The 106,457-nt window shown below is 39.4% G+C and overlaps 6 protein-coding genes and 1 long non-coding RNA gene across 14 annotated transcripts; 4 read left to right on the top strand and 3 right to left on the bottom strand.

The window, feature by feature from the left end:
* The first annotated feature begins 7,683 nt into the window (after positions 1-7,683).
* On the top strand, positions 7,684-8,835 carry LOC122641414 (uncharacterized protein At5g19025-like). The gene has a single exon (XM_043834645.1). It carries the CDS (start codon positions 7,849-7,851, stop codon positions 8,554-8,556), a length of 708 nt encoding a protein of 235 aa, XP_043690580.1. The 5' UTR covers positions 7,684-7,848; the 3' UTR covers positions 8,557-8,835.
* A 6,524-nt stretch (positions 8,836-15,359) lies between these two features.
* Positions 15,360-15,737, top strand: LOC122642189 (uncharacterized mitochondrial protein AtMg00810-like). Its single transcript, XM_043835618.1, has one exon. The coding sequence runs from the start codon at positions 15,360-15,362 to the stop codon at positions 15,735-15,737; it is 378 nt and encodes a 125-aa protein (XP_043691553.1).
* Positions 15,738-17,350: 1,613 nt separating this feature from the next.
* Positions 17,351-20,251, bottom strand: LOC122641333 (myb-related protein 2-like). 3 transcript variants are annotated; one of them, XM_043834541.1, is made up of 7 exons: positions 19,792-20,251; positions 19,490-19,703; positions 19,321-19,397; positions 19,181-19,238; positions 19,008-19,095; positions 18,834-18,903; positions 17,351-18,205 (listed from the first exon to the last, which is right to left on the bottom strand). In XM_043834541.1, the coding sequence occupies exons 2-7, from the start codon at positions 19,698-19,700 to the stop codon at positions 17,447-17,449; spliced, it is 1,263 nt and encodes a 420-aa protein (XP_043690476.1). In that variant the 5' UTR covers positions 19,701-19,703; positions 19,792-20,251; the 3' UTR covers positions 17,351-17,446. The 3 variants fall into 3 exon arrangements, with proteins under 3 accessions (XP_043690476.1, XP_043690478.1, XP_043690477.1); XM_043834543.1 differs by having other exon boundaries at positions 19,008-19,080; XM_043834542.1 differs by having other exon boundaries at positions 19,008-19,083; positions 19,792-20,250.
* A 17,801-nt stretch (positions 20,252-38,052) lies between these two features.
* LOC122642495 lies at positions 38,053-55,293 on the top strand. The gene is made up of 3 exons (XR_006330054.1): positions 38,053-38,062; positions 49,140-49,146; positions 55,133-55,293. It is a non-coding gene; the product is annotated as an uncharacterized LOC122642495 (long non-coding RNA).
* On the top strand, positions 51,280-53,981 carry LOC122642494 (pyruvate kinase, cytosolic isozyme-like). Of its 2 annotated transcripts, XM_043835989.1 has the most exons (4): positions 51,280-51,445; positions 51,524-51,570; positions 52,185-52,646; positions 52,960-53,981. In XM_043835989.1, exons 1-4 carry the CDS (start codon positions 51,346-51,348, stop codon positions 53,773-53,775), a joined length of 1,425 nt encoding a protein of 474 aa, XP_043691924.1. In that variant the 5' UTR covers positions 51,280-51,345; the 3' UTR covers positions 53,776-53,981. The 2 variants fall into 2 exon arrangements, with proteins under 2 accessions (XP_043691924.1, XP_043691923.1); XM_043835988.1 differs by having other exon boundaries at positions 51,280-51,570.
* Positions 55,294-61,392: 6,099 nt separating the features above from the next.
* LOC122642123 (E3 ubiquitin-protein ligase SIRP1-like) lies at positions 61,393-79,226 on the bottom strand. Of its 4 annotated transcripts, XM_043835545.1 has the most exons (3): positions 63,514-63,602; positions 63,445-63,451; positions 61,393-62,544 (listed from the first exon to the last, which is right to left on the bottom strand). In XM_043835545.1, exon 3 carries the CDS (start codon positions 62,521-62,523, stop codon positions 61,450-61,452), a length of 1,074 nt encoding a protein of 357 aa, XP_043691480.1. In that variant the 5' UTR covers positions 62,524-62,544; positions 63,445-63,451; positions 63,514-63,602; the 3' UTR covers positions 61,393-61,449. The 4 variants fall into 4 exon arrangements, with proteins under 4 accessions (XP_043691480.1, XP_043691479.1, XP_043691477.1 ...); XM_043835544.1 differs by lacking the exons at positions 63,445-63,451; positions 63,514-63,602 and adding an exon at positions 79,223-79,226 and having other exon boundaries at positions 61,393-62,548; XM_043835542.1 differs by lacking the exon at positions 63,445-63,451 and having other exon boundaries at positions 61,393-62,566; positions 63,507-63,615.
* Positions 67,443-102,345, bottom strand: LOC122642124. 2 transcript variants are annotated; one of them, XM_043835546.1, is made up of 5 exons: positions 102,114-102,345; positions 101,574-101,767; positions 82,396-82,711; positions 69,514-69,609; positions 67,443-68,308 (listed from the first exon to the last, which is right to left on the bottom strand). In XM_043835546.1, the coding sequence occupies exons 1-5, from the start codon at positions 102,207-102,209 to the stop codon at positions 68,282-68,284; spliced, it is 729 nt and encodes a 242-aa protein (XP_043691481.1). In that variant the 5' UTR covers positions 102,210-102,345; the 3' UTR covers positions 67,443-68,281. The 2 variants fall into 2 exon arrangements, with proteins under 2 accessions (XP_043691481.1, XP_043691482.1); XM_043835547.1 differs by lacking the exon at positions 67,443-68,308 and having other exon boundaries at positions 69,513-69,635.
* Between the last annotated feature and the right edge of the window lie 4,112 nt (positions 102,346-106,457).

The raw sequence follows: 106,457 nt of genomic DNA, 5'->3' as shown, positions 1-106,457 counted from the left end.
TCATCTATCCACTTCGTGTAGATATATACGCAAAATTAGGATGTCTGAAGTTAAAGAAGCTATAAGAAAAATGAAAGTAGGCAAAGCACAAGGTCCAGACGAGGTCCTTATTAAGGTGTGGAAGAACGTAGGAGTTTGTGGCTTATCTTAGCTGACCAAACTGTTTAACAAGATTATGACCACAAAGAAAATGCCAGATGAATGGGGAGAAGCATGGTGGTCCTAATTTAAAAAAAACAAACGTGATGTTCAGAGTTGCAATAACTATAAAGGCATAAATTGATAAGTCATACGATGAAACTATGGGAGCGGGTTATTGAAACCTACTTGAAAAAGGAAACTACTATTTCGGAAAACCAATTTGGTTTTATGCCAAGAAGATCCACGATGGAGGCTATTTTCTTACTTAGGAGACTCATAGAAAGATATAGAGAGGGCAAGAAGGATCTCCATATGGTCTTTATAGACCTAGAAAAATCCTACGATAGAGTCCTTAGAGAGTTAATTTGGAATATTCTGGAGAAGAGAAGGGTGTCATGTACATATATGGATTTAATTAAAGATATGTATACTGATATGGTGACTAACGTCAGAACTGCGGGGGGCCAAGGCAGTGTGAATTTCCAATTTCAATTGGGTTACATAAGGGATCGGCCTTAAGCCCTTACTTGTTTGCGCTTATCATGGATAACTTAACGTCAGAACTGCGGGGGGCCAAGGCAGTGTGAATTTCCAATTTCAATTGGGTTACATAAGGGATCAGCCTTAAACCCTTACTTGTTTGCGCTTATCATGGATAACTTAACCAGAGACATACAAGATGAGGTTCCTTGGTGTATGATGTTTACGGATGATATTGTTTTGTTGGATGAGACAAAAGTAGGGATTAATGCCAAAGTGGAACTATGGAGATCAACCTTGAAATCAAAAGGTCTAAAGATAAGTAGAACTAAGACCGAATATATGGTGTGTAACTTTAGTACCACTGAGACGGATAATGAGGTGGTGAATATTGGTGAGAAAGAGATCTTGCAAAGTGATTACTTTAGATATCTGGGATCAATCGTAAATAAGGAGGGTGACATAGAAGATGACGTTGCCTAGAGAATTAAAATAGGGTTGATGAAGTGGAGAGGTGCGTTTGGAGTTTTGTGCGATCGGCGCATTCCTTTAAAGATTAAAGGAAAATTTTATAGAACCGTCATTCGACAAGCTATGATATACGGAGTAGAGTGTTGGGCTGTTAAGAAGTATCATATAAACAAAATATGCGTGGCGGAGATGAGGATGTTAAGATGGATAAATGGGAAAACTAGGAAGGATAAAATAAGGAATGAGCATATTAGATCTGGGTAGGGAGTAGCTCCAATCCATGATAAACTTAGAGAGAGTTGTTTGAGGTGGCATGACCATGTTCAACAGAGGCCTTCGAATGCCCCTGTACGGAGGAGTGACTTGAGATTCAGATTGGGGGAATCAAAAGAGCCGAAGGTAGACCTAAAATAACCATAGGAGAAGTGGTGAGGAAAGACAAGCTTAGCTTAAGCCTCGTACCACATATGACTTCAAATAGAGCTGATCTGAGAGCAAGGATCTGTGTGGCTGACCGTATTTAGTTAGGCTATGATGTTGTGTTGTTGTAATTCACCTAAAACATGATGTTTGGTGCAGAATGTTGGACAGTAGATACCCAGACTAGGAAGATTAATGTAAGGATTGAATAGACTAGAACTGAGTTGAGGGTAGCCCTATTCATGGGAAGATTCGAGAGAGCCGTTTGAGGCGGCATGGTTTTGTCCAACGGAAGCCTTGAGATGCACTTATACAAGGGAGTGATTTGTTTCAGATTGAAGGATCTAATTGAACTTGGGGCAGGCCTATAATGAGTTAGAAACTAGATGAGGATTGATTCTAGTAAAGGAACTAGATTAAACAACAAAGGGAAGTAGAAGAAGAAGAAGCAAAGGAGGAAGAAGAAGAGAAAGAAGAAAGAGAGTTGGGAGAAAACGATAGTGAGTTAGAGAGTTCTCTACTCATCTATATCCCTCATTAATATATTCTAGAAATTACACATAACTCCCTAGGGAGTTAAAAAGAAAATTAACATAAGATAAAATTGCAACTTAGCATGGCTTATAACAAGGCAGTGCCCAAAGTACCCTTTACAATATAAACTCTAGCATAATGTCCCTTGGAGAGGTAGTGAGGAAAGACACATATAGGTTGGGCCTGCCCCCATGTATGACCCTGTATAGAGCTGTTGGAGGGCATCGATTAGATGGGTTATGCTGAGTCTTGCCAGTGTTCTTCTTTTATTGCTATTTTATGTCTTTGTCTTTGCTTGGATCCATGTAGCCGACCCTATTTAGTTGGAATAAGGATGAGTTGTTGTTGTAGTTGGGAGGGGCAAAGTTCAGTGTCTACAGATAGTAGTTGTCATTTTAGTTATTACTACACATTAAATAACTTTCAGTTACAAGATTTTATTTAGTTTCAATTACTAATTTTGATGTTATCTAGATTAGGACAGTTTCTACTTTATTTGATTTCAAATTTGTAAGTGGTTTCCTCCCACGCAAGAAGAGGAATTTTGAAGGCTATTAATACAAGAGAGGGGCTGTTACAGCTCCCAAGATTTGAAGTTTGAGAAAAGTGAATGGTTGTTATGTTGTTATACTGTGAGATGCAGGTTTGTGGGATTCATAAACCCTAGTAGGAGACTAGGAGGTTAGTGGGATTCTAACCTAGATTCGAGTGGAAGGCTCAACCATGACCTTCTTGTACTGTTCTTTCTTCTTCCAATTTTTATCCTCTGTTTATAATTTAGTTCAGATTCATCAGTGGTAAGATTTTCCTCAATCGTTTTGTCTATCGAGTCACTGCATTGTTGGTAGACTATACCCCTGTTTCTTCCATCGATTTGATCAATCTCTTGTGTCCAGTTCTATTGTAGACTTCACATATGATCTGTTTTAAACTTCTAGTTACATATAAGTCTCAGATCTTCTTCTCCAAGTGACCTGCGTATGCTGTTCAAAAGGGACTGCAGATTTCTAAATCTGTTTTGGGGAAGTTGCTATTTTCTGGTCAGTGCCATAACTCCTAATCCAGCTGTTGGATTGGACCCAAACTTTGAGAGCTTAACCCACAGTTTCATGGTCCATCGACCTGGATTGCAGTCACATTAAATTGATTCATCTTGAGTTATCTAAAATATACCAATTCTGGTTTAATTTCTGCCCTGTGATCCTGGTTTTCCCTGAGAATCCTAACCTAAACTATTAGGTGCTCTAGGATTCCCTCAATCCCTCATAGGGAGGATGGAATCGAGGTCAATTTAAAGTTTCAAGGCCATTTCTTTCTAAGGGATTCTCAAAATAGGTAATCACACAAAGAAAGCATTACTCTTTACTGAATTTTAAGATAATCTGTTTTAGGCCTTTTGTTTTATAATTCTGTTATAACATGTATATTTGTTGTTTTGATTCGACTTTCTGTTATCTGAAACCATAAGGAGGCAGGCCTCGTCAGAAACTTGCGATTCAAGAAGAATCAGCAAGAAATTTTGGCAGTCCGATACATTGGTTGGAATAGAGATTGAGTTTAAGAATTGATGGAAGGTGACTCCATTTTCTTCTGTATTACTTGTTAATCTGTTTTTAGTTTTCAAAAAATAAACTTCCCCAGCGAAAATATGGGAAAAAGTTTCCCATCCATAAAAAAAAGAGAGAGAATTTCCCAGAATGCCAGTGTACTATTGCCCTCTCACATGGGATTTTTATTGTTTTCTCTCTCTTACCTTGACCATAGGGGCCCCTGTGAATGATACCATTCTTTGCGCCATCATTGGTGTTGCATGGAAGATTTCCCCCCACACTTGCATCGTGGAGAACCCTCTCCTGTGAAAATAAAACAGCACAGAGAAGAATGTTGGACTTCAAAGAGATAATATCCATATTAGAGCTTAACTTATATTCCCAACCAACAATTTAAATTTTCACAATTCACCTCTGTAACATCTTGTATCTGTTCTGAATGTTAGCAAGACCTTTCTTCTGTTAATTCAGTAATTGTATAGTATAAATCAGAAACCGTAGATTTATTTGTAAACTTATTTAACGTGACTTCTTTTGGGGTAGGGGGGTGGTTGTACTCTGCTCTCTTTGTTGGGGTGCTTGCTTGAAAGAAACTTGAAGAAGATGGCATCAACCTATGATTGACAGGTTAAGTGGGGATAGGTTTGGGCGGTATGATGGTTTTGTGAATCTTTCTTCTCTAGAATCTTCAAAATGTTTAAAATACAAAGCTTCAGAGAGGCCCATGAAATTTGACCTGTAAATATGAGTGCATGCCAGGTTGGGACTTGGGAGAGGGGGGGGGGGTGTAATTGAACATTTGTGCCTAATGATATTTCGACCAATCAGTTTGGTGGAAGTGTTAATAGTTTTGCCGCAATACCGTTCTGAATTTTTGGGAAAGACCTGTGTCATGAGGTTGTAAAGGTGTTGAAGCTCATCATTTTTCAATATCAAGGACTGCTGTAGTGTAATATGCAAATCTTTGTGGAAGAAGTGTTTGGGAAAACTGGGGGACCCTGGACTAGTCTTTAATTATCCAGGTCCTCTTTACTGTGGTGCAGTGGGATTATCCTTTCGGAACCCAAGTGCAAGCCAGGAAAAGTGTTTGGGGATATTGGTCAACACATATATAATCTCTCTGCAGGGTAGATCAAAATTTATCATGAAGTTGAAGAAAATTATACATTATCACGACAAGACAATATTTCTCACGTGATGCTGTTGAAAGGATACTGGCTTTCCCCATAAATATTTGGCACTTCAGCTTTGACGTTACTTTTAAGGATCTGGTAATTTCAGATGGAAATAAGAAGTTATTGATTAGTTTGATGTATGTATCCGAGCTTATGCATACATTGCTCTATCTTGATGAAGGAAGCTTTTAATCCTCTGGTTCTTGGATCTCAAATTGGGGGCAGAGACATACTCGATAGATTTTTCAAGCCCAAGCATGGTCTATTTGTACTGAGGTGGAGAAAGAGTTACCTCAAAGAATCTGGTTGGGGGATCGTATCAAATGTTATCAGGAGACTCAATCTATGAGGATCTATTGTAGTTTAAGGATTGTAGAAAACATGGGCCCATAATTTCCTCTCACAGCTCTTCTGAGAAAGATCAATCATCAAAGTTACAAGAAAAGGGAAAGGGTAGTAAAAAAGGTTCCTGAAGAAAAGAACTGGTGATTGAGGATATAATCATGGAGAGAATGTAGGAAGCAGTTTGACCAGACTTATTGGTCATACTGATGATGCCCCTGATCTAAAATTGGATAGGATGTTTGCATTTTCCTACTATGAATAGCTTTTAAAATTGGACCAGGGACGGGGTCGAATCCTGTAATGCTCCTGCTTCTGTTTTATCTGGTTTGGACTGATCAAATTGTGGTTTGAAGAAAAAAAAAGGATTTTGGGAAAAACAAATTTTTTAAAGGAAGACTGGCAAACTGAATTGGGTCTTGGATGGATTTCTGAAAATTGGCTTTGATTTTTGTTTCCTGGCGTGTTCTATGGTTAAGCTGAAAAAGTTGGTGGTTCTAATTTTTCTGCATTGTTTTCTAAAACTATGCTTCTCAAGGCTTATATACATGAGGTAAAATTAATAAATATTTCCTCAAACAATAGAATTTTCTCTCCCCAAAAATAGGATTTTATTGAAAACTTTGGAGTAAATTTTACCTGAAAATAACGGTAGTGGGTGATTATATGTTTAGAATCATTTCTTATACATCATTTTTCGAAGTGATAGTAGTTTAAATTCCTAAGATCATGTTGTTTACATGGTCACTTTCATCGCTTTATGAGATAAAAATCAACTCAACTTTATGCGAACTAAATGGGGTTGGTTACATGGATTCTTTTACTCCAATCAGCTCTATTCAAAGCCATTCTTGTTACAAGTCCTAAACTATGCATGTCTTTCCTCACCAATTCTTCTAGAATCATTTTAGGTTTATACATAGCTCTTTTTACCCGTCAATCTGAATGAAATCACTTCTATTGGAGCATATAAAGGTTTCCCACGCACATATTCATGCTATCTCAAACGACTCTTTCATAGCTTATCATTTATCAGAGTTATTTCTAAATTAATTCTAATTTGTTTATTTCTTATTTTATCTTTTCTAATTTTACTACTCATCCTTCTCAACATCCTCATTTCTGCCTCACTTTCTTTACATGTTGTTTCATCATTGGTCAATATTTGGCTCCATATATCATTGCTGGTTGAATAACTGTTCTATAAGATTTTCTTTTGATGTATAAATGAATACATCGATTACTACACAATACTTCGTATGCATCCCTATATTTCATCCATTCTATTCAATTTCTTTGTGTAATATCATCTTCTAATATTTCTCATTCTTTATATATGATTGAACATAGGTACCTAAAATTTTTAATTTTTGGAAGATCTCCCTATCATCAATTTTCATTACCTCACTTTTAGTCCTATTGTTACTAAAGTTACTTTGTTTTTGTTCTACTTATCTTGAAAATTTGTATTTCCAAAGTTTATTTTTATAATTTCAACTTTGTATTTATCCCTGTTTTTGTTTCAGCTACCAAAATAATATATCTGATAGCAAATTCTTCAAAAATGGATTTAATGCTAATACTTTATATAGTCAAACTATAATTGGAAATTCACTACGTTTATCCTCTAGAGTTCTTACATTAGTGACAATGTCTGGGGAAGTGCCTCGGGCGTGTGGAAAAGAAATACATGCATGGGTAATTTAGTAAATTGACTTCATGCTGAAACGCGGCTCTGTCCGATGGAAGTATCCGTCATCGTCAGATGGCGTGAACTAAAAGACTCGAGACTTGTGAAAGAGCGAGGGAGAGAGTATAAATATTGTTTTCTGCTTTCTGAAATGCAAAGTTTTTCCTTTTTCATTTCACTCGACTCGGTCGGTCGTTTCATTCTTTCCTTCCTTCTTCCGTGTTCATCGGCAAGTGGTGAAAACTGAGAGGAGGATACACCTTATTGTCTTCTTTTTCCTTTGTAAGTCGTGATCGACGTCCTGGACTTGGTCAAAGAGCGGATCGATATCGGAAGCTTAGAAATCAAATTATTGTATTTTTCATTTTTCTATTGATGATTGATGCGTACTTCCATTGGCTTGATTAGATTATCTTTTCCTCATCTTCTTCCTGTTGGAACTTGGACTCTTTCCTGATTGGTATATCTCAAATTGTGGAAAGAGTTTTCAGTCAGGATCTGGGAATTGGATTGGGCTACCAACATCACGGTGGTATCTTTGGCTTTCTGGTATCGAGGCTGGATCACATCTGGAGCTCTTTGATCCCTTTCTTTTATCTGCGCGTTGTTGAAATTGTCTACTTTCCGTCAGGTAGATTCGGAGGTCTGATCGGAAGATCTGCCCGTGAAACTTGTTCAGATCGAGTTTTGTGAGCCTTGTGCATCCCTGAATCGGTTTAGATTAGCTCTCTCCCCCCCTTCCTGGCAATATCCGTTATTTATTTAAGCAAATTCACTGATGCTAGTTGCAGTCTGCGATCACTGGGTTGGTTTTGTGTACAGTCAGCTACGAAGCCGAGGATAGCAACTTATGACAAATCTGGATTTACATATATTACTGCGTAACGGCTGAGTTTGTTATTTTGAAGTTGAATTTACTTTTGAGGCAAAAAACATATCGAAGGATCGCTGCGAGATTTTGATAGGAATTGATCCGCACGTATCTGGATCTCAGAGAATCAGAAACTTTTCGTTTCCTCCCCCCCCCCCCCCCCTTCCCTTTCTGATGTCCTCTGATTCGCTGAGGTTACCAATGGTTGATTGCCGGAGCTTGATTGAGTTCTGCAAAGCTTTCGAGCAGCATAGGAATATGGCAAATTCGCTGGGCGTGTCTGAACATCGGAGCAATCAGGGTCATTTTCGTAGTAAGAAGCATGGCAGTTCCTTAAACCCCTTATCCCATCCTTTTTGTGATCACTCGCCATTTGCTGCCATTGACATTATTATATTGTTCCTGGTACTCGGAGCATTGGGGTTTCTAACTGTGCCTTACTTCAAATTCATTTTCCGAGAAGCTTCTGAGCTTCTTCCTGTGGTTTGGGTCTTCATCGGTGATGTTATAAACAATGCACCCGTGGCATATGCAGTTGGATTGGTTGTAACATTTGTCACCATGATCGCAGTGTGGGAGATTGTCCATTACAAATCTAGGAAGTGCGGAAACCCTTACTGCAAGGGTCTTCGCAAGGCAGTAGAATTTGATATCCAGCTTGAATCAGAAGAGTGCGTGAAGCATTTGCCATCAGTGCCAGATGATGCATATGGAGTCCAACCACTTGAGTTAGGGCAGGATCACAAGGAACTGGAAGCTGAGTTGAAGCGGATGGCACCACTTAATGGTCGTACTGTACTTATCTTTCGAGCACCGTGCGGATGTCCCGCTGGTAGAATGGAGGTCTGGGGACCTAAGAAACTTCGTAGAATTAAGAAGTAGATAAAGGCATTTGAGTCACTACAACTGCTATTTTTAGTTTTTATTTCTTTCTTTTATTATTAATAAACTAAAACTATGAAGAATCCAGTTGGATCTTGCTAGTAGTTCCCCACTTTTGAAATAAGTGACATCCAGTATGGTATATGATCGCATTTGATGGGGAATCTTGTATCTTTTTTTTTTTTTTTCATTATATACGATGGTTCAGACTACCATTCAGTTAGTCTTATTAAGTTATTATGGTTTAAACTTTAAATTGCATGCCTAATTGTCTTGTCAGATGAGAAGTTGATTTGGTACTTATTCTTGTTCCTACTTAGAATATTAGTAGGTCTGTTAAGATTTGGTCTGCTGTAGCATACATTCAAGGAGAAAATTTTACAACTTCTTCTGATTTTTTTGTTGTGTCATTAATGGTAAAATTTGTTGTTGTCATGTTGATATTCAATCATGGGCTTTTGACAAAAACTTAGACTTCTGATATGATTTTATGAGGCAAAACTTGAAGTTGCATTGTCTATATAACCTAGATAGATAGCAGTGCATATTTTTATTTTCAAGCTAATTCGTGTTAAAGCTGGATCAAATGATGTTATCTTCAGAAAAGTAACCTTCCCATGAGTGAGATGAAAATTTATGTAATTGTTCAAGTTTAAAGGGACTTTGGGCTATTTTGAATTAAGACATTAAGTTTTCTGTTGGAGTGAAAATTTCAATTCCTAGCTTATACAAAATTGCGTGCTTGTACCCATCTTAGTAAAATGGATGGTAATCAGTAAATGGAAAAAGGTTGGGCACATCGCCTGCATACCGCAAGCTAGCGCCCTCTCTCTCTCTCTCTCCCCCCCTTGAAATGACCCCCTGCCCCTTCTGTATGATGCCCCATCCCGTGCTCCTATTGGTGCCGCCCGTGGCGATATGCCACTCTCTCTCTCTCCCTAAATAAATATCTACATTTGTGACATTTCGGGCATCTGCTTGGCAAGTTTCAATAAAGCTGATTAAGTGGACTAAAAGATGAAGCATGGTCCACAGAGCAAATGGGAAATGAGTACCAACATATGCTGGCTACTAGCTTTCTTTGCGTTAATGTTTTCCTATTTATAATGGATAACCAAACAACATATTCTAGTATTTTGTCATGCCAACGTTGTGCTGCTCGGTTTCTTGAGACATCTTATGTACTTACAGTATGTTTCTTTTGAATAGCCACATCTTGAGGTGGTTTAGAACATTAGCTTTGATCCTTTAAGATGTTTGACTAACTTTGTTCTAGTGGCAGCAGCTAAGGAAGGTGCTTATCTGTAAAAGTAATGGTGTTGTCCTCTCTTTTAATACTGCATGTTCTCTATACAGGATTAGTTATTCTATGATTCTATCCCTAATTGAATGGTAGTAAGTAGAGTAGTAAAGCTTAAAACTGGACACGATTTTTAGATCAATGTTGAAATTCCAAGAGCCAAAGGAGATAATCTTCAAAGAACCAGAGGTTTGATTGGGGAGTTATGAAGTGAGTGACTGAATAAAATATCAAGTCTGGACATTGGCACTGAAGTTACTTTTTCCATTAGTTGTGGTTGTTGGGGGATCTTGGCGATTATAAGCTTTGTGGTCGACATGGCATTGTTTTGTCTTTTATTTGCTTTATGTAAGCTGGATGATCAATGTTATATTTGTCTTGTTGAAGTTTATTGGGACTAGGAGTTTTTTATTTTGGTGAATAAGAAATATATTACGAAAGAGGAAAGAATACAAGAAAACCCCTACGGAGGCAGGGGAGAAGGAAAAAAGACAATACAAAGCAAAGCTCGGTCCTCCGCTAGGAGGGGGCACTAGGCAGGTACAAAGAAATGGAAGGCCCCAGGAATCAACAATAAGCTTGTTCCTTAAGGAGTCAATGCACTGGGTGGAGACCTTAGATAATTTGCTTCTAATGGAGAACAATTTGTTGTCCCAAATCTGTTGGAAGGATCTGGATTTAGAAGTCCATTTTATGAGGTTGTGCTCCATCCAGATATGGTAAATGGAGGCCCAAAGGCTAGCTTACCTACTGTATCACAATTCACAACTGGATTTACTGGAAAAAAGGTCATATCCACCTAATTCCATCCAGATATGGTAAATGGAGGTCCCAAAGGGTAGTTTACCCATTTTATCCTCTGGGGCCGTCATTTGGCGAGAAGCCCTTTCCAAACTGAGGAAAAGGGGCAAGCGAAAAAGAAAGAGGTGGGCAACATGCTCAGTGAGATCTCCAACAAAGGCAGCGTAAGGGAGAAGCCGGTATCTGCCTCTGGATAAGGAAAGACTGCGTAGGAAGGGAATGGGTGAGGGCCCGCCAGACAGTGAAGCTGTGGTGGGGAATTATTGCAGCACAGTTTTGTTCTGGCAGTGAGGTTGTCCCTTTGATTTTCTTTGTTATTCATTTTATTTTTTTGCAGACTGTTACAACCAGATTCAATTGCCTGGCAACAATAGCTCTCCAAACTTTCTGAACCATCAGCCTTGCATAATTTGCCAACAATTTGTCATGGTCAATAAGTATTCAAAACGAAAGAAACCCTCAATGTATGGCTAAACCCATCCAGCAGCCAGCTAGAATAATCAAGTACCTTGATAGCATGGACAAGAAAAATAATCAAGTACCTTGATCTTCTCTTGCTTTAATTTGCACAATCCATTCTCCCTATTTCATTTGTCCTCCCCTTCTTTTGTTAATGTTTGAGGTTGTGTTAACTTACAACCAAGTATGTCACAAGAGGTGAAAATTTTATGTAGTATATGTATTGTTATATACAAGTATTGAAATATGTAGACTATTAAAATTTTTTTTAAAAAAATTGAAAAGTATTCCATGAACTAATAGTATCGAGGCACATCTTAACATAATTATTTCCTAATAGGTTTTAGAGTTTAGCAGTTATACACTATGGATCCTATGGAAATTATTTATTATTGAAGATGACAAGCTTGCTGAACAGTTGTTATTAGATGGCAAACTCATGATGAGTTTGGCTGTATCTCACTTATAATTGTAAAAGAGAAGGCTTGAGGTCATGAGTAGTTGAACATATTCAAGATGATGATTATATTACACTGAAAGTATACATGGAAATTTGGAAATGATGGGGATGTAAGAAATGTAACCACAACCAATTGGAAGTACTTTATATCAATATTTTTAAGAAATGAAAATGTTCACGGAGCGCTGAGCCGCTGATGCAGCTGCAGTAGCCTTAGGTTGTCTGGATAAACAATATCCAGGTTGGAAGCCCAGGCTGAAGAAATCCAGGCCTAAGTTAGACCATCGAGTCCAGCAAGGGTAGTTTGGATATTTTGTAATTAAATGGGTCCACAGTAACTGTTGTTGGATACTAGTCCGGCGAAGAGTTTAGTCAATGAAGGATACTTAAGAAGGCTGCTGGTAGACTACTTTTGAGTCCAGTTTAGTTTTGATTTTCTCCCCAGTTTAAGATTGTGATTAGGAGTCCTTATGTGGGTTGATATTGATCTTTTTGAAGTAATAATTTCTACTGATTTACAAGATAATGAAATTTGATTCTTTTTTTTTTTTAAATGATTGCTGCTGAGACTGGTAGAAGGCTTCAATGTGGCGTACTGATTTCTCTCTCCTCTCTCCCTGCTTGATCAGATCTGAGTTCTTTCTTTCGTGTATGATCCATCATTCTTCACCTCCTTAATTCTTCATCTTTTTCTCTTCTTCGTTCTTCTTATTCTAACACTAGGCTTATTCCCTGTTTTTGATTCAAATTTTAGCTTGCTTGATTTTATCATATCTTCTTTATTCTAGTTCTGATTCTTCTCAGATTTTATATTTAAGATTCTGTTGCCAATGTCTCTTGAATTCTGTGATTATTTTCCAATGTTCTAAACCTTGAATCGCACTACTAAGTTCCTAATACAGTAATGACTCATGACTGTATTAGGAACTTAGTTAGCTAGAGCAGAGTCCAGATTTGAGTTTGTTTTACTTATTCAAATTGTGAGAGTGATTAGGAATCCTTTTTTGAGTCTAGATAGGAATTTCAAGAGCTTCTCTATATATATGTTAACCCTCTCATCGATTAAGCATGATTTGAGCAAAGAATAAATTTGTGCTGTTGAGCTGTGCATACGTGGGTGAAGGCTCCTTGCTTGGCCGATTACTTCTCTCTTAATTCTTCTTCTAGTTTTGGTTCCTCTGCAACCGGATGATACCTTTCTACCATCTTTTATCATACTCTTCTCATTCTACTTCTCTTTCTTCTTTCTCCTATTTTTTCTTTTCTTCTTATCAGGTTCATAATTTTGATTGCTTATTGCTTCTAACCTTCAATCTGAAATTCAGAATTCTATTTGTATCATATCTTTACAGTTTCTGAGATCAAATCATCAGTATCTTTCTTAATTTCTCTGCTCTTCAATCTGGATTGAAGTTTAAGCTAGCTGGGTTTCATCTCTTTCTTGACTTCTGATTTTCAAGTTCTTGATATTGGTTAATAGATATGCTAAACCTTGTACTCGACCAGGTTTTCAGTTTGATCTTTCTATTGAAAGGTATTTCACTTTTTGTATTCTGACCCCGTTCTGTTTTGTTGATTTCTATTGATCCTGGACTGAGTATCACTCCAATCTTTGTACTCTTCTAGAATATTCTCTAGAATTCTGAACCACACTAATTCATTCTCTGTTTTCTGGTTTCTCTATAGCGGACCCATCATATTGTTTATACTCATTAAAATAGTGTTTTCTGGTCTGAGTCTGAAACCCAGGTGAGCTCTTTCCTATAATTATCAGTTAGTCTGGTTCAGAATTTTGACATGTTATAGCAGTTATTCCAAGGCGTGAAATCAATATCGAGCAGTGTATCAGAAAGCTGGTTTTAAGATCTGTCTCGGAGACGCATCACAGAGATGCTAAGAGATGATGGATACACACACTTTGACACATGGATATGCTTATGATAATGATATCCAACCGATGCTAGGTTTATCTCTCTTTATGCGACATCTATATGATTTCAATTTTTATTGGCAAGTGCAATATCAAACCTACTAATAGGTAATAAGAAGTAATTAAGCAAGAAAATTTGAAAAAGAAAAACATATGTGATTCAAATCTTCATTGGCAAGTGTAAATTTTTGCTTGTTTAATCACACTCCTCCGAGGTTGTTTTTAGTGTAGATTGGATCCACTTAGATTTTGGCCAAAAAGTCCGAGGAAGTTTTCTTTAAAAAACTAGGATTTTTGGGTTTTGGCAGATTTTGTATCGAGTTTATTGGTACTGTATTTGTCTGTATCGGTTCAATACAGTTCTGTAGATAAATATTTTGTGGATTGGTTCTGTATCATATTGACATGGGCAATCTTGATATATATCAGACCGTATCGGTTGTATCTTATCGAGCCTTGACACTATATTGTTAACTTTTCATTGACTCTTGTTCACCATCCCATTCTTCTAATTTCTGCAGTTGGTAAATTATTTACTCTTAAATACAGTACTTAGGTAGTGTTTGATAAATTCTTGATTAATCCATTTTTCTGAAAGTGCATTCAATTTCTGGATTTTATTTAATTCCTCAATTTTCTTTCTTTCGATTCTGATTCTGGCCCCTAAATGTGGTTCCAGCACCTTAAATTTCTTCTAGATTTATCTCTAGAGTTCTGAACCACACTGAGTGCACAATTAATTTATTGATTCTATAAAGAGGGAGTAAATGGCAGAAATTTACAGCGCCATGGCGAAGTCTCAGTGTTGGAACACCAACAGAAATTACAATGATATCAGCATCAGAACGGAATAGAAGTCCATAGATAACTGGCCTCATTACACCACGTTCGGCCAGCTTGTCAGCTAGAGCATTGTAAGACCTCCCCCCCCCCCACACAAAAAAAAAAAAGAGATGTATGATGGGGACACAGGGCTCCTTTTGCATTAATGTTGTCTCATTGTTCTTTAAGTTTTGAGATTGTTCAACTTCTAACACCATACCTGTAAGTGACCCCCAAACCCAACATAATATGCAATTAGTGATAGGAAGTTGCAACAAATGCATAAGAATGGTCATAAAGTGACAACAATATTTGTTTGTATGATTGCTCTTTTAAATTCTAACTTCTCTTTCAAAGCTTGTTGACTTTATTTGTTACAATTTTGTGAGAAATGGATGAGATACTTGAATCTCTTGAGGGATGGATAAACTTCATAGATGGAACAGTTTACTCATAATTTTGAATTTAGAGTTCATCTGGGATGATTCTTCTCATACCATGCAGAATCTCATCTTTTCTCTTGTATTGAATGAGGACGACTTTAGCTTCTTGGGGTGGGGGGAATGTGAGAAGAGTTTAAAGTTTTACCCAGTGGTAGGAGTTTTTTTTTTTTCAAATTGAAAAGATTCTTATTTTTACATTAAAGAGAATGTAGACAAGTGCCTGGTTTGATAAACATAGTAAAATTATTTGTAGATATGGGTACACTCAGTGCTTCTTTGATCACTTTGTGTTCATGCGTCATCGAGGGGACAAAGACGTGATCCTAGTCATGTATGTAAATGATATCATAATTTCAGGTAATGACTCTTATGACATTGAAGAGGTCAAGGGATATCTTCATTGGCATTTTCAGATGAAGGACTTAGGAGTCCTCAGGTATTTTTTGGGGATTGAAGTTGTTTGTTGCAAGAAAGGTGTCAGTTTGTCTCAGAGAAAGTACGCTCTGGACCTTCTATCTGAAACTAGTATGTTAGGTTATAAGCCTGTTGACCATCCTATGGATCCAAATCTGAAACTTGGGGTGTGTAATGGCGAAGACTTTGAGGATAAAGTATAAACATCTGAAATTTGGGGTGTGTGATGGCGAAGACTTTGAAGATAAACATCAGTACAAAAGACTTGTTGAAAAACTTATTTATCTGACTGTCACTTGTCCTGATATTTCTTTTGCTGTTGGAGTCATCAGTCCATTTATGGAGAATCCTAAATGTGCTCATTGGGATGCTTATCGCATTTTGAGGTATCTTAAGGGTGCTCCTGGCAAAGGTCTTCTTTATCATCGCCATGGTCAAACTAATGTTGTGGGTTATTGGGATGCTGATTGGGCTGGTGCTACAAATGATCGTCGATCAACTCCTGGATATTGTACATTTGGTGGTGGTATTCTTGTATCTAGGAGGAGTTAAAAGCAGACTACTGTGGCAAGATTGAGTGCAAAAACAGAGTATAGAGCAATGGAGATGTATTGTGATAGTCAAGCAACAAATTTTATTGCTAGCAATTCTGTTTTTCATAAAAGGACCAAGCATATTGAGGTTGATTGTCATTTTATGAGAAATGCATTTATAAAAAGGATTATTTGAACTCCGTTCGTCAACTCTGGCAGTCAACTTGGTGATCTATTTACGAAGACACTGTTTCGACTTGTGTTTCTTGATGGTTGTTTCAAGTTGGGTATTGGATATAAATATATATATATATATATTCCAGCTTGAGGTGGTATTAAGAGTGTTTCGGTTGGATGCCCATGAGTGTTAAGAGTGTCTCGGTTGGAGGTCCATGGGGGGGTGTTAAAGAGTGTCTAGGTAATTGTTATTTCTTTCCTAACTAGACTAGGTTTTAGTTTCCTATTATTTTTAGACTTTAGAGTTCTATTTTGACTTTGTAATTATTCTGTCATAATATAATTACATTGGCTGCGGGCGATAGGAATTTATCTTGTATCACACAGCCTTCTATCTTCTTCCTCTCTTCTCTCCTTCTCTGGTTTTAATCTTGGTGTTTTTAAGTTCAGATCTGATTACTGACATAATTCTCATTGGTTGCCACCCTAGGATTAAAGGAGGGAAGCAGATATCAGGTATTTGATTTGAAAATAGTTCATGAAAATCCTACTGGCAAAGGCCCTATTCAAAGTTAGACATGTCGAATTTAATTCAAACCTTAAGACCCACGAACTAGATTCACATGGGTGCTCAAATTTCATCTCAATCTGATGATCAATTGTTATTTATACCCAGTCCAGGTAACTGTAGGAACTGACATTGCAAAATTTCTCATCAACTTCCTGATTTGATGCCTAGCCCTCGTTTTTACCTTCGGCTTTTTGATGGTTTCCATAGGATACCATTGCCATTACAAAATTGTAGTTTTTCCTTCTCTTTCATTTTTATTTTCTTATCTACTTTATGTGGCCATTCAGTTTCTTTATTTTTGAGACTTTAGACCTTCAACCTTGTCATCAGGTTGCTTAAATAATTCAATACCAAGTTCAGTTGGCTTTTTGAGCTTTCGAACAACATTCATCACATCCTCATCATGGTGCCAAATTTGTTCACAAATGCCTAATGATCTGAATCACTTACCTAAGAATATCTTCCTTATTTTCACATTCATTGCATGTTGAATTTAGTAGATTGGTCAGGAGTTCTGTATTTTGGGAATTAGACATTCACTTCACAGATTGAATATGCAAGTACTTACAATCTAAAAATTATAGTTATCTAATACAGTCCCAAATCGAGTATTACTAAATTCGTAATTAACCCTGGAAATTTTTTTTTTCATGATATCTCAGGAAGTAAATACTTTTGTTGCGGTATTATTGTTTAGTCCTACATTTCATAGAAAGGTGCTCACAATGTTGTGCTTTCTTCCTTGGCCTAATTTCCTTTTTACCATATATTGTTACTTGTACTAATTGTTTGCACCTTACCGTGAGGAATCTCCTTCTTTTTCCCCAATCTGCCCTGATTAGTTTTGATTGCTGAACTGTGAGAACAGTGGTTTACCATCCAGATTTTCAAAATTTTCTCAACTGATATATAAAACAAAAAAAGTAAACAAGGAGTTATCTTCAGATTCAACTATCATATTTAACTTGCAGTGTGGCCATTCAGCTCCAGCTGAATCCATTTAAGTCAAACTGTTTGCAGCTGGAGGATGCATCATTTTCTTCATGAGCATTTAGGTCCAGTTTCGCTGTTAGATGAGGCAGTCTGAAATCTTTCAATGTCTTCTCATTCTCTGGTTCAATTGCAGTTCTTCTGGTGTTGGTATGGTGAAGGAAATGCTCATCCTCATCTCCTTTAGGTGTTCCCTCATAAAAGCTGCAGCCATCATGCCTCTTTTCTCCTTGAACTCTAATGCTCATAAGTAAGTCAGTGGAGTTCCTTTGTACGGGGAACATGACCCGTTCTGTGTCTCTTCTCATGGAAGGAGGGAAGATTTTATGCCCCTTTAGGTCTGTGTTCCACGTGGGTTCAGTCTGATCAGGCATGGACTCATCTCCGATTTCCTTTGGGCCCAGGGGCTTACTGCGGTGATAAGGTCCCAGACCCATCCCAATGTTGTGCATCTCTTGGTCCTTTTGACTTCCTTCACATGAAGTCAGGCTACTGTCCATTGAACAATCTGCAGGCTGGTTTGTTTGTGTTTGCTGAGGACACAGACCTTGCATTTCTTTCAACTCCGAAAGGGCAGAGTTCAGGCATTCTGTGGATACTTTGGATGCTAGTTCAGAGAGCTGCACTTTAGCAGCTTCTAGGCCTGCGGGACCAATGTTTTGTCTTCCAAGTGTCTCCTGAGCTTTCTCCAGGACTGATTGTAGGTATTTTCCCTGGGCTTCAATGCGGAGCTGTAAGTGTCGCTGCACCTGGTTCAGTCCAGAACAGCATCCTGTTCAGCGAGTGGGCGAAAAAATAATGCTGGACCAACTTTATAATGCAAAGAACGGGAGCAAATGGCCTGTTGTCTTAATAGGAAGATTGTGAAATTTAATTTGTGATCATATTAGCTATTTAATAACTAGAGAAATAAAAAATTGACAGATTCTTCCTCTGGGTCTTAAAAAAAGGTTAAATAAGTAACCAAGATCTTTTTCAAAGCAGTTATATAATAGACATTCTTGACCAAGAGCTGTAGCTCTGATGGCTTCTCACTGAACATAAGTGCAAAAAATGACACCTTATGAAGTCTAAACGTTTATTAGTTCCCGGATTTTTTTTCAGTACGGATTGTCGTTCACTTAGTTCCAACACCCAAGTAAAAATGTTGAAAAAAAAATTAGAAAGCTTGATCTTATTCAGAAAGGCATAATTTAAATGTTCCTGTTTCTTTTTCTGTATTCGTGTTATCATGAGGAGTTATGTTCAGAGTTGGGGAGTCAGAGAAGTTTGAAGATTTTGATCTTCTTCATGTATTTTTAACTGAGTTTGAAAAGCCTTCCAAAATGTATTGTTTTTCAGAAGTTTTTAAGGTTTCAGGATTTTCAGATTGTCTACCTCAAGCTGCTCATGTAGTCTTCTCTGCACTTCGATTTGCATCTGTATTGCTTCACTTATCTGCAAGCCTCTGAGATGTGAAATCATATGTTAGTGAAGTCTATCCAAGGGAAACACGCACACACATACATACACATAAAAAATGGAAAAATAATGAAACTCTTTCATGCTCACTTGCTTGTCTGGGAACTGAGGTTTGTGTTGCTTATGAGTGCTCCAGTTGCTCCAGATATCCTCTCTCCTGCCACTGCTGCCATGCAACCTATTCTCAGTCAGTTAATTTTCTGGTTCCTATATTGCTTCTGGTACTTATGGAAGTAGAAGGGAACTTTATGACATTCTCTTACTGATCTTGCTGGTTCCAATATTAGTTTGTCCATGAAGATTCTTACTGAGTCTGTATTTCTGCAAGACAGAAGATAGATTAGGTTTTTGTAGAATATATAAGAACCTTCAAAATGACATTTGGCAGGCTTTGGCAACGCACCTGAAGATGGCTTTTTAGGTGGTATAAGGTAAGCCCTGGAATTCCCATGAGCTTCATTACTGTTTTAGGTGTAGCCTCTGCAAAGTAGAGTCACATGAATTTGCTAAGTCTTTTGCAGTACATAGTTTCTGTTATATTCCTTAAATCTGATTGAGCTGTATATACTCACTGTCTGCTCCTCCAAGCTGATTGACTGCTTCTATGAAGCGCTCATGGAGCTCTGGTGTCCACTTCAGTCTAGGCTTAGCATCAGTTGAAAGAACTAGTCCTCTATCGCCAGGTCCATTCCCACCTTGCAGGAACAAATGCCTTTCAGAAGGAATGGACATCCGTGAAGAAGGGGAACTGTTCTTTCCTTGGTGATGATGGAGGTGATACATATCCTGTTAATAAAACAACACCTGGTTGAATTCTAGTTTTAATATCAGAAACATGAAAACTAAAATTTTGTATACTATCATGAATACTTACCTATCTTTTTCCTTTTTTTGTTTTCTTGATCTGATAATCCACTTCTGAGGAGGCTTGTTGGTACTGTACTCCCAAGTCCTCACTCTTGATACTTGGGAAAAGAAAGCTGTACAATGCTTCCCCCTCCTCTACTTCTCCTTTGACCAGCTCTCACGAAGTGCAGGGTGCCTGGGGTTGTCATTATAAAGCAAAGCTTGGATGGGGAGGCATAGAATCAGGGAAGGAACTGACACGAAACTCGATCCAATCCAATCTTCACAGCGACTCGAAAAGAGACGTTGTCCTTCTCTGCTTTGTGTACTCTGTGGGCCCTGCCCCACAACTCCACTTTCCATTCTCAGACAATACTCTCTCAATTTCAATTCTTCTGCACTATAACTTTCTAGAACAACTCAGGCCTTGCAATAGGTGCAAGAATAGATCCTCATAAGCTTTTGTGTTTTTTTCGCATTGGTCCCTCGAGGGAAAGCAGGAACCTTATTCCCCAATAGAAAAAGAGGAATTTTATGACCCAGGGCAAGGGAATCCACCATATTTGATGTCTTAAAACCTTCCCAGACCCCCTTGTAGATTGGCAAGACTAGGGCAGTTTCCTGGTTGCTCATAGGTTTTAATTCCAGGTTTGCCTATCAGAGGATGGAGATGGATAAAGAAAACAAGATAATCAATGTATGTAAGAAGATATAGAAGATGATTCTGTTAACTAGGCATCTTGAAACAGGGGAATTGGATACAATCAAGAGAGAGAAAAAAGGAAATTGTGGAGAGATGCTCTCTCCTTGGGGATTGTGTGAAAGAAAGGAATGGAATAAGGAATACAATTCTTGTCTCCTTTCGTAAGTTTGGCACTTATTCAACCTATACAGTATAAAAGAAAGGGGGAGGGGGTCCAAATCTTTTCATTCCCTTCTCTGTCTGAAAGTTGAGAATGACTGGCCCTACAGTAACGAATCTGAAGGACTACAGACCTGAGTGAAAAAAAAGAAAAGATTGTACTTGCTTCCATACTTGCTTTGCTTGAACAATTGGGCAGGTCATGACCGTTGGGAGGACCACTTGAGTTTTCCTTTTCTGGATTCTCATGTAGTTATTCGTACGATTTTAATGGATAAATAGTTTGAGAACTAAGAATGTGTCCCAAATAGGTTCTCATCTGTTTACATTTTCTTTGTTGGTTTAACATACTTTTCTATACGTTCAAAATATTGTAATTGAGACTTCACGTTGGTTAGTTTATGCATGTATACAATTTTACGTGAAAGGTGCGTATAGATTTCATTGTATGTAGATGTATGTAGATGTATGAGAAGGTTTCATTAAAACAGAATCAGGGTTTGAATCAGTCAGTGTCGATTTCGACCAATTTGGATCGGAATCAGTTGGATCAGTCATGGCCGAGTTTGATGTGAATTGGCCGATTCATCAATCAATTCCTGATTTTTAAACCGTGATGATTGAGCAATAATTTGAAATTTCTTGCATGCAAGGAATTTGGCTGTTGCTGACTAGGTGTTCTAATTGTGGTCAAGTTCATTTTTTGGAGGCCTTTGATTGCTCTAGTATGGATGATGGGTGATTTGATTTAGATTGAAAAAGCTAAAGAGCTAGGGGTAGACATAAAATGACTCTAAGAGAAGTGGCAAGAGAAGACATGCATAGCTTAAGACAATTAACAAATAGGGCCCAATTTGAATTAGAACGGATTGGAGAAACGAATTCATGTAACCGGTCCCATTTAGTTGAGATAAGACTGTGTTGAATTGAGTTGAATCATTTTTGAGCTTATAAAACTTCAATCATTTGCACACAGCTATTTATCGAAAAGTTATGCACTTTAAGGCTTCTTACATTGTTAAATTTTTGATTGCCTAAAATGCAATCAATGATAATGTAATCTGTTTTTTCGTATGTGTTATGAACAAATCTATAATGAGAGTGTCCCTTGTAGAGTTCAGAAGTTCTTAAGCATGGGGTGAAATGAAAGATTGAGAAAGGAAAACTTGGTAGTAGAAGAAACATAATGAGACAAAAATCATGATGATGCAATGATTGCTTTATGCGTCTCTCACAAATTCAAATTTTTTTTTTTAACATCCAAATGTAGCCTTAGTGATTAAGTTAGTTACATCTGTATCAATTGGTGTTCTATGTAAGAAGATCAATTGATTCTTATATTTCCACAGATTTTTTATTCAGTTTGGAAGAATCATAGCATCAGGCACCCTTTTTCAGTTTAAAGAGTAACGAAGAATAAATTGCACCAAGAGGCTTGATTTGATACCTCCCAAACTATCGCATTCCATTGTGTTGATATGATTATCTTCCACAAGATCCTGTGATTGAGAGCAAGAGTGTCTTAGTTGGAAGACCTGTGGATTAGCCATTTTAGGATTATTGTTCATTCTGTCACAATGCATGAGACTCCTGTTATTGTGAAGTTTGGGGAAGGGTAGATATATGCAGTCTTAACCCCTGATTCGCTTCGCGGAGGGTATGTTTCCCAACTTGAACCTGCAACCAGCAGGTCGTGATGGAGCAGCCTTACTGTTACGCAGAGGCCCGTCCTATATGAGGATCACATTGCTGGCTATCTATGGGGATACAGGGCCCACCTCTGGAAATAGACATGAAGACATGACTTTTATTTCATGTCCCTATGGGACTCAAAAGTCTTTCCTACAATAGTACAAGGAAAGTACTTACAGACCCCCTTAGTAACTACAACCAACTACCTCTCTGTCAAGTCTCAATTCTTCTGAGAGGGAACAGAACCACAGTTTCTTGTAACAAAATGTGTCTCAAACACAGAAAGAGAAGAAAAAAAAAAAAAAAAAAAAAAGAAAAAAAGTGGGGGGTGGGGGGGGGTGGGGTGGTGGGGAATCGACTAGCCAAATTAAGGCATGAAATGTGTGAGATATCCATTGGCTGTGATATATTGACCACACATGGGTCATTGGTTGAAATAAAAGTGAGAAATGACCACGGAATAAAATTCCTTGTGGAAAAGAAAAGTTTCAGGATTCCAGGGAATGGCATTTGAGAAGCCTGTGAGTTTAACTTCCATGGGTCGTATTCTTCAGTCAAGAGTTCAAGAGTTCTATTATTCCTTTCACCCAAAACCACAAAACATGGGTTCCCCACTTTTTCCCCTTTTATCTAATTTAGTTTAGATGCCAAGATTTTTTTACTTGATAAGCTCACATACTTTTGGGTCTAAAACCTGTCCCTGTCCCTGATTTTATGGGTAACTTGTGTTTCAAGAGTTCCATTGGATCTCTTTCTCACTGCTATAACTAAAAATTTGATTATCTTAATATCTTGTTGATTACTTCTTTTAGTTTGAGATGATAAAGGCAATATGGACTAAAGAATCTTTATTCAAAAAAATAAAAAAAGGGAAAAAGAAAAAGGTAAATTGGCAGTTCAAATTAGCACATAAATGAAATATAGATATTCTCCTCCCAGTGATAACAATCTATATAAATTCACAGTTTAGAATGGTACCTTAATAGTTTTAAGCTCCATGAACAAAGTCATTACTAGGTGATTAGGAGTATTACAAGTAGGCATCGAAATGTTCTGCACTACCCCCCGATACGTGCTTTATGAACAAATTCCATTTTTGCTATTTTTTTTTTTCTTTCCTTCAACCGCGCAACTATATCAATCTTTAATTTTCGAAACCAATTGAACATTAACCCTAAATTGTAAAGAGCATAACCTTTGGGAAGCACAATCCAGCTAAACTCATTCAAAGCATGAATTCTTATTCTTCCTATGAGTTGGAAATATATGCTAATGTTTGTTATCAGTGTTAGTCTAACCAATGTTAATATGTTCTTCATGTTTATTTACAAATTATTTGAGTTGTTTATTAATGTTCACACTTTTTCTCATTCCACATCTATAATATCTCTAGATTTCCATCCACACACACACATTTGATGTCTCTGTTTCTTTTTTTTTTTTTTTTTGTATGTATGAATGGGGGGGGGGGGGGGGGGGGCTTAACTGAAATTTACCCTTTCGCAAACCTTAACATTAATGGGTTAGGACTAAAAATGGGCTTCTCCTAGGGCCAAGAATAGGTATAGATACATACTAAATGAACTCCTGTAGTAACTAAAATAGAATGGACACCAAAGTACCACAACTTGGGTTCTTTGTTCCCCACATATTCTCACTTTAATGTTGACATGGTTGTCCACTTCAAGCCAGGCATATATTCTTAGCAACTCATGTGAGTTCATATTCTCTTCTAGGGTCCTCAGGTATATACAAGTTGCTAACATGATTTTAGTCTAGTGTGTCCAATCTGTATCTAGTTGTAGGTGTTCCTCCTCCTCAAATGTCTCTTTCACTGAAAAAGGATCCTCCCAAAGTTTCTATATATTCCCCATGAGGTGGCTCTAAAGAGGAATATACAGCGAAGAGGTTCACTGTTTCTATATTAATTATTTCTGTAAATGCCCTATCTGAAGGTACCTTGGATGATTGTGTTCTTCATATAATCATGGAGTTTATACCATTACTGTTACAGGGTATATATATATATATATATATACCTCAAAGCTTGACCTAGTTACCAGTAAATCATAGCTACATGATAGCAGGAATTTTTAACTCGATTTAGAAGTAATCTCACACAGTAGAGAACAAAAGCTCAGAGAAAAATTCAAACAGCTATTTGGTATTCTGTCTTGATGTTTGGGGTTGATACTTGATTTACATATGCAACAAATGTGGGTCTTTTAGAGCTGCACTTGCTCAGCTGGTTGTAGATTTGTAGTAAGATTTTGGGGTCGAATCCTGCCTTTGAGGGGGGAGGCAGTTCGCACTAGGGGTGTTAAAATATAACGGCAAAAGGTTCTTTGAGCCACCGGTAAGGGTGTTCAACGGTCCGGTTTTGGTTAAACGGTTTGGTTTGGTTCGATTTTGACTGCTTGAGGGTAGAAACCGTAACTAAACCATATAGCTAAATGGTTGCATATCCAAAACCGTAACTGTTTAGTAAACGGTTTCGGTTATACGGTTTTTAAACAGTTTCGGTTAAATGGTTATACACGGTTTTACATGGTTTTTGATTAAATGGTTATACGCAATTTTCGGTTAAATGGTTCTACACGGTTTTATACGGATTGGGTTAGTCAGTTATGAATAATATCCCTGATTTACTAAATAATTTAATAGTTTTAAAACCAAATCTCCTGCATTTTTTAATAAAAAATGGGTTGTAGCCTATAGTGCATCTCTTTTAATTAGTAAGTACCTTCAATGGACGATGGATCCCATGAAAATGTTGTAGCTTCAATCACTGTTTACCCATTTTTTTTCTTTTTCATTTTTGGGTAGAAAACAGTTTACCTTCTATTTACTAATACTAATTAGTTATTAATAATTAATTATTAATTATGAAGTTATTAGTTTTTTTTTTTTGAAAAAAGGAAATCATTTATTGAAGAAACGTGACTTAATGAGTTAGTGACTTAGTGGTTAGTACTTCTACTTAGTAGTTGCTATTGCTAGGTTTTGAATCTTTTGATGTTTGGTTTAAACGGTTATAATCGGATGTAATTTGATTAAACGGCCTGAAACCGTTGGATTAATCGGTTAAAACCGGATTGAACCGTTTAGCTAAATGGTGGCATTTTTAAAACCATAACCAGACCATTTATTTAAATGGTCTGCTGGTTCCGGTTTAAACTGTTCAGTTTGATTTTGGTAAACGATTTCGATTTTGTTTTGACACCCTTAGCCGCTGGGGCAGGGTGTGCTAGTACCTACTTGTCTTTCTCTTTCTTTCTCACATGAAATTACCTCACTTCTCTCCTGTATAGTGCTACTTAGGTTTAAAAACCCGGAACTGGATTTGCAGTCAGCCTCCAATGATTTTGATTATAATATGATCGGTCGGAATAGGCCAAAACCTTAAAAAATAAATGGAATAAGAAAGAAGAAGCAAAGAGTATCACAAATCTTTGATATATATATTTTTAAATAATTCAAAAGTCTTGTAGACTTAGCTACAAGAGATAAGTCACAGCATTAATCCAGATTCTCTATGGTGCAGCTGTCCCAACGGCTTATGCTGCGTAGATACAAGGTGGTGCGCAATGACCGCTTTACCCCTACCCGAGTGGGGGTAAGGCGGTCATTGTGCACTGCCTTGTGTTTGCGCAACTCAGGCCGTTGGGGTAACCGCGCCGCAGAAGATCTGGATCCTTAGTTACATTGATTTTCTGCTATTTTACTGGCTAAAAAATAGTAAAAAATTAAGATCAATGAGCATTCATGGCCAATTCCAAAATAAGCCATGGGAATCCACATTAATTAGATTCTGATTCAATTGGCCGTCCACCAATTCTGATTCGATTCTTTAAGCCATGTTATTAAAGCCTGTGGGTTGTTTACGAAAAAAAGAAAAAAACCCCTGTGGGTTGTTATGTTATCCCTGGGCCTACAGTCAAATCTAAGGTTGTAAAGCTTAGTAACAAAGACCAAGACACAGATAGACCACCAAGATTGGATTAGCATCAGCTGGATTGTTGTATGTTGCTAAGAATATTGAGGGTGTCAATTTAGAACAGGAATCGAAAATGTCAGTTTAAAATGAATCGAAACAAACCCAAAATCCAGATCGGTTTTGGTTTTGGAAAGTAAAATTTCATTTGGTTCGGTTTTATTTTGATTTTAGACTAAAAAGCTTAGGTCTGAACCGAACCAAATTGAATAAACTGTAACATGTATTAGAACTCATATTGGGAAGTTTAAAAATTGTATTACTTTTGTCTCACACATGTGTTCTTCGTAGGTGTCAATTAAGAATTTGATGCGATCAATAGTATCCGGCCCAGCATTGCCAAGTAGAGGAACCCGAGTCATTGAGCACTTAGGCATGCACCCAAGGTCTTTAGCAGTTTGGATCCCACAAAGGATGCCTTGGCATGGAGTTTAGCTTGGAGAGTACCAGATCGAGGCTAGGAAGGCTCCGGCTCTTGCGAAGGGTACTTGCCCAGTTGAGGTTCTGCCGATGACACCGTAACGACCTGTACGTACCATTGTTGTAAGATCCGTCACAATTTTAGGAGGGGGGATCCACTTGTGCAGGATGCAACGCTTCGATCGAGATGAAGGTGACTTGGATCCCCCATTTCTGGAAGAATTTTTTATTGTAGTTTTTGTCATATACCCACCCTCCCTTGGTAATGATGGAACCTTAACCGCGTGTCGTGTATGAATGATCTTGGCAACAACTTCGCCAGTGCTAGCATTTTTCCCGTTGTGGATTTTGGAGTTGCGCTCCATTCATCGATCCATACCTTGTAAATGGTTGCACAAAGACTGTTTTCCTTGAGCAGCTGGGGGGGCTTGGTTGCCACTAAAGTGCTAGAGCAGCCAGGCAGGACATCTCATTGCTCCAGCTGCTGGCAGGAGGATCTCTGGAGTATTCATTGATCTCGAGGATTTCCTTCCAGATTTTGGATCCGAAAGGGCAGGAGCAGAGGAGATGATCAAAGGTCTCAGTGTGGTGCTGGCAGAAGACAGGCTGCGCGCGTCTTGAACAAGGCCCCAAGTGACTAATGTATCCTTGATGGTGAGAGCTCCTTTCATTGCTAACCAAGCAAGAAAACTATAGCCAGGGGTTCTGTGCTTGAACCAGACCAGAGAATGCCATACGGTTATAGCGGGCGAGGAGTTTTTAATTCTACATTGCTTGGAGATGGGATCCAGATCCTCTACTGCCGCCTGCCCATCCTGCGGCGTGCTGTGCAGACACGACAAAGCATGCAATTACCACCTTACTACCACTCGGGTAAGACACTTAGGCAGGGGTAAGGCAGTAATTGTGCACTTTTCCGTGTTTGCCCAGCACAACACAGGATAGGACAGGCAGGCATCAATAGAGGATCTAGATTGCAAGAGGAGAGGTATATATATATATAAGGGTTCTTACCGGTAAAGCTCCCTTAGATGAGAGACTCTCCCTAATACGACACGGTTGAAATCCATTTCTTTTAGGGGCATATCCCTTCAAAGTGTTGCGTGGAAAGGGCAACATCACCTCTATAAATAGGTGTGCTCAGAACACTCATTGGTATGAAAAATTCGTATTCTCTCCCTCTATATCAGTTCCACACTTGGCCGATTTTAAAGTTTATGAAGTTGAGCACAACCCCAAAGTATCCCAATGGAGTCTCGTCAACGAGTGCACGTGGACTAGAGGGCCAATCAAGGATAGTGTTATCTTGGGAGACCACTAGACCAGTTCACATCAACCTAGCTGCACCAGTAAGGGGGAACTAAGGTATTAAGGAGAGTGACCGGTAGCACAACTCAGCCCCACCGATATCTTCTAATTTTGTTTCGATTTTGTGATTATAGAGGACGTGATATAAGTATGAGTGAAGGTTATGGCGAACACATCGATACTTTATCAACATTAAACTTCAGTGACAATTTTAACCTCAGATGAGTAAAGTTTATACTCTTTACATTACTACAAATCAAAACACCAAGCTATGCATTTCAATAATTTTAAGTTGTATCTTTTGTCTTCAATTTTAAGTTATATCTAGGAATGTAAATGGATATTCGTAAATCCGTATTCGATCCGCGTTCGTATCCGTTTAGGAGAATCCGAATCCGTCCGAAACTAATCGGATACGAATATGATAATCCCCCTATCCAACCGATTATTATCCGATTCATTTAGCAGTCCGACGGTAATAAAATATCTGAAATATAACTCTATGTTTGTCTGTCCTTTTAAGTTACCTTATTGGATTTTGTTATCTTATTTTTATAAACTTATAAGTTAAGATAATGTGATTCTTTTTCTAAATTTGCTATTGGTTTATATATATATTATTTTATGCAATGTGATACATGGAATTACATATCTATTAAAAAATCAAAAGTAAAAAACATAAAAGAATAAAAGTCTAAGAAGAGTAGAAGAAAGGGTAGTTACTGAACTCTCAAGTTTCAACCCTAACCCTCATCATAAAAACGGTAAATATGTCAACGGATAGTCGAAAAATCGTATTCGATCTGTATTCATATCCATTTAGAATAGCCTGTATTCAAAAAATCACTATCTGAAAATTATCCGAATCCGTCCGAATGTAATCAGATACGAATATGATCATGCCACTATCCGACCGAATTCGATCCGTTTACATCCCTAGTTATATCTGATATACTAATACTGAAAAGGGGAAATATCATCCCCCTCCCCTCTAAGTCTAAGTATCCATAATATCAAATCTCTTCTCCAAATTTTGAATAATGATAATGCCCTCCTTACTTTTGAAAGATTCTATCAACCGTATCCTAATCCTTAAAAAATGTCTAATTGATGACGTGGGCATTTACAAATTTTCTAAAACTCCATACTATCCTTAATATAATTTTATTCTAATTTCGCCCTCTTCAACCCCAAAACCCCATTTTCATCTTCTTCACCCAAACCCAAACCCAAACCCATTGCCCACCCTGCCCTCTGTTCTGCAAAATCATCCCCGTCCCCCGTAGAGAGGTCACCGGCCTTCCACTGGCCGGAAAATTCCCCCCAGCCGATTGAGAATCTTAAACGGTTGCCGCCCCCATTTTTTGGAATCTGAATGGATTGCAATTTGGGTTTCCATACCATTGAATCACCACTTCCGCTGTGTGCTTCCATACCATTGAACAACCAACTTGTATAAATCAGGATACAGAAGTCTCCAAGGTATTTCCAAGCACCACAACGGATCCCAAAAATAAGATTTTATTACCCACCCACCTTCCAATCTGATTCCCATTAAAGTAAAGTTTTCTTGGAGCCATATCACACAGCCCAATTAATGAAAACAGTTAAAATTTTCATCCACTACTTATTGGTTTGGATGCATATAAAATAGCACTTCTGTATCCTTTGGTCTGTCACTTGCTAGTTTGCTACCCACAGACCTGATTGGAAACAGTGAAAAGTTCAGAAATAGGAACAAACAGAGAAAGAAAGCCATTATGGAAGTCTCCAAGGCAGTCAAAAGCTGAGGAAGACGATGGGCTGGGAGTCGACTTTGCAGTCGAAACAGAAGGCCAACGAGAAGTCCACGATCCGACCGGAGCAGCGTCCAATTTGACAGAAATATCACTCGTGCAAAGGGTTTTGTTCTGCAGCGGTGGATGTGAGGACCAGTGGTGTCGTCGTCTGAAACCAAGTATGAGGTCCTTTTGTTTTCTATTTTTGGTTCAGTACTCTGTCTCTCGCCCTCTCTGCTCTTCTTCTTCTCGCTCCTGTTTTTTTTGTCTGGTTCTGGCGGAACCAAGAAAGGGTGTTGGGTTGGGGTTTTTGGAAAAGGAAGACGATGGGGTTGGTTCTGGGAAAAAACGAGAAGATGGGGGTGGCTCGATTGGTCTGCACTCTGCAGAAGGGTTTCGACTTTTTTTTCTTCTTCTTTTCTCTGTTACAATGAGATAGAAGGGAAAGGGAAGGTGGGTTTGGGGTTTCAGTGGGGTCGAAGGAGAGGAATGGGAGATGGAGAGTGACAGGTTTTCACCGGAAAAACCAACCAGAAGAAGGAGGAGGAGGGTAATATCGTCTTTTGAATTGTTATATTAACACCGTTAGTAACTTAGGGTATGGTTCCCTTTTTTTTTTTATTTTTATGGTACGAATAAATTTATTAGAACATGCAACAACTCAAGGTGTTGTGAGCAAACATAACTCTCGCAACCAAGGATTAGAAATAGGCCAAACCGTCGAACATGTAATCGACAGAGCCATCCGGGCTAGGGAGTCAACCACAATGTTAATCTCCCTTGGAATACAACAGAAGTTACAAATAGTAAACAAAGATGACAAATACAAAATATCATCAACTATCGATCGAATCAGCAATGGCGAAGCCTGTGTGCTATCAATAAGGAATCTGATTAGGATGGAATTATTAGATTCAATCATAATCCTCATATGACCAGATGCATGTAGATCTACCAAACTTTGATGTACCACCAATGCCTCTCCCACCAAAATATCATTGAAAGAGTTTGGTGATGATACAGCTTTAATAGGTGTACATGCTGAATTTCACCAAACATAACCTAGTCCACCAAATGAACCGTTCAATGGCAGACTAGCGTCACAATTACACTTAATAAAGCCCGATTTAGGAGAGTTTGATATTATGGATACTTTGGGAGGGGATGATATTTCCCTACTAAAAATTATCATGTCAAAAGGATCAAAGCTTATTAGACACCCTCAACCCTGACCCAACCAATTTATTTACTGTCTTGTTCATGAAGGGTTGCTAGGGCAAATGCTTGGTGGGTTTGATCGAATCTTGATAAGAGCCACTTTGCGCAAAAAAGGCCGAAGATTAGGACCACCTTCATACTCTACCCCCCTCCCAAGAACAATAAAAATTGATGTCGACAACTATTGAAAGGGGTTAGAGACTTAGAGGTACTTCATGGTATCAGTTCATGATATCCGTATCGTATCGATTAACACCAATACTAATACGTATAAGCCGCAACGAGTCTTCAAGCCAATACAGGATGAAATACTTGGGTAAGCCTCGTCCTAAACAAGTGAAACTCATAAGTACAAATGTCAATGGATATTCAAAAATCCGTATTCGACCCGCGTTCTTATCCGTTTAGAAGAATCCGAATCCATCTGAAAACTAATCTGATACGAATATGATAGTCCCCCCTATCCGATCGATTATTATCCGTTTCGTTTAGCAATCTAACAGTAATAAATGTTAGAAATATATCTTTGTGTCCGTTTATCCGATTAAGTTTTTTTTTTTTTTTTTTTTACAATTTTATAAGTTAGATAATGTGATTCTTTTTCTAGATTTTCTATTGGTTTATATATATTGTTTTATGCATTGTGATATATGGAATCACATATCTATTAAAATAAATAAAAGATCAAATAAAAAATAAAAAACGTAAGAAAATCAGAGACCAAGAAGGGTAGAAGAAAGGGTACGTAGTTGTTGAATACTTAAGTTCCCTCATCAACAAAACATACACAGTAAAGATGTTAACGGATAGGATATTATTGGAATCTGTCCGAAAACTAATAGGATATTATATAGATGGATGGATGGATGGATTAAAGTGGGAGAAAGTAGGGTTGTAGGTTACCGTAGTCTCTGACGTAGCAACGGTAACCGCAATGAACAGCTTCTGCTTCTGCTTTTACAGAATGTTTCGCTTCCTCTTTCCCTTCGGAGAAATGATGCAGGTAGATGTAACCATGGATACTGATAAACAGAGCTTGGGGGTTATGAGGGTGGAACGCCACTAGACTGCAAGAGTAAATATCAATGACTTCAGAATTATCAATTGTACCGAAAACACTTCTCAAACACCAATCCCACTTGTTTGAATCGAAAACCCAAACCTTAATTGCATTACAATGAGTAATTCTAGCTGCCAACTGGAGTTGGCCGTCGGTAGACTCCCCTGTGACCCAAGGTAGGGAGTAGTAGTCCTCGTATTCATCATATGAAGTAGGCTTAATCATCTCTATAGAGTGCTCATCATCATCATCATCATCATCTCCTCTGTTATACGGATCGTACACTAAGATGCCACCGCCACCAGCAATACTGCCATCGCCACCGTTACAAGAAAAGTCATAATTCATCCAGTGAATGACTCCTCTTGTCACACTGACCTTCATAGTCACTGGCTGTAAGAATTGTTGATACGTCTCAACAGTGACTGCTGCAGTGGATAACCGCCATTCGCCCGTCTCCGAGGAGGAAGTCGCAATCTCAATTGACCTACTATTGTTCAGATACTAGTTTGAATGGCTGGGTAATAAGGTCTCTGCACGCACCACTTTGTTTTTGTATCTCTTGTTTATGTATTGTATTGAAGAAGCAGCGGCAGCAGCATTGGGAAAGCATACATCATCATCGTTTACAGGAACAACAACAAGACCCATATTGACCGGTCGCCTGAGCGATTGCTGCTGCAGCTCATTAGGAGGAAGAGGGGGAGGAGGAGGAAGTTGGTAGGACTCCATGGTTAAAGGGTTATATATGTAATAAGTCGGTACAGTAGGGTGGCGACCGCGGATCAGGAAAAGGCCATTGGAAGAACAGATGAAGTAGCCAATCTCATTGAGAATTTCTGGACTTGATTTCAAACTGAGTATCAAATCTGAAACTTCTGAACTTGTCACTTTTTGTGGTATTGCCAAGAATTCCCAAATAGGTTTGCCAATCGTATCAAAAAAGGGGATGTTCATTGTTGGGGCTTGGAAGAAGCCCAAGAGGACACTATCGCTTCTTGTTGCTCCGTGTTCTTCTTCTTCTTCTATTGTTATGGAAACTAGGGTCGGTAATAAGGTGGCGCCACCTCTTTGATACACAATTAATGGATCCAAAGACACAGTTGATCAAAGTATTGCAGCTACTACGAGGGCTGCAGGCCCTGCTCATCATCATTCCTGCATATATATTTCAATTCAAATCAAATCAAATCATAATTAGTTAAAAGAGAAGTAAGGTATGATAAAGGAGATGAATCCCAATCTCAAGTCCGTCCTAAATCCTTGAATCAGAGGCGCGCTGAAAATCTCGGATTGTTGTAATGGTAGTCCATCTTCAGAGAAGTTACATTCCAACCCTACGTCCTAACTTCTAAATTCCTTCATCGAAGAAGTTGAATACCAATCAGCAGCTTCGGGAAGGTGAAATTGGGGATTTCAGGTTCCCGAGGTTTAAAATCTCATTTGGGTTTGAACTTTGAAGCATCGACGACTCTTAAGGAGCTTTGTCCTTTACATCTTTGAAGCCAGGCCAATTATGTTCGTGAGGGAGTTTCAATGAAAAGAGAAGGGTGCCCGTATGGCTTTTGGTTTAATATTCTCTGAGAGAGAGAGAGCGAGAGAGAGAGAGAGATTTACCTCCTCCGCCGCCGCCTGTGCTCTGCTACTGCAACAACAGGAGCTGGTGTCTTCACTTCGAAGACTTTTGTAGTCTTGGCCTTACCGACTCTAAAATAATTTCTAATAAGTTGTTAACTTGGGGATTCTTAAGCTTTCATCGTATAATTCTCTCTCATTCTCTATTGTCTCTCCCATTCCCCTTAAATCTCTCCCCTTTTCACGTCTATCATATCTTTCTCTTTCTTTAATCCCAATTCCCAACCATATCTCTCACATTTACCGTTTCCCTCTCTATCTCACACATCCCTGATCCCCCTTTCTCTCTCCCTCATCTAGATTTTCTCCAACTAAGAGATACTGAAATATCTTATTTAGTAGTTTCCAATTTGTTCAAACTTCCATTTTGGATAGAATCTCCTAGTAGTTTCCAATTTGTTCTTGACCAAACTACCCGAATAAAGCTCTCCACTCTGCTTCTTTCTCTCAAACTTATGACCCAACCTAATACTATGCCCCCTCTCTCTCACCGTCTCCCTTCCCTCATTCCTCTCTCACCTCCTTCTCCCATCTTACCATCACTGATGCAGCCCAAAGATTAAACTAAAAATGGCGTGGCTCCTAGTCCTGCCAGACATTTCATGGGGGCGAGTTGGTCATTTTGCCCCGTGTGTCTCGGTATCAAATAGAATCAAAGATGGGAAGTTAATTTACTCTTATTAATGGAGTGGAATATTATACTTTGCCACTCAACAAGGCCCCAAACACTTTCCACGGTGTGGGTTCTGTAAAATCCAAACCCTATTGTATTGTTTGATTGGGATGTCAAAACTGAATTCGCTCTCCTTTTGTGGTTCAATGTCGTCCTAAAATGTTCTAAATTTCCTCTTCATATTGGACTTTTGCACTGTCATTTTGATTATGAGAATCCAATAGACCTCGCTCAATCTGCGCCCAGACACAAGGGCTGGGTATGCAGGGGGGCAGGATGGTCATTTCATTCACCCCATGTGTCTGAGTGCAGTCTGCGCCCCCGGCACAGAGAATATTTGGTTTTTTTTTGGAGGTGGGGGGTGGGGGCTAGGTGAGTGGGTTAGGTAGGAATCCGTGGTTGGCTGAAGCCCTGCTCACAGTTAAGAGAACAAAAAAGATGGCTGTAAATTAAATTGTTGCAGTCTTTTGCAACCCCCTCAAGAGCTGAAATTAGCAATTGTGTTATAACATAATATTTGAAGCTAAAAACAGAAATTCACTGGCATCAATGATTGTGAATTACTACTCATCTACTCTGATAATGTGGAGGCAAGTTCAGTGTTAAGTTGAAACCTGTTAGAAAACTAATATCAAAGGAAGGAGAGGATGGAGAGATAGCCTGAGTCGAACGAGAATGCTCTGTCCTTAAGACAGTATTTGCACCGTATTACTGCACTGGGTTGCAGCAAATCTGCCTACCAAGATAAAACAGGCTGGATTGATTACTGATTTGCAGAGACAGTAATCACTTGAAACTATCAGAGAATTTGTTAATGTCTGACTGACTGAAATCGTACCACTAAAATTGAATGATTTGGGCTGTCCATTTCACCTCTATTTATAGTGGTGGATGTATCCCTTCAAGACACCTCATAGAATGGGTGTGTCCATTGACATGAGTGGATAGGATTAAAAGATTCTAATCCAAGCACTCATATGTAAGTCTCTCTTGAAGGTACCCCATGGTGTAGGTGTGTCTCTTGGTTCAATGGATTAGATTAAAAGATTCCAATCCAAGTGCTATGAATGCACCTTTACAAATGGATATGTTTCTTTGAAGATACATGTCCCTTAGATATGTCTCTTTGAAGATACATGTCCCTTAGCCAAAAAACCAGGTCAACATTGAACCAAAGAATGACCCAAAACCGCCAAAAAATCAGACCAACATTGGACCAAAGAATGACCCAAAATCGTCCACATAATTATTGAAAAAAATTCCAACAATTTCCCTCAATTTTTAAAATAATTGAGTCTCAGTCAATAACTTCTCTGTACCTTTAAATCATATATACATAAAGGTGTCTTTCAACTTGAACCTTCATGTTGTCAAAATACATTAGGACTTGTCAAAATCAAAATGGATGAGGCCTTGAACTTAGAATTTATAGCGATAAATCTCATATACTAGACATATGATTTACTTGACATAGTTTAAAAAATACTCGCACATTTATGGCCTTGTGTTTTCATCTTAGGTTTTCATAAGTGCCTTAGAGACAAGCTTTAAATATCGCAAAAGCGGTCCCACTTCCTGTACTTATATAGGTGAATCTAATAATATGCAAATGTATGACTTGCATTTTCTATAGGATATAGATTCATTAAAGGATTGATCCTATCTTCTGTCTGTTTCTCCATACATACATGCACTACCTTGAGATGACAAGAGATATTATCTTTACTAATTAAGTGCATAACCGGTTATTACTACAGGTGTTTTTTCATTGAACTAGATGACTAGATGTTGGTCTAGTGTCTAGTTGGTTTCCACTTGCAGGTTATCTCTCATTTAAAAGCTTCAAACCCATCTCCCTGGAAGTCTTCCATACCACTTCCCTGCCTAGGCCTTTTGTAAAGGGATCAGCCAAATTTTTCTTTGACTTTACATAACTAATAGTCACAACTCCCTTGATGAGTTGTTCTCTTACATAGCTATGTCTTAAACTGATATGCCTTGACTTTCCATTGTAAACTTTATTATAAGCCCTTGATAATGTTGCTTCATTATCACAAGTTATTGATATAGCAGGCATTGGCTTAGGTTACAGAGGAATCTCTGTTAATAGGTCCCTAAGCCATTCTGCTTGCTTTACTGTCATTGCTAAAGCAATAAACTCAGATTCCATAGTGGAGTGTGAAACCACAGTCTGTTTCTTGGATCCCTAAGATATTGATCCTCCACACAAGGTAAATATCCAACCACTTATGGACTTTGATTCATCGGATCCTGTAATCTAATTTGCATCTGTGTATCCTTCTAGTACTGCAAAAAAATTCTTATAACTTAATGCATAATTCATTGTACCCTTTAAGTACTTAAGTACTTTAGAAACCGCATTCCAATGAATTTGTCCAGGATTATAAGTAAACTTACTCAAAACACCAACTGCAAAAGCTATATCAGGACGAGTGTACTGCATGACATACATTAAGCTCCCAATGATACTAGAGTATTCCAATTGAGATATACAATTCTCTTTATTAGGAATTAATCTAATAGAATGATCATATAGCCGCTGGTGGAGCGTCTGGTCTCAGGGCAACTAGCCCAGTCGGAATCACAATAAGCGCGTAATGTGAGAGTGCTAGAAGAGGAGAGTAAGATGCCTTGTCCGACCGTGCTGTGCAAGTACCGAAGAAGCCTAGTTGCAGTGTCCATGTGGGGTTGGCGGGGCTGATGCATGAATTGGCTCAATAGTGTAACACTGTGAACTATATCGGGCCGTGTGATAGTGAGATAAATCAGCCGACCAATCAACCGGCGGTATGGACTTGCATCAGCGAGTAACTCACCCTCGGATGTAGATAATTTGAGGTGTTGTTCCATAGGGAAAGCTGTGTGTCGGGCCTCTGTAAAATTCATATCCGAAAGAATGTCCAAGGTGTATTGTCGCTGATTTAGAAATATGCCATGGCGAGACCGGGCCACCTCAACGCCTAGAAAGTACTTGACTGGGCCAAGGTCCTTGAGGCGAAATTGCTGATGCAAGGTTACTTTGAGGGCAACAATGGCACTGGTGTTTGGGTCGGTGATAAGGATGTCATCAAAGTACACTAGAATATAGATAGCAGATGCATCTCGACCTTGAAAAAATAATGAGTAATCAGCCTTGGATTGGGTGAAACCTAGGCGAATAAGTGCCGTGGAGAGCTTTGCGAACCACTGCCAGGAAGCCATGTGTTATTAAGCTCAAGAGCCTTGAAATCAGCCTGCATTGCCTCCTTCCAATCTGGGGATAGAGAAGCCTTTGAAAAACTAGTTGGCTCCTTGATGGTAGAGAGTGACCTGATAAACTGAAAATGAGAGGGTGAGAGCATATGATAAGAAATGAGAGAAATGGTGGGAGAGAGAGTTCCTGCAGCGGAAGGAAACGAAGGGTGGGTAGCGACTGAACACTGGTAGTCCTTGAGATGCAATGGCTGTTGTAGGGTTCTTAGGGAGCATCTGAGAGGGATTATTGGGGGTGGAGGGGGGCGTGGGTGGTGGATTTACTGGAGGTAGAGTGGGTTCGGGTGGTGGGGGGACAAGTGGAGGTGGGTCTAGATTGGGTTGGGGAACTGGTGCAACAGGTGCAGGTGGAGGGTTGGGAACCGGCGGTGTGGGTGATGGCATGGGTATTGGGTAATCAGTGGTGGAATCCATCACTGGTAAGGGAAGGCTGCGGGGGTCGGAATGGGTAGAGTTAGTATGAAATGGGAAAATGGCTTCATAGAATGTGATTTCTCGACTGACAAATACTTTGCGAGTGGAGAGGTCATAGACCTTGTAGCCCTTCTGAGCATATGGGTAACCAATAAAAACGCATGGAGAGGCTCGTGGATCAAATTTATTTTTGATCGAATTGTGGGTGTGGCAATAGCAAAGGCACCCAAAAGTCCGAAGGTGATTGTAAACTGGTGGTTTGTTGGTGAGGACCTGAATGGGTGATTTGTGGTGTAAAACTTTGGTGGGTAAGCGGTTAATAAGATGTGTGGCGGTGAGGATGCAGTCACCCCAAAATTCCGATGGGAGGTGGGCTTGAAAAGAGAGGGCCCTAGCAACATTGAGGAGGTGGCGATGTTTGCGTTCGACAACCCCATTTTGTTGAGGGATGTCAACGCAACTATGTTGATGGATAACTCCATGGGTGTTGAAAAATTGGTGGGAAGCATGGTTAAAAAATTCCCGACCATTGTCGGATCGGATCTGTTTTATTTGGCTCCCAAATTGGGAGTGTATCATTGAGAAAAAATTCTGCAATTGTGGCCAAGCATCAGACTTATGGTTTAGTAAGTAAACCCAAGTGCACTTAGAGAAATCATCAACAATGGTGAGAAAAAAATGTGCACCACATCGGGCGGGAACAACGTATGGCCCCCAAATATCGCAATGTATTAAGTCAAAACATTTAATCGATGAGATCACACTCCTTGGAAAAGGTAAACGGGTCTGCTTAGCTAAAGGGCAAATATGACAAACATGTTTATTGGATATAGTTATTTTAGGGGCAATGTTATTTAAAAGCTGAAAAACATCGTTTGAGGGGTGTCCAAGGCGATAATGCCAAAGACTTGGGGTGGGGGAAGTGGTAAAAGCGGCAAGGGGTGGGGTATTTGCATCATCCAAGATGTATAGACCTCCATGAGCCTTACCCAGTCCAATCGTCTCCTTCGTTTGTAGGTCCTGGAAAAAACAATGAGTAGTAGTGAATATGGCTGAACAATTAAGTGATTGAACAAGTTGTTTGACAGAGATGAGATTAAAATTAAAAGAGGGAACAAAAAGAACATTTTGTAATGGCAATGTAGGAACGGGAAGACAAGTGCCAATATGGGTGACCGAAGCACGATGCCCAGTGGGCAAGGTGATCGGAGAGGTATAAGGCTTGATGGTGTGTGACTGAAAAAGAGAGAAATCAGATGCCATATGGTGCATGGCCCCCGAATCGATAATCCAAATATTAGAATGGGCAATATTACCTGCGGCATTGGCCAAGGGAGTCATATTACCAGATTGAATAAGTGCAAGGATCTGATTATACTGATCCGTGGTGAAGGTAGGAGCAGGCATAGTAGGAACATCGACCATGGAGGCCTGCAGAGAGCGAACTGGGTTGGATGTAGTAGGCGCGGCAGCCTTAGCGGAGTTCTTCTGTGGGTACCCATGTTTCTTGAAGCAATAGGACTCACAGTGACCATCAAGACCACAAAAATCACAGTGGTAATGAGGTTTAGGGCGGCCAGATTTATTGTTGGGACGGCCCTGTGCAGCAAGGGCCGATTGAGTAAGAGATGGTTCAGGTGCCGCCAGTATGGAGCGTTGGCGTTCTTCTTGGAGCAATAGAGAATATGCAAGGTTGATGGAAGGTAGCGGGTCCATCAGAAGTAGCTGGCTGCGGATCGAAGTGTATGAATCATTAAGACCCATCAAAAATTCAAGAAGGCGATCGCGCTGAAGTAGTTCAGAATGGTGTTGAAGAACACCGCAGGTGCATGCTGGATAAGAGTCATAGGACGCAAGCTCGTCCCAAAAACCTTTGAGAAGTGTGTAGTAAGTGGCCAAGGAGGACGCGCCTTGGTGATGGTTGGAAATGGAACGACGGATCTCAAAGATGGGTGGGGCATACTTTTGAGAGAAGCGATCGTGAAGGTCGACCCAAACCTCATGGGCAGAAGAGGCATAAAGGACACTATGTGCAATGTCGGTGTCCAGGGAATTTGCGATCCATGAAAGGACCATGCTGTTGCAACGCTTTCAGAGAAGAAACTTAGGGGAGGTTGCATCAGGTTGAGGAATAGAACCATCAATAAAACCCAGCTTATGTTTGGCCTCAAGAGCCATGTGCATGGCGCGGCTCCAGGTGGGGTAATTGTCGCCCTTCAGAGGTTGGGTAACCAGCACAGCACCGGGGTTGTCAGAGTGGTGGATAAAGAATGGGGAGGACCCATCCAAATCAGTGGTTTGCAAGGAGGCAGCCTAAGCAGCGGCCTGGGGAGCAGCAGCCTGGGCAGCAGTAGCCTCGGCGGTAGCTTGGGCAGCAGCCTCGGTGGGATCCATGGAGATGAAATGAGGAAGAAGAAGATGATGTAGGAGATGAGTGGTGAGAGGATCGGATTAGTCTGATACCATATTAAAATTGGAATCAGATTGTGTGAATTACTTGTCTATTTCATTGATATGACTTTACATTTATATACAAGATAGAATGAATCTATACAAGGTAAGAAAATCAAATCAAAAGAATATGGAAAGAATGAATTAAAGAATAAAATCAGGGAGTCTATCAATCTAATAGCTGTAGAATTCTATCAATCCAAAAGCTGTATTATCCACATGTGATTTGCTATAACCTTTTGGTCAAATTTATCATGCCATTGCTTAGAAGCTTGTTTTAGACCATATAAAGATTTGACTAATTTACAAACCTTACTCTCCTGGCCTTTCAAAACAAACCCTTCAGGTTGTTCCATGTAAACTTCTTCTTCTAAATCTCCATTTAGAAAAGCAGTTTTAACATCCATTTGGTGTATAACAAGTTTATTAATCGATGCTAAAGCAATTAACAATTTAATTGTACTAATTCTAGCAATTGGAGCATATGTATCGAAATAGTCAATACCTTCCTTTTGCTTAAAGCCCTTGGCTACAAGCCTAGCTTTAAACTTATCAATGGTTCCATCAGCTTTAAACTTTCGCTTGAAGATCTATTTACAACCAAAAGGTTTAAATCCAGGAGGTAAATCTGTTAAAACCCATGTTTTATTACCCATGAGAGAATCTATTTCATCATTTATAGCTTCTTGCCAAAAGACAGAATCTTGAGAATTCATGGCTTTTCAAAAAGTTAATGGATCATGTTCAACATTATACACACAAGAATATGTAACTTTATTTCTATTTCCTTCTACCAAGAATTGATAGAAATCTGGGCCAAAGGATTTTTCTACTCTAACTCTTTTGCTTCTTCTTAGTTCAACACTCTCATTATTCTCAGAGTTTGATTGAACAGGATCTTGATCCTCCTTGTTTATATCTTCATTCTTTCGTTTTCTAGAGAATGAATCCTCAAAGAACTTAGCATCTCTAGATTCTAAAATTGTATTTTGGCTAACGGTCTCTGTAGATTCCATCGTTAGGAATCTATAGGCCTTGCTATGTTGGGCATAGCCCATGAAAATACATTCAATTATCTTTTCACCTAATTTAGGTCTTTTATGATCAGTTAATCTTACTAATGCTCTACATCCCCATACTTTGAAATATCAAAGAGAAGGTTTTCTCTTCATCCAATATTCATAGGGAGTGATATTAGTCTTTTTATGGGGTATACGGTTAAGTATATGACAAACAGTCATTAATGCTTCTCCCTATAAATTCTTTGGTAAGTCAGAAGTAAGTAAAAGTGTATTCACCATTTCTGTTAGAGTCCTATTTTTTCTTTCTGCTACTTCATTCTGTTGAGGACTATAGGGTGCCGTTGTTTGATGGATAATTCCATAAATTTCACAGAAATCATCAGTAGAGAAATATTCCCTTCCTCTATCAGTTCGTAAGATTTTAATCTTACGGTTTAATTGATTTTCAACTTCGGCTTTGTAGATTTTGAATTTCTCCAAGGCCTCATCTTTAGTCCTTAACCGATATACATATGTATATTTCGAACAGTCATCTATAAAAGTGATGAAATATCTTTTACCACCTCTAGTTAGAATATCGTCTAACTCACACAAATCAGAATGTACCAATTCTAAGAGTTGTGTATTCTTTTCTACTTTCTTAAAAGACTTCCTAGCAATTTTAGACTTGATGCATACAGAACATTTGTCTTGACTAGAAGATGTGCATTCCGGTAATAAATCTAATTTAACCATATTTCTCATGTACTTATAATTAACATGCCCAAGTCTAGAATGTCATGTATCAAAAGTAGAAACAATGTAAGCAGAAGATGGATTTCCATTAATCACAGTAAACTTATACATGCCATTCGATGCATAACCTTTTCCAACATAAATTCTCCCTTTGGACATGATGATGTTCCCTGACTTAAACAGGATTTTTAAATCCATGTTTGTCAAGCAAATTTACAGAAATTAAATTCTTCCTAATATCAGGAACATGAAGTACATCATTCAAAGTAAGCTTCTTTTCGGAGGTGAGATTCAGAACCACTGTACCTTTACCTATGACCTTAATAGTTGAAGAATTTCCCACAAAGAGATCTTGTCCATTTGCTATAGGTTCATAAACTTTGAACAGATTTTTGTTCTTGGCAAAGTGTTTGATTGCACCAGAATCTATCCACCATTCATCATCATCACCAACTGTGAATGCTTCAGATATCACAGCAGCCCTATCATCATTGTCAACAATGTTGGTTTGGTCATTTTGTTGCTTCTCCTAAACTCGACACTATTTCTTGAAATGATCGGCTTTTTTGCATTTCCAGCAAGTCGCTTTAGGGTTAGTAAAACTACCCTTCTTCTTTTTCGAAACAGATCCTTTCCCATCAAACTTTCTCTTTTTGCCCTTAGAAGATGCATTTTCTATAACATGAGCCTTTGGAGATTTTTCCTCCAATTCAAGTTTATCCAATTTGTGAGAATTCTCTTCAACTTGGATATACTTTATCAGCTCTTGCATAGTCATTACATCTTTCTTTTGTTTCAACTCTTTTCGACAGTCTTTCTAAACAAGAGGTAACTTAGAAATAATTGTAGATACTTGAAAAGACTCATAAAGAGAATGACCCTCAGAGATTATTTGATTAATGAGATCTTGCAACTCATAAGTTTATGAAATAATAGACTTATTACCTACCATTCTGTAATCAAATAACTTACTTACAAGAAACTTCTTGTTGCCAGCATCCTCAATTTTGTACTTTTTGTTGAGATCCTCCCACAGTTCTCTCGACGTGCTGTCTGCAAATTTGGGTTCATACACATCATAAAGTGTGTTTGACAACCCATTGAGAATGTAGCCCTTGCACATGAAGTCGTCTTGTTCCCACTTCTGGCGCTGCTGTTTTTGTATCGGTGTATCTCCATTTGAAGTTTCTCCACTGGTGTTTGTCGGTGCTGTTGGCTTCTCTTCATTCAGAACATGTGCAATCTGCAAAGCAGTGAGAAAGAAATACATCTTCCCTTTCCAACGCTTGAAAAACGAACCATCAAATTTATCCAGTTTGGTGATCTCGTTCCCAGGTATCTTCATCACTGTTGTCTCCTCCATTGATCAAATACTGTCTTAAGATTATTAAAAAACTAAAATTAAAGGAAGGAGAGGACGGAGAGATAGCCTGAGTCGCACGAGAACGCTCTGTCCTTAAGACAGTATTTGCACCCTATTACTGCATTGGGTTGCAGCAAATCTGCCTCCCAAGATAAAACAGGCTAGACTGATTACTGATTTGCAGAGACAGTAATCACTTGAAACTATTAGAGAATTTGTTAATGCCTGACTGACTGAAATCGTACCACTAAAATTGAATGATTTGGGCTATACGTCCATTTCACCTCTATTTATAGTGGTGGATGTATCCCTTCAAGACACCTCATGGAATGGGTGTGTCCATTGACATGAGTGGATAGGATTAAAAGATTCTAATCCAAGCACTCATATGTAAGTGTCTCTTGAAGGTACCCCATGGTGTAGGTGTGTCTCTTGGTTCAATGGATTAGATTAAAAGATTCCAACCCAAGTGCTATGAATGCACCTTTTCAAATGGATATGTCTCTTTGAAGATACATGAACCTTAGATATGTCTCTTTGAAGATACATGTCCCTTAGATATGTCTGCCAAAAAACCAGGCCAATATTGAACCAAAGAATGACCCAAAACCACCAAAAAACCAGACCAACATTGGACCAAAGAATGACCCAAAACCATCCACACAATTATTGAAAAAATTCCAACAAAACCTAAAAACATAGAGGCATATTCCATATTTGTTATTTGTATTCTTGCATGGATGTCCTGCAATTATGAGAATTCTCATCTTGTATCAGCACACCTATTCATTTTGCTCCCTCTCATCCATTGAAGAAATTAGACAGACATGTGTTGGCTTTCTTTTTCAAAAGGGAAAAAGAACGCTGCTTGGTCGAGTTCCCCTGTGGCCACACACAAAAGGGGTGAATGACTGCCCCACCCGATGCCCCTACACACCCTTTCATTGGCTCCCCACATTGGTGCAAGGGCCATGCAACCGGGCAGCATTGTTTCTCCCTTTTTTAAATGTCAAATTGTACTTTAGATCATTAATGTACATGCAACAGCATTAATGGGTATAATACATGAATCGACATCCTCTACTTCCGCCTGCTTCTACTTCCATGTGAGCCCTACACACAACGACGCGAGCAAAGACCGCCTTACCCCCGCTCGGGCAAGGCGCTCGGGCAGTCTTTATGCACCCCATTGTGTGTAGGGCGCACATGGAAGTACAGGCAGGTGGAAGTAGAGGATCCGGATACATTGGCCTTTTAGGTCATCTTTGATAGAGGAAGTGATATCATATTGTAGGCCACAAGTGCAGAACTACCATGGCCAGTTGCCATAATCCAAGCTACAAACTTTTAATTTCTTTTCGTTTCTCTTTGCTTCATAAAATTTAATTAGTTATGGTACTTGTAATATACAATTATATGGTAGCAAGTAATTACACTGACCATTAGCCAATTACCTTTCTCTGTATTGGATGTTTCTACTATAATTTTTGTTAAGAGGTGCCTATTCATCAATGTAAAGTTTTCTATGAGATTCTTTGGCTTATAACTAATGATAGCTAGAATGGAGATAGTCAACCTCTTTTTTCCGATTGCCTCCTATTTTGAAGAACAAATAGAAGCAAAAAGACAGTAAATTTAATATTGGTGTCCTAATAAATACTCTTTGACCTTCAAACAACCTTCTATTCATGGTAAAGTGGTAAGGTGAGCTAACGAGCCTTGACTAGTAGGGGTGTCAAACGGTTGGTTTGGTCCGGTTTCGATCTCGAAATGAGTGAGATCAAAACCAAATCGTTAAAAAACTTTGGTTTTTAATTGGTTTCAATTTCGGTCTGGTACGGTTTTGGTTTATTTCAGTTTTTAAATATCGAGTTAATACCGGTCTAAATCGGTTTGTTTTTTTTGTTTGAAACACAATGAAATCTTACATTCATAACTTGTAGTGAGAAAAGATTCGATAAAAACTTTAATTCATTTTCCCAAGTCAAACAAGTAAACAACTATCAATAAGAAAATTGATTTGATGTATTCATGCATGTTGTAATCCGAACAAAGACGAATAAATTGCAAGGGGAAGATAACTAATATTGGAATCAATGGATAAATAGAGTTTTTAACGAAATCATTGTTATAAACCATATTATCATTTACCATTAATTGTAAAGAGAAGATAACTAATATTGAAATAAAAAAATGAATCCTACTATCAAATCATTTATTTACTATCCAACTAGTATAGGGAACAAGGAGATCAATGGAAGCATTTTTACAAATCATTTTCCCTATTCATAACCTCATACTTAAGGGTGTTAAACGGTCCAGTTTAGGTTAAACGGTTTGGTTCAGTTCGGTTTTGACTGCTTGAGGGTAGAAACCGTAACCAAACCGTTTAACTAAACGGTCTCATAATCAAAACCTGAACCGTTCAGTAAACGGTTTCGGTTAAATGGTTCTATACGGTTTTACATGGTTTCGGTTAGACGGTTCTATGCACATTTACTACTCTATTTACTAATATCAATTATTAGTTAATAGTTATTACTTATTACTTTCTAAGTTATTAGTTTTTTTTTTTTTGAGAAAGGAAATCATTTATGAAGAAATGTGATTACTTGCTAGGTTTTGCTTTTTTGTTTATAAAAAAGGAAAATTTGTTAGGTTTTTAAACAGTTAGACGGTTTGGTTATAATCGGTTTTAATTGGATTATACGGTTTGAAACCGTTGGATTAATCGATTTAAATTGAACAAAACTGATTAAATAAACGGTGTCATTTCTAAAACCATAACCGAACCATTTAACTAAATGGTCTGTCGATTTTGGTTTAAACGGTTCGGTTCAATTTTGGTAAACGGTTTTGGTTTGGTTTTGACACCCTTACTCATACTCCTTGATTTGTAATAATTCCCCTTACAATTAGAAGTGTTTTCCCTAATATTGAAATCAATAGATAGTCAATTCACCTATTGATAACCTTATACTCGCTGATTTTTTATTGTTTTCATTTGGTTCGATTTTTTATTTGGATATTAGTTGATTCGGTGCGACCGAATTTTCAATTGGTCCCATCATACCCCAATCCAAAACCAATCCAATAAGGATCGGTTCGATTTGATTAGGGTTTTTTTTTTTTGGTCTTATCGGTTCGTGCTATGTTTTGACACCCTTAGCCTTGAGCAACATTATAAACCTTCCTCTTCTAACATAAGGCTCCTTCGAGCTACAAAGGAAATAAAAGGACCACAAGCAAATTAAGTAATAATTGAAATAGAAACATATATGTAGATAGAAACATTTATCTAACATATATGTGTAATTAACTCCAAATCATTCCAAGTTTGATTATTAAAATTTATTTTATTTTATAAACAGAAAAGTAAAAAATATGTCTAAAATCTACAATTATCAAATAGGGAAATTTACGTCTATCACCCTTGGGATTTTATCTATTTCATAAACCTCCCTTGTATTTTGAAAGACTCTTACAAACGTACGCCTACCGTTAGATGAAAACACTTAAGTGATGATGTCATCGCCCAAATATTAACTAAATACCCTTAATGAAGGTGCTTTTACATATTTACCCCCATTTGTTTGAAACACCACCATCCCAAAAGGTAAAGCCGAACATAGAGCTCACCATTGCCATCCCCATCACCAAACACATAGCTCGCCATCGCCGAACACAGAGAGCTTCTCCGACGGTCTCTGCGAGCACGTTGTCTCTCTCTGTCTCTCTCTCTCTCTCTCTCTCTCTCTCTCTGTATTTAGATTTTTCCCTCAAAAGTTTACTTACAATCAAATACTGAAAGGTTGGATTTATCACGCCATAGTCCTAAAATGGTTGGTTCAGATTTAGGGTTAGGTTTTTGGCTTTTGAATCGATGATTAGCATTAGAGTTTGATAGAGTATCTGAAATTGGATTTCATATACGAACTATCTTTTGGTCTCCAACCTCTTGCGTTCTAATTTCTACTGCACACTTTCCATAATTATCAATTTGTCAGTTTCTTGTTTCTCTTCAGTTGCTTCTCCCACCACCAACCCCTCGGATTCAAATCCTTTCATTGTCGATTACCTGGTTGAAGTCTTCTATTGCATGCTCTGGTTGTTGTTGTTGTTTTTTTTATAGTTGTGGTTTCTAGATTTGGGTTTGGATGATTTTTTAATTGAAGATTGAGAGGGAGGTCCAGAGTTGGAGTTGATCTCCAACAAACACTGTATTTGTAAGGAGGGGATGGACGAAATAAAGAGGAGAGGAGAAGAGAAGAAATAGAAAAAGAGAGCAAGTCCTTGGAGATGCCTACAACATCCGTTGGAGTAACACGTTTTCGCCGACTCAATAATGGAAGGTCGTTGTAACAAGGGTGTGGTGGGATGAGTTTATTTATATAAAAGAAAGGGCAAAATTATCATTTTTTCCAAAACTAACAGAGTATTCAGGGGTACATATGTAATTTTTGAAATTCCAAAGGTGATAAATGTAAATTTTCCTATCAAATATAGTAAGAATTTCAAGTAAGTTACGGATCTTTATCACCTCCAGTTTGCTGACCGGCCCAGTTCCCCAGTTCCTCTAACAAAGGGGGGCTGAAATGACCTCTCTACCCATGCCCAAACACCCTGCCCGGGTGGGGTCCACCATCCCCCTATTAGAGGAACTGGGGAACTGGACCGGTCAGCAAACTGGAGGTGATAATTTTCCGTAAGTTACACCATGTCACTATCATAATTATAAAAATCTCTTTTTTCTTGTTAAAATCAATTTTACTTCCCTTCCCTTTCACTTTCAACAAGACTGAGCCAACATGTGGGATTCCATCTCAATATGGTTCCAACTGCAATATCCATGCACACCAAAATAAAAATTGCAATATCCTCACATTGTAGGTAAAGTGGGATCTAAATTTTAATGATAAATAGAACTCATTCTTTTTTTCAACCAAAAAAAAAAAAATGACTCAATCTTTTTCAATTTATGTCAGATTTGATATTTTTACATTTAGAATATAAAAAAAAAATTAACAATTTTTGACCTGGGTAATTTACACATACCACCCCTGAGGTTTGATGAAAGAATAATTTTACCCCCCAGTTTGGAAAAATTCTGCATACCCCCTGAGGTTTGCAAATAGTAACAAATAAGCCAATTTCGTCAGTTCATGACTAACAATGTTAAAAATAAGAGGTGAACTGACAAAATTACCCTTACAAGAAAAAAAAAAAAAAAAAAAAAAAAAACCTGCAACTCATCTTCCCCAAATCGATTGGGGGAGATGAGTTGCAGGCATCCTTCTCTCCTTTCGTCTCAAGGGCTATACTTACCTTTATATATCCTTCTCCCTCTCTCTCTCTCTCTTTCTCTCTCTCTCTCTCTCTCTCTCTCTCTACCTCTTCTCTTTTTGCCTTTTTCTTCCGCCAGAATTAAGATGTGTCTTTCTTTTCTTTATATTCTGTCTCTCTTGAGCTTTGATAGAGAATACTCGTTTGTTTATTTTGGTGTGTTCTGTTCTCTTTACTTTTCAGGGTTGTTCTTAGGCTACTGTGCCTGTGCCAGCACTTGCTAACTCGGTAGAAATTCTGGAGGCAGAAGGATCAGAATCCAGTAGTATAAGTGTGGTTCAAGCCCTATATGAAGCCTTAAACACGAGAGACGTGAAGACAGTGCACCGCCTGCTCGCATCAGACATCGAGTGGTGGTTCCATGACTCCCCCTTCACACCAACATATGATGCGATTGCTCACTGGTGCCTCTGCAGACAAGCCCTTCGTATTCTTACCTCTTACCTTCACCGCTATTGGCTCTACCGTTCTCGTTGAAGGCACCTATCAGAAAAGTTCGGTTTCGTGGGTTCATGTTTGGACGGTGACCCGTGATGGGATAATCAATTTGCCGTGGTGAGACTTACTAGCCAGGGTAGAGGGATTATGTTTGGTGGTGGACGGGAGAAGTGGGCTGCAATGAAGATTCAGACTGTCTTCAAGGGATATTTGGTAAGGTAAGTGAGTTTGTGATTTTTTTCGCCTTTAAACTTGAAAAGGGCTAGAAATGAGGCGAATTTAACTTCTTCTACTACTCCATTCTTTTATTTCGTCCTTTGAAATCCTGGTTTGCTTTAAGGTCGATGGGTGCTTGTAGATATGTCTGCACAGAGAATTAGCAGGGTTTACCTTCAGATTCATATTCACCTTCTCTACTTGTTACTTAATTTGTAGTGTTTGTTGCAGGCCAAGAAGGCCCGTCGAGCTTTAAAAGGGCTGGTAGAGAGAGAGAGAGAGAGAGAGAGAGAGAGAGAGAGAAAAGGATATGTGTAGGTAAGTATAGCCCACGAGAAGAAAGAAGGAGAGAAAGGGATGGTGCGATTTGGGGAAGATAAGTTGTAGGTTTTTTATTTTTTTGTTTTTCTTTTCTTACAAGGATAATTTTGTCAGTTCATATCTTATTTTTAACACTGTTAATCATGAACTGACGGAATAGGCTTATTTGTTACTGTTTGCCAACCTAAGGGGGTACTCAGAATTTTTCAAAATGGGGAGGGGTAAAATTATCCTTTCGTCAAACCTCAGGGGTGATATGTGTAAATTACCCTTATCATAAGTATTAATGTTAGTGTAACCATGCCTTGTTACAGGGAATTGTCACCATCTTACATGGCATAAGGATAACAAAATATCATTATAGGCTAACAATTAAGGGTGTCAATGTGTATCGAGTTTTGAATACATAAACCATTTATGTATTGAATTATCTATATTGAATCGTACCTAATAAATTCGGTATGGTATCGATATGAGATATCTGTAACGAATTGATATTACCAAAAAAAAAAAAAAAACGAGTTGATATTAAAACAATATCACTATGGATGTAATACTATAAATACACCATACCATACTAAATACTTGTTTTAATTTGTATTGAATAATACTACCGATGCCCCTACGCACAAACACATGGGTGTGCAAAATGACCGTTACATCCCCATGAAAAAATGGAAATTTTTGGGATACAATGGTCATTTTGCACGATTCTATGGCTAGGAGCAGGGGCATGGGCCTGGCCCTTCAGGAAGAAGAATAAAATTTTGCCTCCTACGTGGGGTTTTTGCATTAAAAAAAGAAGAAGGATATTTGCCTGTCCAATTGGCATGCAGCAGGGTGGTTGAGAATTTGAGAATCACCCCTAGGCCTTATGGTTCAGGAAAATTTGGTGCCGAAGGTTTCATCTCCCTGATGATCCTCGACAGGCCAAAAAAAAATGGCTAGAAAAGTCACAGATCTGTGAAACACTGAGAAGAAGGTTCTGCTATTCTTTATCTATTTTCCTAAGGACATATTCTTCTGTTATTACTAATTTTATTCTAAAATGTCATCTTACTCTGAAAACTTATTTTGGTAAATATAATACTCTGAAAACGGGACTAACACGCAACTCCACCTTTCAACTTTCAACTTTCTTTTCTTAGGAGGGAGTTGTTTTTGAGTCTAGAGAGTAGACTTTTTGACGGCACAAAGTGGGCCTCTCGTTCGGTTTGGCCCTCCGGACTCCGGAGTCTCATTTATAGAGAGACTTTAGGTTTCAGACACAGCAAAACTGTTTTTTGGTTTTGTCTCTCTTTTGGTGTTTTCTTTTCTTTCTGTTATTCTTCCCTGGTTTCTCTCAGGTATTCCTCTGACAACAACAATGGCGGTCGAGAACGTGATGAGACCCAAGACTAAGATCGTCTGTACGTTGGGTCCTGCTTCTAGATCCATCCCCATGATCGAAAACCTTCTCCAGGCCGGTATGAACGTCGCTCGCTTCAACTTCTCACATGGATCTCACGAGTATCATCAGGAAACCCTAGAGAATCTCAAGACAGCCATGGGAAACACTGGGATTCTCTGTGCGGTTATGTTGGACACTAAGGTTTCATTCTACCTGCATCTTTTACCCATCAGCATGGGTTGTTCTTATTTATTAATTTTTTCCCCTGTTGACTTATGTTGATTTCTCTTTTGATCTCTCTTTTGGGTTATTTTTGTTGTTGATGATCTCTTACTCTCTATGGTTTTCATTTCCGGGCTTTTGTCTTTTCCTTTTTCTGGGGCTCTCCTGCAGTTTTGTGTTTTTGTCCTCTGTTTTGATGTTTTTTTTTTGTGATCTGTTCACTGATAGCTTTACTGTTCCATTCCCCCATTTTGATCCGTCCGTTTTGTTTTATTCCGTTATTTCTTCCTTTGGCCATTACATAATTCAGTTACATCGCCATCATCATACTTCAAGGCTGTGTTTGGACCCTTGTGATGATCCAAACAGCCGTGTGATCTGTGATCGGAGTCATTTATTTGCCTCTCCTGAATTACCATCTTGTAACTCCCAATCCAGGTCCCACGACTGTAAGATTTGAGACACCCAATACCTGGAGATCTGAATAGTTCTGTGTGGCATCATATCAATCTTCCCTGTTCTCTTTGCTCATAGTTCTAATTGATTTTCTTGTTCTTTCAGATGTTCTAAACCTTTTCTTTATGAAATTACAGGGGCCAGAAATTCGTACTGGATTTCTGAACGATGGCAAGCCCATCAAACTAGAGAAGGGTCAAGAGATCACTGTCTCCACGGATTATAGCATCAAGGGCGATGAGAATATGATCAGCATGAGTTACAAAAAATTAGCAGAGGATTTGAACCCAGGAAGTGTGATATTGTGTGCTGATGGCACAATCACACTCACTGTCCTGTCTTGTGACAAGGATCTGGGTTTGGTTCGATGCCGCTGTGAGAATACTGCTCTTCTTGGTGAGAGGAAAAATGTAAATCTCCCGGGGGTTATTGTTGACCTCCCCACTCTTACTGAGAAAGATACAGAGGACATAATGCAGTGGGGGATTCCAAATAAGATTGACATGATTGCTTTATCCTTTGTTCGCAAGGGTTCAGACCTTGTGGAGGTTCGAAATCTACTGGGCGAGCACGCAAAGTCAATCCTTCTCATGTCAAAGGTATGTGGGAGGTTCTTAAATCTCTTAGAAAGAAATTTGAAAACCGGTTATATAAAGTCAAGATGAGAAAATCACCATTTGATGGTCATGCTTAGGAGGAGTTTTTGTCAAAATAAACCAAATTCAGATGATTGCCCATCCGATCTGATGTCATTTTCTTTAATTTCTCTCCTCTCTCTTACTTTACATATCTTTGCTAGCGTGGGACTTGTGACCCTTTCGTGACCTTATAATTTGCTGTGGCTGTGTAACTGTTGTCAATATCTCAGATCCTGATGATGATGATGATGCCTTCATTTGTTTGATGTTTTAGGTTGAAAATCAAGAAGGGGTGGCTAATTTTGATGATATATTGGCCAATTCGGATGCTTTTATGGTGGCACGAGGTGATCTAGGAATGGAAATTCCTATTGAGAAGATATTCTTAGCCCAGAAAGCTATGATCTACAAATGCAACATGCAAGGGAAGCCTGTAGTTACTGCTACTCAAATGTTGGAGTCCATGATCAAGTCTCCACGGCCTACAAGAGCTGAAGCAACCGATGTTGCTAATGCAGTGCTTGATGGCACAGATTGTGTTATGCTCAGTGGGGAAACAGCTGCTGGGGCTTATCCTGAACTTGCTGTGCGAACCATGGCCAAGATTTGCATAGAAGCTGAGTCCTCCATTGATTATGGAGCAGTGTTTAAACGGGCTATGGAATCTGCACCAGTGCCCATGAGCCCATTGGAGAGCTTGGCATCTTCAGCAGTGCGGGCAGCCAACTCTACAAAAGCAACTCTGATTTTGGTTCTAACCAGAGGAGGCACCACTGCAAAGCTGGTGGCCAAGTACAGGCCTTCAATGCCAATATTGTCTGTGGTGGTTCCTGAGATGCAGACAGATACTTTTGATTGGACAGTCAGCGATGAATATCCAGGAAGGCATAGTCTTATCTTCCGGGGGTTGGTTCCTGTTTTGACTGCAGGATCTACAAGGGCAACTGATGCGGAATCAACAGAGGAAATATTAGACTTTGCCCTTAAACATGCAATGGGAAAGGGACTATGCAAGGTTGGTGATGCAGTAGTTGCATTGCACCGAGTTGAGTCTTCTTCCATAATCAAGATTGTGACTGTGAAGGGATGATTTTGATTGCTGCCTTTCTTGGGACACGAGATACGAGAGTTGTTCTTACACTGGTCTTTATGTTTTGAGTAATGTGATTGTTTTGACATAGTTTTGGTGAGAACCAGAACCGTGATTAAAGCTTTTTATTAGTTATGGTGTTTGTGTGAAGTCGAACAACAGTGATTTTGGATTTTTTCAAGGCACAAGCACAATTTTTGTGAGAATGATCCCTTTTTGTTCTTGCATATAAGGAAGTTTGCTTTTAAGTATTCTTCATCAATATGCCAAGGAAAGAACTTTGACCTTTTTTTGTTCTTGCATATATAAGGAAGTTTGTTTTTAAGTATGGGAAATTTACACATACCACCCCTGAGGTTTGACAAAAGGATATTTTCACCTTCAATTTTGAAAAATTCTGTGTGTCCCCAAGGTTTGCAAACGGTAACAAATAAGGTTATTCTGTGATTAATATTGTTAAAAATAAGATTTGAATTGATGGAATTGCTCTTTTAAGAAGAACCCAAAAAAAAAAAAAAAAATACCTACAATTCATCTTCCCCAAAATGGATTGGGGAAGATGAGTTGCAGCCTGAAACTCTTGTAATTTACTCACTGATTCAGAGCAAGGGAATGATGGTGATGTCGCCGGTGGATATCAGAAGACTTACCTTCGTCTCATTCTCCCCAACTTATAACTGCCTCGTTCCCCTCTCCACCTTTCTCTGCTTCTTCTGATTCTAGGGTTTTCAGAGATGCGACATAAGGGTGAAGGCATCGATGTCTCCATGACTACCGCGTTTTTTTATGGATCGATGTTCGTATTCCGGTTGAAGATCTGAACTTTTTCTTTTGGTTATCGACCGTTAAGCTGTTGGAGTGACGAATTAGGTATTCTTCGATGGGTTTCACTTTGTTCTGTTCTGTGTTTCTTCCCTTTTTCGATTGCTTGAATTTTACTTAGGTTTGTGTACTTCTTTTTCGGGGTTCTTTTGGTTTTCGATTTATTAGAGTCTGTCGCATTGCAGACGTAGAAATGAGAGAGTGGCAGACGGGTACGCTGGTGGTATCGACGCAGTGGAGGTCCTGAAGGAAGGAAGGACGCCACAGTTCCAACTCTGGTTTCGATATTGGCACAGCTTGATCTCAAAAGGGCGCCTCTGCAATTTCTTCATTAGTTGATCCGATGGAAGCATCTTCCTCCAATATTTTTGAGATAGCTATGGGGTTATTCACTCTATATGCTCTAGTTTACACTGCCAAATCTCTCATAAAGTCCCTGCTTCGATTGTTGATAGAGATGAAGATGAAGATGAAGATGAAGGGTATTACGAGATCCTCGCTCGTTTCTATACCATGGATGGATACGAACGCAAAGACTCACCATCATCAATACCATGGAAATGGCAGCAGTGGACATGAACATGAGAGAAGCAGTGGCAGTTGTGGAAGGTCTCCTCTGCTACCGATTCAGAGACAAGACTCTCGTCCAGGAGGCCTTGACCCACTCCTATAAAGATTCCCCTTCCTACCAGCGCCTAGAGTTTGTAGTCGACGCCGCTCTCGGCCCTGCCCTTGCACAGTACGGTTTCCGAGCTTATCCTGGACTCGACCATGGCAAGCTCTCTGTACTCCGCGCCGTCAACATTAGCACCGAGAAATGGGGGAAATTTCAGGCTGCAACTCATCTTCCCCAATCGATTTTGGGGAAGATGACTTCCAGGTTTTGTTTTGTTTTTATTTTTTTTTTTGGAATTCTTCTTGGAAGGGTAATTTTGTCAGTTCAAGTCTTATTTTTAATAGTGTTAGTCATGAATTGATGGAATGGGCTTATTTGTTATCATTTGTAAACCTCAAGGGTATGCAAAATTTTCTAAAACTGGAGGTGAAAATATCCTTTCATCAAACCTTAGGGGTGGTATGTGTAAATTTCCCTTTAAGTATTTTTGATCAATTTGCTAAGGAATGAACTCTGAGCCTAGGTGTAGATGGTATCAATATACCCTCAAACATTGTGAACCCCAAGGCTTATAGGGTATTTGATCATGGGAGGATGAGTTTTTAATGGAAGCCTAATGTACTTGTTCCAGATAATTGCCCTCATCGCAAGTTGTTAATGTTTGTGTTTCCGTTTACTGTTTCTTATAGTGCTGGTTTAAAGCTCCATTCTTCCTCTCAATTTCTCTCGCCTTATTGTTGTAGAATTCCTGATCCTCTGCTCTGCCCTGCTCTGCTCTTGTAAGTTACCACTTTGACATCTTATTATCTTGTAGAATGTGCAAGTTATCTCATATTAATTTTTGTGGAAATCAATTTCATTGTTCTGGTCAAAGATGGAACTTGCAGATTCTCCCCCCCCCCCCCCCCGCCCCTTCCAAAAAAAAAGAAAATGGAGGTTGCAGATTGTTTCTGGATAAAAGATCCAAAAGAGTCTTAAGATATGGAAAATTCATCATTCCATCACAACTGATCGTGATGTGGTAACCACTTCCATCTGAGTAATGTGAAGGTCACAAGCAATGGATGGAACCATTAAGGATGCGATTTGATAAGGAGAGAGACATGGGGTGCTAACCCAACCCGATCAACATGATGCACATGAGCATCCTTCTTTCGTTGATGTAGAAATAAGTAGGATTACATAGATTCAACAAAGCTGTTCCTCTTTCTACCCAAAATAAAATAAAATTTGTCGTTCCTCTTGCCAATAATAAAGGGTAGGAGCCACGCAGAATTCATGATTGTCCCTGTCCAGGCATATGAATTGGCATCCCCAAAACCGCCCGAAATTACTTTTCCTTAGGCTCCGTTTGGTTGCAATGAAAGGGAAGTGAAGAGAAATATTTGTATTTCTTGTAAAGAGATTTCACTCTTTATAGGAAATATTTGAATTTACTTGCAACTAAACACCAAAAATACTTTTTGGGGAAAGTTTTCATACACAGCTTACACAGCCGTGTATGTGAGAGGGTGAGAGTTTCAAGGCATTAATTAATGGGTGGGGGTTTATGACTTTTCCAACTCTTTGTGAGAGGAGACAAGACCGTGCATGCTTACACGGCCATGTATGAAAACTTCCTCCATAATTTTTTCTGAAAAATATATATATTTTTTAAAAAAAAATTATTTGTATTTCCTTTGTAATCAAACGGACCTTACTTTAAAAAAATAAGAAAAAATTTAACTTTCTCAGAAGAAGAAATGACTAGTTTCACATGCTTTTGAAATAGTTTTCTTCTTTTAAATTTTTTTTTGGTAGAATCCTTCTTTTAGAATTGGAGCCTAGTCTCTGCTTTTGTAGTCTGCTTAATTCAGCTTCTACTTTCTTTTTAGTTTTGATTGCTGACTTGAATGGCTTTAGCTAATCCTGTGTCTGCATTGATCCTATTGTAAAACTTATAAGCTGAAATCTTTTGGTTTTTAAGTAAACTCTGTTAATTTATAGTTCTTATGTAATGCATATGTTCAAGGTTAGGTAATCAAGCTGCTCATTCCACACCACAACAGTCAGCAAAGAGCAATGTGGTGCGATCTGTTTCTTTCCTGTGATGTCGATTAGATTTGATTTTCTCACAAGGGGTCACCTGAAATACTACTGTGTCAATATTTTGTCATAATCCGATGTTTTGCATTTCCCAAAAAAAAAATTCCGATGGTTGGGGTCAGGAGGCAGGGGCGGCGGTGGGGAAAAAAGGTGAGGGCGAGGTTGGGACGCAAGGTGGATGGTGAGGTTGGGGGAGGGAGATATGCTCTGAGGACAGGCGAGGTTGGGAGGCAAGGTGGATGGTGAGGTTGGGGGAGGGAGAGATGCTCTGAGGACAGGCGAGAGTCGTATGAAGTCGTGGGATGGTGGGCTCAGAGGGATCACAAAATAAGTTTGAGATAGTAAAGTTTGAGTAAATATAGGGCAAGTATAGAGCAGTGATAGTAATTTGCACTATCTTTTTTCCAATAACGCAAAATTACTATTTTTCTCTCATATGAGGTTCTTTATTATTTTCTCTCTTGTATTATAATCATATGAATGATACCATTCTCCACACTTTCATTGGTTTGGCGTTTATATTTAAATCAATTTTCTAAATTTTGGAAATTCCTTCTAGATAACTTTTATCCTAAAAACTCATTGTGTAATTTGGGCATCACCTACAACCGAACAAGTTGCAAAGCTTATAAAATGACAAAAATGAACCCAATAACTACTTGCAAAGTTTTTTAAAAAAAAAATTGATTTAAACATGGACCCAATGGATAACAAGGATAACTGGGCAAATTTCCCAAAATAGGTCCCTGTTGAGCTTGAACTCTATTGGTCATTTGGAGCCTGGAGGCATCATCATTGATTAGCTATCCCTGGCCCCCCTTCTTCACCATCTCACTATTAGTTTAGTTTTGTAAAGTGAGGAAAGGGTCTCAACACAGTTCTTAGTGTTGAGAATTCAGGAGACAATAGAGCATATATATCATGATATAATGGTGTTGGGTGCCTGCTTCAAGACTCTGGTAGCCAAGGAGATGGGCGACCATCTTCTTCTTCCATTGGTTCTCCCCTTCCCGGCAGACAACCTTGTTATTCTAGGACTTGTTCCATCATCCTTCAAACCTTCACTAAGAGCTTCCTTCTCTAGTCTTTATTTTTTAATTTTTATAGATAACCTATTTAAAAGCTTAAAAGTCTTTTTTTTTTTTTTATCTTTTTCCCTCACTTGTTATCTGGGAAATCCAGATGATCTCAACTCGCAATTCTAACTGTTCCGTCATACACACAGTTACAATCTTGTCATTCTACTCTAACTATAGCTCTACATCCCTTCAAAATATACAACAACAACAACTCAGCCTTATCCCAACTAAATGGGATCGACAATCTTATACAAAATAATTGGAGTCAGCTACACGGATCCTTGCCCTCCAATCAGATCTATTAAACTATGCATGTTTTTCCTCACCACTTCTATGGTCATTTTAAGCCTACCCCTAACTCTTTTAGTACTTTCGGTCTGAATCAAGTTACTCTTCCAAACTGGAGCATTTGAAGGCCTCCGTTGAACATGGCAATGCCACCTCAAACGACTTTCTCGTAACTTATCTTGAATCAGAGCTACTCTTAAATCAGCTCTAATATGATCTTTTTTATTTAATCTTTCCTAGTTTTGCCACTCATCCATCTCAACATCCTCATCTCAGCTACACTTAGCTTATCTATATGACTTTTCTTCACTGCCCAACACTTCATGTCATACATCCATAGTCGGTCTTATGACTATCTTGTAAAATTTTCCTTTAAGCTTTAAAGTAATCTGGCAATCACATAACACATATTGCAGATACACCTCCGCATTTCATCCATCCTACTTTAATTCTCTAGAGACATCATCTTTAATTTCACCTTCCTTACGAATGATTGATCCTAGATACCTAAAATGATCACTTTGCTTAATCTTCATTCATCAATTTTCACCCCCTCATTATCCGTCCCGGAGATATTAAAGTTACACACCATATACTCCTTCGTTATACTCATCTTAAAATCTTTTGATTCCAAGGTTCATCTCCATATCTTCAGTTTGACATTAATTCCAGCTTTTGTTTCATTAACCAAAACAATGTCATTAGCAAAAACATGCATTAAGGAACCTCATCTTAGATGTCCCTGGTTAACTCATCCAAGATAAACGCAAAGAAATAAGGGCTTAAAGCTGATCTTTGACAAAACCCAACTGAAATTAGGAATTCACTACCTTGACCCCTAGCAATTCATACACTAGCCACCACACCATCATACATATCTTTACTTGTGTCAACATATTTACTTGAAACACTTCTCTTCCCTAACAAAAGATGATTAAATCGCTAGGATGTCAATAAAGACCACATGAAGGTGCTTCTTGTTCTTTCTAAATCCTTCTACGAGTCTCCTAAATAGATAGATAGCTTTTGTTGTGAATCTTCCTCATATAAAACCAAATTGATTTTCCGAAATTGTGGTTTATTTTTTTCTGGTGTGTTCTAATAATCCTCTCTCATAATTTCATAGTATGATTCATTAATTTTATGCCTCTATAGTTGTTGCAACTTCGGACATCGCCTTTATTTTTATAAATCGGTACTGCAATGCTTTTCCTCCATTCATCTGGCATTCTCCTAGTGCACATAATCTTATCAAACAACTTGGTTAGCCAAGATAAGCCATAGATTCCTAAGCTCTTCCGCATTTCTATTGAGACCCCATATGAGTGTAGAGCCTTGGCCATTTTCATCTTTCTTAGGGCTTCTTTTCACCTCCAACAGGTGTCTTGATGGGTAATACTTTCTTCCGGTCCACTATAATTTTTATATCCTTAAAGAAAATTATACATAATAAAATTCATAATCATACATTTAAATTAAAAAAAAAATGGCTTAAAATATGAATGAAACACTCAACAGGGAATTGTTAAGGCTGCGTTAGCTGTAAACTATAAGCAGCAAGGATGAATAGTTTAATTTGGAAACTCACCTAACACGTTGATCCACGGAGGAGATGAATTTTTCTCCTCTCAGGTTCCCTACCCGGTCAGGTTCGTAGGTTCCTCTCATAGCAAGGGCAGAAATGACGACCTCACTCCACCCGGTCAGTATGTTCGGGCAAGGGGTGAGGTCGTCATTTCCAACCCCCTATGAGAGAAACCTACCAACCTGACCGGACAGGGAACCTAAGAGGAGTTAAGTCCCCATGAGATGCTTTAGATTTCAAAATGGACTTCCTCAATCTCAGGTTATATTGGTTTTCTTTATTTCTACCCTTGAAATATCTTTTTGGTGAAAGGGTTTTATCCGCAATAGTCTATGAACACAACCACCACTTCAGCCGTTTGATAAGAAGAATATTCAATTCTCGGGCACCTATTCAATAGCTAAAGTTTTGACCTTGTTTAGTAGAAAATCATTAGTTGCAAGTTGCAACCATTGCATTAATACAGATTTGTTCAACCAAGAGATCATGGAAACTCCAATTTTATATTTTGATACTAATCCAAAAGTCAACACAACAGATTTGAAAGGCACAAAGATCCATCTGGGTTTTGGTCTAATTTCCATCTGTCTAAACATCAATAATTTGCCATCTTTATCTTTATGGTTGACATCAAGCAGTCTTCTGGTTTGTCAAATCTCTCCCAACACCACTAACTTGGTACTAGGGAAGACAAGCAGACGCCGTTGGGTATCACTGGACCAGAGTGATTCTGAAGAAGATTTTTCATTAATTAGAGCAATTCTAACCAGCATCATGTATTTGGCACACATTTGATTGTGGTTTCTCAAAGTGAACAATTTTCACTAGTCAATCCAAACAATCATCACCTGCTGCTACATCTTTTTTATGAGAAGAACTTCCATGGCACCAATGAAGGAACCATATATAAATTTCAACTGGCAGATCAAGTTTAATCTGATGTGATAATAGGAAAGTAAATTAGTAAATTCAGATAACATGGAATCTGCCCAAAGAACAAATCAAGATCTACATAGAATAGACAACAAGAAGGGAAAATTGCAGTAAAGATCACAATTCTGTAAACAAAGGACCATGACCATGTACAAAAGAAGAGACAACACGTCAAGAAGGATGAAGGAAAAGAAGATAATGTATAACAAGAAGGATGAAGGAAAAGAAGATAATCTATACTACATGATACGAGTACTCTTCAGTTATCATCTGTTCGAGAAGCACTTTGCGAACCCCCAGTGGAAGATGAAGATGAAGATGAATGAGGAAGCATTAACACCACTCTGAGATCCTGAAAAAGAAAACAACCCATTGAAAGGCCATGGAATAGGAACCCAAAACCTTCTCCCATTCCCATTTCCCCCTTCACTTTCCTCTCCACCACTTCGATCACTGCCATGGCCACTGCTGCCACCGCCGTTTTGAACCTCGTTATCCCTATTATTCCCGGATGAATTTGAATCAAGCTTGGATTCGTCAGCCGGGATCTGAAACCTACAAACTGGGCAAGAACTATGAAGCTCCAGCCAAGGCAGAATACACCCACTATGAAATCTATGCTTACACGGCATCTCCTTAGCTTCTGCAGCTATTTCAAAATCCTCTAAGCATACCGAACACTGAATGTTGTCCTTAATTTTCACAGTAGGCATTGCTTCAACTGCCTCTTTCTTTGCAGGTGGGGTTCCATATCTGTTGGGATCATTCTCTGCCAAATGCTGTAGCAATAGATCCAAACCAGGTCCAATGAAGTAGTCACCCAAAGAACCAGGAGTGCTCTGACTTTGGCTATCAGATTGGTTCAGGTCGAAGGAGCCCTGCAGAATTACTGCCTGGTTGAAAGGATTTATTAGGATAACACGCTCATGATCTCTCTCTCTTTCCCTATTACTTTCTGAACTATCCGATTCGGATGTGATCCCATCATGAAGGCTCTGAAGCAATTGGAGGATGGCAGCCGAGCTTCTCCTCCTCCTCCTGATGATGGATTCCAAGTCCCTGTCTTGTTCCGACTCTCCCTGTTGACTACTGTAGTCTTCTTCTCTTCTGAATCTTCGACGCCGAGAACCACCACCCATCATTCCGAGCAAGATCGGAGCCCAAAGAGAGAGTGCTCGGTCAGAACCCGGATCGGCATCGCTCTCGTGTTCGTTACTGTTATCCATTTCTTCCACAAAACCGCTTTCGCAGAATGGGCATTTGATCTCAACTTCCATTACAGGGTTCACAATTTGAGAGCACATGTAACACCAATACCTTGTATCCAGAGCTTCACCCATCTCTACCTCTCTTCTTCTTCTGCAACTTTTGACAACTAAAACAAAGAAGCAAAAAACTCAGAAAAGTCCAACTCAGAACAACAGGAAAGCAAAATCAAATTCCTCCAAATTTCACAACCCTAACAGATAAGTAACCCCCCCCCCCCCTTCCCACCCTAAGCGATATATTTCCCTTAAATCACTCGGACAAAGATGAGAATAATGCAAAACTGAGAAAAGCAACTATTTTTAATAAATACAAATAATCTACCAAAAAATTTCTGCAGATTCAAAGCCCATCAAAAAGAAAATCCCACCGTTAACAAGCCTGAGGGCATCCAGAACAAAAATTATAAGAGAAAGAAAATGAAACAAGCAAGACAACGATTATCCAAGGAAGAGAAAATTCAAAATTATAAGGTAAATCGTAAGAAGTTTTCTCTACTTTCCAGCAATTCCACAAGCAATCAAACCCAAACAAAAAAAATAGACTCACTAAAAGTTCTTAAAGATGTCTCTATCAGAAGAACCATGAATGATTCCAATAGATCCAGACAAGAAAAATGAAAACAAATTGTGCCTACCCAAGAATGGAGATCGAAAAGGGAATTTAGTCAAAGGCGAGGCCCAAAGATGAATCAAAAAGCAGCAGCAAATCCAACAGCAATTGCAGGAGCCAAAAAAGAAGAAAAACCCAAGTGATATTGAAGAAATTTTCTGGAGTAAGGAAAGAAAAGATTTAAATGCTTTGGATTAGCCCATATAAAAAGAAGAATCTGGAACAAATTAGAAAAATAGAAAGATCAAAGTCACACGCAATTTACGTTCGAGAATATGAGATAAAATAAAAATGAATTTAAAAAAACAAAGGAACACAAATAAAATATTACAAAAAAGAAGAATCTAAGTCCTTATTTATGGAATTTGAGAGAAATACTCACCTTGTAATGGAGAAAAAACACCAGGGAGGCCTTGCTTATGATTCTGTAGATTTTTTTTTTTTTTTTTTGGGGTAGAAATGATTCTGTAGATTTGGTGAAAGAAAAAGGAAATCGCAGAGAACAACAGCCAACCGCGTCTTCCTTTCCCTTCCTTTTTCTTTATTTTTTATTTCTTTCTTATCTTTATCTTTTTGTTTTTTTTTTTTGACCTTTTTTTCAGTGGGAACTAATGCCAATAGGGAATCTATTAATTCGTTTGAATTGAGAGAGAATTTCCACGCTGGCAGCGTGGGAAGGGGGAGGAATATGTGAATCACACCAATTGTGTAGCCTGAGAAAGGCATCTTTCATGTGGAACTCATATTTCATATCAGAAAAAAAATTCACAAGAGAGGAAACCTGCACCTTGGAACTGTAGCAATCTTTTTTCCCATAAATTAATACAGAGAGAATGAGAGATCACTATAAAGAGTTTTAATAAGGACGTACCGCCCTTTATTAAAAAATTGGAGAAAAGTTGCCGTAAAGAGTTGGAAAAAAGTTCTATGTGAGGGGAGTGTATCACCCACTCTCAGACACAATGGGGTTAAAATGACTGCCCCACCCCCTATGATTTCATAGGTAGGAATCCTGCCTCCTAAGAAGCTTTAATGCGTGCTCATTGGCCCCCCATATTTGCAAAGACAATGCTCTCCCATAGAGAATGGTCTCACAAATAAAAAAAGAGTGTGTGGGATCCACAGGTAGGATGTGTGTAGGAACATGCACACTTGGGTCGTGGTGATTTTTATTTTTGTTTTTCCTCAAACTAATAATTGCTTATGAGACCCATTTGGCTTTCTGATTACTAAATTGCAAGAGAGGGATTGCCGGAGGATTGGCATTGGTGGTGGGGTAAGAGAATCATTTTTTTCTTGAAAAAAAGGGAAGGATTGAGGAGGACCATTCTCCAACCCCACTAATTTATATTAGGGAAATTGTTTTATGTCCAGTGTTTATCTCCCTCCTCTCCTTATCAAATGATAGTTTTGCCTCCTATTGAGGGACGAGAGAGAGAGAGAGAGACCCAAGGGTTAATATAGACCACGCTCTCGAACAAAGAACCCTCCCCCTTTATATTATTTTGGGAAGAGAGATTTTTCATGATGTCAAAGTGTAGTTTCCCATTAATAGAGGTTGTGAAATTGTATATGGGGGCATTTAATACGAAGAGAGAATGACAAACATGAGATGAAATCTACACACTAGCATCGTGGGGATCTTTTTTCTCTTAAGTTATAAGTGCTTTAGATAGGAAATTGAAAACGGGACCTTTGTTCCCTGAGTTCCATCCAACTAAAACCTCTTGTTATGGAGCAATGGCTGATGAGTGTACCCTTTCTCATAGCACGTCCAATAGCCCAATTTAGCATTCAATTATTGGGCGGGAACAATTGATCCTCAACGCTAGTTGATCCTGATCTAGATTGGTCAATTTACCTAATTTGATTCTCGTAATTAAATCCTACACATTTATAATATTATTTTTATACATATTTCAACCATATGGTTCACCATTTAGTGGATTCGACTTTCTATCCTCTGCAAACAGAAAACCATCGGAGCATTATAAGAGAATTTTTCACCATTGCATAGATAATGGACCGTTTAAATTGGCCAAATTTGAAAATTTGTAGAAGAATTTGTTCAAAGAAAGAGGAGTGAGGGGAGGGTGGAGGAATGGAAAAAATGCCGAGTGCTACATGTATAAATGAATATTGAATTTACAGGATCAGCTATTGAAGAAAGAAGTTGGGGATTCTATTTCTATTTCTATTTCTATTTCAGATGCTTCCATTTCTTGTCACATTCTCTTATGGGTGACTCCCATTACTTATCGGATTTCTTTTTAGAAGAGGGTTCTCTGATCAAGCAAGGATAGACACAGAGGTGCTAGGAGCTTAGGACCCTTTTTTACCTCTACATTAATTCTACATTAAATAATTATTAGAAATAAAACAAAAGGCAAAAATGTAAAATTATAATCGTATTGTAACCAAACCAATCTTAGTTACAATAAGATTTTTGGGAGATAATTCTCTATACGGGAGTGTGGCCTACGCCAGCACTCCCATGAGTCCATCTCTCTCCTCTAAATATAAAAAGACATCTCTGTCTCTTGTTTTGAGGAGGAGAGAGATAGACACAGAGGAGTGCTAGTGTAGCCCACACTCCTGTACAGAAAACTATTTCCCAAGATTTTTTCATATGCATATGTGTATACACATACACACAAGGGTCTCTTTACTGGGCTTGCAATTTTAATTAAGGAAGGGTCTCTTTACTGGGCTTGCAACTTTAATTAAGGATTGTAGGATTCAAAGTTTTAAAGTATTTTTTTTCATTAAAAAAAAGTTTAATTTATTTTGGTTAACAGAAAGGTAAAGAACATAGAGGAGGAAGTTTGCCTGATGTATGAGCCTATGAATGATGATGGAAGATAAGAACAAGAACATGGTGGTCTTGGAGTTGAAGATGTGTGAGGACCACGCGTGTTCAGTTCCTATAAAGAAGATCACTTTCACTACCAAGGCAGCAAGACAGAAAAAGCACAAAGGAGGAGAAGGACCAAAGTAGTGATCGATCAAGTGTGCTAAGATGCTAACTATCATGCTGAGCTTACTACTTTGTTGGCCGGAGACTCAAAAGAGTTTCCAAGGTGGAAACGTCAATGTGCTACCCACCACACATACACAGATGGGACATAGAGATTATGTGAGAACAGCCCTACTTATTACTAACATTTGTTGTTGGGTTTCTGGACTCAATTATTATTAGAAAGAGTAGGTCATGGTTTCCTGGATAATGGCCATCGAGGAAGGCTTTCCTAGATGACCTAAATATCCGCCAAAGGGTTGATTGGTTGAGACCATGGTATCAGAACCAAAGTGGTGATAAAGACGAAGGTATTTGTGCAGGGGAGATTCTCTCATTGACTCAATACCACGTGTTCTCTAACGTTGCTATTCCAGAGCTAAAATGGTAGTAAAATCACTTCAAAATTTATAAAAAACCCTGCTTCCATCTCTCTTGTTCCCTCATCCCATAGCCGGAGTGAGCTATACTACCCGCTTTATCTTCAGGTCTACCCCGGCGTTTAAAGAGAGTGACGGTCACCGACAGATTTCGATACTGGTTAGTTTGGAAGTCCAAGCAAATATCAACGGTTCAGGTGGTCATTGCATCTGAGAATTGCAGCTGAGGAAGGAGCTAGGGAGCACTAATATTAGCGTATTACCTTCCTGCATCTACACACAGGATAACAAGGCTTGGGAAAGTGGAGGGGTAAAAGATGGATCGGAAGAGAGTGTTAGTGGTGGTAGGGACAAGTTACCTGGGCCAACATGTGTTGAAGGCATTCATTCGCAGAGATGGAAAGAAAGAAAACCTTACGATCTCGCATTCAACCACCGCTCTACTCCCCCAGGCCACAGTCCTTGCTCGATTCCATTTCTCCATCTCCTCATGTGGTGTTTCTCATTATTTTCATGAGATATTTTATCAATATCTTACTTGTATAAATGATGTGTTCCGAATGCACCATTCTCAAATACCGTCTACACAATCAAATATTGAATAAAACAATTTTTTAATAATCTGATCATTTTTGTAAAAACCAAAATGGTCTGAATTCGTCTAACTTGAGAAAGCTTTTTACAAACCCACGACCCGACCTATATACATTGTTTCTTTTTCCAACCACATTATAAATCAGAAGCTTTCAGAGTTGCTCTCATATTGAATGGAAATAAGAAAATAAATCAGATGCCCTCCATTCTGTAGGACTGTTTCAACTGTGCTTGGACTGGTAATCTACATATACGAAAGTTATTACTTTCTATATATACAAGAGATGGGGTGTCTGCCTCTAACGTAATGGTAATGGCAATGGCATCACTATTGCCAGGTGAAATCATGATTTCATACGCCTCAGACAAGTTCATTGTGAACTTACTTAAGTTTAGACTAAGCAATCAGATGGAATTAATAAATTGAAATTTCACTACAATTTGCAAACTGATCTACTGTCAATTCATTCATCATCAGAGTCAATCAAGTATGACCCCAATTCAGACTTCCTCTATGTGCTGCAAACGGTGGCAATCAGTGGAACAAATTACTACTTGTCGTCGAATAATTAATTATGGGATCAATACATCTCCCAACCCCCTTCTATCAGAACTCATATCTCCATTCTAACTACTATAGAAATGATTTGATGGGTAGAATCATCCATCAAGTTGAGTTTCTTCTATCTAATTCCTGAAAACATCACTCATCCCACTATTCCCCAATGCTCTACGCAGGAGTTCCCCTATTTGGACCACATTTAAGTCTTAACAATATAGCAGCTGGGCAGTCCAGAAGAGAGCTCCTGTTTGCGAGTTTGCGACGAAGTCCAAACAATGTCAATTTAGGAGGCTGCTGCTGCTATCCAAGGGCACCGCCAAGATCCATGTGCACAAAAGTGGCAGACAAGATTTGAGTTACCAATGGAGAGCATAATCTACCATCACTAACAGAGAATCTCCGATAATGGCAAATTCTTGGTGAACAAAAAGAAGCCCTGGCTCTCTCTATGTTGGATAATAAGGTATCAACACATTTGATCACATGGAAAAGAATGGTGCACAATTGGTAAACTGTACAAAGCCCACTTCTGTACACTACCTGGCCCAATTTGAATGTAGAAATGAACAAAAATTGGATACGAACTAATGGTGAATGCATGCATGCCAATGAGTCAAGACTTCACCAACCAATGTACTCCAACTCTGGGATATCAAAATTGGATGACTCTACGGCTTGTTTAGTGCACTCTCTTCCTGCATGTACGACATAAAGATGCAAAAGCATTAATGAGAACAAAACCAAAGTAGACGTACTTTCAGTACAGCTGAGACTATCTACAGACTGAAAACCACTGGGAAATTAGGATATGTGCTTCCAAATCTTCTGATATTCTGTAATTGCTATAGACAGTAATTTACTACTTTAGATATTGGGTTCAGCACAGGAACCACAGGCAGGCTTCTTTGACCACCTATCCTTGTTTAAGGTCTTGATTCATCGATCATGCAGACTGTAACTGCCAACCCCATTTAGTTATGATAAGCTTTAGTTGAGTTGAGAGTGCTTCTACAAAGTTTTCTAACCCTGGGATCAGACTATAACTTATTGAAAAACAGTTTGGGAGACAATGCACTCCCTTTCCTTTCACTTTTATGTAAATTTCTCAGCCACCAGATCAAGTGGTCCAAACTTTTCTGAGTGGTTACTGGAATAGTGCAACTAATTTTCCATGGTATCAACAACAGTCACACACTTCACCTACTAGTAGGAAAAGATCAAGAGGAGGATTGCCTCCAGTACCAAAACAGGATCCCTGAAAGCGTTGTGCCAACATACCTCCATAACAGTTGAACCCCTTCAGCAAAAATAAAATATTTAAATAACTCAACTGCAAGTTTATCGGGCATTGTATTTTGTTCTTCAACATGAAGAGTCAGACACAAGTATGGCTCCTGTTTCGAAGCATTAAAATAACATAGTAAGAAAATCATATTAGGGACCCATTATTAAGAATTGGTTATCTTGAATAACATGACGCTGTCAAAACCATGGAATCTTGTATTTCATCTGGTAAGATCATCAATTAAATCCTAGGAAAGAAGTCCTTGTTTCAAGATTCCTAAGATGCCCCTGATTGTTACATCTCTTTGGAAATGAAAACATTTCAATGGACATTTACCCTTTAATAAACCAAAATAAATCAAAGATTTGTGCTTTACCAGAGATTTTGCATCTGATTTATCACCAAAAGATGAATGCACTTTATGTTATTCCAGTTAAATTTTCAATTGCAACAGCAGATTGTTATTTTTCTGAGCTGAATCGAAATTTGAGCCTTCTACAGAGAATGAGAGGGGGACCAATCACAAATCATAACGGAATTGTTGTGTTTAAATATCACAGTATGTAATGAATAGAGGCAAGTATGAAACAAAGAAGACATATGCTTGGTACTTACATCAACAACCTGAAAAGATTTGCCAATACATGACTTCAATTGTAAAGCATCAGCAGCTGACGTGGAACCCACATCATCAATACTATCCTTATGGCCCTGTAAAAGAGCATTGTTCATTTCCCCTAAGAAACAAATACGTAATTATCAACATCTTAAATAATAAGACCGTTCAGAAACACCATACTGTTAACATTGTATCTCGTCAACATGAATATTCAACATCTGTATCATCATGGGTCTCACATAATTACAAGCTAGCAAAGATATTTAAACAAAAGGTGTACGCAAGCTGCGAAGGTCTCCTAGCATCTGAAGTGTGAGGCACATGCCCGACTAATATGAGGTCAATTTTAAAAAAATTAAATGTATTATTCACATAAATGATGTAAATAGTATAAAATAACTTACACTACACAAAATTTACAAGTAATCAGCAACAAATAATTTAGCCAATGCAAAAGTTAACAACAGCATATCTCTCAACCCACGATTTTCTCTCATCCACTCCAATCCACCCCCTCATCACACCCCCACTCTCAGCCTCAACTTCCCCCACACCTGAACATAGTCTGATTTTTGTCTTTTATTTATTTATTATTATTATTATTATTATTATTTTTTTTAACTGTGGCTTGCCTCCCGGCAAACCTGGTAAACCATATTTTACCCTATACTAGTTGAACTCTGGTAATTGCTGGCCCTGTTATAGCTGTGAAGGATCTTTGTCTATGCGGTGTATTGTTATTTTACCCTGTTTTGCTGTATATTTCCTTGCTCTGATATATATTGTCCTATTACATTGCTGCTTATATTACCCTGTTCTATTACCTATTTTGCAATACATTGTTTTTACATTGTTGCTATATATTATTCTTTCCATTGTTGCTATATATCATTCTTTCCATTGTTGCTTCTATTCCCCCTGTGTGCTTTATATTATTCTAACACCTTGTTTGCTGTTTACTATTCAAACACCTTGTTTTGTTGTTTACTGTTTATTGCTTCTATTACCCTGTTCTATTACCTATTCTGCTATACATTGTTTTTACATTGTTGCTATGTATTATTCTTTCCATTGTTGCTTCTAATTCCCCTTGTGTACTTTATATTATTCTAACACCCAGTTTGCTGTCTACTGTTCACCCCTCATATTTGTATTTATTTTTTTAATTGATTCTTGTGCATATGCCGTGCATAGCTCACTTTGCTCTGTTACTTTACTCTATTAACCATATTTCTTTTTAAATCACACCTTTATATTATATAGTATTTATCCTATACTAGTGCATCAGGTAGGCAGCCGGCACTATATTCTATCCAGCCAATCCCTTTTGCATGGATCCTACTATCTTTTGATTGTCCCTTATCTTGTCTTATATCATGTCTTTCAGTACTAATCTTGTTCATAAGTGTAGGATAAGATTTGCATCCTGGAACATCGGTTCTTTGACGGGTAAGAGTATGGAGTTGATAGATACTAAGCGGCGAAGAAGGATTAATGTTGCATGCATTCAAGAAACAAGATGGAAGGGTCACAAAGCCAAGACGTTAGATGACTTCAAACTATGGTACTTGGGAGACGAAAGCGGGAGAGGTGGAGTGGGCATAGTTGTGGACAAAGACCTTTAAGAGTTAAGAACGAAGTAGCGGATGTTAAAAGATTTGGAGATAGGATCATATCTATCAAGTTGGTGCTAGACAACGAGGTTATCAACATTGTTAGCGCGTACGCACCCCAAGCAGGTTTGGATGAGAGTGTTAAATTACAATTCTGGGAACACAAGGATGGATTAGTGCATGGTTTTGGTCTGGGAGAGAAAATTATTATCGGAGGAGACCTTAACAGACATGTGGGTAGGGACTGTATAGGCTTTGAAGAGGCTCACGAAGGTTACAGAGTTGGAGAGAGGAATGAAGAGGGGATCTCAGTGTTAGACTTCGCAATAGCGTTTGACCTGTGCATTGCAAATACCTTTTTTAAAAAGAGAGATGAGCATTTAGTTACTTACAAGAGTGGGCAACATGCAAGCCAAATAGATTTTTTCCTGACAAGGTCTGACAGACTTTTATGCAAGGACTGTAAGGTTATACCAAGAGAGAGCTTAACCGCCCAACATAGACTGATGGTCTTGTATATGTACCTTTGTACGAGGCAACGTAAGAAGGCGAAACAGGTTTGCCTTAAGATAAGATGGAGGCGACTTCAAGGAGTTCTCCTAGAGTCATTTAGCAGTAAAGTAGCACTACAAGGAAAGTGGGATTTTAAGGGAGATACCAACGAGATGTGGAATGAGATGACGACTTGTATAAAGAAGGTTGCTAAAGAAGTCCTAGGGATTTCAAAAGGTATGTGTTTGGCCCCTAGAGAGACCTGGTGGTGGGATGACGAGGTTCAAACAGCCATTAAGACTAAGAAAGTTCATTTTAAGACTTGGCAAAGGACTAAAGCCAGAAAAGAAGCTCGGAAGATTGTGGGGAAAGCAAGAGCGAAGAAATATGATGACCTCTATAAGAGACTTAATACATAGGAAGAGAAAAATACAATTTATCGGATAACCAAAATAAGAGAAAGGAAGAGCGGAGATTTGGACCATGTTAGATGCATCAAGAGCGAGGATGGTAGAGTACTAATACGAGATGAGGACATTATGGAGAGATGGGGTGAATATTTTTACAACCTACTTAATGAAGCTACCTCGTCCGAAGGATGGTTTCGGAAGTAGAGAGGAATAGTCTTGAAGCCAACCCACGTCATGGACATCTACAACGAGTTGGTGAGGCCGAGGTTAAAGAGGCCCTATGAAAGATAAAGGTAGGGAAATCACCGGGTCCGGATGAGATCCCAATTGAAGTGTGGAAGAGCTTAGGAGCACGGGGGATATCTTGGCTAACGAAGTTGTTTAACAAGATTTTGAGTACAAAGAAAATGCCAAATGAGTGGAGGAGAAGCACTATTGTCCCGATTTATAAGAATAAAGGTAACATTCAGAACTGCAATAACTATAGAGGCATAAAACTAATGAATCATCTATGAAACTTTAGGAAAAAATCATTGGAGTCCACTTAAGAAGAGACACTATTATATCAGAGAACCAATTTGGTTTTATGTCTGGGAGATCTACGACAGAAGCTATTTACCTTTTAAGGAGACTTATGGAAATATTTAGAGCTTACAAGAGGAACCTCCATATGATCTTTATCGACCTAGAAAAGGCCTATGATAGAGTCCCTAGAGAGCTCATTTGGCATGTCCTAGAGAAGAGAACAAGCTCAAGTAACTATGTGGATATAATCAAGGACATGTATGAGGGTGTAGTGACGAGTGTCAAAACTGCAAAGGGCCAAAGTAGTGAATTCCCTATTACAATTGGGTTACATCAAGGATCTGCTCTAAGCCCTTATTTGTTTGCACTCATAATGGATGATTTAACCAGGCACATCCAAGATGAGGTCCCTTGGTGTATGTTTTTCGCTGATGATATTAATTTGATGGATGAAACAGTGGAAGGGATTAATGCAAAGCTGGAGTTATGGAGATCAAGCTTGGAATCACGAAGCTTTAAGTTAAGCAGAACAAAGGCAGAGTATATGATGTGTAACTTCAGCCAAACCAGGAGAGGTGATGAAGTGGTGAAACTTGAGAAGCAAGAGCTACCACAAAGTGAATGCTTTAGATACTTGGGGTCAACCATTAACAAAGAAGGTGATATAGAGGATGATGTCTCCCACAGAATTACAGTAAGATGGATGAAGTGGAGAGGTGCATTGGGAGTGTTATGTGACAAACGCATGCCTATTAAGCTTAAGGAGAAATTCTACAGAACAGTTATAAGACCAGCCATGACTTATGGAGCGGAATGTTGGGCAGTTAAGAAGAGAAATATAGATAAGATGAGTGTAGCGGAGATGAGGATGTTGAGGAGGATGTGTGGCAAGACCAGGAGAGATAGAGTACAGAATGATTGTATTAGAACCAAATTGAGAGTCGCACCAATCCAGGACAAACTTCGTGAGAACCGCTTGAAGTAGTATGGTCATGTCCAACGGAGACCCATGGATGCACCGGTAAGGAAGAGTGACCAGATTCAGTTTGAAGGAGCTAAAAGAGGTAGGGGCAGGCCTAAGATGACTATTGGAGAAGTGGTAAGAAAGGATATGCATGTAGTAGGGCTCAATCCTAGTATGACCGCAGATAGAGTGGTTTGGAGGACAAGGACCCGAGTAGCCGACCCCATGTAGGGGAATGTTCCTGGGATGCTGCTTTGACTAATGCGTTGACTTTTCTTTTACTTATTTTCTATTCTTCTTCCTTTTACTTCTTTTTATTTCTCTTATTTCTTTTACTGTCATAGCCTCTATCGGATCCATGTAGCCAACCCCATTTAGTTGGGATAAGGTTATGATTGTTGTTGTTGTGGTTGTTGTTGTTGCAAAAGTTTTTTTTTTTTTTGGGTGAATAAGAATTTCATTACCAAAAGGGAAAAGGGAAACAAGGGGTCCCGAAGGGAAGAAAGAAAAATAAAAGCTTGGCTAGCGGCCGGCTGAAGCAACAAAAGAAACATTTGAAAGGCCCCAGGAATCAACAATGAGCTTATTCCTTGGGGTGTCAAAACAACTAGAAGGAGGAGCTAGCGATAACTTTGCTTTGATTTCAAAGGAAATGGAATCCCAAATCTTCTGGAAAGAGCGAGAGTTGGAGGTCCATTTCCTGATATTGCGCTCCATCCAAATGTGGTTGAGAGTAGCACAAAAAGCTAATTTGCCGACTGAGTCGCAAATAGAATTGCCAACGAAGGTCATGTTGATCCAGATCCATTCCCTTGAGAAAGGGAGGATTCTTCTGCGGCCAGGCCAATACTTAGACAAGATTCCTTTCCAGATGGCAGAAGCAGTAGGGCAATCAAAAAAGAGGTGATCCAAGTCTTCAGAATTGTTCCAACAGAGGCAGCAAGCAGGAGAAACAAGGATCTGTCTGGAACGAAGAAAAGACTGAGTTGGTAAACATTTGTTGAAGATGCGCCAAGCGGTGAAGTAGTGCCAAGGAATATGATGCTTGAACCAAAGAAGCTTGCGCCACGGGACCAGCGGGCCTTGAAGCCGGATGAGATTCTAGGCAGCCTTGGAAGAGAAAGAACAAGAGTTGTTGGTCTTCCAAGTAACAAAATCACCTCTAGGAGCAGGCCTTCTTGAAATAGAAGGAAACCCGTTCCATATAAGGCCAAGGGAGGTGGAGGAAGAAGGAGGAGGAGCCCAGCCAGCTTAGTCAATGATATCAGCCACTAAGGAGAGCTTGTTGAGACCATAAGCATAAATAGTTCTCGGAGTGACCAAGTGGAGAAGAATTCCCATAGGGTGTCAGTGGTCCAACCACAAGTAAGAGGATAACCCATCACCAATACTGGAGTGAATGACATGGAGGACCAGATGCCGACTAGCAAGAATCTTACACCAGACCCAAGAGGAGTCACAGGAGGCTGAGACTATCCAGATAGAGTCTTGACGGAGCAGGCCTGAATATAACCAATCAACCCAAATACTTTTCTGCTTTGAGGCTATCTTCCAAATGAGCTTGATGATACCTGCTGAATTCACTTCTTTTATTCTTCGGATACCAAGCCCTCCTCCTTTTTTTGGGAGACACACGGCTGCCCAGCTGATAAGATGCAGAAATCTAGCAGAATCATTACCCTTCCACGGAAAAGAGGCCATGAGGGACTGTTTAGATTTAATAACTGATTGGGGGAGCCCAAAGATGCCGGACCAATAAATATAAGACGAATCCAGGACTGATTTGATGAGAACCAGTCTGCCAGCATAGGATAGAAGCTTGCCTTTCCAGAGCTGGAGCTTCTTCCTAATGAGATCAAGCATAAGGGAACAGTGATGAGCAGAGAGCCTAGCTGGAATCAGAGGGAGACCCAGGTATTTGACTGGGAGATGCCCTTCAAGAAAACCAGATTTCTCCAGGAAGGCAGGTTTGTGAAACTCAAAAACTCCCGCAAAGAACAGTAGAGACTTGGCCGGGTTGATGCGCAAACCTGAGAGCTCATGGAAGTGCTGGAGGCAAAGCAAAAAAGACTCAAGCGAGCTGATCAAGGCCTTGGAGAAAAACATCAAGTCGTCTGCAAAGGCCAAGTGAGTAAGCTTGAGAGCTTTGCACTTGGGCATCGGCGAGATGAGCATCTGATCAGTACATATCTGGATATCTCTGGAGAGGACTTCCAAGGCCAAAGTAAATAAGTAAGGGGAAAGTGGACAGCCTTGACGAATCCCCACTGAAGCTCCAAAGTAACCAGCAGGGCTGCCATTCACCAGGACTGAGAACATAGTGGAAGAGATGCAAGAGGTAATCCAGCTGACAAAGATCAAAGGGAACCCCATCTTGGTCAAGACATGGGCTATGAAGTCCCACTTGAGAGAGTCAAAAGCCTTGTGAATGTCGATCTTCATAAGGATAGAGGGGGCATGGCTTTTCCTGTGAAAACCTCTCACAATGTCATGGCTAAGGAGGATGTTGTCCGCAATATTTCTACCCGGAATAAAGGCAGACTGGTTGTCACTGACTAGCGAATCCACAACTCCTTTTAATCTATGAGCAAGAATCTTGGCTATAAACTTGTAAAGCAGACTGCACAGGGCAATGGGTCTGAAGTCATTCATAACATTAGCCCCTTCCTTTTTGGGGATGAGACAAAGAAAAGTGTGATTAATGCTCTTGATCTGACCGGGGTTGAAGAAGAAACTTTTAATGGCGGCAATGAGACCAGATTTAATGATATCCCAGCAAGCAAGAAAGAAGCCCATACTAAAGCCATCGGGACCCGGAGCCCCATTCACCTTGAGGGAGTGAACTGCTTCAATAATTTCTTCTTAAGTAGGAATGGCAGACAGAGAAGCATGCAGCTCTGGGGCAACAAACTTGTTGAGTAGATGATAAGGAATGGGGGGAAGGTTCACCTGATGGTTGGTGAAAAGGTCCTTAAAATGCTGGACAGCCAAGTCCTTGATACCATCCACTGAAGTGACAAGAGAACCATCCGGGCAAGTGAGCTGAGAGATGGAGTTTGCATTAGCTCTGGCTTTCACAGACCGATGAAAATAGGCAGTATTCGAGTCTCCCAGCTCCAACCACTTGATTCTAGACTTTACTTGAGAAAACTTTCTTCCCTAGCAAGTAAAGTAGAGAGCTCAATAGAAGTTTCTTTCTCTTCAACAGCAAGAGGGCCATTATGAAGATCAGATTGTAACCGAAGCTGAATAGAGGCAAACTTGTCTTTGCAATCAGCCACCTGAAGAGTAATGTTACCAAAAACATTGTGGTTCCAGCCCTTGAGAGCAGCCTTAACATTCTAAGTCTTTTGGAGAAAGCAAGGAGGGGATTGGAGAAGGAGAAAACAGGCTTGTTCCAGGCTTCAAGGACAAGGGGGAGGAAAGAAGGGTGAGAGGACCACATGTTGAAGTACTTGAAAGGTTTAGGACCAAAGGAGGAGAAGGGCTGGATGGTTAGGGAGATGGGAGAGTGATCAGAGAGACCCGGGTTGTCAAAATAGGCATGAGAGGAGGGGAAAGCAATCAGCCATTCTTCATTGACAAGGATGCTGTCCAGCTTGCAGGCAATGCGGTTGGAACCAGCTCTTTTATTGGACCAGGTAAGAGGAAAGCCTGCCCAACTGAGATCATTTATCCCTAAGTCTTCAATGCACTCATTGAAGGAATCCACAGCATCCATATCAACAGGACCACCACCTTTCTTTTCATTGCTGTAACGGATGACATTAAAATCACCACCCAAGCTCCAAGGATGGTTGGCAGTGAGGGAGGCAATGGAACGAAGGTCAGCCCATAAAGAGGCACGAAGGGCAGGGCAGTTGTGGGCATAGACCACAGAAAGGAAGCAGGTAAAATAGCCTTGGCAGTCAGAGAAGGAGGTGTGCATGAACTGAGCCGAGGAGGAAAGAAGAGAGATAGAAATTTTTGTTGGATCCCAGATGATCCAAATTCTGCCATTAGGATGGGAGGAATAATTGCAGTTCAAGGACCAACCAGAGGCAATGGAGGAGAGAATTTTGAGAGAATTATGTTCTTTGATATGAGTTTCAAGGAGGCAGCAGAAGCAGGCTCGAGAGGAGCGAATACGAGAGCGGACAGCAGCTTGTTTCGGGGGGGAATTCAACCCTCAAGTGTTCCAAAAAGAGCCGAGAATCATTGAGGGAGGGGTAGCAGAGGCAACGAAGACTCAAGAAGACGAGTCAGCACAGAGCGAGAACAAGTTTTGCTATGGTGGCGCTGCGAATAGGATCTGCCAAGGGGGGAGATAGAGGTGAGGGGGTGGCGATGATTTCTGGAAACCGAAAGGGGCTTGGAAGATGGGATATCGGGCGAAGAAGAAGTCACATTCGGGTTAAGAGGTTGACCCGCCCTAGATCCAGGAAGGGAGATTTGGAAAAAATGGGTAGAAGTTGAGTGACCCGCCAAAGCAATCGGGTTAGCCAAAGGATAACCGGGAGTAGGTCCAACCAGTAAAAGGGGTTGGACCAGGGGAGGATTAGAAAGGGAAGAGGGGGGCCCACTGGAACAACGTCAACTGGTAGGGGACAAGTACCAGACAAAGGAAGGCTTTTGGTTCCAGGGTTTATCGAGTGACCTGAGGCAAAGTCACGAGAGACCAAAGGGATCTTTCCCAAAGAAGGGGCCATCACTAGGGGGCAGATGGGATCTGCTTCTCGACCGGAGCTAGGAGAAGAAACTTCGACAGGAGCAACGTCTGTCATCCTTGACCTACTTCGAGGTGAAACCTCAAAAAGGGGTTTTTCGGGGCAAGTGACAATCTCCAAGTCATCAGCGATCTCCTCCAACAGGCTGAAACGATTCTGGGGATCTCGTCCAGTCAGGGTCTTCGACAACGACAGGCCATTGGAGGGCTGATTTGCAAGGTTTTCCACAGGGAGAAGATTCCGGCGCCGGTGTCTGGTTCTCAGCCTGCCTCGAGAAAAGGATCTGTGCCAAGGAAGACACTGAGCTGTGTCAACAGCAGCAGATGTTCCAAGGGTCACAGCAGCGCCATCGTCAGTGGCTAAAGCAATCCGAAGGTTTTTCCCAGCAACAGTTTCTTCAGCAGCCACTCCAATACCAGGGATTTCAAAGACGAAGGGGACCTCCTCAGCCGAGACCTTGCCTGTCGAAGCACAGTGTTGCGAATCGTGGCCAAACACCTAATAGACAGAGCATTGAGGGGGTTTCCAATCATAGTGCACTTCTTGCTCAAAGGAGAAGTCCTTTCCTTCATGGACAGTGATGAAGGCAGGAAGGAAGTCTTTGGCAGAGACCTCAACACAAATTCTAGCATAAGCCAGTCGGTCCTTGTGCCTGGTTCTCGCATCAGAGAACAGAGGCTTACCAAGGATAGAGCTTATGTAACTGAGCCCGTCTGTACACCAGAAGTGGAGAGGCAGACCAGGAAGCGAAATCCAGAGAGGAATGGATGTAAAATCCACTTTTCGAAGCTGCAGGTGCCTACGCCAAGGACGGAGGAAAATAGTCTTCTTCCCCACAAGCCATGGGCCACCCTCAAGGGCACGAGACTTGTCAAGGGGGGAGGAGAATTTGAAAATGAAAAAACCATTGTCAAGCAGAAAGGTCTCCAACGAACCCTGTGGACGCCATTGCTTGGATAGGGAGGACTTGACGACAGAGAAGGGTGGTCGCGAACCCAAGAAGTTTCCAACCAGGCAGTTCTCCCATAGTAGAGCTTCATCGGCAAGTAAATCAGCAGGGCATAGTGCCACCTTTGAGGAGCCCACAGAGGAGGGGGCAACAAAGCATAAAGGGAGCCCCTCAGAGCCAGCAGGGAGGCCGGAGGGGAACAGAGAGGACCAAGAAGCAGACTGGAGGGCAGGCAGGGAGGGACTCGAAGGAGGAGTAGGAGGAGGGGGAAGGGGGAGGGGAAGCAACAGGGGGAGGGGACGGCATGCCTCGTAGGGGAAGGACAGGCCAGGGAAGGTCAGGCCTGCTGGTGGCTCCGGCAGGGAGGGAGGGAGAGCATCAGGTCAGCAAGGTGTGGGGGTTCATATTCTTCAGTAGGAATGGCAGCAGGTCGGAGTTTAGTGTTGGGGCTTCAAGGATCGTCACTGATGCTTGTTACATTCTTGAATCCTGTAAGTTTTCTTCCTCACCCCAACTCGAGCTTTTGTGAAGATTCCTTTCACCCTCCCCATCTTCCCCCACCCCTTCTTTGCACTAACTTGTCCTTATTTTTCAGAAAATTGGTTATGACGTGTTGCAAAAGTTAACAAAGCCTAGATCTTACAAAGCATAACCAGAATGCAAGATAACAAAAATTTAACTCCACAGCCTAACCAATTTGTAAATTATAGGGCATGTCTTATTTACTCAACCAGAGCAAGCCCCTAAGGTCACAATTGTCAAACAAAAAAGCATTATGCTTTGATTGAAAAGAGAAACCCAACCACAAGGCAATAAAGGCACAAAGGGTGCACTCTTCGCCTGAAGTTCAAGGTGCATATAGAAGGCACACGCCTTAATAACACTGTGGCCAATTGAGAATATCAATAAATAAAAGAGCCTTTGTATGACATATAGCAAGGGACATTACCCATCTCAGCCTCAGGATCAAGATAAATGGAAAAGCTTAAAACACTCCCATAACCCTTATGAAACATCCTAATATCTCAGATGTTTTTAAAAAAAAAAACTTGTCTAATGTCGTCTTAATCAGGTTGATGGTATTTTTGTTGATGATAGACATATCTGTAGGACATACTGATATGGTGGAATAAAATATTGACACTTAGGCTGCAATGCTGCATTCACTCACTGTAGAAAAGAATAGGGGGTAAAAATATCTGCCATTTGCTCTTATTTGATTGTCTAGAGACAAGAAAAAGAAAGTTACAGGGAGAGTGCTGAAATTATCCCCCCCCCCTCTCTCACCCTGTTCCTCAATTTTCTCTTCCCACAATTTTCGTAAAGAAAGGGCCAGCATGAAACCTCTCAATACTATGAACAATTTCTTGCACAAGGTTTGATTTTGGTGTATCCTGGCAAATATCCCAAAAGATTTCAAAATAAGACTCTCTTAGCCGGAAAGCTGACATCAGCAGTACAGACAGACGAAGAAAGAAAGCTCTCAAGCTGTGGTCAATGATCTTCCATTTTCTTTCTTTTCCTTGGAGCTTAGTCCCCTCTAGTACCTGCTACAAAGGAAAATTCTGTTCTACCATTTTGTGTGGAGAAGAGAGGAGAAGAGGAAGAAGAAGAAGATGAAAGAATGTCTGAATAGAGTGAGTTCTCTACCACTCGACTCATTTATTAATTAACATAATCTGCAGATAGAATGACCAAATTACTGTTTTATTTTAGTAAATGATAGTAACCCTAATGTAGCTCTAGATAGGAGAAAATTCCCACTAGAGGCCAAGCAATAGGATCTAAAAAAAGGCTGCTGGTTTGATTGGGCAGAATTAGGGTTTTTAGGTTAAATTCTAGGGTTAGGTATGGAGGAATGGGGTAATGTATATCTGATTTTAATAGGCAGGCTTAGGGGAAGCTATAATAATGTAGCTCTAGATAGGAGAAAAATCCCACTAGGGGCCAAGCAATAGGATCTAAAAAAAGGCTGCTGGTTTGATTGAGCAGAATTAGGGTTTTTAGGTTACATTCTAGGGTTAGGTATGGGGGAATGGGGTAATGTATATTTGATTTTAATAGGCAGGCTTAGGGGAAGCTATTAAAACAGATTTTAACAAGTTTTGAAACAAAATTCAATTTCCAGAATTTTTAGGGTTCGGGTTTGGGTTTTAGGATTTAGAATCTAGCCTGAAAACTAGGGTTTGGACTGATCAGAATGGGCTGCAGGTCTGGTCGAGTGGAGGGATTGGTATGGGGAGGCTGTGATCTGATTTTGGTGAAAAACAGATGTAGGATGAAGGCTGGACAGGTTCTAGGGTTTCACAGAGACAATGTCAGATTAGGGTTTAATGTAGTTGGGGTTTATGGGATTCAAACAAAAAATAAAGGGGATCGATTGGGGGAAAGGATTAGAGAGTTAGAAGAAGAAATTGGGTGTCAAATTTATTGGAGATTCCACTGGCAGCAACTTGAACAGATATGAAGGATAGAACCACCTTCAAATTGAAGAAGATCCTCTCAGCCGTCACGGCATAAGGAGTCAACCGGATTCCACCAGTCCGTTTCCACTTTGATAGAACCACAAGGATGCACACTCACAAGGAGCAACACTCAACAGAGCAGGGCAGCAGCAATGGCAGCAAACAAAAGCTTTTCATTAATCAAATTTGTATTCAATGTTGGCCTCCCTTAAACAAACTTATATAGAAGACTCAAAAATAGACTTAGACACTAAAAAGGAAAGGCCTAACTCTATCCCTAACCTATTAGATAACTTAAACTGACTAGGAAACTAGAATACTAAAGGAAATAGACTCAAAACATGGCTGGACTTATAGAGTCCTAATCCAGTCCAACTTACATCACATGATCACTTAAGTTGTCACATGACCACTTAACCAAGTCACATGATCACTTAAATTGAACCAATTGAATGCAACCAATTTGAACCGATTCAATTAAAAAACATAAAAAAAAACTAAGTATTGGCTAATCCCGTATGCAACCTATATACCCCTAGTTTAGGCTCATTAAAGTGGCCTATTACATAGAAAATCCTTGGGATCAAAGGCCCAACATATATATATCCCAACTCTAGACTCATTCCTAATAAAAGAAGCCCAGTTTGGTGATAATTCTGCATCAAACCCCAATAATGGTAGATAGAAGAGAAACGATGAAGAAAAAACAAATAAAAGAACTCTATGATTCTCCACAAATTGAAAGATATTTTACCTGATGTCCATATTCTTGAGCATCTTCAAAGAGAGATGAGTAATAAGCAGGGTCATAAATAGAACCTCCTAATGTGCCCTCAGAATCAGAGGTCTGTCTAGCCATGGCATTGGCAGAGGGATTCAAAAAACTATTCCTTAAATCAAAATCTGCTTCTTGAGAAGCTGTATTGTCTACAGATGAAACCCCCAATCTGTACATCTGAATCCATAATAATGAAGATGCCAACCTCACAGAAAACCCAACAATTTGCATTGAGAGTGCGAGTTTCACCGAAAAGATAAAGAAGGCTCCATATGACTTACGAGAAATGTTCCTGCACAAACGGCATAAGATCAAAAAGCTGAAGGGGTTTACAAAAGAATGAAAGATTATAATTACTGGAGGGAAGAAAATCAAGGTGTAAGATGAAGACACTAAGGTTTTATAGCATATTAACACTCACTACTCAAGACACCCAAAAACAATTAAGCAGTGATCAAATATATACTGCACTGCTGATCTGGTTATATTGACATACAACTCTAACTCAAATATACGGCCAACCACTGTTTCTCAAACCATATCAAACATTGAACCATTCAGAGCAACTAGAAGCAGTTTGACAATTAGACTGACTTAGGTTATTATGAGTTTCTTATACAACAACAACAACTACTACTCATCCTTATCCCAACTAAATGGGTCAGCTACATGCACAGTTATCAAGAGGCGACGCCTTGGCGTTCAGGCTCCTTGGGCGACTTGCCGCCATGTTGGTGTCTCCTTGATTTTAGATCTTCTCCATCGCCATGGTCGCCTTGCCGCCTTGATAACTATGGCTACATGATCCTTGCCTTCCAATCAGCTCTATTTGAGGTCATACTTGATACAAGGGGCATAAGCTAGGTTATTATGAGTTTCTTAATATGATTCATTAATATTTTAACTATACTTAAAGGCCGGGCCTTGTAAGCTGTATGCGTGTTTTCTCTTCCTTTGGTAATGAATTTCTTAATCATCCAAAAAACGAAAAGTAACCATAACATGCATTCCTGCAATTTGACTGGGACTTTCAATTAACATACAGCTGCCAAAATCAACATTAACGTAACGGCACACCACACAACCTTGTTGATGATCTCACTGACAACTCTCCCCACAAGTTTGCACACATATATCTCTTCTCATCATCTTCTTCCTTGCTCCACCTCTTCTCTTCCCTTTTCTTCTCTCTCACCTTGATCCATGCTTACTTTCAACTAGATAAGCTCAACCAATTTGAAAGAAATAAAGTATGGAACTCAGTTCCAAGAACTAGTAATGCAAAGTCGACCTCGAACCAGGGAAGAACCTGTGAGAGATCGATTGCAGCCAGGATCAACACACTAAGGAAGAACAGATTGAATATAACTGAAATTTTATTGCTCTTTTTTTTTTACATATGAAAGAAGAAACATAAAAGGATAAGAAGAGGAATAAAGGGATATAGAAGGGGGGATAGGATCAGCTCTATCAGCCAGGCTCTCTCAGCCCATCATCCTCTCTCCCAGGGCCTCTCACCCACGGTCTCTCACCATTGCCGTGTCTCACAGCTTCAACCATAACTCTTTTCTCTTCAATCTCTGTCCTTCTCTGCTCAGCCTCATACTCTTATTTATAATAACCCCATTACAAAGCAACCCAGTCCCAATCTAATTAAGAAACTAAAGAGTCCAAAAAAAGGAAACTACTAATTCATAAACCCATAAAATAGAAACTTCTAAATAAAAGCAAGCAACTAAAATAGAAACTCTAACTTTGACAAGGTCTCAAAAATAGAAATAATAAAATAGAAACTAGGATTAAATAAAAATAGAAACTAATTGGAGTCTTAAGTCTTCTAGAAGCTGTCCCATCGATCCTGAAGTGTCTTTTTGTCCAAAGCTTCTAGAATAGGAGCACATATGATCTAAGCTGGGACCCACAACACTGTTCGCTTGAACAGTACCTGCAGATTCATCACCAAAATAGGCTTGTTTTATTAGGAATAGGTCTAGGGTTGGGTTCTATACATGTTGGGCCTTTGATCCCATGGGTTTTCTATGTAAAAAGTCACTTTTATGGGCCTAAAATATGGGTAATTAGGTTGCATACAGGATTCCCTACTTAGTTTATTTTTATGTAATTAGTAGTCATGTGACTATTTAAATTGGGCTGGATTAAGACTCTATAAATCCAGCCATGTTTTGAGTCTATTGCCTTTGCTATTTTACTTTCCTAGTCAGTATAGGTTACCTAATAGGTGAAGGATTGGGTTAGGCCTTTCCTTTTTAGTGTAGGAGTCTATTTTTGAGTCTTTTATATAAGGTTGTAAGAGGGGCAAGTATTGAAAACGAATTTTGATACTAATGAAAAGCTTTTGCTGCTCTTCTTCTCCATTGAAGATTTTTTCTTGTGTTTGATCAAGGCTGGTGGGATTGGGGTTTGATCCGACTGACACCTTGTGGTGGGAAGCCAAGGTAGTACGTTGGTGGGATTGGTGTTTGATCCAATCGACTCCTTGCGGTGTAAAGCCCGGGTGGTTCTTTTGAAGCTCTACTTCAAGTTACTTGAAGATTTCTTTCAAGTTCTAGTTAAAGATCCAATTTTTATTCAAGTTTCATCTTCAAACAAGCTGCTGCCAAGAGTAATCTGCAACAAGTCAACAACAGTAAGTTTGAGACATCCCCATTCCCATCCTTCTTCTTCTAATCCTCTACAACCCCAACCCTAGCTTTCCCCTTTGTTATTTTCAAATTTCCCATACCCTAAATTCCCCACAGACCTAACCAGCCATCAAAACTTCATCAAATTTCAACCATAACACCCCCTGCCCATAAGGAGAACTTGATCTCCCTTGCTGCCCCTTCCAACCACTGAAACCCTAACTTCCCCCATCTCAAATCGAGTCTCAAAACCCTAAAACTCCCACTGCCCAAACCAACCGTCAGAACAGTCTGCAAATCTGACCGATTATCCCTCATACCCTCCTAAGAAAAACCATTCAAGTTTGGTTAACTTCTGTCCAGCCAAACCCTAAAAATCCATCTTTTCCTCTTTTCAAAAACCCGAAACCCTAACCTTGCTGCCCATTCAAGTTTACACATTTCCATCCATCAAAACATCTCACGACCTTCACTGATAGACTCCCCTACCTCAACTTGAAATAACCCATACATCAAACCCTAACCCTAATTTCACCAAAAACCCTATTTTGACCTAGCCGATTCAACTGTTCATAAGAGATACTGGTTTACTGGCTTCTAGTTGGTCTTCTACCAAACTAGAACTACATTAGTTCATGTGAATAGTAACGTTGTTTTTGAAATATATTTTTATCCTGTTCTTCATGCTTTGATCTACATCACCTAGTGACCATCCGGTAATTGGAACCAAATGGGTATTTAGAAACAAATTAGATGAGTTGGGAATAGTGACTAGAAACAAAGCCAGATTAGTGGCTCAAGGTTTCAACCAAGAAGAAGGCATAAATTATGAAGAAAATTTTGCCCTGGTTGCTAGATTTGAGGCCATTAGGATGCTTTTGGCCGTTGCATGTTTCAAATAGTCCAAAACTCTTCAAAATGGATGTGATGAGTGTATTTTTAAATGCATACATTTCGTTAGAAATGTATGTGGAGCAACCACCAGCATTTAGGAACCATAGCCTTCAAGACCATGTCTACAAGCTTGATAAAGCCTTACATGGATTGAAACAACCTCCTAGAGCTTGATATGAAAGGCTTAGCAAGTTTCTAGTTGAAAAGGGATTTTCAATAGGAAAGGTAGACACTACTCTCTTCAATATGACTAAAGGGAAGGACATGCTTAAAGTACAAATCTATGTGGATGATATCATCTTTGGAGCTACTAACGAAAAAATTTGTCAAGATTTTTCTATGCTCATGCAGGATGAATTTGAAATGAGCATATATGGGTGAACTCAACTTCTTCCTTGGCTTTCACATCAAGTAAATGGAGGGGATCTTTATCAACTAAGCCAAATACATAAAAGAGCTACTCTACAGGTTCGGTATGAATAAGGGTAAAACTGAAAGTACCCGGGTACTCCATATGTGAAAAACTGTGTGGTGCAGACCTAAAAGGCTAGCACGCCAAGATCGAATCTGGAAGAGAATAGAACAAGTTGTAGGGCTAGAGACCCACCAGTCTACCAGCTGTAGGAATCCCACCTAGGCCCAGTGTAGGAGTCTCACCTAAGCATACTTGAGTTCCACAAGTAGTCTCACCAGAGTATTTTTTGTTTTAATTTTCTAGCTACTGAAACAGCCTCCACGATTTCAATATATAGAGAAGGAAGAGGCTAAATAACCTCTTGGATACATGAATTTGCAATAATGAGACTGTTGGAATTCCCAACACCTAGAAACCAAAACCAATGCATAGAAATTAATTCCTAGACTTAGAAACTAGACCCAAGAAATAGAAAAAAAGTTCCCAAGACTTAGGAACTACAAACAAGACTTTGAAAACTGATAATGGAAGGCACTTAATGCTGCCTTGGAATCCAAAAAGTCAAACACTAGAAACTAGGAGAACTAAAGAAATATTCTAGTGGCTTCTAAGTAAGGCCACTAGATGCACATCAGCAGAACCGCAGGGGTTTGGAGTGCCCTGGCCAGCCTAGGCCGAGAACTATGGGCTGGGCTTGGGATGCTTGGGCCTTGGGCTGGGACAGCAGTACGATGATGCCCTGCATCACTGTGTAGAGGTATGATAGGAAGTCTTTTTTATCTCACAGCTACCAGACCCGATATCTTACTTAGTGGAGGCATCTATGCTAGATTTGAGTCAGTCCTAAAGGACTCACACTTTAAGGCTGTTAAGCGCATTTTCAAATACTTGAAAGGAATAGTTAACCTTGGTCTGTGGTATCCTAACAATACTACATTCAACTTAGTAGGATATTCAGATGCTGATTTTGCTGGTTGTAGAACTGAACGTAAAGCACTAGTGGGACTACTCCTTTCTTAGGAAATTGTCTTGTCTCATGGGATAGTAGAAAGCAAAATTCGGTAGCTCTTCAACCGCTGTAGCTGTGTACATAGCAGCAGGAAGTTGTTGTGCTCAAATACTTTGGATGAAGCAAACTCTAGAGCATTAATCTTAATTCAAAGAGTGCATATGCTATGTGATAATACGAATGCTATTTGCTTAACTAAAAACCCCATTCAGCACTCAAGAACTACACACATTGAACTCAGACGTCACTCCATAAGAGATCACATTCAAAAGGTTGATGTTAAGATTAAATTCATGAGGACTGAGGATCAACTTGCTGATATATTTACTAAGCCTCTAAAAGAGAAATCCTTTTACTCGATTAGGAGGCAACTTGGTATTGGGAATTCCCCAAACTAAAGCTCTAAAACCTCCATGTCTTGTATATTATTTGCTTACTAGTTAAATAGTTCTATCTTTCTCCTTTCCTTGTGTGTAGTGACTTCCATGTTCCTCTACTCTTTAATCCGTTCATCTCCACTCTTCCAACATTATTCCGTGCCTCTCATACTTTAATCCTACTCTACTACCCTTCTCTACTAATTTTCTGTAGGAGCTACGCTTGTAACCTCACTTTTGAATGAATTTTTAGCCCTATGGACTATATGATTGTGAATGTGCTTTTGTTGTGTTCTGTTGAAAGCTCACTTGAGAACTTTAGTTTTTATTTTCCTATTTTTATACTCTTCAATTGAAGGCTGTATTATGGGACATATCAATGAAATGATGGGAGTAATGGTCAATGAAATCAAATATAGATATTTTTAAGTATCTTTTTTATTTCATTATGTAACACGGTTAACATGCTTAATTCATAGTGTTAGATAACAAGACTGATTTGGTGAGGGTATTTTGGGGTTTTATTCTCCTTTTTTGTAACTTGGCTTACCCTATTTATATATATATATTAGTGAAAGGGGGAGAATAGACAATAAGCTGTTCTCCCCAAAGGATTGCAGTCTAACTTCTTCTTCCTTCTCTCTCTTTTCTTCATCTAAACTATTGTAATTTACATGGTATCAGAGCAAGGCTCTTAGGAATCAATTTAATTTCCTAGGACCTACTCTATTACGTTCGGTTTTCATAGAAGTTGTGATCTGCAGCTTTTTTTTCTAGGTTTGAAGCTTTTCGTGGATTTTATTTAAAGGGGCTGCAGCACCCTATGCTGCGGTTTTTGGAGGTTGATTGAGACTAGTTCATGAAGATATAAGAACAACTAGGTCTCAATTTTTGTGGTTTGTATCGATTCAGGGTTAGTAATTAAAGTTCGATTGAGAAGAGATTCAATTTTACGTTTCGATTTTGGCAGGTTTGTTCAAAGTTTTTCCCTGGATCGATTTCTGTTGTAGTTTGATTTTTGGCTTGTAGAAGACCTGATTTCTTCTTTCTTGTACTTTTCTTCTCTCTTGTTTTGAGAGACTATTGCTGTCTGATATTGGTGATCGATCACTTTTGGGTTCGATTTTGTGAAAGTTATTTGAAGCTGCAAGTTTTGCTTGATCGAGATGGGTGACACAAGTGGAGATTCCAAAGGGGTTGTTGCTGAAGTCGTCTCGGGCCCTTCCAAGTCTATCACAGAGACGAAATTGGAAGGTGTAAGTAACTTTCAGCAATGGAAGAAAATTGTTTGGGTAGTTCTAACTGGTCGTGGCCAACAGAAACATCTTACAAAGGCCAAACTAGAGGATGATGAAACATAGGAAATTGTAGATGCACGTATTCTGGGGCAGATGCTGAACAGTATGAATTCCCAGATTGTTGACTTAGTGACTCACATAGATACTGTCAATGAGTTATGGGACTATCTGCATATTCTGTATTCTGGACAGAATAATTTGTCTCGTATTTATGAACTATCACAGGAGTTCTACCGTGCTGACAGGAAGGGTCGTCCATTGACCCAATATTTTGCTGATTATAAATGAATGTTTGAAGAAATAAATGCATTGCTGCCCATTAGTTCTAATGTGAAACAGATGCAAGACCAGCGGGAACAACTCGTGGTTATGGAATTTTTGGGAGGACTGGGTCAGGAGTATGACTCAATACGCTCTACTATTCTTGGAGGTGATAAAGTTGCCTCCCTTGTAAAGACTTTCTCTCATGTCCTTCGTGTCTCTCGTGATAGTTCACATGAATCAGCACCTGTTAATGGTGAGAGTTCAGCTCTTGTTGCATCTAGTCAAGGGAGAGGCAGTGGTGGACATAGTGGGGACTGTGGTGGTGGCACTGGTGGCCATGGTGGTCATAGTACAAAAACTCGTTTCGTCTTGGTCGAGATTTTGAGAATTTTGAGTATCTTGGTCGAGTCGAAATGAAATGCAACATCGAATTGAAAAAATGCAATATTTCGAATATTTCAGTGAAATTTCGAAAATTTCAGTCATCTCGTTTCGGAAATTTTGGAAATCTCGATCATTTTGGCATTTTACACCCACAGAAAAAATACCATATTTCGACAAAATTTCAGTATCTCAGAAATTTTGGTCAGACCGAATCACCGAAACGAAACGAGATTTTAAACCTTGGAGGTGGTGGAAGAGGTAGTAGTGGTGGTGAAAATTCTGGTTCTGTGAAGACCTGTAACTATTGTGGTCGACCAAGACATATCCAATGCTTTTGTTGGAAGCTTCATGGCAAACCACCACAACAACAGTATGCTAATTCAGCGACTAGTACTGAGTCTTCTGTTCCATCTTCTACAGGTAAGGTGGTGAGATTGTCGGATGAGGATTATGCTCGGTTCTTTCAGTTTTAGATCTCTCAACCTTCTACATCCTCCTCCATAGCTACTTTTGCCTAGGCAGGTAATGCCACTGCGTGTTTCTCATCTTCTCGCCTCTGGATCATTGATTCGGGTGCATCTGACCATATGTCTAGTGTGCCAGGTAATTTTTCTTCCTTTCAATCTACCGAATCTAGTGTTACATTGGCTGATGGTTCCTTTGCCAAAGTCACTGGCACTGGTACTGTCTGTCCAACTAAATCCTTATCTTTGTCTTTTGTCCTCCATTTACCTGACTTCCATTGTAACTTGCTTTCTGTCAATAAAATTACTAAAGCCTATAATTGTTCAGTGACATTCTTTCCTAATTCTTGTGTTTTTCAGGATCTTATGACGAAGAAGATGCTTGGTAGGGGACGTGAGAAAGGGGGATTGTATCTTCTTGAAGACTCTCCTTCAGTTGCTTGCTCCAGTATTCTGTCTCCACACCAAGTTCATTGTCGGTTGGGCCTTCCATCTTAACAGAGTTTACAGAAGTTGGATTCTCATTTTAGTTCTCTTTTTAGTCTAGAGTATGAGTCATGTCAGTTTAGAAGGCTCCACCGTGTGGGTTATTCCCCTAGAATAAATAAACAGTCTGTGAACCCTCTCTTTAGTGCATTCTAATGTATGGGGACCTTGTCCTATTACTTCTAAGTTGGGATTTAACTATTTTGTTACCTTTGTTGATGACTATTCTAGAGTCACATGGGTTTATCTAATGAAGCATCATTCTAAGTTATTTACAATTTTCCGTACCTTTGTTACTGAAATTTTGACTCAATTCAATACAAATATTCGTGTTTTGCGTAGTGACAATGCACTGGAATATTTTTCGGCATCCTTAACTCTTTTATAGCTGATTGTGGTATGTTACACCAGTCTTCTTGTTCAGACACACCCCAACAGAATGGTGTGGCTGAACGAAAGAATAGACATTTAATGGAGGTGACCCGTTCCATTCTCTTTGAAATGAAAGTGCCAAAAATCTTTTGGGTTGATGCTGTTTTGATTGCTTGTTTCCTTATCAATCATATGTCATCTTCTGTGTTAAAGGGGGGGGGATTCCTCATTCTCTTTTATTTCCCACTGAACTGCTCTTTGTTTTACCACCTTGTATTTTTGGCTGTGTTTGCTTTATTCGTGATCATCGCCCAGGGCTGTCCAAGTTAGATCCCAAAGCCATTAAGTGTTATTTTCTTGGGATATTCGCGGACTCAAAAAGGTTATCGATGTTATTCCCATGTCCTTAAAAAATATTCTGTCACTGCCGATGTTTCCTTTTTTGAGTCTACCTCATATAGTGATGAATCTTTTGTTCTCTCTAAGTTGGATGACGAGCTTCCTTTGTATGTGGTCCAACAGTCTATTTCACAAGTTCCACAGGCTACAGTTTTATCTCCGCCACCTCAGCCTGTTCGGCTAGCACCTCTACCGGTTCGGTTCACCTGTTCGTCGTCCTCATGGTGATGCCGCACCCCCGGCCTCTACTGATCCTCGAGCACCTGCTTTGTCACCGATCTCGATCCTCAAGTGTTCCTACTTCCGATCTGGATATTCCCATTGCTCTTCATAAGAGTGTTCGTAGCTGTACTCAACATCCTTTGTCTAATTTTGTGTCTTATGCTGGTTTGTCTGCTAACTTTTCTACTTGTCTCTCTACTATTGAGTCTTATCCTACCCCTAAGTCTATTTCAGAGGCATTGTCTCATTCTGGCTGGAGGACAGCTAAGGAGGAGGAATTGTCTGTTTTGACTGAAAATCACACTTGGGATTTAGTACACCTTTACCTGCTGGTTCAAAGGTTGTTGGTTTTAAGTGGGTGTATGTTGTAAAGGTGAATCCTGATGGCTCCTTGGCCCGTTTGAAGGCATGGTTGGTAGCAAAGGATTATACCCAAGTCTATGGGGTGATTACCTTGACACTTTTTCACCGCTTGCCAAAATTGCATCTGTACGCCTCTTAATCTCTCTTACAACTTCCCATCATTGGCCTCTTTATCAATTGGATGTGAAGAATGCATTTCTTCACGGAGATCTCCATGAGGAAGTTTATATGGAGCAACCTCCTGGGTTTGTTACTCAGGGGGAGTCTGGTCTGGTTGCAAACTCAAGAAATCGATGTATGGTTTGAAGCAATCTCCTAGAGCCTGGTTTGGGAGATTTTCTGATGTAGTTTTGGAGTTTGGGCTGACTCGGTGTGGCAATGATCAGTCAATATTCTACCGCCATAGCAAAGCTAGCAAGTTATTTTTGGTGGTATATGTAGATGATATAGTCATCACTGGTGATGATGTTGAAGGCATTAAGCAGTTGAAAGTACATTTGCAGCATAAATTTCAAACCAAGGATCTTGGCAAGTTGAAGTATTTCCTTGGGGTTAAGCTTGCTCAGTCTAGCAAAGGTATTTCTCTCTCCCAGAGAAAATATGTTCTTGACCTGCTTACAGTAACAGGCATGCTTGGGTCTAAACATTTGGATACTCCAATGGACCAAATTTGAAGTTAACAGGTGATAGTGGTGATGTTCTTGATGATCCGGAAAAAAATCGAAGACCTGTTGGTAAATTGAATTATCTCATTATGACTCGACCGGACATTGCCTTTCCGGTCAATGTAGTGAGTTAGTTTCTGTCCTCTCCAAGGACGTCACATTGGGATGTTGTTATTCGGATTTTGAGATACCTCAAGAAGTCTCCAGGCCGTGGTCTATTCTACACTGATCATGGTCATGAACGTGTTGAGGGGTTTTGTGATGCTGATTGGGCCGGGTTCCCCATGGATAGGAGATCTACTACTGGATATTGTGTCTTTGTAGGAGGAAATTTGGTGTCTTGGAAGACCAAGAAGCAGCCAATAGTAGCCAGATCTAGTGCAGAGTCAGAATATCGGGCTATGGCCTAGGTTACTTATGAATTGATGTGGATGAAGCAGTTGTTGGCTGAATTGAAGTTTGTGAACAAGTCATCTATACAGTTATGGTGTGACAATCAAGCTGCTATCCACATTGCTTCCAACCCTGTGTTCCATGAATGGACAAAACTCATAGAGGTTGACTGTCATTTTGTTTGAGAAAAGCTACAAGAAGGTCTTATTGCTCCACAACATGTTCGTACAAGAGAGCAACTTGCTGATGTTTTTACTAAGTCTTTGGGCAGTGTGAGAATTGATTATATTTGTAACAAGCTGGGCATGATTAACATCTATGCTCCAGCTTGAGGGGGAGTGTTAGAAACCGAGAATAAGCATCTCGGTATTAGTGCCAGGCGTTAATACCGAGACTGATTTGGTGAGGGTATTTTGGGGTTTTATTCTCCTTTTTTGTAACTTGATTTACCCTATTTATATATATATATATTAGTGAAAGGGGGAGAATAGACAATAAGTTGTTCTCCCCAAAGGATTGCAGTCTAACTTCTTCTTCTTCCTTCTCTCTCTTTTCTTCATCTAAACCATTGTTATTTACACACAGCATTCCTTGTGCCTAAAAGTGCTCTATCTTCTTCCCATTACCCTTGCTATATTGGTTACTTCTCTTTTTGTCGATGACAAAGGAGTAGAGATATGTGAAAAATTATGGGGGAGTTATAAGGATGGTAAATTGGTAATGCTATTAGTTATATGTGCAGACATTATATTCATAGTCCAAATTCTTATGGGTATGTATGTCACTAAATATAATCCATTGCTTGGCAAATTAGAGTTCACTTTGGGTTAGTATCCCTTGCCTATTAACTATTTACTTTGAGTATCCTAGTTCGATAGATCGCAACAGTAATACAAGCAAAGAAGATAACAGAAGAGGAAGTGAGATGAGATGAGAGTCACGATTCCTCTCCTCTATCTCTATTCATTAACACTAGGAAAAGGAAATTACAGGACTGCCTCTCTGCTAACATAACATACACATAAGTAATTATCCCTGTTACATTTACTATACTACCCTCACAATTAGTACATCTAACACTCCCCCTCAAGCTGGAGAATAATTGTCATACATGCCCAGCTTGCTCAAGAGGGTATAGAACTGTAGGGAGTTGCTCCTTTGGTGAACACATCAGCTAGCTGATTCCCAATCTTCACAAAGGGAGTGCAAATGCAAACGGAGTCAAATCTTTTCCTTGATGAAGTGACGATCAACCTCAACATGTTTTGTACAGTCTTGCACCGGGTTATGAGCTATGTTAATGGCAGCCTTGTTGTCACAGTACAACCACATGGAGCACTCTACCTTAAACCCCATCTCTTGGACTAATTTCTTCAACCATAGGAGTTCACAGACTCCATGTGCCATGGCTCTATATTCTGCCTTTTTACTTGATATAGCTACCATAGATTGCTTCTTACTTCTCCAAGTAACCAGGTTCCCACCTACAAGGTGCAGTATCCTGATGTAGACCCTCTATTTGTAACATACCCTGCCCAATCAACATCAGTGTAACTTTCAATCTTCATATGATCATGTCTAGAGAACAACAGTCCATTTCCTGGACTGGACTTCAAGTACCTGAGAATACGATACAAGTATACAATAACAACAACTCAGCCTTATCCCAACTAAATGGGAGGTCGGCTACATGGATCCTTTCCCTCTAATCAGCTGTATTTGAGGTCATATTTGAAACAAGCCCTAAGCTATGCATGTCTTTCCTCACCACTTCTCCTAATGTCATTTTAGGTCTGTCCCAGGCTCTTTTAATACCTTCAATCTGAAACAAATCACTCCTCCATACTGGAGCATCCAAATGCCACCTCAAACGACTTTCTTGTAGCTTATCACGTATCGGGGCTACTCCCATGTTGAGGTTAGGTGTTTTGACTTCTGATGATTGGACTATTTGGTGGAGCCTCCGTGGGGTTATTTTTGTGACTTCGTCCTATTTTTGTTGCCCTGTTTTCGTAGTTACTTGGAGTATTTAGGGTTAAGGATTGTAAGAGAGGCTTAAGCCGAAAACATTCTATATTCCTGTTTACTCCATCGATCAAAGAAGAAACATCATCCCCGTGGACATAGGCACATTGGCCGAACCACGTAAATCATTTTGTTTGTGCGTGTGTGTGTTCTTCCATTGTTGCCATCGTTTGCAGGTTCGGCAAAACAACATCCAAACCAGCCCTAATGTGATCATTCCTTAGATGCGTGCATGAACTGACTTGCTATCCCAACAGCATAAGCAATATCCAAACGTGTAAGACAGAGGTAGATCAACTTTCCCACCAATCTTTGATACTTCCCTGCATCAACTAGAGGATGTCCACTGTCATCACCTAGTTTATGGTTTTGATCAATAGGTGAGTCGGCGGGTTTAATAACCAACATTCCAGTTTCCTGCAGAAGGTTGAACACTCAAACACAAACTTCATCTGACAGATGTTAATGCCCTTTTTCGCCCTTGGCACTTCAATTCCCAAGAAGTATTTCAAGGGACCAAGGTCTTTCATCTCAAACTGCTAGTTAAGTAGGATTTGAGCCTCTTAATTTCCTCTTGGTCATTCCCAGTTACTACAATATCATCTACATAGACAATTCAGGTTGTAATATTACCACCACCTTGACGGATGAACAATATATGATCAGCCAGACTCTGGGTGTACCCATTCTTCAGAATAGCCTGTCTAAACTGCTTAAACCAAGCCTTCGAAGACTATTTAAGACCGTAAAGGGCTTTCTTAAGATGGCACACTTTACCTTCAATTGTAGGACACTTGAGGCCAGGGAGACTTGCATATACACCCTCCACCAAGTTGCTATGGAGAAATGCATTTTTCGCATCCAACTGATACAATGGCCAATCTCGGTTGGTAGCCATTGATAAAAGAACTCTTATCGAGTTGTGCTTAGCCACTAGAGCGAATATTTCCTGATAGTCAATTCCATACACTTGACTATATCCCTTGGCTACCAACATAGTCTTATATCTTTCAATGCTGCCATCGGATCGGTACTTGATTGAGTAAACCCATCTACAACCTACTAACACTCTTCCTTCTAGAAGATCAATAAGATCCCTCATCTTCTCACACATAGCTTCCATTTGGGACTAGTCATGGCCTCACTGACATTCTTGAGAATAGGACAGCCGAATAAGCAAGACCAGCAAGAGAGATTGAATCATAGGAAACAAACTTGGCTATAGGGTTACTACAAGCTCTTGTTCCTTTCCGAATAGCAATGGGGAGATCTCACTCACAAGAAAGAAGAGGAGTGTTACCTGACTCTGAAACGGGAGGTAAAGGAAGTGGATATGGATCTAAAGAGGACTGTTAGCAGGTCTTCTTTTCTCTTTCTTTGATATACCAGTACCTCCTTCTACTTGCCAGCTCCCAAAGAACTAGGTTCCCCTTCTATACCAGCTCCCCCTGGTTTTGATGGGGGAGCATCAATATCCACCTTCTTGGGTTTCCCAACATCACAAAGAAATAGGAGGGTGGACAACGGAAAAAGAATTGGAGGAATCGACCATGGGTGATAATCAACTACATCTTCATTGTTACACCCACTCTCCCCTTAAAAAGGTAGTTTGGGTGGACAGAAAAAATGAACGGACTCATAAAAGGTAACATCACTGGAAACAAGCCTCTTCCGAGAAGAGGGATGATAACATTTGTAGCCTTTTGTAGCAAGAGAGTAGCCAAGAAAGACACATTTGAGACTCTTTGGATCAACCTTAGTACAAGTAGAATTGTTAATATGAACATACACACACACACACTTTGGGAGGAAGAGAAAAAACAGAGGTAGGTGGAGACAAGATCTCAAAAGGGGATTTAAAGCCAAGAATAGAGGAAGGCATACGATTAATCAAGAAGGTGGCAACAAGAAGAGCATTAGACAAAAAAGTCTCAGGGATATGCATGCCAAACAACAAGCTTTTTGTCGTTTCTAACAGATGGGGATTTTTTCGCTCAACCACTCCATTCTATTGGGTGGTATCAACACATGCAAGCTGATGAATAATACCATTATCAGTGAAAAAGGTTTGGAGTCCCACATACACGTACTCACCCCCTGTTGGATCAGACGGTCTTGACCTTAGTATCAAATTGAGTGCACATCATATGGTATAAAATTTTAAAAGCCTCATACACATCACTTTTTTGTTTCAAAAAGAATACCCAAGTACTACGAGAGTAATCATCGACAAAAGAAACAAAATAGCAATAGCCAAATAAGGAGGTGGTGGGAGGTCCCCAAACATCAGGGTGGACAATAAGGAAAGGAGTAGTAGACCGATGACCAAGAGAAGGATAATGAAACCGATAATGTAAGGCAAATAAACATGGTTCAAAGTAAAATGAATGAGAACGAGAAATAGAACAAAGCAGGTGAGGCAATTATTTTTTCATAACAGAAAAGGAGGGATGTCCCAAGCGTTGATGCCAAAGCATCACAGTATCAACAAAACTATTGTTACTATGCCCAGAAACAAATGATTGTGCTTCTTTCAAAATAAATGGTCTGGAATCAAAAGGTACGGCCCGTTCTCCTCACGTCCACTGCCAATAATCCTCTTTGTCACCAAATCCTGGAACAGACAGTGAGAAGGAAAGAAGGCAATACAATAGTTTAAAGACATGGTTAAATGACTCACTGAGAGAAATTAGTAGCAAAATTTGGGACATGAAGAACAGAATCAAGGGATATGGAGGATGTAATAAGAACACCACCCTTACCAGAGATAGAAGAAAGGGAACCGTTAGCCACTTTAACTTTATCTCTACCAGAACAACTAGAATAGGAATCATAAAACTGAGATATGCCGGTCATATGATCAGTAGCACCAGAATCAATTACCCGGGAGGGAGAAGGTGCGGAAATGGAGGCATGGAGAGCAGAGGCTGAAGTACCTGACTAAGGGAAGGTGAAGATGTGAGAGAACTGCCCAACTGTTTCATAACTCGTCTGAAGGCTGCAATGTCACCTTGTGTGAGGGGGTGGCTGTCCATTTGTAGTCCAGAAGTGGGCCTCATGCACTCAGTGGCAGCCATCACAATGTGAGGCCTGGCTCCCCCTTGTCTACCACCTTGAAAACCGCCAGGTGTCTCTCCAGGGGATGCCAATGTAGGGCCCAGCACCACCTCAAAAACTGCTAATTCATACCCATTGAGTTCTCTGTCATGACTGGATACCCACACCAGATATTCTATCCAATAAATCTTCTCTCAACACAAACAGAAGTTTCAATTCACCAAAAAAGAATCACAGAACTTGCAAGAAACAACATAACTCTTGAATACAGAATGTACCAAGGTGTAAATCCATTCTAAAAAAACCCATAACCTTGAAAAAATATAACTCAGCAAAGAATATCCCTCATACAGGTCCAGTACAGTGTGTATATCAAACAAACAGTCATTATTCCGGCAACTGGCAGCATTGTAGAGCATCACGATCTGGAGTTGCACACACACAACACACCATAGTTGAACAGGAGGTTGAAACTACCTGAAAGAGGACCCTAGGGCGATTCAAGAGAGCTTGGACCCACCTCCAATGGATCTCAAATGAGAGATACAGGAACTGAAATGCACAGCTGGCAGTACCCTATTCTGCTTCCTTGTTAGTGCAGTTTAGTTTTGAATTACAGAGAGAGATGGCTAGATATAACCAGCTGAGCCTATGTAGGCTTGAAAGGAGACTCCAGGGCGACTCTAAGGAACCTGGTTTCGATTCCAACAGACATCAGACGAAAGAGAAACAAGAATATTATTCCAGAACTGGCAGTACAATTGTCCAGGTTGAGTTTTCCATCAGTGGTGTGTTAATAGCTCCCTTCTTCACCAGTACCACCTTCTATGGAAAGTATTGAGTCATCACTATGATTTTACAAGATATTCCCTGCTCTGGAACCCTCTATTATTGTTGGGTTCCAAAGCTAGAGAGCCTAGATTTCAAGGTCCTTAGTCAACTCTCAAACCTTCTGATACCAAATTCGACATAGCAGCAGTAATACAAGCAAAGAAGATAAGAGAAGAAGAAGAATGAAGACGGAAGGAAGGAGAAGAAGAAGTTGCGGTAAAGTGAGATGAGATGAGAGTCACGATTCCTCTCCTCTATCTCTATTCATTAAAATTAGGAAAAGGAAATTACAGGACTGCCCCTCTACTAACATAACACACACATATGGAATTATCCCTATTACATTTACTATACTACCTTCACAATATGTACATCTAACACCTTGTGTGGCATGGGTTGTAGGGGAGCACATAGTCTTTTTCACACACTAGTTTATCATCACAAAAAAGGGAGGAGAATGTTGAGACATTGTAAAGTTAAATATGCTTTTGGTGACTCTAACTTGCGTTTTCTTGTTAAAAACTCAATTGAATTGGTTTATCAAGCAACCCTTCCAAGCTCAAAAGTGTGCAAGAATTCTGCCAAAGCAAGTGGAAGGTGTGTCGTCAAGCTACACCAACTTGTAAGATCTAGGTTGATCAACAAAAGTTGCATTGAAAGTCAACATGAATTGAAGATCAATACATTTCGATAAGGCCATGAGCGACTTGATGTGGCAACAAAATTAGAAGATCTTTAGCCACCTCAGCAAGTCCAACAAAGCCATGAAGATTGAGAAGCCAAATTGTAGAGTGTAGACTCAAGCTACACTTCAGTAAGACCATTGGAGAATGCACCAAGAGCTCAACTGGACAAGTGTCAACTCAGTGTATTACAGACTTAGGATTAGGAATAGTATTTTAACTTGTAAATTTCATGTAATTCCAAAGTTGTAGAATGATTCTCACATAGACTCTTAGACCCATTTAGACTTAGCCTTTTAAGCCACCTAAATAACCTTAGATTGGGGACTAGACACATGACCAAAGTGAACACTTAGACATTAATTGGTATATTAGACTAGGAAAATTGGTCAAACACATGTGGTGGTCAAATGGCGGAGTGTCAGACAGTCCTGGCCCAAAAAAGGCCTGTAAGACGATATCCGGTCGACCGGATTGTGTTCCTGAGACCAGTCCAAATTGAACCTGGAGGCGAACAGATAATGGACAGAGCATCATAAACGAGAAATTGACTCCCCACCAACAGAATCAAAGGGAGAAGAGAAGCAGAGATTAGGGAAGGACTCCTCTGCTACATTTTGTACAATTGTACCCAACACTGAATCAGATACCACAATGAGATTTTTGAAACATAGAGAGGGAGAGGGGAATGTCCTCCTGGATTATGCTGATCTTTATTGTTCTAGCCATACAAGGATGAGCTTCAACAGCTTGTGAGGTGCAAGCACCCGAACACATACACACCATAAAATGAAGTGGGGGAGGGAAAAATGAAAAGAGGAACCAAAACTGATAACTGAACAAGCGGTGTGGTAACTGACGGCCAAACAAGTCACCTTTTGCTTCAGGCGTGACAATGAGATTATTATTCTGAAGTAACATCAAGGTACTAAGAGCATGGATCCATAAAGAAGGTGGAATATTAAAAAATCCCAGTTCAAGACAAGTAAGAGAATATTTCGAGAGATGAGAAAGCCCTTAAGAAGCTGTTTATGGTTCCTGTTGAAGATGTGAAACCACAACCAAGCAGAAGTCCGGTTTCTCTGGAAGAGGGCTTCAAGTTTTAAACCATGTCTCTGTGTCCAGCTTCTATTGGTGGAGTTTGACTCTGAGAACTGCATAGGGATCTAAAAGTAGGGTATCTTTTATGGCCTATCACTCAGACATGTTATCCAATGGCACTACTGTTTCACTCACACCCTAGATATGAAAGTGTACAACTTTTCTTGCACCCACACCAAACAAACCAAACCTCCCCCCTCCACTCACACATGACCAACCAATATGTGAAAGGCTGTAGGACAGGCAAAATGCACTAAATCAGGCCTTTTAACCCATTGGATCATAACAGAAAATCCAGAATGATGTTTCAAAAGGGTTTCCTCACTGTGGATATTGAAATGCCACTTCCCCTGCATGTTATACATTTATACTTCAAATAACAATGATGAGACGTCCACATCAAACAAATGAGAAGTAGATGAAAAGAAACTACTTCATACGCTACTGAGAATTCCTCACATACTTTACCCTCACCGAATAAAAAATGCCAAACTATGCTTAAAAGAATTCTTAATCTATTTAAGAGACCAGTATTTCCATGCAACCCTAAACTCATTATGTGGAAGACTTTGTTTATCACAAACATTGTAGGCAATATTGTTTGATACACAATGTTTAAAGTGCTCCAAGGCTCTACCATTTAAACAAAACAATTAAAACCGCACTAAACGAATTAAGTATTCAGTGTATACTAAACACCTACAGAAATGGCAGATTCCAGAATCAAATCAATTTACCATTTATGATTAAATATACAGAGGAAATACTGGTTGGGAGATGGGCAGAGAGACAAAGTATTAATTGACGCACCATATCTGGTCCGAGAAGAGAATGAACCACGAGATATCAAGCAAGATCGCACCAAAAAGAAGAACAGCGTATGTCCGGCCAAGGCTCTGGCTGCTACTTTCAATTGCAACAAGGGCAAACAATGCTATCGCCAAATTGATCAGCAAGACGCCATTGAACAATGCGCCGAGAGATCCAACCAACGCGCAACCGATCTAAGATACACAGACACAGAATCCCCAACTTCAATCCAACAACAGTGAAAAGAATAAGAGCAATTCTTCGAAAACAAAATAGCAGAGCAACAAGCATAACCCTCTGACCGTATCACATGAATAAATACCCAGCAACCAAAATTCAAATCTAGTGATGAATAATAATTTAAAATAGAGAGAAAACGGACACTGAATTTTAGATCAAAATGAAACTCGGTGGGTCAGTGTGGGGGAGATCACTATGAAAATGATAGCAAGGGGACAGACCAAAAATTCACCAATTAAAAGGAAAGGGAAAAGAAATGAAAGGCCCCAACTGAAAGAAGAAAAAAAAAATAGAGCATACTTGAATATAAATGAGAATAACAGCAACTGCTTGAATCTTATCGTAATCCCGAAGCCAAGATCGAATCCGTGTTCGGAAAGAAGAACAGAGCATCATAAACGGGAAATTGATTCCCCCACCAACGGAAGGAATCAAAGGGAGAAGAGAAGCAGAGATTGGGGAAAGACTCCTCTGCTACATCATTACCCAATACTGAATCAGTTACCACAATGAGATTTTTGAAACGTAGAGAGAGAGATGTCCTCCTGGATTCTGGTGCTCGTGTTTTTTTGTTACTATTGTTATTAAGGGTGGCAAGCGGCGAACAGCGCTTCTCTATTTCTCACTTCTCTTTCTTTCAATCAAAATAGCGCATTTCATTCATTTTTAATTTATTTTTTTTCGGTCTTGAGCCTTTTATTTTCTCTCTTTTAGTTTTCTTCGACAGCGGGAGCAAAACAGCATGTGCAACAACCTTTCACGGGATCTTTTTAGACTGTCTAGTAACCCCCGCAAAGTATGAGCAAAATGTATCATTTTTTTTTTTTTGGGTAACAGCAAAATGTATCATTTGACTCGTAACGACGAGGTCCAGTTTTCCTAGGATTTTTTGGGGGGTTTTCACAAATGCCCATTCAAATGCTCATTTGTTCAAATGCACTCCTACAACGTTTCAAATTACAAACTTCCTTTATTTTCAAACACTGTAACACTTTGGTCCAGTCCGTAGTTCGTAGTCTATTAGTCTAGGAAGTTAGGGGTTAGTTTCAGGGAATCTAATGACCAAAATACCCTTATGATAAAAACCCACAAAAATTAAAAAGTAAAGTGATCAAATTGCCCTCATTTTTCCCAAATCGTTTGGGATTTGAAACTGAAAATTGATTTGAGGAAGATTTGGGTTGAAACCATTGAAGAAAAACTCAATCGAAATCTGTTGAAACCATCGAGTATACACGGTTTCACAGGTTTTTGAGACGAGTTAAAAGGGGATTTTATAAAATCCCTGGATTCGACCTAGTTTCGATGGTTTTGACTGGTTTCAACCATATTTCGGTGGTTTCGACACATAAGCCCATCGAAACTAAGAAAAATTTGGCTCAAAACTAGGACAGACAGGTATTTATGCCAGAAACTGCCAAAAATCAGGACAGACACTTAGTTATGTCTAATATCATTTAAGTAAATATTTTTGTAAGGTATTATTCATAAATAAGCAAATACCCCCTATTTATATCCAAGAAAACTAGTTATAAAATCAAATTTCAAAAGGAAAAAAATCAACCCCCCAATTCAATAACAAAAATTGGATTTTCGATGATAGGTGTAATTTTCAACTATCTAATATTGGGGTTTTTCTCAAATCTAAAAATTTCATAAATCTTAACATGGTAAAACATTGTTAAAAATCAAAAGTGCGGTAAAATATTTATTTGTTTTGATGTTTAAAAAAATATTTTCATTCAAAGCCATTTTGACAACATTCGCGCACACCATATTAAGTTTGACCGGTACATAACTCCTTCCATATAAATCATATTTAAGCAATCTTGGACTTGTTGAAAAGCTATCAAAACAAAGTTTTCTAACAAATCCAAGATTGCTTAAATCTCATTTATATTGAAGGAGTTATGTTCCGATCAAATCTTATTCGATACCATGTCCAAGAACAATATATAGTATCAAACTTGGATCAAAACCACAAGTAATATTTTTAGTGTTCTCTTTGTGAAACTAATGCATGGATTGAGTTTAAAATGTCAAAAATAGGCAACACAACAAGAATCAGAGCAAAAAAAACAACTTCTGGGCCTCGGAACCAAGGTTCGAGTTAGCCTGGAGAAAGTCCTAGGTTTCGATCACGATATGATTGAAACCGAGAGAAACTTGTTTTCCGGCTGATCGAAACCTAGTCGAAACCCGAATTTTAAAACCTTTGTTGAAACTGAAAATCAAAGGTGGGATGATGGGTAGTGGTGGTGGTGTTGCACGAAAGTGACAATTTTGAGTGGAGGAGCTGCCGGTAGTGGTCACGCATGGTGGTGAAAGGAGATTTCATGGTTATCTGCCCTTGCTCATTGGTATTAGACTGTAGACATCAATGGTGGGAGTTGAGATAGAAGAGGTGAAAGGAAGAGAACAGGAGAGCGCGAGGGGGAAGTTGAAGAGCAGCAAGCCTGCAAGTGTTTTACTTCTTCTCACACTCTCTTGGAATGGGGACCGGAGACTGAAGAAGTGGGCTTTTCAATGTTATCATTGCTGGCCTTTTAATGGAGGCATGGTGGAATGGTTATGGCCTCATGGGCATGTATGTGAAGATGGGTTTATCTCTTGTACCCAATTATCTCTTTACAAACAAGAATTTCACATAGGACAGTAAGCAGAACTGAAGGTCAATCGGTCATTCTATAGCACTCTTGTGATGGGATACTAGTGACTGATGGGAAACATGACAAAATAGACCTAATTTCTTACCAAACCAATGCAATCTTTAGATTAGTTAACAAGGATTGTGTAATTAAGTTCAGTAGTTTGATGGAGGAGGAAGAAGAAGGGTTACAAAGAGATAATTGGGTATAAGCTAAAGTTAGTATTGTGACGATTTTCTGTTTCAACCCAAATCGATTTTCAGTTTCAAATCCTAAACGATTTGGGGAAGATGAGGGCAATTTGGTCACTTTACTCTTTAATTTTGGTGGGTTTTTTTAATAAAGGCATTTTGGTCATTAGATTTCCTGAAACTAACATCTAACGTCCTAGACTAACGGACTGGACCAAAGTGTTACAGTGTTTGAAAGTAAGGGAGAGTTTGCAATTTGAAAAGGTATAAGGATGCATTTGGACAAATGGGTATTTTCAGGGGGGTATTTGTAAAAGATCCTTTTTTTTGGGTCCGATTCTTAGTTTAATTATCTCCTCTCATTTAGTCATTGGTTGAATTTTACCTTAAAAAACACATGAATTGAATAAAAGGAAAATGTTCTCTAAGCCACTGCACCTGCTTCTGTCTCTTTTCTCTTCACTTGAACTGTGTCCCCTTTTGTGGCTCTTCTTTGGTGCACTATCATGAATAAAAGTCTCTTTTCTATCCCCTCCCCTCCCCCCCCCCCCACCCTCCCTTCTATATTGCTTGCAATGAAAACCCACTCCCTTAATAAAAATGATGTTCAAGCTCACACCTTGGGAAGGAATCCCCATGTGGAACCTATCTAGTTGTCCGTTGAGTGAGGGAGAGAGAATGTGAGAAAAAAAGAACTATGCCTCGAATGTGGCCTATGTTAGTACTCGCATGTGTCTCTCTCTCCTCCCTTAGTGAAAAGATATCACTGCTACTTGAAAAATGGAGGATATCTTCGAGGACCTTTTTTCAAAATCATTTTAGAATTTTATCATGATAGTGATTTTTTGGAAGCAGATTCCCTTCACCCACAACGAAGAAAGAATTCCTTCACCAATGCGTCTTGGTGTCTTGGGATGGGAATCGAGAATAGTGAGGAAGGCATTATCAACTTTGTACAGTAGCCGGACAAAGTTTTTATGATCCTATATAGGTGTACTTTTACTTCACCTATAGTGGAGGAAGACTTTCTACTACTTTATATATATCTACCACTTTGTTGGATGCAATTAGAATTTTGTAAGTAAGTAGACCCAAGATCCCCAAGGTACAGGTTAAGTTTCTACTGAAATGGAGTGGCCAAGTGCATACACACCTTTTGGAAAATCCAATGAAAATAAATATATACAAAGGGGGGTATGCTAATATATGAGAGGGTATTTTCACTTCCACAGTTCCACCATATAATTTGAAAATATTTGTCATTAAGGTGGAGGGGCCAGGAAGGGCCCAAGAAGACCAACACTTATTTTAAAAAAGACCTAATTTACTGTAAGTTATAGGAGAGGGACGGTCTTGAATTCAAGACTAACATACCTTTGGCACTGCTAGACTAATGGTCTCAAATTCTCAATCATCAATCCAAGACCGATGTCCCTATCACATCAACCATTTAAAATGTTTCAAGATTAATCCAATATTATACCCAAGTGAAATAAAATATAAGATCTTTATATTGATAGCTAATACATGCATGCATAAACATAATTATACGACATTCAAGTATTGAGTCCTTTTGCTCCATGATATAATAATGCAACTTGTTGTAACTAAAATAGTGAACTAAGAAATTGTAATGCCTATTGTTTATTATCAAAGGTTGTTATACAGGGTTAAGAAAGATTTTAAAAAATTTATGAGATTTAATATATATATATATATATATAAAATGATAGGATTTATCTTTATTAAAAATGCATTTTTTAAGGGAAAAAATTCTCCTTTACATATTTAGAGACTTTAGACAT

This window comes from Telopea speciosissima, chromosome 10, assembly GCF_018873765.1.
Source record: "Telopea speciosissima isolate NSW1024214 ecotype Mountain lineage chromosome 10, Tspe_v1, whole genome shotgun sequence".
Classification (NCBI taxonomy): Eukaryota; Viridiplantae; Streptophyta; class Magnoliopsida; order Proteales; family Proteaceae; genus Telopea; species Telopea speciosissima.
Note: the sequence above shows the minus strand (reverse complement) of the source record. Positions and strands in the feature narration are given on the sequence as shown.

Coding starts and splice junctions, on each gene's coding strand:
- LOC122641333 (XM_043834541.1), bottom strand. CDS start 19,700: ATGTATCACCTCCATCATCACCAAGGAAAGAACAGTTCCCCTTCTTCA. Junction 19,096..19,180: donor TATTGGAACCAGCAAGATCA/GTAAGAGAATGT, acceptor GACTGAGAATAG/GTTGCATGGCAGCAGTGGCA. Junction 18,904..19,007: donor CTCAGTTCCCAGACAAGCAA/GTGAGCATGAAA, acceptor TTCACATCTCAG/AGGCTTGCAGATAAGTGAAG.
- LOC122642189 (XM_043835618.1), top strand. CDS start 15,360: ATGGCGAAGACTTTGAGGATAAAGTATAAACATCTGAAATTTGGGGTG.
- LOC122642123 (XM_043835544.1), bottom strand. CDS start 62,523: ATGGGTGAAGCTCTGGATACAAGGTATTGGTGTTACATGTGCTCTCAA.
- LOC122641414 (XM_043834645.1), top strand. CDS start 7,849: ATGTCCTCTGATTCGCTGAGGTTACCAATGGTTGATTGCCGGAGCTTG.
- LOC122642124 (XM_043835546.1), bottom strand. CDS start 102,209: ATGATGCTCTGTTCTTCTTTCCGAACACGGATTCGATCTTGGCTTCGG. Junction 101,768..102,113: donor TTATTCTCATTTATATTCAA/GTATGCTCTATT, acceptor TGTGTATCTTAG/ATCGGTTGCGCGTTGGTTGG. Junction 68,309..69,513: donor AATCTTTTCAGGTTGTTGAT/GTAAGTACCAAG, acceptor TCGTACATGCAG/GAAGAGAGTGCACTAAACAA.
- LOC122642494 (XM_043835988.1), top strand. CDS start 51,346: ATGGCGGTCGAGAACGTGATGAGACCCAAGACTAAGATCGTCTGTACG. Junction 51,571..52,184: donor CGGTTATGTTGGACACTAAG/GTTTCATTCTAC, acceptor ATGAAATTACAG/GGGCCAGAAATTCGTACTGG. Junction 52,647..52,959: donor CAATCCTTCTCATGTCAAAG/GTATGTGGGAGG, acceptor TTGATGTTTTAG/GTTGAAAATCAAGAAGGGGT.